This window comes from Anomaloglossus baeobatrachus, chromosome 1 (assembly GCF_048569485.1).
Source record: "Anomaloglossus baeobatrachus isolate aAnoBae1 chromosome 1, aAnoBae1.hap1, whole genome shotgun sequence".
NCBI classification, from domain to species: Eukaryota; Metazoa; Chordata; class Amphibia; order Anura; family Aromobatidae; genus Anomaloglossus; species Anomaloglossus baeobatrachus.
Window position 1 is genome coordinate 408,216,022 of NC_134353.1, and position 144,179 is coordinate 408,360,200.

Below are 144,179 nucleotides of genomic sequence, written 5' to 3' on the forward strand. Positions count from 1 at the left end.
AATCAAACTCTTTTCCGTAAGCTAATGAAGTATATTTTTTTTCCTTTCTGTAACTGAACCCTGGCAACCATTTTAAATAGATAAAATACATTTATTTTTTTACATTTTTGAAGTTATTTCTTTCATGCGCTTTTACGTTTTTGAAGAAAAATATATTAAAGAGTATATTTTTTAACATCAATCCAATGAAAACTCATAGGCAACACAGTCCATTGGACTAGGCAATTACATGCAGCAATACAAAGTCCATTGGCATTGCCTCAGAGTCAAACCTAAAACCTCTCATAGCCCAAGCAAAGAGCCTACCACTACACCAACATAGAGAAGTGGTAAACTGACTCTACATTAATTCACATAATCCTAGTGACTGCGCACACAATATGGCTAAACAAAAGCCAAAGCCAGGACCTGGCCTATCAATCCAATGGAAACTCATAGGCAACGCAGTCCATTGGACTAGACAATTACATGCAACCATACAAAATCCATGGGCCTTGCCACAGAGTCAAACCCACATCCTCTCACAGCCCAAGCAAACAGCCTACCACTACACCAGCACAGAGAAGTGGTAAACTGACTCTACATTAATTCACATAATCCTAGTGACTGCGCACACAATATGGCTAAACAAAAGCCAAAGCCAGGACCTGGCCAATCAATCCAATAGATTTTCATAGGCAACATAGTCCATTGGACTAGGCAATTACATGCAGCCTTACAAAGTCCATAGGCCTTGCCTCAGATTCGAACCTACAACCTCTAGGAACCCAAACAAAGAGCCTACCACTACACCGACAAAGAGAAGTGGGAAAGTGACTCTACATTAATTCATATATTCCTAGTGACTGCGCACACAACATGGCCAAACAAAAGACTGGCTCTGGCCTATCAATCCAATGGAAACTCCTAGGCAACACAGTCCATTTGACAGCCATACAAAGTCCTGGGGCCTTGCCTCAGAGTCAAACCCAGAAACTCTCCCAGCCAAAGCAAAGAGCCTACCACTACACCAACACAAAGAAGTGGAAGACTGATTCTACATTAATTCACATAATCCTAATGACTGCGCACACAATGTGGCCAAACAAAAGCAAAACACAGTACCTGGCCTACCAATCCAATGGGCACTCATAGGCAACACAGTCCATTGTACTAGGCAATTACATGCAGCCTTACAAAGTCAATGGGCCTTGCCTCAGAGTTGAACCCACAACCTCACATTGCCCAAGCAAAGAGCCTACCACTACACCAACACACAGAATAAGGAAACTGACTCTACATTAATTAACATAATCCTAGTGACTGCGCGCACAACATGGCCAAAAAAAAGCAAAAGACAGTACCTGGCCTAACAATCCAAAGGAAACTCATAAGTAACACAGTCCATTAGACTAGGCAATTACATGCAGCCATAAAAAGCCCATGGGCCTAGCCTCAGAGTCGAAGCCACAACCTCTTGCAGAACAAGCAAAGAGCCTACCACTACACCAACACAAAGAAGTAGGAAGCTGAGTCTACATTAATTCACATAATCCTAGTGACTGCGCACACAACATGGCCAAACAAAAGCAAAAGACTGGCCCTGGCCTATCAATCCAATGGAAACTCATAAGCAACACAGTCCATCGGACTAGGAAATTACATCAGCCATACAAAGTCCATGGGATTTGCCTCAAAGTTGAACCCACAAGCTCTCGCAGCCCAAGCAAAGAGCCTACCACTACACCAACACAGAGAAGTGGGAAACTGATTCTACATTAATTCACATAATCCTAGTGACTGCGCACACAACATGGCCAAACAAAAGCAAAAGACAATACCTGGCCTATCAATCAAATGGAAACTCATAGGCAACAAAGTCCATAGGACTAGGCAATTACATGTAGCCATACAAAGTCCATGGGCCTTGCTTCAGAGTCAAACCCACAACCTCTCGTCGCCCAAGCAAAGAGCCTACCACTACACCAACACCGAGAGGTGGGAAACTGATTCTACATTAATTCACATAATCCTAGTGACTGCGCACACAACATGGCCAAACAAAAATATAAGACTGGCCCTGGCCTATCAATCCAATGGAAACTCAAAGGCAACACCGTCCATTGGACAGCCATACAAAGTCCTTGGGCCTTGCCTCTGAGTCAAACCCAAAACCTCTCGCAGCCCAAGCAAAGAGCCTACCACTACACTAAGACAGAGAAGTTGGAAACTAATTGTACATTAATTTACATAATCCTAGTGACTGCGCACACATCATGGCCAAACAAAAGCAAAAGACAGTACCTGGCCAATCAATCCAATGGAAACTCATAGGCAACACAGTACTTTGGACTAGGCAATTACATGCAGCCATACAAAGTCCATGGGCCTTGCATCAGAGTCAAACCCACAATATCTCGTTGCCCAAGCAAAGTGCCTACCACTACACCAACACAGAGAAGTGGGAAACTGACTCTACATTAATTCACATAATCCTAGTGACTGCGCACACAACATGGCCAAACAAAAGCAAAAGACAGTACCTGGCCTATTAATCCAATGGAAACTCATAGGCAACACAATCCATTGGACTAGGAAATTACATGCAACCATACAAAGTCCATGGGCCTTGTCTCAGAGTCGCACGCACAACCTCTCGCAGAACAATCAAAGATCCTACCACTACACCAACACAGAGAAGTGGGAAATGGACTATACAATAATTCACTTCATCCTAGTGACTGCGCACACAACATGGCCAAACAAAAGCAAAACACAGTACCTGGCCTATCAATCCAATGAAAGCTCATAGCTAACCCAGTCCATTGGACTAGGCAATTACATGCAGCCGTACAAAGTCCATGGGCCTTGCTTCAGAAATGAACCCACAACCTCTCGTAGCCCAAGCAAAGAGCCTACCACTACACCGACAAAGAGAAGTGGGAAAGTGACTCTACATTAATTCATATATTCCTAGTGACTGCGCACACAACATGGCCAAACAAAAGACTGGCTCTGGCCTATCAATCCAATGGAAACTCCTAGGCAACACAGTCCATTGGACAGCCATACAAAGTCCTGGGGCCTTGCCTCAGAGTCAAACCCAGAAACTCTCCCAGCTAAAGCAAAGAGCCTACCACTACACCAACACAAAGAAGTGGATGACTGGTTCTACATTAATTCACATAATCCTAATGACTGCGCACACAATGTGGCCAAACAAAAGCAAAACACAGTACCTGGCCTACCAATCCAATGGGCACTCATAGGTAACACAGTCCATTGGACTAGGCAATTACATGCAGCCATTCAAAGTCCATAGGCCTTGCCTCAGAGTCTAACCCATAACCTCTCGTAGCCTAAGCAAAGAGCCTTCCACTACACCAACACAGAGAAGTGGGAAGCTGGCTCTACATTAATTCACATAATCCTAGTGACTGCGCACACAACATGGCCAAACAAAAGCAAAAGACAGTACCTGGCCTATCAATCCAATGGAAACTAATAGGCAACACAGTCCAGTGGACTAGGCATTTAGATGCTTCCATACAAAGTCCATGGGCCTTGCCTCAGAGTCGAACCCACAACCTCTCACAGCCCAAGCAAAGAGCCTACCACTGCACCAACACAGAGAATTAGGAAACTGATTCTAGATTAATTCACATAATCCTAGTGACTGCGCACACAACATTGCCAAACAAAAGCAAAAGGATGAACCTGGTCTATCAATCCAATGGAAACTCTTAAGCAACACAGTCTATTGGACAAAGCAATTACATGCAGCCATACAAAGTCCATGGGCCTTGCCTCAAAGTCGAACTCATAACTTCTCGTAGCTCAAGGAAAGTGTCTACAACTACACCAACACAGAGAAGTGGGTAACTGACTCTACATTAATTCACATAATCCTAGTGACTGCGCACACAACATGGCCAAACAAAAGCAAAAGACAGTACCTGGCCTATCAATCAAATGAAAACTCATAGGCAACACAGTCCAGTGGACTAGGCAATTACATGCATCCATACAAAGTCCATGGGCCTTCCCACAGAGACGAACCCACAACCTCTCGCAGCCCAAGCAAATAGACTACCACTACACCAACACAGAGAATTAGGAAACTGATTCTACATTAATTCACATAATTCTAGTGACTGCGCACACAACATGGCCAAACAAAAGCAAAAGAGAGTACCTGGCCTAACAATCCAATGGAAACTCATAGGCAACACAGTACATGGGACTAGGCAATTACATGCATCCATACAAAGTCCATGTTCCTTGCCTCAGAGTTGAGCTGACAACCTCTCGCAGCCCAAGCAAAGAGCCTACCACTATACCAACACAGAGAAGTAGGAAAATGATTCTACATTAATTCACATAATCCTAGTGACTGCGCACACAAAAGCATAAGACAGTACCTGGCCTATCAATCCAATGGAAACTCATAGGCAACACAATCAATTGGACAGCCATACAATGTCCTTGGGCCTCGCCTCAGAATCAAACCCACAACCTCTCGTAGCCCAAGCAAAGAGCCTACAACTACACCAACACAGAGAAGTGGGAAACTAACTCTACATTAATTCACATAATCCTAGTGACTGCGCACACAACATGGCCAAACAAAAGCAAAAGACAGTACCTGGGCTATCAGTCCAATGGAAACTCATAGGCAACACAGACCATTGGACTAGACAATTACATGCAGCAATACAAAGTCCATGAGTCTTGCCTCAGATTCGAACCCACAACCTCACGTTGCCCAAGCAAAGAGCCTACCACTACACCAACACAGAGAAGAAGGAAACTGACTCTACATTAATTAACATAATCCTAGTGACTGCGCGCACAACATGGCCAAACAAAAGCAAAAGACAGTACCTGGCCTAACAATCCAAAGGAAACTCATAAGTAACACAGTCCATTAGACTAGGCAATTACATCAGCCATACAAAGTCCATGGGATTTGCCTCAAAGTTGAACCCACAAGCTCTCGCAGCCCAAGCAAAGAGCCTACCACTACACCAACACAGAAAAGTGGGAAAATGATTCTACATTAATTCACATAATCCTAGTGACTGCGCACACAACATGGCCAAACAAAAGCAAAAGACAATACCTGGCCTATCAATCAAATCGAAACTCATAGGCAACAAAGTCCATAGGACTAGGCAATTACATGTAGCCATACAAAGTCCATGGGCCTTGCCTCAGAGTCAAACCCACAACCTCTCGTCGCCCAAGCAAAGAGCCTACCACTACACCAACACCGAGAGGTGGGGAACTGATTCTACATTAATTCACATAATCCTAGTGACTGCGCACACAACATGGCCAAACAAAAGCCTAAGACTGGCCCTGGCCTATCAATCCAATGGAAACTCATAGGCAACACAGTCCATTGGACAGCCATACAAAGTCCTTGGGCCTTGCCTCTAAATCAAACCCAAAACCTCTCGCAGCCCAAGCAAAGAGCCTACCACTACACTAAGACAGAGAAGTTGGAAACTAATTGTACATTAATTCACATAATCCTAGTGACTGCGCACACATCATGGCCAAACAAAAGCAAAAGACAGTACCTGGCCAATCAATCCAATGGAAACTCATAGGCAACACAGTACTTTGGACTAGGCAATTACATGCAGCCATACAAAGTCCATGGGCCTTGCATCAGAGTCAAACCCACAATATCTCGTTGCTCAAGCAAAGTGCCTACCACTACACCAACACAGAGAAGTGGGAAACTGACTCTACATTAATTCACATAATCCTAGTGACTGCGCACACAACATGGCCAAACAAAAGCAAAAGACAGTACCTGGCCTATTAATCCAATGGAAACTCATAGGCAACACAATCCATTGGACTAGGAAATTACATGCAACCATACAAAGTCCATAGGCCTTGTCTCAGAGTCGCACCCACAACCTCTCGCAGGTCAATCAAAGAGCCTACCACTACACCAACACAGAGAAGTGGGAAATGGGAAATGGACTATACAATAATTCACTTCATCCTAGTGCCTGCGCACACAACATGGCCAAACAAAAGCAAAACACAGTACCTGGCCTATCAATCCAATGAAAACTCATAGCTAACCCAGTCCATTGGACTAGGCAATTACATGCAGCCGTACAAAGTCCATGGGCCTTGCTTCAGAATTGAACCCACAACCTCTCGTAGCCGAAGCAAAGAGCCTACCACTAGACCAACAAAGAGATGTAGGAAACTGCCACTACATTAATTCACATAATCCTAGTGACTGCGCACACAACATGGCCAAACAAAAGCAAAAGACAGTACCTGGCCTATCAATCCAATGGAAACTCATAGGCAACAGAGTCCATTGGACTATGCAACTACATGCAGCCAAACAAAGTTCATGGTCCTTGCCTCAGAGACAACCCCACAACCTCTCGAAGCCCAAGTAAAGAGCCTACCACAACACCAACACAGAGAAGTGGGAAACAGACTCTACATTAATTCACATATTCCTAGTGACTGCGCACACAACATGGCCAAAGAAAAGCAGAATACAGTACCTGTCCTATCAATCCAATGGAAACTCATAGGCAACACAGTCCATTGGACTAGGCAATTACATGCAGCCATACAAAGTCCATGGGCCTTGCCTCAAAGTCGAACCCACAACGTCTCGTAGGCCAAGCAAAAAGCCTACCAATACACCAACACAGAGAAGTGGGAAACAGTTAATGTAGAATCAGTTTCCCACTTCTCTGAGTTGGTGTGGTGGTAGGCTCTTTGATTGGGCTACGAGAAGTTGTGGGTTCAACTCTGAGGCAAGGCTCATGGACTTTGTATGGCTGCATGTAATTGCCTAGCCCAATAGACTGTGTTGTCTATGAGTTTTCATTGGACTGATAGGCCAGGTACTGTCTTTTGCTTTTGTTTGGCCATGTTGTGTGCGCAGTCACTAGGATTATGTGAATTATTTTAGTATCTGTTTCCCACTTCTCTGTGTTGGTGTAGTGGTAGGCTCTTTGCGCGGGCTACGAGAGGTTGTGGGTTCGACTCTGAGGCAAGGCCAATCGACTTAGTATGGCTGCATGTAATTGCCTAGTCCAATGGACTGTGTTGCCGATGAGTTTCCATAGGATTGATGGGCCAGGTACTTTTTTTTGCTTTTGTTTGGCCATGTTGTCTGCGCAGTCACTAGGATTATGTGAATTAATATAAAATCAGTTTCCCACTTCTCTGTGTTGGTGTAGTGGTAGGCTCTTTGCTTGAGCTGCGAGAGGTTGTGGGTTCGACTCTGAGGCAAGGCCCATGGACTTAGTATGGCTGCATGTAATTGTCTAGTCAAATGGACTGTGTTTCCTATGAGTTTCCATTGGATTGATAGGCCAGGTACTGTCTTTTGCTTTTGTTTGGCCATGTTGTGTGCGCAGTCACTAGGATTATGTGAATTATTGTAGAGTCAGGTTCCAACTTCTCTGTGTTGGTGTAGTGGAAGGCTCTTTGCTTGGGCTACGAAATGTTGTGGGTTTGACTCTGAGGCAAGGCCCATGGATTTTGTATGGCTGTATTTAATTGCCTAGTTCAATGGACTGTGTTGCCCATGAGTTTCCATTGGATTGACAAGCCAGGTACTGTCTTTTGCTTTTGTTTGGCCATGTTGTGTGCGCAGTCACTAGGATTATGTGAATTAATGTAAAATCAAATTCTCACTTCTCTGTGTTGGTGTAGTGGTAGGCGCTTTGCTGGACTGTGAGAGATTGTGGGTTTGACTCTGATCCAAGCCCCAATGGACTTTGTATGGCTGCATGTAATTGAATAGTCCAATGGACTGTGTTGCCTATGAGTTTCCATTGGATTCATAGGCCAGGGACTGTCTTTTGCTTTTGTTTGGCCATGTTGTGTGCGGCGTCACTAGTAGAGTTGAGAGCAATTCGAGGTTCTCCAGTTCGCGGCTCAAGTGTTTTTGGGGGCTGTTCTAGATCGAACTAGAACTCGAGCTTTTTGCTAAAGCTCGATAGTTCTAGATACGTTCGAGAACGATTCTAGCAGCAAAAAGACCAGCTAATTACTAGCTGGCTTTCTGCTGTAATAGTGTAAGTCACTCTGTGACTCACACTATTATGAAATTTCAGTGTATAGTGTGCGGGAACAGCGCATTCAGATCACTGCTGTATGTATAATGGCGATCGCCATTTTTTTTTTTCCTTGTCTTCCTTCCCTAAGCGCGCGCGTGTAGTGGGGCGGGCCAGTATGTCAGCATATCCCAGACACACACACAGCTAAGTGGACTTTTAGCCAGAGAAGCAACGGCATATTTGATAGGATGTCCATGTCACATGTCCCTGCATTATAAAAACGGACATTTACCTCCAGCACGCCATTATCTGCCTCCTGCGTCCTTGGTGTCAGACACCGCTGGCGCAGCTCCTATCTCCGATACTGCTGTGTACGCTCTATACACAGCGCTGTACAGAATAGGGATAGCAATTTCTATCAGTCCTTTTAAGGGCTAATACCGGCAGGGTTAGAGCCATAGGTGACAGGTCCGTGAAAACAGAGTTTAACAGCTACACAAGATGACAGAGTCTGTGTAGCTAAGGTCAGGGATTTCCTCGCTGCATTTCCCTATTAGGAGGGATAGAAAGGCAGGCTTCCTTTCCTCTACCCAGACCCACAACCCTGCCACTGTACCCTCCTGCCCTTTGCACACTCCAACTCATTGTGACTAAGCCATTATAATAGCAAACACTGAGTGAACTTAGTGACATCCTAAACGTGGCTGTTGGACTTCTGTATTGTCCCACTAGTGCAATGATATTTGCAGCACGTCTGCCTGCATTGCACACTCAAACTCATTGTTACTAAGCCATTATACTAGCAAACACTGAGTGAACTTAGTGGCATCCTAAAAGTGGCTGTTGGACTTCTGCATTATCCCACTAGTGCAAAGAAATTTGCAGCACATCTACCTGCATTTCACACTCAAACTTATTGTTACTTAGCCATTATACTAGCAAACACTGAGTGAACTTAGTGGCATCCTAAAAGTGGCTGTTGGACTTCTGTATTATCCCACTAATGCAAAGATATTTGCAGCACGTCTGCCTGCATTGCACACTCAAACTCATTGTTACTAAGCCATTATACTACCAAACACTGAGTGAACTTAGTGGCATCCTAAAACTGGCTGTTGGACTTCTGTATTATCCCACTAATGCAAAGATATTTGCAGCACGTCTGCCTGCATTGCACACTCAAACTCATTATAACTAAGCCATTATACTAGCAAACACTGAGTGAACTTAGTGGCATCCTAAAAGTGGCTGTTGGACTTCTGTATTATCCCACTAATGCAAAGATATTTGCAGCACGTCTGCCTGCATTGCACACTCAAACTCATTGTTACTAAGCCATTATACTACCAAACACTAAGTGAACTTAGTGGCATCCTAAAAGTGGCTGTTGGACTTCTGTATTGTCCCACTAGTGCAAAGATATTTGCAGCACATCTGCCTGCATTGCACACTCAAACTCATTGTTACTAAGCCATTATACTAGCAAACACTGAGTGAACTTAGTGGCATCCTAAACGTGGCTGTTGGACTTCTGTATTGTCCCACTAGTTCAATGATATTTGCAGCAATTCTACCTGCATTGCACACTCAAACTCATTGCTACTAAGCCATTATACTAGCAAACACTGAGTGAACTTAGTGGCATCCTAAAAGTGGCTGTTGGACTTTTTATTATCCCACTAGTGCAAAGATATTTGCAGCACGTCTAACTGCATTGCACACTCAAACTAATTGTTACTTAGCCATTATACTAGCAAACACTGAGTGAACTTAGTGGCATCCTAAAAGTGGCTGTTGGACTTCTGTATTATCCCACTAATGCAAAGATATTTGCAGCACGTCTGCCTGCATTGCACACTCAAACTCATTGTTACTAAGCCATTATACTAGCAAACACTGAGTGAACTTAGTGGCATCCTAAAAGTGGCTGTTGGACTTCTGTATTATCCCACTAATGCAAAGATATTTGCAGCACGTCTGCCTGCATTGCACACTCAAACTCATTGTTACTAAGCCATTATACTATCAAACACTGAGTGAACTTAGTGGCATCCTAAACGTGGCTATTGGACTTCTGTATTGTCCCACTAGTGCAAAGATATTTGCAGCACGTCTGCCTGCATTGCACACTCAAACTCATTGTTACTAAGCCATTATACTATCAAACACTGAGTGAACTTAGTGGCATCCTAAACGTGGCTATTGGACTTCTGTATTGTCCCACTAGTGCAAAGATATTTGCAGCACATCTACCTGCATTGCACACTCAAACTCATTGTTACTAAGCCATTATACTAGCAAACACTGAGTGAACTTAGTGGCATCCTAAAAGTGGCTGTTGGACTTCCATTAGTGTCCCACTGGTGCCAAGCTATTTCTAGCACCTGTGCAGGACACCCTCCTCCTCTGTTTTTAATAAGCTATAATGATAGCCAAAAATGCTGCCACACAGTCGATTGAACTAACCAATTACATGCAGCCATACAAAGTCGAAGCACCTTGCCTCAGAGTCAAGCCCAGACCCTCTCACAACCCCAGTAAAGAGCCTACCACTACACCAACACAAAGAAGTGGGAAACTTATTCTACATTAATTCACTTAATCCTAGTGACTGCGCACACAACATTGCCAAACAAAAGCAAAAGACAGTACCTGGCCTATCAATCCAATGGAAATTCATAGGCAACACAGTCCACTGGACTACACAATTACTTGCAGCCATACAAAGTCCATGGGCCTTGCCTCAGAGTCAAACCCACAAACTCTCACAGCCCAAGCGAAGAGCCTACCACTACACCAACACAGAGAAGAAGGAAACTGCCTCTACATTAATTCACATAATCCTAGTGACTGCGCACACAACATGGCTAAACAAAAGCAAAAGACAGTACCTAGCCTATCAATCCCATAAAAACTCATTAGCAACACAGTCCTTTGGACTAGGCAATTACATGCAGCCATACAAAGTCCATGGGCCTTGCCTCAGAGTCGAACCCACAACCTCTCGAAGAACAAGCACAATGCCTACCACTACACCAACACAGAGAATTGGGAACTTGATTCTACAATAATTTACATAATCCTAGTGACTGCGCACACAACAAGGCCAAACAAAAGCAAAAGACTGTACCTGGCCTATCAATCCAATGCAAAATCATAGGCAACACAGTCCATTGGACTAAGCAATTACATGCAGCCATACAAAGTCCATGGGCCTTGCCTCAGAGTCAAACCCATAACTTCTCTCAGACCAAGCAAAGAGCCTACCACTGCACCAACACAGAGAAGTGGGGAACTGATTCTACAATAATTCACATATACTTAGTGACTGCGCACACAACATGGCCAAACTAAACCAAAAGACAGTACAGGGCCTTTCAATCCAATGGAAACTCATAGGCAACACAGTCAATTGGACTAGGCAATTACATGCAGCCATACAAAATCCATGGGCCTTGCCTCAGAGTCGAACCCACAACCTCTCGCAGCCCAAGCAAAGAACCTACCACTACACCAACACATAAAAGTGGGAAGCTGACTCTACATTAATTCACATAATCCTAGTTAATGCGCACACAACATGGCCAAACAGAAGGAGAAGACAGTAACTGGCCTATCAATCCAATGGAAACTCATAGGCAACACAGTCCATTGGACTAGGCAATTACATGCAGCCATACAAAGTCCATGGGCCTTGCCTCAGAGTAAAACCCACAGCCTCGCGCAGCCCAAGCAAAGAGCCTACCACTACACCAACACAGAGAAGTGGGAAACTAATTCTACATTAATTCCCATAATCCTAGTGACTGCACATACAACATGGCCAAACAAATGCAAAAGACAGTACCTGGCCTTTCAATCCAATGGAAACTTTTGTTCTGTATTGATGGAAGATTTTTATCATTAAATAAAGAAATTGATTTTAAGTTGATTCTTTCCTGGAGTTGCTGGAATATTCTCTTTTTTCTCCACGTGTTCTCCACCCAGGTCAGGGTGTTTCCGTGCATTGGAGGAAAGATCTGAAGTGAAGAGGGGTGAGCTGAATTTCTCAATTTTTTGGCATTGCTATTGACTCTCTTCATGCTCCCCCTTCAACTTCTCTTCTAACTGTATGGTTTATTAAAACTGTTTGTTTTTTACTCCATATGGATCTACCTCTGCACAGGAGAACTAAATTTAAGGGCGCAAACATCGGAAACACCAGGTATCCGGACCGCAGGAAGCGGAGATACTAACCTGTCCAGTCTGGAACCTTTCAGCTCAGATTCTTTCACAGCATCACTTATCAGTTTTATCCAAAGGACTCAGTTTTTGTCCCACAAATAAATTTAACCTTTTTAACACGTTGCTGGATATAAATAAATTGGCCAGAAATTTAACCTTGAAGTGCCATTTCAGTAACAGTGAAGATTCACAGGATAATTTCAGTCCTTCCTCAGATCTTGACATGCTTGATTCCAATGTGATTCCTAATTTCTGTGAGTTGAAAAATCTTTCTGATTTACGGCAACTAGAATCGGAATCGAGAAGCTATGAATTTCTCCCTAACAAGCTCATGACTACCAATTCTCTGTTTTATCCTATTCAGTCCAGGCCATCTGTATTGGATATTTTTCAGGAACATATTGAGGAGGATTTGGTTGCCTTAGATAGAATCACGAGTATTAAAAACAACAATCTCAACCCCCAAGAAGCTTTGGCTTTGCAAGATTTACAGTCCAATACTGGTTTGATCATCATGGAAGCCGATAAGGAGGGTGGGGGGGTTGTTGTTTTAGATTCACCTTTGTATTTCAAAATGAACCATGCCATTTTATCTGACGATAACACCTATTTACATCTACAGGGGGATCCAACCAATTTCTATAAAACAAAAATTGATAAAATGCTTCAGGCAGGTTTTGAGGGGGGCATTTTTTCACAAAAAATGTATGACTATCTCAAGGTGGACCATCCCATTATTCCTGTGTATCATGCCCTCCCCAAACTACATAAAGGCATCTTTCTACCCCCCTTTAGGCCCATCATATCCAGCATTGGTTCCATTGGTGAAAAACTTGGTGCTTGGTTAGACTATTTTTTACAGCCTTTGGTTAGGGATTTACCAGGTTTCCTGAGGGATGCCAAATCTCTTATTAACAATCTGAATTCCATACCCTGGCATAGTAACTACATGTGGTTGACCTGTGACATCGTCAGCCTTTATCCCTCCATTCCGCATCATGTAGCCACTGATTACTTGCAATTATTTCTTAGGAAACACAGTTCATATCCCATTCACATACAAAATTTCATTATCACTGCAATTAATTTTTTGTTAACCCACAATTATTTTTCTTTTGATGAAGAATTTTTTCTACAGAAATGCGGCGTTAGCATGGGAGGGAAATTTTCCCCCTCCCTTGCTAACATCGTTGTTGCTATTTTTGAGGAATTTTACATTTTTAATGATGATAATAATTTTTCAGACCACATCATTTTTTACACACGTTATATCGACGATTTATTGATCATATGGAAGGGGGATGTTGCTACAGCACATTCCTTCATTCATCATCTTAATCAAAATTCTTTCAATCTCAAATTTACTTTTCAGACACATTCCACTAGCATTAATTATTTGGATATTACCCTGATCGGTAATGGCAGTACGGTGGAGATTCTTCCCTATCACAAGGAGACGGACTCCAACTCTATTTTACTGGCTAGTTCGTGTCATTCTCCGCACATCATTAAAAATATTCCGCTTGGTGAGTTAATCAGACTGAAACGCAATTGCTCCCGTCCTGATCTCCTACAAGCGGAATCTGATACTGTTCTGGCAAAGCTTAAACACAGGAGCTATCCGAAATGGTGCCTGGACCAGGCACAAACTATAGTCAACAAAATTGATAGATCTGATCTCTTTAAGGATAACAACAAAAATAAAAATAAGGACAAATTTAATAATAAGGTGACGTTCACAACGAATTTTTCTCCACAATTTAATGACATAGTAAAAATAGTACAAAAACATTTGCCCATTTTACAAAGTGATGATTTACTGAGTCGTATTTTCACTAAGAACAAAATTAATTTTGTGGCTAAAAGAGCTCCCAATCTCGCTAATATTTTATCCCCCAGCTTGGTCGTCAGCAAAAAAGACAATGCCATCTCCAAAAATTGGTTGTCTTGTACGGATTTTTTTGGTTGCGGGCACAACTTCTGCATCTCATGTAAACATGTAAAAAAATGTAAATCATTCACGTCTACCTATACGGGTCTCCCTTATAATATCAATAGTTTCATAAACTGTAATACCCCCAATGTGGTATATTTAATAGAATGTACTTCTTGCCTATCACTAGACCAACACACAGAAGTGGGAAACTGATTCTACATTAATTTACATAATCCTAGTGACTGCGCACAGAACATGGCCAAACAAAATCAAAAGACTATCTCTTGCCTATCAATCCAATGGAAACTCATAGGCAACACAGGTCATGGGACTAATCAATTACATGCAGCTATGCAAAGTCCAAGTGCCTTGCCTCAGAGTCAAACCCACAGCCTCTTTCAGCCAAAGCAATGAGCCTACCACTACACCAACACAGAGAAATTGGAGAGTAATTCTACATTAATTCACATAATCCTAGTGACTGCGCACACAACATGGCCAAAAAAAAAGCAAAAGACAGTACCTGGCCTATCAATCCAATGGAAACTCATAGGCAACACAGGTCATTGGACTAATCAATTACATGCAGCCATACAAAGTCCAAGTGCCTTGCCTCAGAGATGAACCCACAACTTCTCACAGCCCAAGCAAAGAGCCTACCACTACACCAACACAGAGAAGAGGGAAACTGACTCTACATTAATTCACATAATCCTAGTGACTGCGCACACAACATGGCCAAAAAAAAGCAAAAGTTAGTACCTGGCCTATCAATCCAATGGAAACTTATAGGCAACAGAGTCCATTGGGCTAGGCAAATACATACAGCCATACAAAATCCATGGGCCTTGCCTCAGAGTCAAACCCACAACCTCTCATAGCCCAAGCAAAGAGCCTACCACTACACAAACACAGATAAGTAGGAAACTGACTGTACATTAATTCACATAATCCTAGTGACTGCACACACAATATGGCCAAACAAAAGCATAAGACAGTACTTGGCCTATCAATCCAATTAAAACTCATAGGCAACAAAGTCCATTGGACTAAGCAATTACATGCAGCCATACAAGGTCCTTGGGCCTTGCCTCAGAGTCAAACATACATCATCTTGTAGACCAAGCAAAGAGCCTACCACTACACCAACAAAGAAAAGTGGGAAACTGATTCAATGGACTAATCAATTACATGCAGCCATACAAAGTCCACGGGCACTGCTTCAGAGTCAAACCCACAACCTCTCGCAGCCCAAGCAAAGAACCTACCACTACACTAACAAAGAGAAGTGGGAAACTGACTCTACATTAATTCACATAATCCTAGTGACTGCGCACACAACATGCCCAAACAAAAGCAAAAAACAGTAACTGGCCTATCAATCCAATGAAAACTCATAGATAGCACAGTCCATTGGACTAAGCAATTACATGCAGCCATACAAAGTCCATGGGCCTTGCCTCAGAGTCAAACCCACAACCTCTCGTAGCCCAAGCAAAGAGCCTACCACTACACCAACACAGAGAAGTTGGAAATTGACTCTACATTAATTCACATAATCCTACTGACTGCGCACACAACATGGCCAAACAAAAGCAAAAGTCAGTACCTGGCCTATCAATCCAATGGAAACTCATAGGTAACACAGTCCATTGGACTAGGCAATTACATGCAGCCATACAAAGTCCATGGGCATTGCCTTTAGAGTAAAACGCTCAACCTTTCGCAGCCCAAGCAAAGCGCCTACCACTACACCAACACAGAGAAGTGGGAAACTGACTCTACATTAATTCACATAATCCTAGTGACTGCGCACACAACATGCCCAAACAAAAGCAAAAAACAGTACCTGGCCTATCAATCCAATGAAAACTCATAGATTGCACAGTCCATTGGACTAAGCAATTACACGCAGCCATACAAAGTCCATGGGCCTTGCCTCAGAGTCGAACCCACAACCTCTTGTAGCCCAAGCAAAGAGCCTACGACTACACCAACACAGAGAAGTTGGAAATTGACTCTACATTAATTCACATAATCCTAGTGACTGCGCACACAACAAGGCCAAACAAAAGCAAAAGACAGTATCTGGCCTATCAATCCAATGGAAATTCATTGGCAACATAGTCCATTGAACTAGGCAATTACATGCAGCTACAGAAAGTCCATGGGCCTTGCCTCAGAGTAAAACACACAACCTCTCGCAGTCCAAGCAAAGAGCCTACCACTACACCAACATAGAGAAGTGGAAAATTGACTTTACATTAATTCACCTAATCCTAGTGACTGCGCACACAATATGGCCAAACAAAAGCAAAAGACAGTACCTGGCCTATCAGTCCAATGGAAACTCATAAGCAACACAGTCCATTGGACTAGGCAATTACATACAGCCATAAAAAGGCCATGGGCCTTGCCTCAAAGTCGATATCAAAATCTCTCAGAGCCCAAGCAAAGAGCCTACCACTACACCAACACAGAGAAGTGGGAAACTGACTCTACATTAATTCACATAATCCTAGTGACTGCGCACACAACATGGCCAAACAAAAGCAAATCACGGTACCTGGCCTATCAATCCAATGGAAACTCATAAGCAACACAGCCCCGTGGCCTAGGCAATTACATACAGCCATACAAAGTCCATGGGCCTTGCCTCAGAGTCGAACCCACAATCTCTCGCAGCCCAAACAAAGAGGCTACCACTACACCAACACAGAGAAGAGGGAAACTGACTCTACATCAATTCACATAATCCTAGTGACTGCGCACACAACATGGCCAAACAAAAGCAAAAGACGGTACCTTGCCTATCAATCCAATGGAAACTCATAGGCAACACAGTCCATTGAACTAGGCAATTACATGCAGCCGTACAAAGTCCATAGGCATTGCTTCAGAGTCAAACTCACAACCTCTCGCAGCCCAAGCAAAGAACCTTCCACTACACCAACACAGAGAAGTGGGAAACTAACTCTACTTTAATTCACATAATCCTAGTGACTGCGCACACAACATGGCCAAACAAAAGCAAAAGATGGTACCTGGCCTATCAATCCAATGGAAACTCATAGATAACACAGTCCATTGGACTAAGCAATTACATGCAGCCATACAAAGTCCATGGGCATTGCCTTTAGAGTAAAACTCTCAACCTCTCGCAGCCCAAGCAAAGAGCCTACCACTACAACAACACAAAGAAGTGGGAAACTGATTCTTCTTTAATTCACATAATCCTAGTGACTGCGCACACAACAAGGCCAAACAAAAGCAAAAGACAGTATCTGGCCTATCAATCCAATGGAAATTCATTGGCAACATAGGCCATTGAACTAGGCAATTACATGCAGCTACACAAAGTCCATGGACCTTGCCTCAGAGACGGACTCTCAACCTACCGTAACCCAAGCAAAGAGCCTACCACTACATCAACACAGAGAAGTGGGGAAATGACTCTACAATAATTCACATAATCCTAGTGACTGCACACACAACATGGCCAAACAAAAGCAAAAGGCACTACCTGTCTTATCAAGCCAATGGAAACTCATAGGCAACACAGTCTATTGGACTAAGCAATTTCATGGAACCATACAAAGTCCATGGGCCTTGCCTCAGAGTAAAACCCACAACCTCTCGCAGCCCAAGCAAAGAGCCTACCACTACACCAACATAGAGAAGTGGAATATTGATTCTACATTAATTCACCTAATCCTAGTGACTGCGCACACAATATGGCCAAACAAAAGCAAAAGACAGTACCTGGCCTATCAGTCCAATGGAAACTCATAAGCAACACAGTCCATTGGACTAGGCAATTACATACAGCCATACAAAGTCCATGGGCCTTGCCTCAGAGTCAAACCAACAACCTCTTGCAGCCTAAGCAAAGAGCCGACCACTACACCAACACAGATGAGTGAGAAACTGACTCTACATTAATTCACATAATCCTAGTGACTGCGCACACAACATGGCCAAACAAAAGCAAAAGACAGTACCTGGCCTATCAATTCAATAGAACCTCATAGGCAACACAGTCCATTGGACTAGGTAATTACATGCAGCCATACAAAGTCCATGGGCTTTGCCTCAGAGTCAAACCCACAACCTCTCACAGCCCAAGCAAAGAGCCTACCACTACACCAACACAGATAAGTGAGAAACTGACTCTCCATTAATTCACATAATCCTAGTGACTAGAGAGGAGCGAACCGGTCCCAGTTCGGCTTGAGTTCGGTTCGCCGAACGGAGGTCTCTTTCGAGTTCGGTTCGACGAACCGAACTCGAACCGCAAAGGAAACAATGGCAGGCAATCACAAACACAGAAAAACACCTAGAAAACACCCTCAAAGGTGTCCAAAAGGTGACAAACAACTCACAACACAACACAAACACATGGGAAAGTGACAAGGACATATACTCATGCGAAAACAAAAGAGCTGGACAAGGAAAAAGAGGAGGACACACAGATATATGAGTATATGCAAGGAAACATCGATGCATTACTGTGCAACTTGAGCCCTGCTCATTTTAGGCTTCCAATCTGGATAAATTGCCTGAGCTTGCCACATATGCCTTGGGGATCTTGTCGTGTCCTGCAGCCAGCGTTCTCTCGGAACCTGTCTTCAGTGCTGCTGGGGGTCTGCTGGCAGATAAGCACACGTGTCTGTCCACTGACAATGTGGACATGGCTCTCAGAGGACTTTTCTTCCCTTGGGTCAGCCAGGGGAGGCGAAATGCAAGCGTATTTTTGAGAGTGCTTCATGCAAAGCATCTTTTTCTTTTTCAAAAGGGGGGTCAACTGATGCCAGTCAAGTGGGGTGTGTGTGGCCCAATTAGTGGCAACGAGGGACACTGTGGTTGGAGTCCCCTCGCTGTGTTTCTAAAAGAACCAAGATGAACAAGTCATGGCTCTCAGAGGACTTTTCTTCCCCTGGGTCATCCAGGGGAGGCGAAAGGCACGCGTATTTTTGAGAGTGCTTCATGCAAAGCATCTTTTTCTTTTTCAAAAGGGGGATCAACTGATGCCAGTCAAGTGGGGTGTGTGTGGCCCAATTAGTGGCAACGAGGGACACTGTGGTTGGAGTCCCCTCGCTGTGTTTTACATGATTTTCAAAGGGCATGACATGCCTAAGAGGTTGAGTTTCATCATCTGCAACTTGTTGGCAACAGAAAGGCTGCCTTTACACTAGAGTTGAGCGCGGTTCGTGGTTCGTGGTTCTCCAGTTCGCGGCTCGAGTGATTTTGGGGCATGTTCTAGATCGAACTAGAACTCGAGCTTTTTGCAAAAGCTCGATAGTTCTAGAAACGTTCGAGAACGGTTCTAGCAGCCAAAAAACAGCTAAATCCTAGCTTGGTTTCTGCTGTAATAGTGTAAGTCACTCTGTGAATCAAACTATTATCACATTTCAGTGTATAGTGTGCGTGAACAGCGCCTTCAGATCACTGCTGTTTCTATAATGGCGATCGCCATTTTTTTTTTTTTTTTTCTTGTCTTCCTTCCCTAAGCGCGCGCGTCTTGTGGGGCGGGCCAGCATGTCAGCCAATCACAGACACACACACACCTAAGTGGACTTTGAGCCAGAGAAGCAACGGCATGTGTGATAGGATCTGCATGTCACATGTCCCTGCATTATAAAACCGGACATTTTCTTCACGAACGCCATTATCTGCCTTCTGTGTCTTTGGTGTCAGACATCAGTGTCGCAGCTCCGTCCTCCTGAGTCCTATAGCCGATACAGCTGTATGCGCTGCATACACAGCGTTAGACAGCTTAGGGAGAGCACATTCTAGCAGTCCTTTTAAGGGCTCAAAGCGGCAGGGTCAGAGAGCCATAAGTGACAGGTCCTGCAAACAGCAACAGCGTCTGTGTAGCCCAGGTCAGGGATTTCCTCCCTGCATTTCACCATTAGGAGGGAATAGAAAGGCAGGCTTCCATTCCTCTACCCAGAGCACCACAATCCTGCCACTGTACCCTCTTGTCCTCTGCACACTCCAACTCATTCTAAGTAAGCCATTATACTAGCAAACACTCAGTGTACCTAGTGGAGTCCTAAACGTGGCTATTGGACTTTGCTATAGTCCCACTAGTGCAAAGACATTAGCAGAGCACATCTGCCTGCATTGCACACTCCAAGTTTTTTAAACTAAGCAATTTTACTAGCAAACACTCAGTGTACCTAGTGGCATCCTATACGTGGCTATTGGACTTTGCTATAGTCCCACTAGTGCAAAGACATTTGCAGAGCACGTCTGCCTGCATTGCACACTACAACGTTTTTAAACTAAGCAATTTTACTAGCAAACACTCAGTGTACCTAGTGGCATCCTATACGTGGCTATTGGACTTTGCTATAGTCCCACTAGTGCAAAGACATTTGCAGAGCACGTCTGCCTGCATTGCACACTACAACTTTTTTAAACTAAGCAATTTTACTAGCAAACACTCAGTGTACCTAGTGGCATCCTATACGTGGCTATTGGACTTTGCTATAGTCCCACTAGTGCCAAGACATTTGCAGAGCGCATCTGCCTGCGTTGCACACTCCAACTAATTATAACGAAGCCATTATACTAGCAAACACTCAGTGTACCTAGTGGCATCCTATACGTGGCTATTGGACTTTGCTATAGTCCCACTAGTGCAAAGACATTAGCAGAGCACATCTGCCTGCATTGCACACTCCAAGTTTTTTAAACTAAGCAATTTTACTAGCAAACACTCAGTGTACCTAGTGGCATCCTATACGTGGCTATTGGACTTTGCTATAGTCCCACTAGTGCAAAGACATTTGCAGAGCACGTCTGCCTGCATTGCACACTACAACTTTTTTAAACTAATCAATTTTACTAGCAAACACTCAGTGTACCTAGTGGCATCCTAAACGTGGCTATTGGACTTTGCTATAGTCCCACTAGTGCAAAGACATTAGCAGAGCACATCTGCCTGCATTGCACACTCCAAGTTTTTTAAACTAAGCAATTTTACTAGCAAACACTCAGTGTACCTAGTGGCATCCTATACGTGGCTATTGGACTTTGCTATAGTCCCACTAGTGCAAAGACATTTGCAGAGCACGTCTGCCTGCATTGCACACTACAACTTTTTTAAACTAAGCAATTTTACTAGCAAACACTCAGTGTACCTAGTGGCATCCTATACGTGGCTATTGGACTTTGCTATAGTCCCACTAGTGCAAAGACATTTGCAGAGCACGTCTGCCTGCATTGCACACTACAACTTTTTTAAACTAAGCAATTTTACTAGCAAACACTCAGTGTACCTAGTGGCATCCTATACGTGGCTATTGGACTTTGCTATAGTCCCACTAGTGCCAAGACATTTGCAGAGCGCATCTGCCTGCGTTGCACACTCCAACTAATTATAACGAAGCCATTATACTAGCAAACACTCAGTGTACCTAGTGGCATCCTATACGTGGCTATTGGACTTTTGTCAATTCACAGTATTGGAACGTTATTTGCATGACATCTGCCTGCATTGCACACTCTAACTTTTTTAAACTCAGCCATTATACTAGCAAACACTCACTGTACCTAGTTGTATCCTAAACGTGGCTATTGTACTTTTGTCAATTCACAGTATTGGAACGTTATTTGCAGGACATCTGCCTGCATTGCACACTCAAACTTTTTTAAACTCAGCCATTATACTAGCAAACACTCACTGTACCTAGTTGTATCCTAAACGTGGCTATTGTACTTTTGTCAATTCACAGTATTGGAACGTTATTTGCAGGACATCTGCCTGCCTTGCACACTCAAACTTTTTTAAACTCAGCCATTATACTAGCAAACACTCACTGTACCTAGTTGTATCCTAAACGTGGCTATTGTACTTTTGTCAATTCACAGTATTGGAACGTTATTTGCAGGACATCTGCCTGCATTGCACACTCAAACTTTTTTAAACTCAGCCATTATACTAGCAAACACTCACTGTACCTAGTTGTATCCTAAACGTGGCTATTGTACTTTTGTCAATTCACAGTATTGGAACGTTATTTGCAGGACATCTGCCTGCCTTGCACACTCAAACTTTTTTAAACTCAGCCATTATACTAGCAAACACTCACTGTACCTAGTTGTATCCTAAACGTGGCTATTGTACTTTTGTCAATTCACAGTATTGGAACGTTATTTGCAGGACATCTGCCTGCCTTGCACACTCAAACTTTTTTAAACTCAGCCATTATACTAGCAAACACTCACTGTACCTAGTTGTATCCTAAACGTGGCTATTGTACTTTTGTCAATTCACAGTATTGGAACGTTATTTGCAGGACGTCTGCCTGCATTGCACACTCAAACTTTTTTAAACTCAGCCATTATACTAGCAAACACTCACTGTACCTAGTTGTATCCTAAACGTGGCTATTGTACTTTTGTCAATTCACAGTATTGGAACGTTATTTGCAGCACGTCTGCCTGCATTGCACACTCAAACTTTTTTAAACTCAGCCATTATACTAGCAAACACTCACTTTACCTAGTTGTATCCTAAACGTGGCTATTGTACTTTTGTCAATTCACAGTATTGGAACGTTATTTGCAGGACATCTGCCTGCCTTGCACACTCAAACTTTTTTAAACTCAGCCATTATACTAGCAAACACTAACTGTACCTAGTTGTATCCTAAACGTGGCTATTGTACTTTTGTCAATTCACAGTATTGGAACGTTATTTGCAGCACGTCTGCCTGCATTGCACACTCAAACTTTTTTAAACTCAGCCATTATACTAGCAAACACTCACTGTACCTAGTTGTATCCTAAACGTGGCTATTGTACTTTTGTCAATTCACAGTATTGGAACGTTATTTGCAGGACATCTGCCTGCCTTGCACACTCAAACTTTTTTAAACTCAGCCATTATACTAGCAAACACTCACTGTACCTAGTTGTATCCTAAACGTGGCTATTGTACTTTTGTCAATTCACAGTATTGGAACGTTATTTGCAGGACGTCTGCCTGCATTGCACACTCAAACTTTTTTAAACTCAGCCATTATACTAGCAAACACTCACTGTACCTAGTTGTATCCTAAACGTGGCTATTGTACTTTTGTCAATTCACAGTATTGGAACGTTATTTGCAGGACATCTGCCTGCATTGCACACTCAAACTTTTTTAAACTCAGCCATTATACTAGCAAACACTCACTGTACCTAGTTGTATCCTAAACGTGGCTATTGTACTTTTGTCAATTCACAGTATTGGAACGTTATTTGCAGGACATCTGCCTGCCTTGCACACTCAAACTTTTTTAAACTCAGCCATTATACTAGCAAACACTCACTGTACCTAGTTGTATCCTAAACGTGGCTATTGTACTTTTGTCAATTCACAGTATTGGAACGTTATTTGCAGGACATCTGCCTGCCTTGCACACTCAAACTTTTTTAAACTCAGCCATTATACTAGCAAACACTCACTGTACCTAGTTGTATCCTAAACGTGGCTATTGTACTTTTGTCAATTCACAGTATTGGAACGTTATTTGCAGGACGTCTGCCTGCATTGCACACTCAAACTTTTTTAAACTCAGCCATTATACTAGCAAACACACAGTGTACCTAGTTGTATCCTAAACGTGGCTATTGTACTTTTGTCAATTCACAGTATTGGAACGTTATTTGCAGCACGTCTGCCTGCATTGCACACTCAAACTTTTTTAAACTCAGCCATTATACTAGCAAACACTCACTGTACCTAGTTGTATCCTAAACGTGGCTATTGTACTTTTGTCAATTCACAGTATTGGAACGTTATTTGCAGCACGTCTGCCTGCATTGCACACTCAAACTTTTTTAAACTCAGCTATTATACTAGCAAACACTCACTGTACCTAGTTGTATCCTAAACGTGGCTATTGTACTTTTGTCAATTCACAGTATTGGAACGTTATTTGCAGGACGTCTGCCTGCATTGCACACTCAAACTTTTTTAAACTCAGCCATTATACTAGCAAACACTCACTGTACCTAGTTGTATCCTAAACGTGGCTATTGTACTTTTGTCAATTCACAGTATTGGAACGTTATTTGCAGGACATCTGCCTGCATTGCACACTCAAACTTTTTTAAACTCAGCCATTATACTAGCAAACACTCACTGTACCTAGTTGTATCCTAAACGTGGCTATTGTACTTTTGTCAATTCACAGTATTGGAACGTTATTTGCAGCACGTCTGCCTGCATTGCACACTCAAACTTTTTTAAACTCAGCCATTATACTAGCAAACACTCACTGTACCTAGTTGTATCCTAAACGTGGCTATTGTACTTTTGTCAATTCACAGTATTGGAACGTTATTTGCAGCACGTCTGCCTGCATTGCACACTCAAACTTTTTTAAACTCAGCCATTATACTAGCAAACACTCACTGTACCTAGTTGTATCGTAAACGTGGCTATTGTACTTTTGTCAATTCACAGTATTGGAACGTTATTTGCAGGACATCTGCCTGCCTTGCACACTCAAACTTTTTTAAACTCAGCCATTATACTAGCAAACACTCACTGTACCTAGTTGTATCCTAAACGTGGCTATTGTACTTTTGTCAATTCACAGTATTGGAACGTTATTTGCAGGACGTCTGCCTGCATTGCACACTCAAACTTTTTTAAACTCAGCCATTATACTAGCAAACACTCACTGTACCTAGTTGTATCCTAAACGTGGCTATTGTACTTTTTTCAATTCACAGTATTGGAACGTTATTTGCAGCACGTCTGCCTGCATTGCACACTCAAACTTTTTTAAACTCAGCCATTATACTAGCAAACACTCACTGTACCTAGTTGTATCCTAAACGTGGCTATTGTACTTTTGTCAATTCACAGTATTGGAACGTTATTTGCAGGACATCTGCCTGCCTTGCACACTCAAACTTTTTTAAACTCAGCCATTATACTAGCAAACACTCACTGTACCTAGTTGTATCCTAAACGTGGCTATTGTACTTTTGTCAATTCACAGTATTGGAACGTTATTTGCAGGACATCTGCCTGCATTGCACACTCAAACTTTTTTAAACTCAGCCATTATACTAGCAAACACTCACTGTACCTAGTTGTATCCTAAACGTGGCTATTGTACTTTTGTCAATTCACACTACTGCAAATCTATGTGCAGCACCTCTGCATGACAACCTCGTGCTCTGTTTTTAATAAGCTATAATGATAGCACAAAATACTGCCATTTTGTGGCATCATAGAACTGGCTGTTGTATTCCATTAGTGCCCCACTGGTGACAAGCTATTTCTAGCACCTCTACATCACACCCTCATGCACATTTTGCTACGCTAATGTTATAGCAAACTCATGGAATTCATTGCTGCATTTCATAATTCGGAGGGATAGAAAGTCAGGCTTCCTTTAGCTTTTCCTTCTGTTCATAGACAGCATCTCCAAGACAAATTTCCCCTCCACGTCTAAGTGTGGAGAGGCAGCTAGTGCGCATGCGTGTGCCGATGTACCCCAGCTGCAGCATAATTACAGTGTTTCGCCTAGTGAGTATGCTCAGCCTGACTGTGCCATTCCTGACGCTAAGTTTTCATTTCGGGATACAGCGCATGCTCCCACACTAAGTGTGAAAAGCCTCTTTGCACAGGTGCTTGCATTCCGTGCCGGGTATAAGTCCTGTTTTGGGCATAGACACCATGCTAAAGCTGATAGTCTTTTTTCAGAGACTGTATTTCATGCTACTGAGCATGCTCAGGCACTTCCTGCATCAGAGACTAGGTCCGGTAATGAACTCTTTGGCCCTGGCCCTGATGTGGGGGTCCCATATAGACCACAGGGCATCAGGTGTCCTCCCAAATAGCTTGCAGAGGCCCACACCTATGACTTGTCACCGCATTATTGATGCTCAGACGATGACTGGTGAGGTGTTTGGGTCATGGCAGCCATGAGGTCATCATTGAAGTTGCGTTTCCAAATAGGACGCTAGTTATGCCACTCATGACGTGTCACTCTACTTTTGTCTCCAGGAGGTGCATTGTGGTTCACCCTGGTTTGGGGCGGACCCAGGTTATAAAAGGGGCTGGAGCCAACAAGGAGGTGCGCAGTCTTCTATTATGCTCCGAAAGAGCACACCTCCATGTGTTGAACCCATTGCGGCTTTAGGCCAGAGGTAGGCAGGGATCGGGTGGTGGATGCAGGCCACCACCACAGTTGGTAACGCAGAACGGTTAAGACCAGCTCCTGTCCTAACAGTCCTGCTTGTGCAGCCCAGTGGCATTAACAGGCCTGCTGCTGCTGATGCGCCTGCTGTCCACAGGTGTGGCCCCTACGCACACGGTCAGCGTACTCAATGGCCCCTGTGTTGTTAACAGGGAGTTCCTGGGCTGGGTGGGCATGTGGACCCTGTGACGCTAACAGGGCTCACAGTCTCCAGATCCGAATGGCGTCTAACTCGGTTCAGGCTACTATTAGTTTCATAGCCACACAGCTCTGTATCCTCCACCAAACCTTCAAGTTGCCAACCTCTCCTCTTCCAACTGGGAGCACGGTGGACACTGACTGCTGATGGGGATATATACCTTTCTCTTTCTTTTCTTATTAATTTTCGTTATATAGCGGTCACAGATTATATACCACTTTATCCAAATTTGCCAGTCCCACTGTAACAGATGTTGTTTCTTCAGCAAATGTTACAGTTGCTTAACCACCAAATCCACGGACCAAAACTTTTTTCCCCTTTCCAACACACCTGTTCCCCTTTCCAACAGCATCTGTCCTTTTTCAACTCATTTTGGGATATGACCAAAAGTGCAACTGTGCAGGGACACCGTACTCAACGCCATCTCAGCACAGCAGCCATCCCTCGGTCCCTCCGATGTGGACAAGTAAAAGACCATTTCCTCCTATCCATGACAAAGCGTTGAGATTCACTCTGTGCAGCACTGGTGTTTAGTGGACAAGTAGATCTAAGATTGCGTACCACATTCTGCAGATACTCCTGTATACGTGCGTCTATTTCTATGGCAGGAATTAGTTCGCCAAATTTTGTCTTGTACCGGGGATCTAACAGTGTGGCAACCCAGTATTCAGGATTAGTTCAAATTCATACAATCCGAGGGTCATGTAGGTAGTGCAGCAAGAAGGCGCTCATGTGTCTTGTGCATCCAGGAGGACCAAGTCCTTGGTGTGTTGGTGGCAGAGAGGTGAGAATCGTGCATCCTTCCTCTGCCCTCTCCCCCCAACCTCGCACAACCGAAATGTGAGCAAGCTCTCACTCATCTGCTGAGTCTTCCATGCCCATCGCCAGTTCGTCCTCCATTTCTTCATGGGCTCCTGCACTTTCATCAACACTTTTTGCTGATACTATGCGCCCTTGTTAATCCCTCTCCCTCACCATGACTGCCGCATAGGTGCCGCTGACCATCTGGACCTCGTAGATCTTGTTATCCCTTCCGCATATGACTCCTCCTGTACTTCCTCCCCTTCCTCTTGTCCCAACACCTGACTCCGAATAATAATTACAGTGTGCTCCATCATGTAGATGACCAGAATTGTCACGCTGAGAATGACATTGCCAGTGCTAAACATCTTCGTCGACATTTCAAAACTGTGTAGCAGGGTGCATAGGTCCTTGATCTGACACCACTCCAGCAGCGTGATCTGCACCACCTCTGGATCAAGTTATCCCAGGCTATATGTCTTACCGTATTTCAGCAGGGCTCTGCGGTGCTGCCACACACGCTGCAACATGTGCAGATTCCAATTCCTGCGTGTCGAAACATCGCATTTACGGCGTTTAACTGCCAGACCCTAAGACTTCCGGAGTGATGAAAGTTGTTGAGCTGCTGTGTGCGCACGATGGAAGTGAGCACATAGCGAGCGTGCCCACTGCACAAGGCCATGTAGGCCGTGATGGTGTTTTAAAAATTGCTGGCGAATTCGGTTCAACACGTGAGCCCTAAAAGGCACGTGTGTCACATTGCCCTGAGGATGGCCCGCAGCCAGGTTTGCATCATTGCCGCACACGGCTGTTAAGTCACCAACGGAGTCCGCTCCGTCAATTTGTACTCCGGTCGCCAGGTGACAACGTGTTCCTTTCATGAATAGTGCTGATGATGGGAGAGTAGTCGATGCCAGCGGCGCAGGTGGACGCAGGTTATGCTCACCCACTGGGCTGCATTACCTTGACAGATGCAGAATCTCTGGCTGAATGTAGCTGGTGGGTATCTCACAGATGAAATACCATCATTCAGCTACAACCAATGGGAAGACACCACACCCTTTTTTATGCCCATCCTGTCTGCAGACCACTGCCAGACATAGCTATGAACCTCTGGTTAATTTTACCCCCAGTTCAGTTTTATGATTTTGTGTGCTTGTTACCTGACTACTTTTCCTGCTTGCTGTTTATGTACCTTGTTGGCCGATACGCATTTCACCTCTGCTTGTTTTCTGATTCTTTCCTGGCCGTCCCATTCTGTTCCTGTTCCTCAATTAATGTTTTGACCCTGCCTGACTACTATTCTCTGTAATAGCGGTGTGACTCACATTTCCCATACATTTCAAAGTAAAACTTTGACCGCCTGATGGCATTGAGCTCTGCTGCCAGCATAGTAAGGAGGTGTGTGGTAGTCCTTGTGCGCAGTTGCAAGGAAGGGTGGCCTGACCACACAGGGTTTGCGCCAAGGTAGAGGACCCACACGAGGTTGAAGAGGCAGAAGCAGTGTATTAACTTCTACATACAGAACAAGGATTGAAACAACTCGTGGGGACGGCAAGACTTGTACAGCAGACCCTTCTCCATCTCTCACCATAGTTTGCCAGTGCCCAGTCAGTGACATGTAATGACCCTGTCTATGCTTACTGGTCCAAGTATCTGTGTTGAAATGCACCCTGTCGCACACAGATTTTCTCAAGGAAGTGGTGATGTTGTGTGCGACATGCTGGTGTAGCGCGGGCATGCTTTTCTTGGAGAAGCAGTGGTGATTGGGCATCTGGTACTGGGGCACAGCAACAGACATAAGGTCTGTAAAATCCTGTGTGTCCACTACGCGTAAAGGCAGCATTTCGGTAGCCAACAGCTTACAGAGGGATAGAGTCAACCACTTAGCTTTGTCATGGGTCGCAGTAAGTGGCCTTTTATTTGACCACATCTGAGGGACAGAGATCTGGCTGCTGTCTGTAGACGGTGTTGAGTAGGGTGTCCCTGGAAAAATGCAGGTTTGTGAGAAAAGTGCAGGCGGAGACATGATGTTGCCTTCATCTTGCCTTCAGATCTGTTCATCTTGTATCATTTTTAAAAAACACAGCAAGCAAGGGTTACTCCAAGCGGAGTCTACCTTTTTTCCCCAAATTGGGCACACAGACACCCCATCAGTGGCAGGACTTGTGCCCTAGTTGCAAACAGGATGTTTTGATTTGCATCAAGCACATTCCAAATCCACAAGCATTTACTCTCCCCAGGATGACACAGGGGTAGTAAATTCCTTCTGGATCCATGACTTGTTCATTTTGATGAACGTCAGTCTGTCCACATTGTCACTGGACAGACGCGTGCGCTTATCTGTCAGCACACACCCAGCAGCACTGAAGACACGTTCAGAGACAACGCTGGCAGCTGGACACGACAAAATCTTCAAGGCGTAACTGGAGAGCTCTTGACATTTTTCTAGATTTGAAGCACAAAAGGAGCAAGGCTCCATTTGCAAAGTCATTGCATCGATGTTCATTTGGAGATACTCCTGTATCATCCTCTCCATCCGTTGACTATGTGACACACTTGATGTCTCTGGTGGCCTTGCAAAGGAGGGTCTAAAAAAATTATGAAAAGATTCCATAAAATTGCTGTTACCAGCACCAGATACGGTCCTACTGGTACGGGTAGACTGTTGAAGATGACGAGGCCGTCCCATGTTTGTCAAGTTACAACTGGGAGAATCACTCCCTTCACCTGCACGGTTGTTTGGTGGAAAAGCCGAGCTAAGATCGAGTAACAGCTTCTGCTGATACTCCTGCATACGTGCGTCCCTTTCTATGGGTGGAATTATGTCACAAAATTTGGACTTGTCCCGGGGATCTAATAGTGTGGCAAGCCAGTAGTCATCATCACTTCTAATTTTGACAATACAAGGGTCATGTTGGAGGTAGTGCAACAAGAAGGCACTCATGTGTCTTGCGCAGCCATGCGGACCAAGTCCACGCTGTGTTTGTGGCATAGAGGTGCTAACCGTTCTTTCTTCCTCTGTCATCTCCCCCCAACCTCTTTCAACTTAAATTTGACCAAGGTCCCCCTCATCAGCTGAGTCTTCCATGTCCATGGACAGTTCGTCCTCCATATCTTCATGTCCTCCTGCACCTTCCTCAACATCTCGCCTGCTACCATGCGCCCTTGTTGATCCCTGTCCCCCATGGTCCCATGCCTGCCGCGTTGGTGATGATGAACGTCTGGACCTTGGTGATGTTGTTGTGTCTTGCGCATATGAATCCTCCTGTAGTTCCTCCCCTTCCTGTTGTCCCACCCCCTGACTCCGAATAGTGTTTAGCGTGTGCTCCAGCATGTAAATGACTGTAATTGTCATGCTGATAATGGCATTGTCAGCGCTAAACATATTCGTCGCCATGTCGAAACTGTGCAGAAGGGTGCATAGGTCCGTGATCTGAGATCACTCCATCAGGGTGATCTGCCCCACCTCTGCATCTCGTTGGCCCAGGCTATACGTCATGACGTATTGCACCAGGGCTCTGCGGTGCTGCCACAGTCGCTGTAACATGTGGAGAGTTGAATTCCAGCGTGTCGCCACATCGCATTTCAGGCGATGAACCGGCAGGCCGAAAGACTTCTGGAGCGATGCAAGTCGCTCAGCTGCGGCGCTTGAACGGCGGAAGTGAGCACTGCAGACAGTTTCTGTGCCCTGGTCAGAAGGCCATCTAGGCCGGGATAGTGTGTTAAAAATTGCTGGACAACAAGGTTCAACACGAGAGCCATACAAGGCACGTGTGTCACCTTGCCCAGGCGAAGGGCCGCACCCAGGTTTGCAGCATTGTCGCACACGGCCTTACCAGGCTGCAGGTTGAGTGGAGACAACCATTTATTAAACTCGGACCGCAGAGCTGACCACAACTCCTCAGCTGTGTGACTCTTATTCCCAAGACATGTCAAGCTAAAGACCGCCTGATGCCGTTGCGCTCTGCTGCCAGCATAGTAATGAGGGGTGCGTGATTCCTTCTGCGCAGTGAGAACGCTGGTGGCCTGACCAGGCAGGCTTGGGGCGGAGGTGGAGGACCCAGATGAGGTGGAGGATGCAGAAGCAGTGGCGGAACTTGGACAGACAGAGGATTGACACACAAGTCGTGGGGACGGCAAGACTTGTGCAGCAGACCCTTCACCATCTATCACCATAGTTACCCAGTGCCCAGTCAGCGACATGTAACGTCCCTGTCCATGCTTACTGGTCCAAGTATCGGTGCTGAAATTCACCCGTTCACACACAGAGTTTCTCAAGGAAGCGGTGATATTGTGTGCGACATGCTGGTGTAGCGCGGGCACACCTTTCTTAGAGAAGTAGTGGCGACTAGGCATCTGGTACTGGGGCACAGCGACAGATATAAGGTCTCTAAAATCCTGTGTGTCCACTAGGCGGAAAGGCAGCATTTCTGTAGCCAACAGCTTACAGAGGGATAGAGTCAACCTCTTCGCTTTGTCATGGGTCGAAGGAAGTGGCCTTTTATTTGACCACATCTGAGGGACAGAGATCTGGCTGCTGTGTGTAGACGGTGTTGAGTAGGGTGTCCCTGGAAAAATGCAGCTTTGGGAGGAAAGTGCAGGCGGAGACATGATGTTGCCTTCATCCAAAGTTGGTGCTATCGATGTCTGAGAGAGCTGTACACACTCACTTGTTTCCCCTTCCAAACCAACTGACGACCTACCAAGCAAACTGCCTGTTGCGGTTACAGTGGTGGAAGTTGTGGGTGGAAAAACAGGTGTGACAGCTGTCCCCACAGTCCTAGAAGATGACGAGCGCGCGGATGCCCTGGAAGGGGCAGGCGGTGGATGGTTGGCTCCACTAGGCCGCATTGCAGCACGGTGAGCTTCCCACCAGGCCATATGATATTTATTCATGTGACGATTCATGGAAGAAGTTGTCAAACTGCTGAGGTTTTGACCTCTACTAAGATAACCATGGCAAATGTTACAGATCACATAATTTGGCCGATCTTTTTTTATGTCAAAAAAGGACCAGGCTAGGCAAGGCTTAGAGGCCATGCGACCTGTTGATCCACCCCGAATAATGCTCAGAGGCAGAGTGGTGGCTGAGGATGCAGTTGTAGACGTGCTACCAGTGCTCCGACTGTGTCCAGGAAGGCGCCAGGTTACTTCGACGTCGGTTGCATCCTCCTCCACCGCCTCTATTGACCTCCTCGAGTGTCTGACTGTGGGTTGACAGTAGGTGGGATCTAGAACTTCATCATCAATTGTTGTGTTTGCACTCCCCTCCCCCTCAGACCGAGTTTCTTCTTGCCCTGACCGAATATTTAAGTTGTCATCCCAATCGGGTATCTGCGTCTCATCTTCATCAGTATGTTCCTCATTGCCTATAACCACAGTTGTTGGAAAGGCAGCATTTTGGTAGCCAACAGTTTGCATTTTATGAAAGTCAACCTCCAAGCCATGTCATGCCCTTCTAAAAGCATGTATAACACAGCGAGGGGACTCCAACCACAGTCTCCCTCGTTGCCACTCACTGGGCCACACACACCCCACTTGACTGGCATCGGTTGAGCCCCCTTTTGAAAAAGAAAAAGATGCTTTGCATGAAGCACTCTCAAAAATACGCGTGCCTTTCCCGTCCCCTGGCTGACCCCGGGGAAGAAAAGTCCTCTGAGAGCCATGACTTGTTCATCTTGGTTCTTTTAGAAACACAGCGAGGGGACTCCAACCACAGTCTCCCTCGTTGCCACTCACTGGGCCACACACACCCCACTTGACTGGCATCGGTTGAGCCCCCTTTTGAAAAAGAAAAAGATGCTTTGCATGAAGCACTCTCAAAAATACGCGTGCCTTTCCCGTCCCCTGGCTGACCCCGGGGAAGAAAAGTCCTCTGAGAGCCATGACTTGTTCATCTTGGTTCTTTTAGAAACACAGCGAGGGGACTCCAACCACAGTCTCCCTCGTTGCCACTCACTGGGCCACACACACCCCACTTGACTGGCATCGGTTGAGCCCCCTTTTGAAAAAGAAAAAGATGCTTTGCATGAAGCACTCTCAAAAATACGCGTGCCTTTCCCGTCCCCTGGCTGACCCCGGGGAAGAAAAGTCCTCTGAGAGCCATGACTTGTTCATCTTGGTTCTTTTAGAAACACAGCGAGGGGACTCCAACCACAGTCTCCCTCGTTGCCACTCACTGGGCCACACACACCCCACTTGACTGGCATCGGTTGAGCCCCCTTTTGAAAAAGAAAAAGATGCTTTGCATGAAGCACTCTCAAAAATACGCGTGCCTTTCCCGTCCCCTGGCTGACCCCGGGGAAGAAAAGTCCTCTGAGAGCCATGACTTGTTCATCTTGGTTCTTTTAGAAACACAGCGAGGGGACTCCAACCACAGTCTCCCTCGTTGCCACTCACTGGGCCACACACACCCCACTTGACTGGCATCGGTTGAGCCCCCTTTTGAAAAAGAAAAAGATGCTTTGCATGAATCACTCTCAAAAATACGCGTGCCTTTCCCGTCCCCTGGCTGACCCCGGGGAAGAAAAGTCCTCTGAGAGCCATGACTTGTTCATCTTGGTTCTTTTAGAAACACAGCGAGGGGACTCCAACCACAGTCTCCCTCGTTGCCACTCACTGGGCCACACACACCCCACTTGACTGGCATCGGTTGAGCCCCCTTTTGAAAAAGAAAAAGATGCTTTGCATGAAGCACTCTCAAAAATACGCGTGCCTTTCCTGTCCCCTGGCTGACCCCGGGGAAGAAAAGTCCTCTGAGAGCCATGACTTGTTCATCTTGGTTCTTTTAGAAACACAGCGAGGGGACTCCAACCACAGTCTCCCTCGTTGCCACTCACTGGGCCACACACACCCCACTTGACTGGCATCGGTTGAGCCCCCTTTTGAAAAAGAAAAAGATGCTTTGCATGAAGCACTCTCAAAAATACGCGTGCCTTTCCCGTCCCCTGGCTGACCCCGGGGAAGAAAAGTCCTCTGAGAGCCATGACTTGTTCATCTTGGTTCTTTTAGAAACACAGCGAGGGGACTCCAACCACAGTCTCCCTCGTTGCCACTCACTGGGCCACACACACCCCACTTGACTGGCATCGGTTGAGCCCCCTTTTGAAAAAGAAAAAGATGCTTTGCATGAAGCACTCTCAAAAATACGCGTGCCTTTCCCGTCCCCTGGCTGACCCCGGGGAAGAAAAGTCCTCTGAGAGCCATGACTTGTTCATCTTGGTTCTTTTAGAAACACAGCGAGGGGACTCCAACCACAGTCTCCCTCGTTGCCACTCACTGGGCCACACACACCCCACTTGACTGGCATCGGTTGAGCCCCCTTTTGAAAAAGAAAAAGATGCTTTGCATGAAGCACTCTCAAAAATACGCGTGCCTTTCCCGTCCCCTGGCTGACCCCGGGGAAGAAAAGTCCTCTGAGAGCCATGACTTGTTCATCTTGGTTCTTTTAGAAACACAGCGAGGGGACTCCAACCACAGTCTCCCTCGTTGCCACTCACTGGGCCACACACACCCCACTTGACTGGCATCGGTTGAGCCCCCTTTTGAAAAAGAAAAAGATGCTTTGCATGAAGCACTCTCAAAAATACGCGTGCCTTTCCCGTCCCCTGGCTGACCCCGGGGAAGAAAAGTCCTCTGAGAGCCATGACTTGTTCATCTTGGTTCTTTTAGAAACACAGCGAGGGGACTCCAACCACAGTCTCCCTCGTTGCCACTCACTGGGCCACACACACCCCACTTGACTGGCATCGGTTGAGCCCCCTTTTGAAAAAGAAAAAGATGCTTTGCATGAAGCACTCTCAAAAATACGCGTGCCTTTCCCGTCCCCTGGCTGACCCCGGGGAAGAAAAGTCCTCTGAGAGCCATGACTTGTTCATCTTGGTTCTTTTAGAAACACAGCGAGGGGACTCCAACCACAGTCTCCCTCGTTGCCACTCACTGGGCCACACACACCCCACTTGACTGGCATCGGTTGAGCCCCCTTTTGAAAAAGAAAAAGATGCTTTGAATGAAGCACTCTCAAAAATACGCGTGCCTTTCCCGTCCCCTGGCTGACCCCGGGGAAGAAAAGTCCTCTGAGAGCCATGACTTGTTCATCTTGGTTCTTTTAGAAACACAGCGAGGGGACTCCAACCACAGTCTCCCTCGTTGCCACTCACTGGGCCACACACACCCCACTTGACTGGCATCGGTTGAGCCCCCTTTTGAAAAAGAAAAAGATGCTTTGCATGAAGCACTCTCAAAAATACGCGTGCCTTTCCCGTCCCCTGGCTGACCCCGGGGAAGAAAAGTCCTCTGAGAGCCATGACTTGTTCATCTTGGTTCTTTTAGAAACACAGCGAGGGGACTCCAACCACAGTCTCCCTCGTTGCCACTCACTGGGCCACACACACCCCACTTGACTGGCATCGGTTGAGCCCCCTTTTGAAAAAGAAAAAGATGCTTTGCATGAAGCACTCTCAAAAATACGCGTGCCTTTCCCGTCCCCTGGCTGACCCCGGGGAAGAAAAGTCCTCTGAGAGCCATGACTTGTTCATCTTGGTTCTTTTAGAAACACAGCGAGGGGACTCCAACCACAGTCTCCCTCGTTGCCACTCACTGGGCCACACACACCCCACTTGACTGGCATCGGTTGAGCCCCCTTTTGAAAAAGAAAAAGATGCTTTGCATGAAGCACTCTCAAAAATACGCGTGCCTTTCCCGTCCCCTGGCTGACCCCGGGGAAGAAAAGTCCTCTGAGAGCCATGACTTGTTCATCTTGGTTCTTTTAGAAACACAGCGAGGGGACTCCAACCACAGTCTCCCTCGTTGCCACTCACTGGGCCACACACACCCCACTTGACTGGCATCGGTTGAGCCCCCTTTTGAAAAAGAAAAAGATGCTTTGCATGAAGCACTCTCAAAAATACGCGTGCCTTTCCCGTCCCCTGGCTGACCCCGGGGAAGAAAAGTCCTCTGAGAGCCATGACTTGTTCATCTTGGTTCTTTTAGAAACACAGCGAGGGGACTCCAACCACAGTCTCCCTCGTTGCCACTCACTGGGCCACACACACCCCACTTGACTGGCATCGGTTGAGCCCCCTTTTGAAAAAGAAAAAGATGCTTTGCATGAAGCACTCTCAAAAATACGCGTGCCTTTCCCGTCCCCTGGCTGACCCCGGGGAAGAAAAGTCCTCTGAGAGCCATGACTTGTTCATCTTGGTTCTTTTAGAAACACAGCGAGGGGACTCCAACCACAGTCTCCCTCGTTGCCACTCACTGGGCCACACACACCCCACTTGACTGGCATCGGTTGAGCCCCCTTTTGAAAAAGAAAAAGATGCTTTGCATGAAGCACTCTCAAAAATACGCGTGCCTTTCCCGTCCCCTGGCTGACCCCGGGGAAGAAAAGTCCTCTGAGAGCCATGACTTGTTCATCTTGGTTCTTTTAGAAACACAGCGAGGGGACTCCAACCACAGTCTCCCTCGTTGCCACTCACTGGGCCACACACACCCCACTTGACTGGCATCGGTTGAGCCCCCTTTTGAAAAAGAAAAAGATGCTTTGCATGAAGCACTCTCAAAAATACGCGTGCCTTTCCCGTCCCCTGGCTGACCCCGGGGAAGAAAAGTCCTCTGAGAGCCATGACTTGTTCATCTTGGTTCTTTTAGAAACACAGCGAGGGGACTCCAACCACAGTCTCCCTCGTTTGCCACTCACTGGGCCACACACACCCCACTTGACTGGCATCGGTTGAGCCCCCTTTTGAAAAAGAAAAAGATGCTTTGCATGAAGCACTCTCAAAAATACGCGTGCCTTTCCCGTCCCCTGGCTGACCCCGGGGAAGAAAAGTCCTCTGAGAGCCATGACTTGTTCATCTTGGATCTTTTAGAAACACAGCGAGGGGACTCCAACCACAGTCTCCCTCGTTGCCACTCACTGGGCCACACACACCCCACTTGACTGGCATCGGTTGAGCCCCCTTTTGAAAAAGAAAAAGATGCTTTGCATGAAGCACTCTCAAAAATACGCGTGCCTTTCCCGTCCCCTGGCTGACCCCGGGGAAGAAAAGTCCTCTGAGAGCCATGACTTGTTCATCTTGGTTCTTTTAGAAACACAGCGAGGGGACTCCAACCACAGTCTCCCTCGTTGCCACTCACTGGGCCACACACACCCCACTTGACTGGCATCGGTTGAGCCCCCTTTTGAAAAAGAAAAAGATGCTTTGCATGAAGCACTCTCAAAAATACGCGTGCCTTTCCCGTCCCCTGGCTGACCCCGGGGAAGAAAAGTCCTCTGAGAGCCATGTCCACATTGGAAATGGTCTTTTACTTGTCCACATCTGAGGGACCGAGGGCTTGCTGCTGTGCTGAGATGGCATTGAGTACGGTGTCCCTGCAGAGTTGCACTTTTGGTCATATACCAAATGAGTTGAAAAAGGACAGATGCTGGTGGAAAGGGGAAAAAAGTTTTTGTCCGTGGGTTTGGTGGTTAAGCAAAAGTAACATTTGATGAAGAAACACCATCTGTTACGGTGGGACTGGCAGATTTGGATAAGGTGGTATATACTATGTTACCGCTATATAACGAAAATTAATAAGAAAAGAAAGAGAAAGGTATATATCCCCATCAGCAGTCAATGTCCACCGTGCTCCCAGATGGAAAAGGAGAGGTTGGCAACTGGAATGTTAGGTGGAGGATACAGATCTGTGTGGCTATGAAACTAATAGTTGCCTGAACCGAGTTAGACGCCACTCGGATCTGGAGACTGGGAGCCCTGTTAGTGTCACAGGGTCCACACGCCCACCCAGCCCAGGAACTCCCTGTTAACATCACAGGGGCCATTCAGTACGCTGACCGTGTGCATTGGGGCCACACCTGTGGACAGCAGGCGCATCAGCAGCAGCAGGCCTGTTAATGCCACTGGGCTGCACAAGCAGGACTTGTAGTACAGGAACTGGTTTTAACCGTTCTGCATTACCAACTGTGGTGGCGGCCTGCATCGACGCTCTATCCCTGCCTATCTCTGGCCTAAAGCCGCAATGTGTTCAACACATGGAGGTGTGCTCTTTCGGAGCATAATAGAAGACTGCGCTCCTCCTTGTTGGCTCAAGCCCGTTTTATAACCTGGGTCCGCCCCAAACCAGGGTGGACCACAATGCACCTCCTGGAGACAAAAGCAGAGTGACACGTCATGAGTGGCATAACTAGCGTCCTATTTGGAACCGCAACTTCAATAATGACCTGATGGCTGCCACGACACAAACACCTCACCAGTCATCGTCTGACCATCAATAATGAGGTGACAAGTCATAGGGGCGGGCCTCTGCAAGCCATTTGGGAGTGGTCTGGCCACATCGTCAGGACACCTGATGCCCTGTAGTCTATATGGGCCCCCCACATCAGGGGCAGAGCCAAAGAGTTCATTACCGGACCTAGTCTCTGATGCAGTAAGTGCCTGTGCATGCTCAGTAGCATAAAATACAGTCTCTGAAAAAAGACTATTAGCTTTAGCATGGTGTCTAGGCACAAAACACGACTTAGACCCGGCACGGAATGCAAGTACCCGTGCAAAGAGGCTTTTCGCACTAAGTGTGGGAGCATGCGCTGTATCCCGAAATGAAGACTTAGCCTCAGGAATGGCACAGTCAGGCTGAGCATACTCACTAGGCGAAACACTGTAGTTAGGCTGCGGCTGGGGTAAATCGGCACACGCATGCGCACTAGCTGCCTCTCCACATTTAGACGTGAAAGAGAAATTGCTCTTCGGGTGTGGACTTGGAGATGCTGTCTATGAACAGAAGGAAAAGCTAAAGGAAGCCTCACTTTCTATCCGTCCGAATGATCAAATTCAGCAAGGAATTCCCTGAGTTTGCTATAAAATTAGCATAGCAAAATGTGCATGAGGGTGTCATGCAGAGGTGCTGCATATAGATTTGCACCAGTGGGACAATAATGAAATACAACAGCCAGTTCTAGTATGTCACTAAATGGCAGCATTTTTGGCTATCATTATAGCTTATTAAAAACAGAGCAGGAGGGTGTCCTGCACAGGTGCTAGAAATAGCTTGGCACCAGTGGGACAATAATGAAATACAACAGCCAGTTCTAGTATGCCACTAAATGGCAGCATTTTTGGCTATCATGATAGCTTATTAAAAACAGAGCAGGAGGGTGTCCTGCACAGGTGCTAGAAATAGCTTGGCACCAGTGGGACACTAATGGAAGTCCAACAGCCACGTTTAGGATGCCACTAAGTTCACTCAGTGTTTGCTAGTATAATGGCTTAGTAACAATGAGTTTGAGTGTGCAATGCAGGCAGACGTGCTGCAAATATCTTTGCACTAGTGGGACAATACAGAAGTCCTACAGCCACTTTTAGGATGCCACTAAGTTCACTCAGTGTTTGCTAGTATAATGGCTTAGTAACAATGAGTTTGAGTGTGCAATGCAAGCAGACGTGCTGCAAATATCTTTGCACTAGTGGGATAATACAGAAGTCCAACAGCCACTTTTAGGATGCCACTAAGTTCACTCAGTGTTTGCTAGTATAATGGCTTAGTAACAATGAGTTTGAGTGTGCAATGCAGGTAGACGTGCTGCAAATATCTTTGCACTAGTGGGACAATACAGAAGTCCAACAGCCACGTTTAGGATGCCACTAAGTTCACTCAGTGTTTGCTAGTATAATGGCTTAGTAACAATGAGCTTGAGTGTGCAAAGTGCAGGAGGGTACAGTGGCAGGGTTGTGGGTCTGGGTAGAGGAAAGGAAGCCTGCCTTTCTATCCCTCCTAATGGGGAAATGCAGCAAGGAAATCCCTGACCTTAGCTACACAGACGCTGTCATCTTGTGTAGCTGTTAAACTCTGTTTTCACGGACCTGTCTCCTATGGCTCTGACCCTGCCGGTATTAGCCCTTAAAAGGACTGATAGAAAGTACTATCCCTATTCTGTACAGCGCTGTGTATAGAGCGTACACAGCAGTATCGGAGATAGGAGCTGTGCCAGCGGTGCCTGACACCAAGGACGCAGAAGGCAGATAATGGCGTGCTGGAGGAAAATGTCCGTTTTTATAATGCAGGGACATGTGACATGGACATCCTATCACACATGCCGTTGCTTCTCTAGCTAAAAGTCCACTTAGCTGTGTGTGTGTCTGGGATTGGCTGACATGCTGGCCCGCCCCACTACAGGCGCGCGCTTAGGGAAGAAAGACAAGGGAAAAAAAAAAATTATACATACAGCAGTGATCTGAATGCGCTGTTCCCGCACACTATACACTGAAATTTCATAATAGTTTCTTGTAGAATCCGTTTTCCACTTCTCTGTGTTGGTGTAGTGGAAGGCTCTTTGCTTGGGCTGTGAGAGTTTGTGGGTTATGCTCTGAAGCAAGGCCCATGGACTTTGTATGGTTGCATGTAATTGCTTAGTCCAATGGACTGTGTTGCCTATGAGATTCCAATGGATTTATAGGCCAGGTACTGTATTTCCTTTTGTTTGGCCATGTTGTGTGCGCAGTCACTAGAATTATGTGAATTAATGTAGAGTCAGTTTCCCACTTCTCTGTGTTGGTGTAGTGGTAGGCTCTTTGCTTGGGTTACGAAAGGTTGAGGGTTTGATTACTGAGACAAGGCCCATGGACTTTGTATGGCTGCATGTAATTGCCTAGTCCAATGGACTGTGTTGCCTATGAGTTTCCATTAGATTGATAGGCCAGGGACTGCCTTTTGCTTTTGCTTGGCCATGCTGTATGCGCAGTCACTAGGATTATGTGAATTATTGTAGTATCATTTTGCCATTTCTCTGTGTTGGTGAAGTGCTGGGCTCTTTTCTTGGGCTGTGAGAGTTTGTGGGTTTGACTCTGAGGCAAGGCCCATGGACTTTGTATGGATTCATGTAATTGCCTCGTCCAATGGACTGTGTTGCCTATGAGTTTCCATTGGATTTATAGGTCAGGAACTGTCTTTAGCTTTTGTTTGGCCATGTTGTGTGCGCAGTCACTAGGATTATGTGAATTAATGTAGACTTAGCTTCCCACTTCTCTAAGTTGGTGTAGTGGTAGGCTCTTTGCTTGTTCTGCAAGAGGTTGTGGGTTAGGTTCTCAAGCAAGGCCCATGGACTTTGTATGGCTGCATGTAATTGCCTTGTCTAATGGACTGTATTACCTATTAGTTTCCATTGGATTGATAGGCCAGGTACTGTCTTTTGCTTTTGTTTGGCCATGTTGTGTACGCAGTCACCAGGATTATGTGACTTAATGTAGAACCAGCTTCCCACTTCTCTGTGTTGGTGAAGTGGTAGGCGCTTGGTTTGGCCTGCTAGAGGGTGTGGGTTTGACTCTGAGGCTAAGGCACATGGACTTTGTATGGCTGCATGTAATTGCTTAATCCAATGGACTGTGTTGCCTATGAGTTTCCATTTGATTGATAGGCCAGGTACTGTCTTTTGCTTTGTGTGGCCATGTTGTGTGTGCAGTCAGTAGGATTATGTGATTTATTGTAGAATCAGTTTCCCACTTCTCTGTGTTGGTGTATTGGAAGGGTCTTTGCTTGGGCTGCGAGAGGTTGTTGGTTCGACTCCGAGGCAAGGCCCATGGACTTTCTATGGCTGCATGTAATTTCCTTGTCCTATGGACAGTGTTACCTATGTGTTTCCATTTGATTGATAGGCCAGGTACTGTCTTATGCTTTTGTTTATCCATGTTGTGTGCGCAGTCACTAGGATTATGTGAATTAATGTAGAGTCAGTTTCTCACTTCTCTGTGTTGGTGTAGTGGTGGGCTCTTTGCTTGTGTTACAAGAGGTTGTCGGTTCAACTCTGAGGCAAGGCCCATGGAATTTGTATGGCTGCATGTAATTGCCTAGTTCAATGGACTGTGTTACCTTTGAGTTTCCTTTGGATTGATAGGCCAGGTACTGTCTTTTGCTTTTGTTTGGCCATTTTGTGTGCGCGGTCACTAGGATTATGTGAATTAATGTAGAGGCAGCTTTCTCCTTCTCTGTGTTGGTGTAGTGATAGGCTCTTTACTTTAGCTGCGAGAGGTTGTGGGTTTGACTCTGAGGCAAGGCCCATGGAATTTGTATGGTTGCATGTAATTGCTTAGTCCAATGGACTGTGTTACCTTTGAGTTTCCATTGGATTGATAGGCCAGATACTGTCTTTTGCATTGGTTTGGAAATGTTGAGTGCGCAGTCACTAGGATTATGTGAATTAATGTAGAATCAGACTCCCACTTCTTTGTGTTGGTGTAGTGGTAGGCTCTTTGCTTGGGCTGCGAAAGGTTGTGAGTTTTACTCTGAGGCAAGGCCCATGGACTTTGGCTGCTTGTAATTGTCTAGTTCTATGGACTGTGTTGCCTATGAGTTTCCGTTGGATTGATAGGCCTGGTACTGTCTTTTGCTTTTGTTTGGCCATGTTGTGTGCGCAGTCACTAGGATTATGTGAGTTAATGTAGAATCAATTCCCCACTTCTCTGTGTTGGTGTAGTGGTAGGCTCTTTGCTTGGGCTACGAGAGGTTTTAGGTTTGACTCTGAGGCAAGGCCCATGGACTTTGTATGGCTCCGTGTAATTGCCTAGTCCAATGGACTGTGTTGCCTATGCGTTTTCATTGGATTGATAAACCAGGTACTGTCTTTTGCTTTTGATTGGCCATGTTGTGTGCGCAGTCACTAGGATTATGTGAGTTAATGTAGAATCAGATCCCCACTTCTCTGTGTTGGTGTAGTGATAGGCTCTTTTTTTGGGGTACGAGAGGTTGTGGGTTTGACTCTGAGGCAAGGCCCATGGACTTTGCATGGCAGCATGTAATTGTCTAGTCCAATACACTGTGTTGCTTATGAGTTTCATTTGGATTGATAGGCCAGGTACTGTCTTTTGCTTTTGTTTGGCCATGTTGTGTGCGCAGTCACCAGGATTATGTGAATTAATGTAGAATCAATTTCCCACTTCTCTGTGTTGGTGTAGTGGTAGGCTCTTTGCTTGCGCTACGAGAGGATGTGGGTTTGATTTTGAGGCAAGGCCTATGGACTTTGTATGGCTGCATGTAATTGCCTAGTCCAATTGACTGTGTTACCTATGAGTTTCCATTGGATTGATAGGCCAGGTACTGTCTTTTGCTTTTGTTTGGCCATGTTGTGTGCGCAGTCACTAGGATTATGTGATTTAATGTAGAATTGGTTTCCCACTTCTGTGTTGGTGTAGTTGTGGGCTCTTTGCTTGGCTGCGAAAGGTTATGGGTTTGACTCTGAGGCAAGGCCATGGACTTTGTATGGTTGCATGTAATTACCTAGTCCAGATTGAAGCCATAGATATCCTGATCCTCTAGTCAGCTCCTAAGAGCTTAGACTGGATCCATCAGCATCCATCAACAACCTTCATCAATCTGGTGGCTTAAAGAAGTCCTCTCTTATAGCCACAGCCTTCCCTCTGGGCACACTGCGTCCTCATTAATTGGTTGGATGAGATTACCTCTCCCATCGGATGAATCTCAAGCTGCATGGACAATGTTCATCCACATGATGTCTACAGAAATACTGAGGGTAAACATGTAGTCTGGAATGCACATACTGGATAATGGCTACTAAGGTAATCACATTAGCAATACACAACTACAATACAATGATTACTGGAAGAGTCTGGAGAAACAATACGTCTGGCTTTCAGTGGCCAACACAATTACATGTGTCAACAAGAGTCTTGTAAAAACAATGAGGGACTTATACCCTGTCTATAAACAATCTATCATCCTGTCTGGCTGAATTTTAAGAAACTTTAACCCATGAGAGTCCATGTCATCACATTCCTCCCCCTTCTTAATATTAGCCAGACATGATAGGCTTCCGATCATCCTTCTCCTCTTGACGGCATTGTCCTTTTTAATGGTGAGGTCAGCAACAGAGGCTCGCATCTATACACCTCCCCCTGTTTACCTCCCCCAAGTTGAGCAGCCATATTGTGGACACGCTCTAAGGTGGGGTCGAAGAATTGGGCTTGCATATATTTCTTACTATCAATCTTCCCCCAGTCAATAGCTACATCTTGGTTAGGCTTACTCACGGTTCTTGGCTCAGAAGTGGATGCTGGAGACTGGGAATGTGAATTATCCTTGGAAAAGATGTTAGAAAGATCCACATCAGGGTCCTGCTTGGCTTGGAAGTGGGTGATGGCTGCTTCAAACTGACTGGATAGTCCTTCTCCTAGGTCATTCTCCAAAATGACTGGTGTGAGCAGGTAATCCCCAAGCCCCACTTTCACTTCCCTCTGAGTGGTATGCAAAACAACAGGCTTGGTGGGGCCATCTATGAACCCCACTTCAACTTCCTCCTGGCTAGTCCTCGAAACAACAGGTGTGGGGAGGCTGTACATAAACTCCATATGGACCTCTTCCTGGTCAGACCCCAAAGTAACTGGTGTGGGGACGGTGTCCATAAGCTCCACATCAGCCTTGCTCTGGTCAGTCTCCACAAGGACAGGTATAGGGAGACTGTTCACAAGTCCCCCATCGATCGCTTCCTGGTTAGTTCCCAAAATACCAGGGGTGGGGAGGCTGTTCATAAGCTCCACATCAGCCTTGCTCTGGTCAGGCTCCACAATGACAGGTATAGGGAGACTGTTCACAAGTCCCACATCGATCGCTTCCTGATTAGTTCCCAAAATACCAGGTGTGGATCCCTGGTCGGTCCTTAGGTCCAACTGCACACATGCCAGAGGGACATCTGAGCGCTGGCCCTCAGCCAGGGAGATGGATAATTGGGAATCTGGTAAAGGGTCTTCTGGGGAAACAATCAAGGAACAACGTTTGGAACTCCACTCTATGTCTGAACTGGGTGCAAAAACCGCAAAAAAACATCACTATATGGAGATAAGGTATGCACACCAGTGACTATGCAAGGGGAATACATGTAATAGCAGAAACTGCTGTGTGAATACTGAAATGAAAAATTCAATAGCTATATGTAAGGATGAAATGGGAAAAATGGAACCTGCATTACTGCCTTGAATATATGAATAAAGAGAAATTTAGCAACTGAATTGATCAATGCAATAGAGCCCCAACACTACGCCAAAGTATTTCTCTATGTTGGGGTCCCTAGCTATTCCCCTTCCATAGTCACTGGTGTGCATACCTTATCTCCATATTCTGGGGAAACAATAACTGGGCTTACCAGGGTAATGGAGGAACCAGTGTCTCGTAGTCCCTGGCTCTTGACCAGCTGAGCTGGCAGATGGGCTCCAAGCATGCGGCCTCGGTTTTGGAGACAATCTTTATCTATATGTCCATGGCGCCCACATGTATACCAGCGCCATAGATTGGGAAAGTCACCAGCCCTGTTTTAGTCTTTTGTTTTGGTGCAGCTTCTGCTGGGTAGCGGGACCATCCTTCTCGAGCGGCTGGTGCTAGCAGTACGGCAGCTGGAATCCCATAAACATATTCCAGAACCCAAGCCGTCTATTCTCTTGAGGATCTGGGCCCCAATGCATCCAACAACGCTGTGGCTTGGGCCATTTTGGATAAAGTTGATTCCCGATTGTCACTGGATTCATTATGTGGCACATAATTTAAATCCTCTGGGTCAATATCGGCGGGATCCTCATCGTCCTCTGCATCATTCTGGGCATCCCAACGGACTAATTTCTGGATCAAGTCCGACCGAGTCTCAGTGTTCCAGTAGATAATCTTTCGCCTCTGGCACAGATCCTGTAGCATCCATTTACTGCTGCGGTCGTAACTTCTCTCTGGTCCTTGTCCCATGGCTGAGCTGGTGGGGTTGGACATGGCAGCGTCTGAAACCTGAATGCCTCCCTTATGGCCCGATAGGTATGCTTATGCACCTCCCTGTTTGTTGAGCCCTGGACAGTGTCCACGAACACCAGTCCGCTGCAGCTCCCCTGGGTAAACCAGGCTGAGTAGTATCCCACTGCTGCCACCAATTGTGAAGACACGGGGCTCAGTGGGTGCTCTTGTCCACTGAACCAGCCACCTTTAGAAAGACAGCGTGGCTCAGGGCTCATCCCAACTGAACGCACGCCTCCTTACCCGTGGGCGGAACACTACTCAGACAACACAGGGTGAGGGAACCACAATAATTAGACTTTATTGGATTCCCAAACAATTAACGGCACATAACACATAACCAGCAAAACACAAATGTAACAGGCAACAGAGTCTCACCCTTCCGCTGGCTCACCAGTGATTAGAATGTCCTTGCCTCAGAGCTTCCAGGGCCGCTTACTCCAATCCAGCAGCACCCCGCTTTTGGCAGGCACCCACCGAGATTTAATAATGCCAGATTTAGGAAGCTGTGTGAGGTCTGCAAAGTCTGTAGCAGGTGACAGAACTGTCCCAACCTGAGTGTCCTCCTTAGGTATTCCTAGTATGATGATACAATCCTGACAGCCGGAGTCGAAATCCCTAGGCTGTGGATATGGTCTCCAACCGGAACCGGAGTCCCTAGATTGAAGCCATAGATATCCTGATCTTCTAGTCAGCTCCTAAGAGCTTAGACTGGATCCATCAGCATCCAGCAACAACCTTCATCAATCTGGTGGCTTAAAGAAGTCCTCTCTTATAGCCACAGCCCTCCCTCTGGGCACACTGCGTCCTCATCGATTGGTTGGACAAGATCGCCTCTCCCATCGGATGAATCTCAAGCTGCATGGACAATGTTCATCCACATAATGTCTACAGAAATACTGAGGGTATACATGTAGTCTGGAATGCACATACTAGATAATGGCTACCAAGGTAATCACATTAGCAATACACAACTACAATACAATGATTCCTGGAAGAGTCTGGAGAAACAATACGTCTGGCTTTCAGTGGCCAACACAATTACATGAGTCAACAAGAGTCTTGTAAAAACAATGAGGGACTTATCCCCCGTCTATAAACAATCTATCATCCTGTCTGGCTGAATTTTAGGAAACTTTAACCCATGAAAGTCCATGTCGTCACAGTAGGCTCTTTGCTTGGGCTGCGAGAGGTTGTGGGTTCGACTCTGAGGCAAGGCCCATGGACTTTGTATGGTTGCATGTAATTGCCTCGTCCAATGGTTTGTGTTGCCTATGAGTTTCCATTGGACTGATAAGCCAGGTACTGTCTTTTGCTTTTGTTTGGCCATGTTGTGTGCGCAGTCACTAGGATTATGTGAATTAATGTAAAATCATTTTCCCACTTCTCTGTGTTCGTGTAGTGGTAGTGTGGCGCCCCAGGACCTGGTCGCCACAACAGCATTGCCCTCCCAAAGGGTTAATGCTGAGCCTGGAGGTAATTGGGAGATCTATTGGCCAGTAAGTTAACACCCAACACAGTTCTCCCTCCGGCCAGCAGAGGGAGCTCTGAACCTGGAACTTCAGGGAGCATTCCTTAAGTCTGGCTGAAGGGAGGAAGTAGTAGTTAGTCTGGACACAGGAGTGAAAGAGAGCAGACGCAGAGTAGTGCTGCCTTGTGAAACTGGGGCCTAGAGCTGGGATAGCTTGGCCCAGTGAAGCAAGGGGAGCAGAGAGGCACAGCAGAGACTCGGACATCGGAGTCTGTAGTTGCCAGGGCATAAAATCCATCCCTGGTAGCTGAATCCGGAGGGCAGGAGAGCTGCAAGCCCCCTGGCCCAGAAGCAATCTGAAGGTACAGCTGCATCCCAAGGGCCTGGTGTGGACTCCAGCAGAGAAGCACCAGAGAGGGCCTGCGCAGTCTACCCCACAGAAAAAGGGACGAACCACCAGTCCCAGCAGCAGGAGGGCAATTGCTAACCCAAAGTGCAGTGTCCTAAAACAGCAAAGAAAGATTAAGGAGTAGGCCTCATACTCAACTGGCCAAAGATCACCCCAGGCACTTCCAGGCCGGCCGGACCATCTTTACCATCTGTGACGGTCTCCCTGGACTAAACTTCTGCCGAGTAAAAGAGGAGAAGGTAAAGAGACTACTGTTTGTGCCTGTTTCTTTCATTGCTTGTCGGCCCTGCACCGTGCTAGTCACACAACACCATAGACTTCCACAAGCACCAACTGTGTCCCGGGGCACCGCTCCACCTGTGGGGAGCAGTACCACCATTGCTGCCACTTCATCACCCCGGAGGCCTTACACGGCAGCGGCGGCTTAATAGCCGCATACCACAGGTGGCGTCACGAACACAAACTTAAAGTCATCAGCCACATATTATACTGACACCCACCAGGGCCACGGAGCCGGGCCCAGCCACCACTGACTACCACCGGACTAGTCCGGCCCGGCACCGGGTGTCCCATAGCCCTGGGGTGGGCGAGTCAACTTTGGCGTCACGAACAGGATTTCGTGCCCGGTCCCACCGGGTACTGTGCGCCTGCAGGAATTGTGCTTAAAAGACTGTATACTGGTTGTAAATTGCCGCCGCCATTAGCCGCGCCGAGCGCAGGAAGAAGGGGGGCGTGCCTGACAAAGAGCGCGAAGGGAGCGCGCCATCAGAGCAGAGCGCTGTTAACCCCGCGCGACCCAGAAGAAAATTTGAAAAGTGAACGGAGCCTGGTAAGGTTCACTAAGGGGGAGGAAGATGTCCGACTCAGAGGGAGAGCAGGTGGCTGCCATCGCCCAAGGCGCCGCAGCACCGGCCGAAGCAGTCCCAGTCGCCGTCGCCCCAGCAACTCCCTTAGCACCTGGAGAACAAGTCCTCAAGAAGAAGCGGAGGACGCATAAATTGGATGATCAGTGGGAAAACGAGCCCTACACCATTATCCCCTCCAACTTTGACAATAGTAAGGTATGCCTCATAAGCAAGGATGAAGGCAAGACCTATCAAGCAATTTCTCGAGACCGCCTGAAAGCGTGCCCTGAACGGTGCAGAATCCAAAGAGAAATGGAAGAAGAACAAGGAAGTCCCCAAAGTCAAGAGAAAGAAGGGGAGATGATTCAAACCATCCTTGGAAAATTCCCCAAAACTTGGACCCGAATAAACAATGCCATAGTGGTACCAGTTTTGACGTTTCCGCAGTTGGTCGAGCCAGAAACAGAAAAGGTTCCGGATCCACCTAAAGAACTGTCCGCTCCAACACGAGATGACACGCCAGCAGTGGAACAGGAGGATCAACCCCCTGTCAGTGGTGAACCTGTCATACCCTTGGCGACTCTTAGACCACATAGGCAACCATCACGCTTACCTATCGGGGTTAGGCCCACCTGTAGTGCTGAGGTAGAAGACGCACCACGTAGTCAGGGGCAAACACCAGAGCTACGCAGGTCCCAACGCAGCACTCGGGGACAACCCCCTCCAAGGTATAGAGAGTCAACTGTATAAGGGAAAAAGAAGGAGTATTTATTAGAATGTACATAGTTATGCAAAATGTCTGTAAGGTTGTGTACAAAATGTTTTTCTTTTTCTTTGATTGCGAAAATGGACAATTGGGCCACTGGACTATGGGTGGCCAACACCTAAATTGTTCATAGTTAGCACCAGTGTGCTCAACACCCCTTAAGAAAAACCCGTCCGGCGTGCATAGAGTGGGGTCATCAATGCTCTGACGCACGCCCAGAGCCTACGTTGGGGGTTTGATCGCGGCGGGTCCCCCATGGAGCAGTGTAATGGACACCCGGCAGGGAGCCACACTGGACTCTTATAGTAATGTTTAAGTTTGTAACGTTAAAGTATTTGCGCCTCCCATAATGGGATGAAATGTTCTAACATGTCATGTTTGTTTCTACAGTCCGGGAGTACTGAATTTAACTAAGGGGGAGTGTGGCGCCCCAGGACCTGGTCGCCACAACAGCATTGCCCTCCCAAAGGGTTAATGCTGAGCCTGGAGGTAATTGGGAGATCTATTGGCCAGTAAGTTAACCCCCCACACAGTTCTCCCTCCGGCCAGCAGAGGGAGCTCTGAACCTGGAACTTCAGGGAGCATTCCTTAAGTCTGGCTGAAGGGAGGAAGTAGTAGTTAGTCTGGACACAGGAGTGAAAGAGAGCAGACGCAGAGTAGTGCTGCCTTGTGAAACTGGGGCCTAGAGCTGGGATAGCTTGGCCCAGTGAAGCAAGGGGAGCAGAGAGGCACAGCAGAGACTCGGACATCGGAGTCTGTAGTTGCCAGGGCATAAAATCCATCCCTGGTAGCTGAATCCGGAGGGCAGGAGAGCTGCAAGCCCCCTGGCCCAGAAGCAATCTGAAGGTACAGCTGCATCCCAAGGGCCTGGTGTGGACTCCAGCAGAGAAGCACCAGAGAGGGCCTGCGCAGTCTACCCCACAGAAAAAGGGACGAACCACCAGTCCCAGCAGCAGGAGGGCAATTGCTAACCCAAAGTGCAGTGTCCTAAAACAGCAAAGAAAGATTAAGGAGTAGGCCTCATACTCAACTGGCCAAAGATCACCCCAGGCACTTCCAGGCCGGCCGGACCATCTTTACCATCTGTGACGGTCTCCCTGGACTAAACTTCTGCCGAGTAAAAGAGGAGAAGGTAAAGAGACTACTGTTTGTGCCTGTTTCTTTCATTGCTTGTCGGCCCTGCACCGTGCTAGTCACACAACACCATAGACTTCCACAAGCACCAACTGTGTCCCGGGGCACCGCTCCACCTGTGGGGAGCAGTACCACCATTGCTGCCACTTCATCACCCCGGAGGCCTTACACGGCAGCGGCGGCTTAATAGCCGCATACCACAGGTGGCGTCACGAACACAAACTTAAAGTCATCAGCCACATATTATACTGACACCCACCAGGGCCACGGAGCCGGGCCCAGCCACCACTGACTACCACCGGACTAGTCCGGCCCGGCACCGTGTGTCCCATAGCCCTGGGGTGGGCGAGTCAGTAGTCTCTTTGATTTGGCTACAAGAGGTTGTGGGTTTGACTCTGAGGCAAGACCCATGGACTTTGTATGGCTGCATGTAATTACCTAGTCCAATGGTCTGTGTTGCCTATGAGTTTCCATTGGACTGATAGGCCAGGTACTGTCTTTTGCATATGTTTGTCCATGTTGTGTGCGCAGTCGGTAGGATTATGTGAATTAATGTAGAATGAGTCTCACATTTCTCTGTGTTGGTGTAGTAGTAGGCTCTTTGCTTGGGCTGCGAGAGGTTGTGAAATCGACGCTGAGGCAAGGCCCATGGACCTTGTATGGCTGCATGTAATTGCCTAGTTCAAAGGACTATGTGGAATATGAGTTTCCATTGGATTGATAGGCCAGGTACTGTCATTTGCTTTGGTTTGGCCATGTTGTGTGCGCAGTCACTAGGATTATGTGAATTAATGTAGAGTCAGTACATCACTTTTCTGTGTTGGTGTAGTGGTAGGCTCTTTGCTTAGGCTATGAGAGGTTGTGCGTTCGACTCTGCGGCAAGCCCCGTGGACTTCGTATAGCTGCATGTAATTGCCTAGTCCAATGGACTGTGTTACCTATGTGTTTCGAGTGGATTGATAGGCCAGGTACTGTCTTTTGCTTTTGTTTGGCCAAGTTGTGTGCGCAGTCACTAGGATTATGTGAAACAGTGTAGAGCCTTCTCTGTGTTGGTGTGTTGGTGTGTTGGTGTGCTCTATTCTTGGGTTGGGAGAGGTTGTGGGTTTGACTCTGATACAAGGCCTATGGACTTTGTATGGCTGCAAGTAATTTCTTTGTCTAATGGACTGTGTTGCCTACGAGTTTCCATTGGATTGATAGGCCAGGTACTGTCATTTGCTTTGGTTTGGCCATGTTGTGTGCGCAGTCACTAGGATTATGTGAATTAATGTAGAGTCAGTTTTCCACTTCTCTGTGTTGGTGTAGTGATAGGCTCTTTGCTTGGGCTGCGAGAGTTTGTGGGTTTGACTCTGAGGCAACTCCCATGGACGTTGCATGGCTGCATGTAATTGCATAGTCCAATGGACTGTGTTGCCTATGAGTTTCCATTGGATTGATAGGCCAGGAACTGTCTTTTGCTTTTGTTTGGCCATGTTGTGAACGCAGTCTCTAGGATTATGTGAATTAATGTAGAGTCACTTTCTCACTACTCTGTTTTGGAGTAGTGGTAGGCTCTTTGCTTGGGCTGCGAGAGGTTGTGGGTTTGACTCTGAGACAAGCCTCTTGGACTTTCTATGGCTTCATGTAATTGCCAAGTCCAATGGACTGTGTTACCTATGAGTTTCCATTGGATTGATAGGCCAGGTACATGCTTTTGTTTGGCCATGTTGTGTGCGCAATCACTAGGATTATGTGAATTAATGTAAAGTCAGTTTCCCACTTCTCTATTTTGGTGTAGTGGTAGGCTCTTTGCTTGGGCTACGAGAGGTTGTGGGTTCGACTCTGAGGCAAGGCCCATGGACTTTGTATGGCTGCATGTAATTGCCTAGTCAAATGGACTGTGTTGCCTATGAGTTTCCAATGGATTGATAGGCCAGGCACTGTCTTTTGCTTTTGTTTGACCATGTTCTGTGCGCAGTCACTAGGATTATGAGAATTAATGTAGAATCAGCTTCCCACTTCTCTGTGTTGGTGTAGTGGTAGGCTCTTTGCTTAGGCTGCGAGAGGTTGTGGGTTTGACTCTGAGGCAAGGCCCTTGGACTTTGTATGGCTGCATGTAATTGCCTTGTCCAATGGACTGTGTTGGATATGAGTTTTTATTTGATTGATAGGCCAGGTACTGTCTTTTGCTTTTGTTTGACCATGTTGTGTGCGCAGTCACTAGGATTATGAGAATTAATGTAGAATCAGCTTCCCACTTCTCTGTGTTGGTGTAGTGGTAGGCTCTTTGCTTAGGCTGCGAGAGGTTGTGGGTTTGACTCTGAGGCAAGGCCCTTGGACTTTGTATGGCTGCATGTAATTGCCTTGTCCAATGGACTGTGTGGCCTAAGAGTTTTCATTGGATTGATAGGCCAGGTACTGTCTTTTGCTTTTGTTTGGCCATGTTGTGTGCGCAGTCACTAGGATTATGTGAATTAATGTAGAATCAGTTTGCCACTTCTCTGTGTTGGTGTAGTGGTAGGCTCTTTGCTTGGGCTACAAGCGGTTGTGGGTTCGACTCTGAGGCAAAGCCAATGGACATTGTTTGGCTGCATTTAATTGCCCAGTCCAATGGACTGTGTTGCCTAAGAGCTTCCAATGGATTGATAGGCCACGTGCTGTCTTTTGCTTTTGTTTGGCCATGTTGTGTGCGCAGTCACTAGGATAATGTGAATTAATGTAGAAACAGTTTCCCACTTTGTGTTGGTGTAGTGGTAGGCTCTTTTTTTGTGCTTCCAGAGGTTGTGGGTTTGACTCTGAGGCAAGGCCCATGCACTTTGTATGGCTGCATGTAATTGCCTAGTCCAATGGACTATGTTGCCTATGATTTTCCATTGGATTGATAGGCCAGGTACTCTCTTTTGCTTTTGTTTGGCCATGTTGTGTGCGCAGTCACTAGGATTATGTGAATTAATGTAAAATTAGTTTCCCACTTCTTTGTGTTGGTGTAGTGGTAGGCTCTTTTCTTGGGCTGCGATAGGTTGTGGGTTTGACTCTGAGGCGAGGCCAATGGACTTTGTATGGTTGCATGTAATTAAATAGTCCAAAGGACAGTGTTGCCTATGAGTTTCCATTGGATTGGAAGGCCAGGTACTGTCTTTTGTTTTTGTTTGGCCATGTTGTGTGCGTAGTCACTAGGATTATGTGAATTAATGAAGAGTTTGTTTCCCACTTCTCTGTGTTGGAGTAGTGGTAGGCTCTTTGCTTGGCTGCGATAGGTTGTGGGTTTGATTCTGAGGCAAGGCCCATGGACTTTGAATGGCTGCATGTAATTGCCTAGTCCAATGGACTGTGTTTCCTATGATTTTCCATTGGATTGATAGGCCAGGTACTCTCTTTTGCTTTTGTTTGGCCATGTTGTGTGCGCAGTCACTAGGATTATGTGAATTAATGTAGAATCAGTTTCCCACTTCTTTGTGTTGGTGTAGTGGTAGGCTCTTTTCTTGGGCTGCGATAGGTTGTGGGTTTGACTCTGAGGCGAGGCCAATGGACTTTGTATGGTTGCATGTAATTAAATAGTCCAAAGGACAGTGTTGCCTATGAGTTTCCATTGGATTGGAAGGCCAGGTACTGTCTTTTGCTTTTGTTTGGCCATGTTGTGTGCGTAGTCACTAGGATTATGTGAATTAATGTAGAGTTTGTTTCCCACTTCTCTGTGTTGGTGTAGTGGTAGGCGCTTTGCTTGGGCTACGAGATGTTGTGGCTTTGACTCTGAGACAAGGCCCATGGATTTTGTATGGCTGCATGTAATTGCCTAGTCCAATGGACTTTGTTGCCAATGAGTTTCCATTGGATTGACAGGCTAGGTACTGTCTTTTGCTTTTGTTTGGCCATGTTGTGTGCGTAGTCACTAGAAGAGTTGAGAGCGGTTCGCGGTTCGAGGCTCTCTAGTTCGCGGTTCGAGTGATTTTGGGGGCTGTTATAGATCGAACTAAACCTCGAGCTTTTTGCTAAAGCTCGATAGTTCTACATACGTTCGAGAATGGTTCTAGCAGCAAAAAGACCAGCTAATTACTAGCTGGCTTTCTGCTGTACTAGTGTAAGTCACTCTGTGACTCACACTATTATGAAATTTCAGTGTATAGTGTGCGGGAACAGCGCATTCAGATCACTGCTGTATGTATAATGGCGATCGCCATTTTTTTTTTTTTCCTTGTCTTCCTTCCCTAAGCGCGCGCGTGTAGTGGGGCGGGCCAGCATGTCAGCCAATCCCAGACTCACATAGAGCTAAGTGGAATTTTAGCCAGAGAAGCAACGGCATGTGTGATAGGATGTCCATGTCACATGTCTCTGCATTATAAAAACGGACATTTTCCTCCAGCACGCCATTATCTGCCTTCTGCGTCCTTGGTGTCAGACACCGCTGGCGCAGCTCCTATCCCTGATACTGCTGTGTACGCTCTATACACAGAGCTGTACAGAATAGGGATAGCACTTTCTATCAGTCCTTTTAAGGGCTAATACCGGCAGGGTCAGAGCCATAGGTGACAGGTCCGTGAAAACAGAGTTTAACAGCTACACAAGATGACAGCGTCTGTGTAGCTAAGGTCAGGGATTTCCTCGCTGCATTTCCCCATTAGGAGGGATAGAAAGGCAGGCTTCCTTTCCTCTACCCAGACCCACAACCCTGCCACTGTACCCTCCTGCCCTTTGCACAGTCAAGCTCATTGTTACTAAGCCATTATACTAGCAAACACTGAGTGAACTTAGTGGCATCCTAAACGTGGCTGTTAGACTTCTGTATTGTCCCACTAGTGCAAAGATATTTGCAGCACGTCTGCCTGCATTGCACACTCAAACTCATTGTTACTAAGCCATTATACTAGCAAACACTGAGTGAACTTAGGGGCATCCTAAACGTGGCTGTTGGACTTCTGTATTGTCCCACTAGTGCAAAGATATTTGCAGCACGTCTGCCTGCATTGCACACTCAAACTCATTGTTACTAAGCCATTATACTAGCAAACACTGAGTGAACTAAGTGGCATCCTAAAAGTGGCTGTTGGGCTTCTGTATTGTCCCACTAATGCAAAGATATTTGCAGCACGTCTGCCTGCATTGCACACTCAAACTCATTGTTACTAATCCATTATACTAGCAAACACTGAGTGAACTTAGTGGCAACCTAAAAGTGGCTGTTGGACTTCTGTATTGTCCCACTAGTGCAAAGATATTTGCAGCACGTCTGCCTGCATTGCACACTCAAACTCATTGTTACTAAGCCATTATACTAGCAAACACTGAGTGAACTTAGTGGCATCCTAAACGTGGCTGTTGGACTTCTGTATTGTCCCACTAGTGCAAAGATATTTGCAGCACATCTACCTGCATTGCACACTCAAACTCATTGTTACTAAGCCATTATACTAGCAAAAACTGAGTGAACTTAGTGGCATCCTAAAAGTGGCTGTTGGACTTCCATTAGTGTCCCACTGGTGCCAAGCTATTTCTAGCACCTGTGCAGGACACCCTCCTGCTCTGTTTTTAATAAGCTATAATGATAGCCAAAAATGCTGCCATTTAGTGGCATACTAGAACTGGCTGTTGTATTTCATTATTGTCCCACTGGTGCCAAGCTATTTCTAGCACCTCTGCAGGACACCCTCCTGCTCTGTTTTTAATAAGCTATAATGATAGCAAAAAATGCTGTCATTTAGTGGCATACAAGAACTGGCTGTTGGACTTCCATTAGTGCAATTTCTCCTCCACGTCTAACTGTGGAGAGGCAGCTAGTGCGCATGCGTGTGCCGATTTACCCCAGCCGCAGCCTAACTACAGTGTTTCGCCTAGTGAGTATGCTCAGCCTGACTGTGCCATTCCTGAGGCTAAGTCTTCATTTCGGGATACAGCGCATGCTCCCACACTTAGTGTGAAAAGCCTCTTTGCACGGGTACTTGCATTCCGTGCCGGGTCTAAGTCCTGTTTTGTGCCTAGACACCATGCTAAAGCCGATAGTCTTTTTTCAGAGACTGTATTTCATGCTACTGAGCATGCTCAGGCACTTACTGCATCAGAGACTAGGTCCGGTAATGAACTCTTTGGCCCTGCCCCTGATGTGGGGGGCCCATATAGACTACAGGGCATCAGGTGTCCTGACGATGTGGCCAGGCCACTCCCAAATGGCTTGCAGAGGCCCGCCCCTATGACTTGTCACCTCATTATTGATGGTCAGACGATGACTGGTGAGGTGTTTGTGTCGTGGCAGCCATCAGGTCATTATTGAAGTTGCGGTTCCAAATAGGACGCTAGTTATGCCACTCATGACGTGTCACTCTGCTTTTGTCTCCAGGAGGTGCATTGTGGTCCACCCTGGTTTGGGGCGGACCCAGGTTATAAAACGGGCTTGAGCCAACAAGGAGGTGCGCAGTCTTCTATTATGCTCCGAAAGAGCACACCTCCATGTGTTGAACCCATTGCGGCTTTAGGCCAGAGGTAGGCAGGGATAGGGCGTCGATGCAGGCCGCCACCACAGTTGGTAACGCAGAACGGTTAAAACCAGCTCCTGTACTACAAGTCCTGCTTGTGCAGCCCAGTGGCATTAACAGGCCTGCTGCTGCTGATGCGCCTGCTGTCCACAGGTGTGGCCCCAATGCACATGGTCAGCGTACTGAATGGCCCCTGTGATGTTAACAGGGAGTTCCTGGGCTGAGTGGGCGTGTGGACCCTGTGACGCTAACAGGGCTCCCAGTCTCCAGATCCGAGTGGCGTCTAACTCGGTTCATGCAACTATTAGTTTCATAGCCACACAGATCTGTATCCTCCACCTAACCTTCCAGTTGCCAACCTCTCCTTTTCCATCTGGGAGCACGGTAGACATTGACTGCTGATGGGGATATATACCTTTCTCTTTCTTTTCTTATTAATTTTCGTTATATAGCGGTAATATAGTATATACCACCTTATCCAAATCTGCCAGTCCCACCGTAACAGATGGAGTTTCTTCATCAAATGTTACTTTTGCTTAACCACCAAACCCACGGACAAAAACTTTTTTCCCCTTTCCAACACAACTGTTTCCCTTTCCACCAGCATCTGTCCTTTTTCAACTCATTTGGTATATGACCAAAAGTGCAACTCTGCAGGGACACCGTACTCAATGCCATCTCAGCACAGCAGCCAGCCCTCGGTCCCTCAGATGTGGACAAGTAAAAGACCATTTCCTCCTATCCATGACAAAGCATTGAGAGTCACTCTGTGCAGCACTGGTGTTTACTGGAAAAGCAGATCTAAGAATCCGTACCACCTTCTGCAGATACATGCTGTATACGTGCATCCCTTTCTATGGCAGGAATTATTTTGCCAAATTTTGTCTTGTACCAGGGATCTAACAGTGTGGCAACCCAGTAGTTAGCATTACTTCGAATTCGTACAATCCGAGGGTCATGTTGTAGGTAGTGCAGCAAGAAGGCGCTCAGGTGTCTTGTGCATCCAGGAGGACCAAGTCCTTGGTGTGTTGGTGGCAGAGAGGTGAGAATCGTGCCTCTTTCCTCTGCCCTCTCCCCCAAACCTCGCACAACCGAAATGTGAGCAAGCTCTCACTCATCTGCTGAGTCTTCCATGCCCATCACCAGTTCGTCCTCCATTTCTTCATGGGCTCCTGCACCTTCCTCAACAATTTTTGCTGATACTATGCGCCCTTGTTAATCCCTCTCCTCCACCGTCCCTTGACTTCCGCCTAGGTGCCGCTCACCATCTGGACTTTGTAGATCTTATTATCCCTTCTGCATATGACTCCTCCTGTACTTCATCCCCTTCCTCTTGGACCAACACCTGACTCCGAATAATGCTTACAGTGTGCTCCATCTTGTAGATGACCAGAATTGTCACACTGAGAATGGCATCGCCAGTGCTAAACATCTTCGTCGACATTTGTAAACTGTGTAGAAGGGTGCATAGGTCCTTGATCTGACACCACTGCAGCAGAGTGATCTGCACCACCTCTGGATCAAGTTAGCCCAGGGTATACGTCATACCGTATTTCAGCAGGGCTCTGCGGTGCTGCCACAGACGCTGCAGCACGTGCAGATTCCAATTCCTGCGTGTCGGAACATCGCATTTCTGGCGTTTAACCGCCAGACCCTAAGACTTCAGGAGCGATGAAAGTTGTTAAGCTGCTGGGTGCGAAGGATGAAAGTGAGCACATAGCAGCGTGCCCGCTGCACAAGGCCATGTAGGCCGGGATGGTATTTTAAAAATTGCTGGAGAATAAGATTCAACACGTGAGCCATACAAGGCACGTGTGTCACATTGCCCTGACGAAGGGCCGCAGACAGGTTTGCATCATTGCCGCACACGGCTGTTAAGTCACCAACGTAGTCCACTCAATCAATTTGTACTCCGGTCGCCAGGTGACAACGTGTTCCTTTTGTGCATAGTGCTGATGATGGGAAAGGAGTCGATGCCAGCGGCGCAGGTGGACGCAGGTTATGGTCACCCACTGGGTTGCGTTACCTTGACAGATACAGAACCACAGGCTGAATGTAGGTGGTGGGTATCTCACAGATGAAGTACCATCATTCAGCTACAACCAATGGGAAGACACCACACCCTTTTTTAGGCCCCTCCTGTCTGCAGATCACTGCCAGACAAAGCTATGAACCTCTTGTTACTGTTACCCCCAGTTCAGTTTTATGATTTTGTGTTCTTGTTACCTGACTACTTTTCCTGCTTGCTGTTTATGTACCTCTTTGGCCGATCCGCATTTCACCTCTGCTTGTTTTCTGATTAAGTCCTGGCCATCCCATTCTGTTCCTCTTCCTCAATTAATGTTTTTGACCCTGTATGACTACTATTCTCTTGAACTGCAGCCTTCTTCAGGTATTGATCAACTTGGGCCCTGTGTAATTCCAAATCACTGTATAGGGGTTAAAGGGTTTCAGGGTTCTGGGTGTCCAGCTTGGTGAGTGGCTTGCCTCTAGCCTATCCTTTACAGCCCATCTGAGTGTGTGGATCCAGGCAGGCGTTACACCGTGCCCTCTGCAGAAGGCCATGTAGGCCGGGATAGTGTTTTAAAAATTGCTGGACAACCAGGTTCAACACGTGAGCCATACAAGGCACGTGTGTCACATTGCCCTGAAGAAGGGTCGCAGACTGGTTTGCATCATTGTCGCACCCGACCTTCCCTGGCTGCTGGTTGAGTGGAGACAACCATTGATGAAACTCGGTCTCACTCTCCAGAGCTTACCGTCCACAACTCCTCAGCGGTGTGACTCACATTTCCCAGACATTTCTAAGTAAACAGTCGACCGCATCATGCTGTTGAGCTGTGCTGCCAGCATAGTAAGGAGGTGTATGGGCTTCCTTGGGCGCAGTTACAAGGAAGGGTGGCCTGACCACACAGGGTTTGGGCCGAGGTGGAGGACTCACATGAGGTTGAGGAGGCAGAAGCAGTGGAGGAGCTTGTACATACAGAGAAAGGATTGACACACAAGTCGTGGGGACGGCAAGACTTGTAGAGCAAACCCTTCTCCATCTCTCACCATAGTTACCCAGTGCCCAGTCAGCAACATGTAACTCCCCTGTCCATGCTTACTGGTCCAAGTATCTGTGGTGAAATGCACCCTGTCACACACAGAGTTTCTCAAGGAATCGGTGAGGTTGTGTGCGACCTGCTGTGGTACCGAGGGCACGCCTTTCTTGGAGAAGGAGTGACGACTGGCCATCGGCTCTTGGGGCACTGCAATGGGCATAAGGTCTCGAAAATCCTCGGTCTCAAAAGGGTGTAAAGGCAGCCTTTCTGTTGCCAACAAGTTGCAGATGATGAAACTCAACCTCTTAGGCATGTCATGCCCTTTGAAAATCATGTAAAACACAGCGAGGGGACTCCAACAACAGTCTCCCTCGTTGCCACTAATTGGGCCACACACACCCCACTTGACTGGCATCAGTTGATCCCCCTTTTGAAAAAGAAAAAGATGCTTTGCATGAAGCACTCTCAAAAATACGCGTGCCTTTCGCCTCCCCTGGATGACCCAGGGGAAGAAAAGTCCTCTGAGAGCCATGACTTGTTCATCTTGGTTCATTTAGAAACACAGCGAGGGGACTCCAACCACAGTCTCCCTCGTTGCCACTAATTGGGCCACACACACCCCACTTGACTGGCATCAGTTGACCCCCCTTTTGAAAAAGAAAAAGATGCTTTGCATGAAGCACTCTAAAAAATAGGCGTGCCTTTCGCCTCCCCTGGCTGACCCAGGGAAAGAAAAGTCCTCTGAGAGCCTTGTCCACATTGTTAGTGGACAGACACGTGTGCTTATCTGCCAGCAGACCTCCAGCAGCACTGAAGACAGGTTCCGAGAGAACGCTGGCTGCAGGACACGACAAGATCCCCAAGGCGTACGTGGCAAGCTCAGGCAATTTATCCAGATTGGAAGCCTAAAATAAGCAGGGCTCAAGTTGCACAGTAATGGCATCGATGTTTCCTTGCATATACTCATATATCTGTGTGTCTTCCTCTTTTTCCTTGTCCAGCTCTTTTGTTTTCGCATGAGTATATGTCCTTGTCACTTTCCCATGTGTTTGTGTTGTGTTGTGAGTTGTTTGTCACCTTTTGGACACCTTTGAGGGTGTTTTCTAGGTGTTTTTCTGTGTTTGTGATTGCCTGATATTGTTTCCTATGCGGTTCGAGTTCGGTTCGTCGAACGTTCGATGAACCGAACTCGAACGAGACCTCCGTTCGGCGAACCGAACTCGAGCCGAACCGGGACCTGTTCGCTCATCTCTAATCACTAGGATTATGTGAATTAATGTAAAGCCAGTTTCTCACTCATTTGAGTTGGTGTAGTGGTAGGCTCTTTGCTTGGGCTGCGAGTGGTTGTGAGTTTGACTCTGAAGCAAAGCCCATGGACTTTTTATGGCTGCATGTAATTGCCTAGTCCAATGGACTGCGTTGCCTATGAGGTTCCATTGGATTGATAGGCTAGGTACTGTCTTTTGCTTTTGTTTGGCCATGTTGTGTGCGCAGTCACTAGGATTATGTGAATTAATGTAGAGTCGGTTTCCCACTTCTCTCTGTTGGTGTAGTGTTAGGCTCTTTGCTTGGGCTGCGAGAGGATGTTGGTTTGACTCTGAGGCAAGGCCCTTGGACTTTAATGGTGTAGTGGTAGGCTCTTTGCTCGGGTTGCAAAAAGATTGTGGGTTTGACTTTGAGGGAAGACCCATGGACTTTGTATGGCTGCATGTAATTGCCTAGCCAAATGGACTGTGTTGCCTATGAGTTTCCATTGGATTGATAGGCCAGGTACTGTCTTTTGCTTTTGTGGTTCCCTGGACAAGCCAGGGGCCACAGGTAGCAACACCACCACACCCCACACTCCCTGTAGGCACATCAAGGTCAGACACAAAAATCCTTGTTGTCTTTCCCAGGGGCTGATGTCCACACCAGGGGGTGGAGCCAGGCGGTTGGTCTCCACCCAGCGAGGAGTTCACAGTCCTGGAGGAGGGAAAAGGAGCAGTTAGAGTTTGGAGGAGGAAGTGAGAATAGTGGAACAGTAAGGGAGAGTCTAGTTTTGGAGGTGAAAGTGTGAGGAGCAAAGTAGTAGTGGAGCAACTGACTGACAGAGTCTGGGTGTGTGGCCCGGACAAAACAGCAAGGTTGGCAGACGGTGGTGACCGTCTGCAGGAGTGGCCGATTGGAGTCTACCGTAAGGACCGTGGACGGGCGGTGGCCCGGCGGTACCGGATCGGTATACAAAGAGAAGCCAGCACCAGTGGCAGGGGCTTTTCGGACCCCGGCAAGGCTAGGAGTCACCGTGAAGTTGCCAAATCCGTTAGTGAAGGGGACCTCCTGGTTTTCCAAACAGTCAAGTCCCGACAGAAGGCAACCGTCCAATCGTGCAGGGGAGACACCGCCACCGCCAAGGGCAACCGTCTCCTGCGGGCAAAAGGGGCTCCTCCGGCCCATATCCAAGTCGGGGAGCGGGTTACTGGTTGGAACCCATCGCTACCAACACTGAACTTAGGTGCAGGGAGAGACAGTCATCACTAACCTGCAGGGAGGAACAACCGCAGCCGTCCGGGGGACCCGTCCATCCAGCCGAGTGTTTTACCAAGAACTGTGTCCTGATTACTGGCTGAGTGAGTACCCCCGTGCCGTGCGGCACAGCGCTGCCCCTGCGACCCTGCACCTCACCAGGCCCCGCAACCCGCCTGTCATGCATCCCTACCTACCCCATCACCGGGCCCCGGGACAACAAACCCCCCTACCCACGGAGGGTAGAACTACCAACAAAGCTGCTCCCTGTCACCGCTCCCGGGATCCCCGTCTAGAGCAGCGGTGGTGTCACCAATATCACCACAACCGTGGGTGGCGTCACGGACAATATACAAATCCCCACAATCAAACCCCCTTTTCACTCACGGGCGAGGAGCGCCGCTCGAGTCCCCGTGATCCGGCCCACCGCTCGAGCCACCACCGAGCAGCAGCAGCCGCAGCAGCAGCGGCCGGACCTGAGCAGTGAGAGAGCGCAGCGTCACCTCCTCCGCCAGCGACAACTTGGCGTCACGAACAGGATCTTACCGCTCTGCCGTCTGGTAGAAGTGCACCTTGTAACCGCCGGAGGTGTCCGGCTGAAAATTTCGAGAAGCCGCCATCTTGGGCGCGAAGAATTCCCGCTCGAGCATCTCCTCGAGTAGTGGAGGCGCGAAGGACAAAACCCCGCCCCTATAGAGGAGGAGCCGGAAAGAGGCTAAGGGGGACGGAAACAAGATGTCTGCGCCCGACGGAGCCGATGGAGGAGCGGCGGACGCAGCCGTGGAAGCACCCGCAGCTGGGAATAGGCCTGCCCAGGTCCCGGCCGCATTGGCAGGGGGCACCGCAGCCCCAGCTCTCGCTCAGGTGATGCCGTTCTCTTTGCCCTGTGTGCCCGGAGCTGTCTGGCTACCGCAGTACGATGGGAAACCTGATGCTCTGCAGGTTTTCCGGAAAAAGCTTAGCCCGCTACTGGAACTGTACCCCCTGACTGATAAGCAAGGTGCAGCGCTAGTGCTGGGGCAGCTAACCGGCGCGGCTGAGCAAGAGGCGGAGACCTGGGCTGAAGGGGACCGGTCCTCTGTGGCCACCATCTTTGAAAAGCTGCAGACTGCCTTTGAGACCCGTACCGAGGCCGAGTTGCGGATGCAGTTCTATCAATGCCGACAGCGGCCCGCAGATAGCATTCGGGACTATGCCCTGCGCCTGCAAACCGCACTCCGCACACTGAAGCGGGTGGACACCATCAACAGTGTGGACAGTAACAAGATGTTAAGTGAGCAGTTTGTGCAGGGGATGAGATCCTCAGAGGACCGCAAACAGCTCCGGCTGTGGGCTCTAGAACACCCTGACGCGGACTTTGCCGTTTTAAAGGAACGGGCCATCAAGGCTCTACAACCTCCTGCATTAGAAGCTCCTGAACCAGCCCCGTGGCCAGTTGAGACTGCTCCCGTCGTGGTGGCCCCTACCCCACCAGCACCTCCAGTGCCTACAGCCCCGAGCGGGGCGATGGAGGAACTCGCTGCTCGAGTTCGCCGCATGGATGGGGACCTTGCTAAGATTCTCGCCGCACTCCAGCCTCCAACCAGATCCCAGGCACCGGTGAAGATGCAACTCGCCGACAGCCCGGAGGACGTCCCCTGGATGCAGCGGAGAAGGGCCACTGACTCCCGGAATGGGCCCCCAATCTGCTACAGGTGCAGCAAACCCGGCCACTACTACCGACGGTGTCCGTTAAACGAGCAACCCCTGGAGCCACGGGCCAATCCTCAGGAGTAGAACCCCATGGCCCCCCAGACTGGCGGGACCAGTACATCGGGGCCCGGCCCATAATCCCCGTGGCTGTGGACGGCATACCGGTGATGGCTCTCCTGGACACTGGATCACAAGTAACCACCATACCATACACACTGTATCAACGGTATTGGGGAAAAGACGAGCTGGCTCCCCCAGATGCCAGCATAACACTGATTGCCACTAATGGATTCCCATTGACCCAAGTGGGATACAAACAAGTAGCCATGACCGTGGGACGAGCTGAACTGCAACACCAGGGTATGATTGTGATAATGAATGAACCCAGTGATCATAACCCGAAGATAGTGCTAGGGACCAATGTGATGGAGCACTGTATGAGTGATGTGCTGACCCTATTGCAGCAGCTGGCCGCCACGGTGGCGGGGAGCCGACAGAGAGCTGTGCAGCGTGAGATCCGAGCCTTGATGTACCGCCAACATGTGAACTCGACAGGAGGAGGGATTGGTGGGGTGAGAGTGATGGATGTTGCCCCTTTGATTGTGCCTCCCAGGAGCGAGATGATGATTTGGTGTAGGGCAGCAGTAGGGCCCCAGGGGCGTGACTACCCTGCCATGATAGAGCCCATGCCCTCTGAACACTGGCCCACAGTAATGGCCGCCCGAGGGGTGGTGGATGTAAGGAAGGGGAGAGTGCCTGTGAGAGTGCTGAACTGTGGAGAGGAAGAAGTCAGGCTTCCCCGGTACGCTACACTTGCTAAGTTGCTCACTCTGGATTCCCACACCATCCATGAGGCAGCTCCCCCAATCTCACCGCCTGCTGCCAGCACTCCCCCGCCCCAAGGGGAGTTAGATGAGTGGCACCGACAGCTACACGTAGGCACTGACGATACACCTACACACCACAAAGAAGGGGTATACCGGGTGGTCCAGGAGTATGAGCAGGTTTTTAGCAAACATCCCCTAGACTTTGGGTAGATTAAAGGGGTTCAGCACCATATCCCCACCGGTGAGCATCCCCCTATTAAGGAAAGGTACAGGCCTATTACCCCTGCACACTACCAATGTGCCAAGGACATGTTGAGGAACATGAAGGAGGCAGGGGTTATCAGGGACAGTTGTAGTCCCTGGGCCGCCCCATTGGTGCTGGTTAAGAAGAAGGACGGCACCATGCGGATGTGTGTAGATTACCGGAAGATCAATCAGATAACGCATAAAGATGCTTACCCTCTGCCCCGTATTGAGGAGTCCTTGTCCGCGCTGAGAACCACAAACTACTTCTCTACTCTTGACCTCACCAGCGGGTATTGGCAAGTGGCCGTGGCGCCCGAAGACCGAGAGAAAACTGCCTTTACCACCCCTATGGGGCTCTGTGAATTCAACAGTATGCCATTTGGGCTGTGCAACGCCCCTGGTACCTTCCAGCGGCTGATGGAGTGCTGTTTGGGGCACCTGAATTTTGAGACCGTCCTGTTGTACCTGGATGATGTGATTGTGTATTCACAGACATATGAAGCCCACCTGGAGCACCTAGCTGAGGTGTTCGCGTCCCTTGCTAAGTACGGGATGAAGTTGAAGCCCTCCAAGTGTCATCTGCTGAAACCCAGAGTGCAGTACCTTGGGCATGTGGTGGGAACAGAAGGTGTCGCCCCCGACCCCGAAAAGATCACTGCCATCCAGGACTGGCCGAGGCCAACCACGGTGAGGGAAGTAAGGCAGTTTCTGGGCCTGGTAGGGTTCTACCGTCGCTTCATCAAGGGGTACACGAAGATGGCTGCCCCCATGCAAGACCTCCTCGTGGGACAAACCAAAGGTGGTAGACCCCTCGGAGTCCCGCTGGTGTGGGAAGAGCGGCATGAAGGATCCTTCCACCAGCTGAAAGCGGCCTTGACTGGAGAGGAGATCCTAGCGTACCTGGACTACAGCCACCCATTCATCCTCTACACCGATGCCAGCAATGTGGGCTTGGGGGCAGTCCTATCTCAGGTCCAAGACGGGAAGGAAAAAGTGATTGCTTATGCTAGCCGAAAACTCCGACCGACTGAAAGGAACCCTGAGAACTACAGCTCTTTCAAGCTGGAGCTCCTGGCGCTGGTGTGGGCTATCACCGAGCGGTTCCGCCATTACCTGGCGGCAGCAAAATTCACTGCTTTCACACACAACAATCCGCTGACCCACCTGGACACAGCCAAGCTGGGCGTGTTGGAACAGCGGTGGGTGGCCAGGCTAGCCAACTATGATTTCACCATAAAATACAGGGCCGGCCGTGCCAACGTTAATGCTGATGCACTCTCTCGGATGCCCCACCTGTCGGAAGAGGGGTGCGAGGATGACGACCTCGAGGAGATAGAGTTGCTTGCATTTCACCAGCCGCCAACTGAAAAGGTGCATGTCTACCAACAACGGGTGGACCTGGACCCACTGCCCAGTCAGGAGTGGCAGGAAGCTCAGGACCAGGCGCCCGCTGTCCACCTAGTCAAGACCCTGGTGGAGCAAGGCGCTACTGGGATAGACCCTGCCGCCCCGGCTGAAGCCCAACGCCTGTGGCGAGAATGGACCCGGCTGTACCTACACCAGGGAAAGTTGTACCGTGAGCTGATCAACCCAAAGACTCATGAGAAAATCCGCCAGTTGGTGATTCCCCAAGCTAATGTTCCCACCGTCCTACAGGCATACCATGATGGTGCTGGACACTTCGGATGGAAGAAACTGGAGATGCTGTTGAGAGAGCGGTTCTATTGGAGTGGAATGCGGGAATCTGTGGAGGCCTGGTGCCGAGAGTGCGGTCCTTGCACACTGAGAAAGAAGGATGAGGCCAGCCAGAAGGCTCCCCTACACCCGATCGTTACACATCAACCGCTGGAGCTGGTCGCCCTGGACCATGTAAAGCTCACCCCCAGCCGAAGTGGGTACACCTACGCTCTGACCATGGTAGACCACTATTCCAGATTCATGGTGGTTGTCCCAGTCAAAGACCTAACTGGCCGTACCGCCGCTAGGGCGTTCCAAGCTTATTTCTGTCGACCACATGGATACCCTGAGAAGGTGCTTACTGACCAAGGCCCGGCCTTTGAGGCGGAGGTGTTCCATGTGTTTTGTCAGTTGTACGGCTGCAAGAAGATCCGGACCACATCTTACCATGCTCAAACCAACGGCATGTGTGAGAAGATGAACCACCTGGTCCTGGGCCTCCTTAAAACGTTGCCGCTAGAAGAGCGGAACCTGTGGCCGGAGAAGCTACCTGACTTGGTCGATATGTACAACAATATCCCTTCCAGCTCAACGAAATGCACCACAGCCTACCTGATGAGGGCTCGCCCCGGCCAGCTACCGGTGGATCTGGATATAGGATTGGAGGCCCCAGAAGCACTCCCTTCGACAGCAGACTGGGAAACTCGGCGGAGGGCGCAATACTGACAGATTCAGGAATATGTTGAGAAGAACTTGAGTCGAAGTCGGGAACAACAGGAGCAGCGCTTCAACCAGAAGGCATCTGCTGGCCCTTTCCAGCCTGGAGATATAGTGCTGAAGCGGAAGAGGAGAACCCACAAGCTGGATGATCAATGGGAACAAAACCCATATGTCATACAGCCCACAGGGTGGGAAGATGGGAAGACCTACCAGATCAGTCGTGACCAAGGGAGCACTTTGGCCACGGTTTCCCGGGACTATCTAAAGAGGTGCCCACCAGCATTGAGGTCAGCGGCTGAAGTACCAAGTCCTACCCCGGCGGAGAAGGCAAAAGATGTCATCCACACCGCAACAGGTGACTTCCCAGCGAACTGGCCTATGCAAAACGGCGCGGTGATTCTTCCAGTGATACTGTTCCCACAACTCGTGGAGGAGGAAGTGATGGAAGTGGTCAACCGTGAGCCAGTGCCAGTGCCCAGGGATGAACCTGTGCCCAGCTCCCCTATGCCTTCGCCTACCCCACACGATAGCAGGGGGGAGGAACTGAGTGTTCCCTCTCCCCCGCTGCCTGTCACCACTGACACCGGACCCCGGAGGTCCACCCGTCCCAACCTAGGTAGACCCACACTTAGGTACAGGGAAACCACTATCTAGGGGGGGGGGGAAACCTTGTGTGTGTTAAAAGTTTGCAAGTTTTGAAATGATGAAAATGAGTAATTGATGAGACAGTAACCTGATTGTCTGCTACTGTGATTTGAACCGGTCGTTGCCGGCACCGTTGTCCCCGTGGGGACCGTCTACAGTTGCACAAGGAACTCCTTATGGACAAGCCCGTGAACTTGCAGGGCAACCACAAACTAGTGGCTTGTAAATAAAAATGTTGTTTTTCAGCTTCAACCGTTACCACCTCTGGAGAGGCAGATTGGAGGAAGGGCCCGCAGTGGAGCAGGCTGGGGCCCAGCCACCACCGGAACCGGTGGCGATCCTCTGGAGGGGAAGGACAGATCCCGCTCGGGTGACTTGTGCTGGACTGGGGGTCAAGGGGTGCTGCCTGTTTTCTTAGGGGCAGCATCAGGGCCAGGTTGCTTGGGTGGGAGAGAGCGGAAGCCGTAACGTTTAAGTAAAAGTGCCTCCCGTTGTGGGATGATGTTAATATACCTGTATTATGTCCTTATCTTTTTGCAGTTCAAAAGAAAAATAAAACCGGTGATGGACGGGCAGCCCGAGGACGGTCTGCATTTTGCTAAGGGGGAATATGGTGCCCTGGACAAGCCAGGGGCCACAGGTAACAACACCACCACACCCCACACTCCCTGTAGGCACATCAAGGTCAGACACAAAAATCCTTGTTGCCTTCCCCAGGGGCTGATGTCCACACCAGGGGGTGGAGCCAGGCGGTTGGTCTCCACCCACCGAGGAGTTCACAGTCCTGGAGGAGGGAAAAGCAGCAGTTAGAGTTTGGAGGAGGAAGTGAGAGGAGTGGAACAGTAAGGGAGAGTCTAGTTTTGGAGGTGAAAGTGTGAGGAGCAAAGTAGTAGTGGAGCAACTGACTTACAGAGTCCGGGTGTGGCCCGGACAGAACAGCAAGGTTGGCAGACGGTGGTGACCGTCTGCAGGAGTGGCCGATTGGAGTCTACCATAAGGAGACCGTGGACGAGCGGTGGCCCGGCGGTGCCGGACCGGTATACAAAGAGAAGCCAGCACCAGTGGCAGGGGCTTTTCGGACCCCGGCAAGGCTAGGAGTCGCCGTGAAGTTGCCAAATCCGTTAGTGAAGGGGACCTCCTGGGTTTCCAAACAGTCAAGTCCCGACAGAAGGCAACCGTCCAACCGTGCAGGGGGGACACCGCCACCGCCAAGGGCAACTGTCTCCCAGGGCCAGCGCCTGCAGGCAAAAGGGGCTCCTCCGGCCCATATCCAAGTCGGGGAGCGGGTTACCGGTGGGAACCCATCGCGACCAACACTGAACTTAGGTGCAGGGAGAAACAGTCATTACGAACCTGCAGGGAGGAACAACTGCAGCCGTCCGGGGGACCCGTCCATCCAGCCGAGTGTTTTACCAAGAACTGTGTCCTGATTACTGGCTGAGTGAGTACCATCGTGCCGTGCGGCACAGCGCTGCCCCTGTGACCCTGCACCTCACCAGGCCCCGCAACCCGCCTGTCATCCATCCCTACCTACCCCATCACCGGGCCCCGGGACTACCAACCCCCCCTACCCATGGAGGGGAGAACTACAAACTACAAAGCTGCTCCCTGTCACCGCTCCCGGGATCCCAGTCTAGAGCAGCGGTGGTGTCACCAATATCCCCACAACCGTGGGTGGCGTCACGGACAATATACAAATCCCCACAATCAAACCCCCTTTTCACTCACGGGCGAGGAGCGCCGCTCGAGTCCCCAGGATCCGGCCCACCGCTCGAGCCACCACCAAGCAGCAGCAGCCGCAGTGGCCGGACGCGAGCAGTGGGAGAGCGCAGTGTCAGTTTCCCTTGGATTGATAGGCCAGGTACAGCCATACAAAGTCCATTGGCCTTGCCTCAGAATCGAACCCACAACCTCTCGTAGCCCAAGAAAAGAGCCTACTACTACACCAACAAAGAGAAGTGGGCAACTGAGTCTACATTAATTCACATAATTCTAGTGACTGTGCACACAACATGGCCAAACAAAAGCAAAAGAGAGTACCTGGCCTATGAATCCAATGGAAACTCATATGTAACACAGTCCATTGGACTAAGCAATTACATGCAGCCTTAGAACGTCCATGGGCCTTGCCTCAGAGTCGAACCCACAACCACTCGCAGCCCAAGCAAAGAGCCTACCACTACACCAACACAAAGAAGTTGGTAGCTGAGTCAACATTATTTCACAAAATTCTAGTGACTGCGCACGCAACATTGCCAAACTAAAGCAAAAGACAGTACCTGGCCTATCAATCCAATGGAAACTCATAGGCAACACAGTCCATTGGACTAGGCAATTACATGCAGCCATACAAAGTCCATGGGCCTTGGCTCAGAGTCAAAGCCACAATCTCTCGTAGCGAAAGTAAAGAGCCTATCACTACACCAACACAGAGAACTGGGAAACTAATTCTACAATAATTCACATCATCCTAGTGACTGCGCACACAACATGGCCAAACAAATGCAAAAGACAGTTCCTGGCTTATCAATCCAATGAAAACTCATTGGCAACACTGTCCATTGGCCTAGGCAATTACATACAGCCATACGTAGTCCATGGGCCTTGCCTCAGAGTCGAACCCACAACTTCCCACAGCCCAAGCAAAGAGCCTACTACTACACCAACACAGAAAAGTCGAATGCTGATTTTGCATTAATTCACATAATCCTAGTGACTGCGCACACAACATGGCCAAACAAAAGCACAGGACAGTACCTGGCCTATCAATCCAATGGAAACTCATAGGCAACACAGTCCATTGGACTAGGCAATTACATACAGCCATACAAAGTCCATGGGCCTTGCCTCAAAGACAAACCCACAACCTCTCGCAGCCTAAGCAAAGAGCCTACCACTACACCAACACAAAGAAGTGGGAAACAGATACTACTGTAATTCACATAATCCTAGTGACTGCACACACAACATGGTCAAACACAGTACCTGGGCTATCAATCCGATGGAAACTCATAAGCAACACCGTCCATTGGACTAGTCAATTACATGCAGCTATACAAAGTCCATGGGTCTTGCCTCTGAGTCAAACCCACAACCTCGCGCAGCCTAAGCAAAGAGCCTACCACTACACCAACACAGAGAAGTGGGAAACTGATTCTACATTAATTCACATAATCCTAGTGACTGCGCACACAGCATGGCCAAACAAAAGCAAAAGACTGAACTGGCCTATGAATCCAATGGAAACTCATAGGCAACACAGTCCATTGGACAAAGCAATTACATACAGCCATACAAAGTCCATGGGCCTTGCCTCAGAGCCGAACTCACAAGCTTTCGTAGCCCAAGCAAAGAGCCTACCACTACACCGACACAGAGAAGTGGGAAACTGACTCAGGTAACACAGTCCATTGGACAAGGAAATTAAATGCAGGCATACAAAGTCCATGGGCCTTGCCACAGAGTCAAACCCACAACCTCTCGCAGCCCAAGCAAAGAGCCTACCACTACACCAACACAGAGAAGTGGGAAGCTGGTTCTACATTAATTCACATAATCCTAGTGACTGCGCACACAACATGGCCAAACAAAAGCAAAAGACAATACCTAGCCTATCAATCCAATAAAAACTCAAAAGCAACACAGTTCATTGGACTAGGCAATTATATGCAGCTATACAAAGTCCATGGGCCTTGCCTCAGAGTCAAACCCACACCCTCTCGCAGCCCAAGTAAAGAGCCTACCACTATACCAACACAGAGATGTAGGAAACTGACTCTACATTAATTCACATGATACTACTGACTGCGCACACAACATGGCCAAACAAAAGCAAAGGACAGTACCTGGCCTATCAATCCAATGGAAACTCATGAGTAACAGAGTCCATTGGACTAGGCAATTATATGCAGCTATACAAAGTCCATGGGCCTTGCCTCAGAGTCAAACCCAAAACCTCTCGTAGCCCAAGCAAAGAGCCTACCACTACACCAACAAAGAGTAGAGGGAAACAGACTCTACAATAATTTCCATAATCCTAGTGACTACGCACACAACATGGCCAAACAAAAGCAAAAGACAGTACCTGGCCTTTCAATCCAATGGAAACTCATAGGCAACCCAGTCTATTGGACAAGACAATCATATGCAGCCATACAAATTTGAACCCACAACCTCTCGCAGTCCAAGCAAAGAGGCTACCACTACACCAACACAGAGAAGTGGGAAACTGCCTCTACATTAATTCACATAATCCTAGTGACTGCGCACACAACATGGCCAAACAAAAGCAAAAGACAGTACTTGGCCTATCAATCCAATGGAAACACATAGGTAACACAGTCCATTAGACCAGGTAATTACATGCAGCCATGCAAAGTCCATGGGCCTTGCCTCAGAGTCAAACCCACAACCTCTCGTAGCCCAAGCAAAGAGCCTACCACTATACCAACACAGAGATGTAGGAACCTGACTCTACATTAATTCACATAATCTTAGTGACTGCGCACACATCATGGCCAAACACAGTACCTGGCCTATCAATCCAATGGAAACTCATAGGTAACACAGTCCATTGGACTAAGCAGTTACATACAGCCATACAAAGTCCATGGGCCTTGCTTCAGAATCGAACCCACAACCTCTTGTCGCCCAAGCAAAGAGCCTACCACTGCACCAACACAGAGAAGTGGGAAATTGACTCTACATTAATTCACATAACCCTAGTTACTGCGCACAAAACATGGCCAAACAAAAGCAAAAGACTGTACCTGGCCTATCAATCCAATGGAAACTCATAGGCAACACAGTCCATTGGACTAAGCAATTAAATGCAGCCATACAACTTCCATAGGACTTGCCTGAGAGTCAAACCCACAACCTCTCTCAGCCCAAGCAAAAAGCCTACCACTGCACCAACACAGAGAAGTGGGAAACTGTTTCTACATTAATTCACATAATCCTAGTTACTGCGCACACAACATGGCCAAACAAAAGCAAAAGACAGTACCTGGCCTATCAATCCAATGGAAACTCATAGTTAACACAGTCCATTGGACTAGGCAGTTACATGCAGCCATACAAAGTCCATGGGCCTTGCCTCAGAGTCAAACCCACAACCTCTCGCAGCCCAAGCAAAGAGCCTACCACTACACCAACACAGAGAATTGGGAAACTGATTCTACAATAATTCACATAATCCTAGTGACTGCGCACACAACATGGCCAAACAAAAGCAAGTACCTGGCCTATCAATCCAATGGAAACTCATAGGCAACACAGTCCATTGGACTATGCAATTATATGCAGCCATACAAAGTCCATGGGCCTTGCCTCAGAGTCAAACCCACAACCTTTCGCAGCCCAATTAAAGAGCCTACCACTACACAAACACAGAGAAGTAGTAAACTGACTCTACAACAATTAACATAATCCTAGTGACTGCGCACACAACATGGCCAAACAAAAGCAAAAGACTGTATCTGGCCTATCATTCCAATGGAAACTCATAGGCAACACAGTCCATTGGACTAAGCAATTACATGCAACCATACAAAGTCCATGGGCCTTGCCTCAGAGTTGAACCCACAACCTCTCGTCAACCAAGCATAGAGCCTACCACTGCACCAACACAGAGAAGCAGGATACTGACTCTACATTAATTCACATAATCCTAGTGACTGTGCACACAACATGGCCAAACAAAAGCAAAAGGCTGTTCCTGGCTTATCAATCCAATGGAAACTCATAGGCAACACAGTCCATTGGACTACACAATTACATGCAGCCATGCAAAGTCCATGGGCCTTGCCTCAGAGTCAAACCCACGCCCTCTCGCAGCCCAAGCAAAGAGCCTACCACTATACCAACACAGAGATGTAGGAAACTGACTCTACATTAATTCACATAATCCTAGTGACTGCGCACACAACATGGCCAAACAAAAGTAAAGGACAGTACCTGGTCTATCAATCCAATGGAAACTCATGAGTAACACAGTCCATTGGACTAGGCAATTACATGCAGCTATACAAAATCCATGGGCCTTGCCTCAGAGTCAAACCCAAAACCTCTCGTAGCCCAAGCAAAGAGCCTACCACTACACCAGCAAAGAGTAGAGGGAAACAGACTCTACAATAATTTCCATAATCCTAGTGACTGCGCACACAACATGGCCAAAAAAAAACAAAAGACAGTGCCTGGCCTATCAATCCAATGGAAACTCTTAACAACACAGTCCATTGGACTAGGCAATTACATGCAACCATGCAAAGTCCATGTGCCTTGCCTCAGAGTCAAACCCAAAACCTCTCATAGCCCAAGCAAAGAGCCTACCACTACACCAACTCAGAGAAGTGGGAAACTGACTCTACTTTAATTCACATAATTTCAGAAAAAGAGCCCTTTATTGAATGATTCTAGGCATACCCTATGAAAAATTAAGCTGGTACAACGTAATGATTATTATTATTGTTATTATTATTGCCTGTGTAAACTGCATAGGTGAATACCAGTGCAACTTTAATATAAACCCTTGCATGTCAGTCACTTCTGAACATCTGACAGCCTAAACTAAGTGTGGTCCAACTAATCTCAATACTCAAGGGAGAGAGGACTGTCCCCTGCATAATTCCAGACATCGTTCAAGAAAAATAAAGCTGGCACAAAAAAGTTATTGAGACTAAAACATTGCGGGATTGCTGACAGTGGTAATGGATAGTAAAGCTCTCTAGACATCATAGAGATATAATAGATTAGGCAAACTAGTTATACACCAAGTTTAAAAACTATAATTAATCCCTTAAGTGACCTACTATATAATATTAATATTCCTGAAACAAAATGTCTCAAAAAGATAACAGAAAAGGAAAAGAGGAAAATACTTCGACTACATCAACAAACACCATAGAGGCACCAACTAACACAACAAATATTTCACCTGGGAATCCAAGCTCTGGAGCAATTCCCAAAATAATTAAAGACAAACGCCAACAAGGGAAGAAAAGAGGCTCAAGACAAAAAAAAAAGGATGCGTCAAAAAACAGAGATGCTGACTGGGATGCTTGGGCCATGGATTCAGATTCAGATTCTGGAAATGATCTTTCTTCTTCACTCAACAGTCCAGATAAACAAAGAGCACGCTTGGATGTTGAAAATAACCCACCTGATACCTCACCGATGGACTTAGGAGCTGTAAAAGAAAATGTTATTTTATAACAAGATATACTCTCACTCCAAAAATTCATTTCGGACTCACTTTCTAATTTCAGAATGTCAATTCAGTCAGACTTAGATCAACGGTTCAACGAAATGAGATCAACTTTCAATTCTATGTCCACAAGAATTAAAAACACAGAAACTGAAGTCGATTCATTGAAAAAAGATACCAAAGTGGTCGCTATAGAGCAATTGAAAATTAAAGAAGAAATCAGAATTTTTAAAATAAAACTAACTGACCAAGAAGACAGGAATCGCAGGAATAATTTTAAGGTTAGAGGCATTCCTGAAAATGTCAAAAATAACGAACTTTTGCAATATATCCAGAAACTACTGAAAACAACCTTGCCTAACATGTCAGAATTGGATTTGACTGTAGATAGGGTTCATAGGCTACCTAGACCAAAATTTCTATCACAAGACACTCCGAGGGATACCATTCTAAGGATACATTTCTATAAAACGAAAGAAAAACTATTTGAATACCTAAGACTTCACAAGAGTCTTCCTTCACCCTACAAGAATTTAAAGATTTTTTCGGATTTATCTAAAGAAACCATTCTACAGAGGAAAAGTCTCAATAGTATCACTCAACTACTTAGACAGAACAACATATCATATACATGGAGATTTCCTACAAAGATCCTAATCCTTCATCAAGGAAAGAGTTTGTCTATCATCTCTGCGAAAGAAGGCGAGAAGATGCTGAAGGATCTTGGACTCGTTACAACTTGATTTATTATTTCTTCTCTAGGATCATCAATTTAGTTGGACAATATTTATGGTCCACCACCTGGATTTGAAGAACACTTCATTATCACTGGATTTGGATATCCACTCATAAAAGAGGTTGGAGTAAGACATTGGTTGTTGAACTTTACTCCCATCAGGAGTGATTCTTGAAATGGGTTTCATTTCATTTCCATATCAAGATCCTCCAGGAAGACTTTGGGACTTATGTTATACAGTTAAGTTTTTCTTGTTTGTATTACTTGTGTTTAACCTTTTTCTTTCCATACAGGAACCTAATAATAGTCAAGTTATATGGTTATACGAATCTAATCTTTGGTTAACCCACACAACATTCGGAACAACCACCTTTTTCAATACTATTGCTAATGACACTTAATCTCTTGACATATAATGTCAGGGGACTAAACAGTCCAAGGAAGAGATTTGCGGTATGGAAATTCCTGAATGAATCAAAGGCGGATGTTGTAGGTCTCCAAGAGACAAAATTTAAAAAGTCCAAACCGCCTTCATTCAACCATAGACGTTTTCCCCACAAATATACTTCCTCAAATGAAAAAAAAAAGGCTGGAGTGGCTATTCTAATTAGAGATTCTGTAACCTTTGAACTTATTACTAAGGTATCTGATAATGCAGGTAGGTATTGCATAATAGTGTGCAAAATCAACAACACAATATATACATTTGTTACTGTATACGCACCAAATAGAGGCCAGATACACTTCCTTAATAAGTTGATGACTATTGTCAGAGAAGTTCAGAAGGGGGATTTGATTCTTTTTGGTGATTTTAATATGGTACCAAATGGCATGCTAGATTCAACATCTAAAACAAGATATCTGTCAGAGTTCCGGGATTTCCAGTTCTCTTTTGAAAGAGCTTGCCCTTTGTTAACATGGAGTTTGCTGTTCTGTTGCCCTACTTCCTGTCCATCTGTTTAAAAGGCCGCCCCTAAGCTTAGTCCAGTGCCTGAGTATACTGCTTGCTGTGTACTCCTGCTTTGCTGCTCTTGGTTCCTGATTGACATTTGGATCCTCCTGAAAAACAACCGACACCGACTCTGGACTTCACCTGGTCGCATCAAGCTGTGCCCGGACTCCGTCTGCCGTCTTTGTTCAGCACTTCTGCCCGGTTCCTTTCGGTTCGTAACCACTCTGGACTCTCATCTTGTACGGACATTTTTGGACTATACCTATTGCCCTTTGTGTCCCGGCTGCTGCGCATTTAGGCCTTCTGGGGTGATTGCCAGACAGTCCCTGTATAGGGGTTCGCTCTTGGTGGTCTCCCTGGGGGAGTCCGGTGCGTGGCCCCGGGAATTCCCCTTCGCTCCGATCCTGGAAGGTATTTCCTGTGTTTTATGTTCTACTGTGTTTTGTTCCGTTTATGTACATCTTGTTGGTTACATATTATAAACATCTTTGCACCAAGAACTCGTCTCTGGTTGTCATTGCCCTAACGCAATCGAAATCCTCAGTACATACAATAGTATTACATATACTCAGGCCATAAAAGGATTTCGCTGGGGCAATGACTGAGACACGAGTAGATCAGCTTTTTTCCATGATTAACTCCTTGCAGCAGGAGATGGAGGCGGTGCAAACTAAGCTTAGAGATGTGGAGGTACAGCTGGGCCATGATCACCAGGTACTGGGTCCGGCTATTCAGGATTTGCAAACCAGAGTGGAGGCTCAGGAAGCCGGCCCCCCTACGTCCGTATCAGCTGCCGGTATGCCTAGGTTACCCCCATTTCGTTTCAGTGGTGATCGTAGTCAGTTTCGTGGATTTGTTAACCAGTGTATACTGTTTTTTGATGTACATGCTGATTATTACCGTTCTGACCGGTCAAAAGTGTTATGTATAATCATGTTGTTAACCTCCCGAGCACTGGCTTGGGCTAATCCTATGATAGAGAATCGTGATATCCGTTTAAATCACCTGGATGACTTTCTAACAGCAATGGCGCAAATGTTTGATGATCCGAATCGCCGTGCTACCGCTGAATCGGCTCTCCTTTCCTTACGTCAGGGAAAGCGGTCTGTCGTTGAATACGCCACTGAGTTCAAGAGGTTAGTGGTAGACACCGACTGGGGAAACAATGCGTTATTGTCAGCTTTCAGAAAAGGTTTGTCCGGTACCATCAAGGACGAGTTAGCTCGTTCCGAATCTCCAGGGGATTTTGAACTGTTTCTCCAACACTGTCTGCGTATCGATACCCGCTTGACGGAACGTAGACAGGAAAAATGGGCAGCTGTAAACCGGGTAACCAACTTTGCGTTTCCTTCCAGAGAACCCGCTCTCAGGACGCCACGGGAGGCCGAGGATGTTCCTATGCAAGTGGACTCTCTACAAAAGCGAGAGACCAACGAACGTCGTGAACACCGGCTCCGTGAGCGTTTGTGTTTCTATTGCGGTCAATCGGACCATTTCCTGATTGACTGCCCAAAACGTCCAAATCGCCCAAATAAGGTATTGGCAGCCATGGCAGAGTGTGACAACACGGACGCAGAGTCCGATATCTCTGAGGCAAGTGGACACCTGGATGCGGTATTTCCCTTGACTGTAATGTCAACTTCACCTAAGGACTCAGAAGGGAAATACACCCATTGCTCGCTTCCCATTCAGATACGGTGGGAGGGACAGTTAATTCCTACATCTGCTATGATAGACTCTGGGGCAGGGGGAAATTTCATGGACTCTTCTTTTGCCAGGAAACACGGTATCCAGACTCAACAAAGATCCTCACCGGTTACCATGGAGACGGTAGACGGATCTCCATTAGTTTCTGGACCAGTTGATCGGGAAACAGTACCCCTAGAATGTGTGATGAAGCCAGGTCAGCAGGAGACCCTTGTTTTCATGTTAATTTCTTCTCCCCATTTTCCGATAATTTTAGGAATTCCGTGGCTGCGGTCTACAAATCCAGTCATCGATTGGGAGACTAAAGAAATATCCTTCCCACCGCAGAGTGGTCCGACCATTAGTCCAACTGTACCGGTTCCAGTAACACCGAATGCGGAGGGCACTGTAAAGGTACCTGTTCTACCCCCGGTTTATCATGACTTCGCTGATATATGCGACAAAAGAAAAGCAGATCGGCTTCCCCCGCATAGACCGTATGATTGTCCCATAGACTTACTCCCAGGGGCAGAGATCCCGTTTGGTCATGTCTACCCGTTGGCGGCACCTGAGTTAGAAGCACTAAAGGATTACATCGATGAAAGTCTAGCCAAGGGATTTATTCGCCCTTCTACCTCACCAGCAGGGGCACCCATCTTTTTTGTGAAAAAGAAAGAGGGGACTCTGAGACCTTGTATCGACTACCGGGAACTAAATAAGATAACCATCCGGAACCGGTATCCGTTACCGTTGATTCCTGAGCTATTGGAGAGAGTCCAACAGGCAAAGATATTCACTAAATTGGATCTCCGTGGGGCATATAATCTACTCCGCATACATCCCGGAGACGAGTGGAAGACAGCGTTCAGATGTCGGTATGGACATTATGAGTATCTAGTGATGCCTTTTGGACTTTGTAACGCTCCTGCGGCTTTCCAACACCTAGTCAACGATATTTTTAGGGATATAATGGACCAATTCATGGTGATTTACCTGGATGATATCTTGATCTTTTCTGATTCCCTACAGGAACACCAGGAGCACGTCAAGACAGTACTTACCCGACTGAGGGATAACCACCTGTATATTAAACTGGAGAAGTGCGAATTCCATTGCTCAAAAATACAATTTTTAGGATATGTCATCTCTCCTCAGGGACTGAACATGGAGTCTGGCAAGATACAAGCAATTCTAGACTGGCCGGAACCGGGAAACATCAAGGAGGTACAACGCTTTGTCGGTTTTGCCAACTTTTACAGACGCTTTATCCGTAACTTTTCAGAGATCGTCCGTCCTATTACTCTGTTAACCAAGAAAGGACAGAAGTTTGTGTGGTCCGCCCAGGCCCAGGAAGCTTTCAATCGTCTCAAGGTTTGTTTTACCTCAGCACCAATACTGATACACCCGAATCCCGCACTCCCCTTTATTGTGGAAGTCGACGCTTCCGATTATGCATTAGGGGCTATCCTTTCCCAAAGAACTGGGGACAAGAGTCTCTTGCATCCGTGTGCTTTCTTTTCTCGCCGGTTGTCTCCTGCAGAAAGGAACTATGACATTGCGGACAAGGAATTGTTGGCGATTATTGCAGCTTTTAAGGAATGGAGACACCACTTACAGGGAGCAGCGCAGCAAGTGATAGTTCTCAAAGACCATCGTAACCTGGAATTCCTTAAATCTGCCAGGTGCCTGTCTCCACGGCAAGCCCGTTGGAGCTTGTTCCTTAACCAGTTCAATTTTATCGTTACATACCGTCCAGGTTCACGTAATGGGAAAGCCGATGCCTTGTCCCGAATCCACGCCATGGACTCCGTGCCCGGAACCCCGTCTCAGACCGTGTTATCAGATGCCAATTTCGTTGGAGTAATCCAGGACCAGGACTTGTGGAAGGACATCAAGCTGGTCTATGATGGTGACGTATTTCTTGCTGCCCCCCCGAATGATGTGACTCTTGTCCTTCGGAATGGTGTGTGGTTGAGAGAGAGACGTATTTATGTCCCGGAGGCTGTAAGACTTCGAGTTCTCAAATTGGTCCATGACTCCGTGTTGGCAGGTCATAGGGGGGTACAGAAGACGCAGGAATTTCTGAGTCGTTTTTTCTGGTGGCCAACCTGTTTAAAGGATGTGAAAGACTATGTCCACTCATGTGTGGCTTGTGCCCGGTGCAAGGTCCCTCGTGTGGCTCCTACGGGACTCCTTCAACCGTTACCCGTTCCATCTCGCCCTTGGGGATCCATCTCAATGGATTTTATTGTGGAGTTGCCAGTCTCAGGCGGTAACAATACCATTTTAGTGGTGGTGGATCGGTTGACCAAAGCTGCTCACTTTATTCCATGTACCGGTCTTCCCTCAGCCGCAGAGACAGTGGATTTGGTTATCCAGAATGTATTTCGACTGCATGGGGTACCAGATGAGATCATCTCTGACCGGGGCGTGCAGTTCACGTCTAAATTCTGGAAGGGGTTTTGTTCGGCACTCCGTATTGATGTCTGTTTGTCTTCTGCATACCATCCTCAGACAAATGGGCAAACCGAACGGACTAATCAAACCCTGGAACAGTACCTACGTTGTTATGTCAGCCATCTGCAGGATGATTGGTTGAAGCTGCTTCCTTTGGCGGAGTTCTCGTATAACAACACTCAGAGCAGCTCCACTAAGGTAACGCCCTTTTTCGCTAACTTGGGTTACCATCCGAATTTTTTGCCTAGGTCACCGGTGGCGGTTTCGGTGCCAGCGGTGGAGGACAGAGTGACGGAGCTACGACAGAATCTGGAGGTTTTAAGGGACTCTTTGGCTTCGGCTCAGGAACGTTACAAGAAGTCGGCAGACACTCACCGGAAACAGGCACCCATGTATAAGGTAGGGGACTCGGTGTGGTTATCCACCAAAAATCTGAAATTGGGTGTTTGTTCGCAGAAGCTGGGGCAGAAATTCATCGGTCCGTTTAGGATCACCGGGATCGTGAGCCCTGTTGCCTGTCGGCTGAGGTTGCCGCACCATTTGAAGGTACACCCGGTCTTTCATGTTTCTCTACTCAAACCTGTCTCCCCTAATACGTTTCATGGTCGTATCGTGCCTCCTCCTCCGCCTGTGATGGTTGACGGCCAGGAGCAGTTCGTGGTTGAGGACATTATTGACTCCCGGCTCCATCGACATCAGCTTCAGTATCTGGTACGTTGGCAGGGGTACTCCCCCGAGGACGATTCCTCGGAACCCGTGGGTAACATTCGTGCGCCCCGGAAGGTTGCTCAGTTTCATCGGCGGTACCCGGACAAGCCAGGCCCTGATCCGTCCTGAGGCCGTTTCTGGGGGGGAGAGTACTGTCAGAGTTCCGGTATTTCCAGTTCTCTTTTGAAAGAGCTTGCCCTTTGTTAACATGGAGTTTGCTGTTCTGTTGCCCTACTTCCTGTCCATCTGTTTAAAAGGCCGCCCCTAAGCTTAGTCCAGTGCCTGAGTATACTGCTTGCTGTGTACTCCTGCTTTGCTGCTCTTGGTTCCTGATTGACATTTGGATCCTCCTGAAAAACAACCGACACCGACTCTGGACTTCACCTGGTCGCATCAAGCTGTGCCCGGACTCCGTCTGCCGTCTTTGTTCAGCACTTCTGCCCGGTTCCTTTCGGTTCGTAACCACTCTGGACTCTCATCTCGTACGGACATTTTTGGACTATACCTATTGCCCTTTGGGTCCCGGCTGCTGCGCATTTAGGCCTTCTGGGGTGATTGCCAGACAGTCCCTGTATAGGGGTTCGCTCTTGGTGGTCTCCCTGGGGGAGTCCGGTGCGTGGCCCTGGGAATTCCCCTTCGCTCCGATCCTGGAAGGTATTTCCTGTGTTTTATGTTCTACTGTGTTTTGTTCCGTTTATGTACATCTTGTTGGTTACATATTATAAACATCTTTGCACCAAGAACTCGTCTCTGGTTGTCATTGCCCTAACGCAATCGAAATCCTCAGTACATACAATAGTATTACAATATCTTTTACCTACATTAGATAATTGGCTTGAAGACGAAGAATTGTTTGATATGTTCAGGTGCTTAAATACGAGTTCAAGAGAGTATACGTATTATTCTGACTCCCATAAGACTTTTTCAAGAATAGACTTGGTTCTAACTACATTATTTACAATAAATAAATTTAAATCTGTAAGCATAGGTCAAAGAACCTGGTCGGACCATTCCCCTGTAAATTTTCAGATAGGTTCTGGAAAATTAGATAATAGTGATAGAATATGGAGGTGCAATTCGTATTTGCTTAGAAACCCAAAACATACTGCAGTAATTGAAGAAGCCCTTAAAAATTATTTCAAGGAAAATGACACAAACGACATCTTAATTAGCTCTCTTTGGAACGCACATAAAGCGGTCATAAGAGGGATAATGATACAAATTAACAGTAAAGATAAAAAGCAAAAATTGAAGAAATTCAAAGAAATTTCAGACAAAATTAGGGAAGCTGAACACATACAAATAATAAACCCATCAGATGCAAATCACTCCCACATTCTGAATCTGAGAATAGAACTAAATTCTTTACTAACCCAAGAGTACAACAAAGTGACGTTAATAAACAAAACAAATTTTGACCATTCTAATAATAGACCCACAAAATTAATGATGAAAAGAATTAGGCAACAAAGAGTTAAAAGTAGAATAACAGCAATTAAAAATAAAGACAGTATCCTTTGTAAACATCCTAAAGATATTGCAAATTCCTTCGCCAGATACTACCACGATTTATATAACTTGAAAGATAACGATAACCTAATACAACCCACTGAAAAATCAATAAAGGATTTTCTAGATAAAATTGACCTTCCCAAAATTTCAAATAATGATTTAAAATCTTTAAATAAGCTATATACAAAAGAAGAAGTTTTATTAGTCATCAAACAGCTTAAATTAGAGAAATCACCAGGTCTCGACGGGCTAAATAATGAATATTATAAAACATTTGGAGATATATTATCCCCATATCTGACCAGATTAATTAACTACTTATTTACAGAAGGACATATCCCAAAAGAGATGCTTACAGCTAATATTACTATTATCCCAAAAAATAAAGGTGATCCTCTAGACATGTCAAATTATAGGCCGATATCCTTGATTGACACAGATATGAAGTTAATCTCTAAGCTTATAGCAAACCGGCTTCAGAAAATTCTCCCTAATTTGATCCACTTGGATCAGGTGGGGTTTATTAAAGACAGGCAGTCATCTGATGCGACGCGTAAAATTTTGAACCTTGTGGATCTGGTTGAGAAAAATCAGGAGCCTTCTCTGCTCCTTTCATTGGATGCAGAGAAGGCTTTCAATAGGATCCATTGGGGTTACATGATAGCAACCTTGAAAAAATTTGGATTTAATGGTCAGATATTAAAATTAATATTAGAAATTTATTCCCAACCCACTGCAAAAATCTACGTCAATAACTTCCTCTCTAGTAATTTTTCTATAAGAAATAGAACCAGACAGGGCTGCCCACTCTCTTCTTTATTATTTGCCTTAATGATGGAACCCCTAGCTGAAAAAATTAGAGTAAGAGAAAATATAAAAGGTATTTTCACAAATCACAAACAGTATAAAATCACACTATATGCTGACGATGTAATTCTTAGTATAACCGACCCACTAGAGTCACTTAGAAATACAATTAATCTTCTAGATGATTTCTCAGCCTTATCATATTATAAAATCAATTATTCTAGGTCCCAAATTTTGGGTTATAACATAGACCCTGATTTAAAAGATTGTATTCAGAAGGAATTTGCCTTCAAGTGGGAAACTGAAAAATTGAAATATTTAGGGATATACATTACAAACCCAACCAAAAAAATTGTATCTATGAACATTACCCCATTATTAAACAACATCCAAAATGAATTGAAAAATTTAAAGATGACTGAAGTTTCATGGATGGGAAAGGTCATATCATATAAATCTATTTTGCCGAAAATTCTATACCTATTCCGATGTTTAACAACAACAATTCCTAAGCACTGGATCCAGAAACTACAATCTCAGTTATCACTATTCATCTGGCAAAATAAGAAACCTTGAATTTCCCAAAACATTTTATGTAAACATAAGAGGAATGGAGGCCTAGGTTTACCGAACATTTACGCTTATTATTTAACTAGTCTCATTAAACAGACCCAAAATAGTCTAATTACCGAATTTAAAAATAGTTGGGTACATATAGAAAAACATTATAATCGAAACATTCCCAAATCAGATATCATTTTGGCCCAACTTTTAAACACACAAATAACATTAACTAAATTTCAAACAAGTAAAGCAGAACTATGGGCATGGAAATCCCTATTAAAAACATTGATGAAAGATAATGTACCTTTTGAGGATATTAAATGTTGCCCAATTGAAACAATACAAATTCTGACTCCCAAAATGAACATAATAAAATGGAAACAATACAACAAACAATTTTCTCGACCTAATAGAAAATAACAAAATCTTGCCCTTCAAAAGCATACAAAGTAAATTTAACATCCCAAATAAAGAGAAAAAAAATTGGTACTGTATAGAAAATTTTCTTACAAACAAAAAACCTAGATTTCAGCTTCCTAAACCCCTAATAAAGTTATTGAATAATCCATTAAAAAAAAATTATTTGGAAAACCAGTAATATATATTCCTTACTAAATAAAGATTATGAATTTGAGAAAAAGCTAAACCTAAATAATTGGGAGAAAGATTTGCACAAGGAATTCCCTATAAGTACATGGAAACAAGCTCTGGAAACAACTTATGCAACTACAACCTGTGCTTCTCTTCAGGAGACATATTATAAAGTGTATTCCAGATGGTACTATACCCCTCTAAAGTTGTGCAAGTTTTCTGCTGAAAACTCACCACTATGTTGGAGAGGTTGTGGGAAAAATGGATCCTTTATCCACATTTTCTGGGGATGTCCTTTACTTAAACCCTTATGGAAGAAAGTCAGAGACCTCTTAAAGCAATTGACTACAAAAGATATAAATCTTATTCCAGAATTGGTTATTCTTTCCATAGGGTTAGAAAAATATGAGAAAAAGTATAGAAACATTGTCTGTCACATTTTCTTAGTTATTAAGAATTAATTAGCAGCCAACTGGAGAGAAGAAAGAATCCCATCTATTTCAGAAGTTACGGACAGGGTTTCAGCTCATAAATTATATGAGTATAATATTGCGTTAAAAGAAAAAAACTATCAAAGATATAAAATAAGATGGTCTCTTTGGTCCCAGAAATACATGCCAAACCTTGTTTTGAATTAGTTCCTTGACATTATCTAAATAATATAAATGCAATATGTTATTTCCGAATGTGTCTATATACTGTGCTAAATGAATATGAGTTTATAATCTTGCTTGACTTTGAAACTTAACGAATTACCTCAACGTCTTACTCCTTCCCTTTCTCCTCCCCCTTTATATTCCCTAACTCCTTCCATTCCCACTTCCCCTCCAATACCCCTTCCCATCCACTTTTAGCCTACCCTTTACTTCCCTTCCTCTTCCCCTTCTTTGTTATTTCAACAATATTTTTAAGAATGCATTTTAAATACTTCAATTACCCCCTCCCCTGTTATTGTAAACCCCTTAAAATTTAATAAAGCATACAAAAAAGTGGGAAGCTGAGTCTACATTAATTCACATAATCCTAGTGACTGCGCACACAAAATGGCCAAACACAGTACCTGGCCTATCAATCCAATGGAAACTCATAGGTAACACAGTCCATTGGACTAGGCAATTACATGCAGCCATACAAAGTCCGAGGGCCATGCCTCAGAGTCAAACCCACATCCTCTCGTAGCTCAAGCAAAGAGCCTACCACTACACCAACACAGAGAAGCAGGATTACTGACTCTACATTAATTCACATAATCCTAGTGACTGCGCACACAACATGGCCAAACAAAAGGAAAAGACAGTACCTGGCCTATCAATCCAATGGAAACGCATAGGTAACACAGTCCATTGGACTAGGCAATTACATGCAGCCATACAAAGTCCATGGGCCTTGCCTCAGAGTCTATCCCACTACCTCTCGCAGTCCAAGCAAAGAGCCAACCACTACACAAACACAGAGAAGTGGGAAACTGGCTCTAGATTAATTCACATAATCCTAGTGACTGCGCACACAACATGGCCAAACAAAAGACAGTACCTGGCCTACCAATTCAATGGAAACTCATAAGTAACACAGTCCATTGGACTAGGAAATTACATGCAGGCATACAAAGTCCATGGGCCTTGCCTCAGAGTCGAACCCACAAACTCTCAAAGCCCAAGCAAAGAGCCTACCACTACACCTACTCAGAGAAGTGGGAAACTGACTCTACATTAATTCACATAACTCCAGTGACTACGCACACAACATGGACAAACAAAAGCAAAGGACAGTATCTGGCCTATCAATCCAATGGAAACTCATAGGTAACACAGTCCATTAGACTAAGCAATTACATGCAGCCATACAAAGTCCATGGGCCTTGCCTCAAAGTCGAACCCACAACCTCATGCAGAACAAGCAAAGAGCCTACCACTACACCAACACAAAGAAGTAGGAAGCTGCTTCTACATTAATTCACATAATCCTAGTGACTGCGCACACAACATGGCCAAACAAAAGACAGTTCCTGGCCTATCAATCCAATGGAAACTCATAGGTAACACAGTCCATTGGACTAGGCAATTACCTGCAGCCATACAAAGTCCATTGGCTTTGCCTCAGAGTCGAACCCACAACCTCTCGCAGCGCAAGCAAAGAGTCTACCTCTACACCAACACAGAGAAGTGGGAAGCTGATTCTTCAATAATTCACATAATCCTAGTGACTGCGCACACAACATGGCCAAACAAAAGCAAAAGACTGTACCTGGCCAATCAATCCAATATAACTCCTGGGCAACACAGTCCATTGGACTACGCAATTACATGCAGCCATACAAAGTCCATAGGCCTTGCCTCAGAATCAAACCCACAACCTCTCGCAGCCCAAGCAAAGAGCCTACCACCACAGCAACACAGAGAAGTAGGAATTTGCCTCTACATTAATTCACATAATCCTAGTGACTGCTCACACAACATGGCCAAACAAAAGCAAAAGACTGTACCTGGCACATCAATCCAATGAAAACTCATAGGCAACACAGTCCATTGGACTAAGCAATTTCATGCAGCCATGCAAAGTCCATGGACCTTGCTTTAGAGTCAAACCCACAAACTCTCGCAGCCTAAGAAAAGAGCCTACCACTACACCAACACAAAGAAGTGGGAAGCTGAGTCTACATTAATTCACATAATCCTAATGACTGCGCACACAACATGGCCAAACAAAAGCAAAAGACAGTACCTATCCTATCAATCCAATGGAAACTCATAAGCAACACAGTCCATTGGACCAGTCAATTACATGCAGCCATACAAAGTCCATGAAAATTTGCCTCAGAGTCAAATCCACAATCTCTCATAACCCAAGCAAAGAGCCTACCACCACACCAACGTAGGAATTAGCCTCTACATTAATTCACATAATCCTAGTGACTGCGCACACAACATGGCCAAACAAAAGCAAAAGGCAGTACCTGGCCTAACAATCCAATGGAAACTCATAGGCAACACAGTCCATTGGACTACGCAATTATATGCATCCATACAAAGTCCATGGACCTTGCCTCAGAGTCAAACCCACAACCTCCCGCAGAACAAGCAAAGAGAATTCCACTACACCAACACAGAGAAGTGGGAAATTGATTCTACATTAATTCACATAATCCTAGTGAGTGCGCACACAACATGGTAAACAAAAGCAAAGGATAAAACCTGACCTATCAATCCAATGGAAACTCATAGGCAACACAGTCCATTAGACTAGGCAATTACATGCAGCTATAGAAAGCCCATGGGCCTTGCCTCAGAGTCAAACCCACAACCTTTTGCAGAACAAGCAAAGAGCCTACCACAACACCAACACAGAGAAGTGGGAAACTAATTCTACATTAATTCACATAATCCTAGTGAGTGCGCACATAACATGGTAAACAAAAGCAAAGGATAATACCTGACCTATCAATCCAATGAAAACTCATATGCAACACAGTCTATTGGACTAAGCAATTACATGCAGCCATACAAAGTCCATGGACCTTGCCTCAGAGTCAAACCCACAACCTCTCGCAGAACAAGCAAAGAGCCTACCAATACACCAACACAAAGAAGTGAGAAGCTGAGTCTACATTAATTCACATAATCCTAGTGACTGCGCACACAACATGGCCAAACAAAAGGAAAAGACTGTACCTGGCCTATCAATCCAATATAATTCATAGGCAACACAGTCCATTGGACTAGACAATTACATACAGCCATACAAAGTCTATGTACCTTGTCTCAGAGTCGAACCCGCAACCTCTCGTAACCCAAGCAAGAAGCCTACCACTACACCAACACAGAGAAGTGAGAAACTGAGACTACAATAATTCACCTAATCCTAGAGACTGCGCACACAACATGGCCAAACAAAAGCAAAAGACAGTACCTGGCCTATCAATCCAATGGAAACTCATAGGCAACACAGTCCATTGGACTAGATAATTACATGCAGTCATACAAAGTCCATAGACCTTGCCTCAGAGTCAAACCCACAACCTCTCGCATCGCTAGCAATGAGTCTACCAGTACACCAACACAGAGAAGTGGGAAACTATCTCTACATTTATTAACATAATCCTAGAGACTGCGCACACAACATGGCCAAACAAAAGCAAAAGACAGTACCTTGCTTATCAATCCAATGGAAACTCATCGGCAGCACAGTCCATCGGACTAGGCAATTACATGCAGCCATACAAAGTCCATGGGCCTTGGGCCTGATTCTACTATAATTCACATAATCCTAGTGACTGCGCGCACAACATGGCCAAACAAAAGCAAAAGACAGTACCTGGCCTATTAATCCAATGGAAACTCATTGGCAACACAGTCCATTGGACTACACAATTACATACAGCCATACAAAGTCCATAGATCTTGCCTCAGAGTCAAACCCACAACCTTTCGTAGCGCAAGCAAAGCGTCTACCTCTACACCAACACAGAGAAGTGGGAAACTAATTCTTCAATAATTCACATAATCCTAGTGACTGCGCACACAACATGGCCAAACACTGTACCTGGCCTATCAATCCAATAAAAGTCATAGGCAACACAGTCCATTGGACTACACAATTACATGCAGCCATACATAGTCCATGGACCTTGCCTCAGAGTCAAACCCACAATCTCTCGCAGCGCAAGCAAAGAGTCTACCACTACACCAACACAGAGAGAGAGGGGAGCCAGCACGATCTGAAATTGGCATGCATCATATAAAAAGTGAAAATTCACACATTTATTCCAACTGTACTACAATAAAAAAAATGAGATTTTTAGCAAATAATTGATCAATTTTTTGAGCCACCCCTGCCAACGTCACGGCAAATCTCAATAGGGGGGTCCTACTCTACATTCTGTATTTCATGTGCCATGCGGCCTCCTAGATAAAGTTAAAAGCAGAACCATAATAGAGCACACATACCTGTAACCTGTATATAACCGCTTCTATGTTGCAAAAAAGGCACTTGTGGATAGAGACCAGCCCAGGTCCCAGCATGTGGAGCAAGCTCTGCACCATACTAGCACTACACCAACACAGAGAAGTGGGAAACCGATACTACAATAATTCACATAATCCTAGTGACTGTGCACACAACATGGCCAAACAAAAGCAAAAGGCAGTATCTGGCCTATCAATCCAATGGAAACTCATAGGCAACTAGACTAGGCAATTACATGCAGCCATACAAAGTCCATGGGCCTTGCCTCAGAGTCGAACCCACAACCTCTCGTAGCCCAAGCAAAGAACCTACCACTACACCAACACAGAGAAGTGGGAAAGTGCTTCTACAATAATTCACATATTTCTAGTGACTACGCACACAACATGGCCAAACAAAAGCAAAAGACTATACCTTGCCTATCAATCCAATATAACTCATAGGCAACACAGTCCAATTGACTAGGCAATTACATGCACCCATACAAAGTCCATGGGCCTTGCCTCAGAGTCAAACCCACAACCTCTCGCAGCGCAAGCAAAGAGATTATCACTACACCAACACAGAGAAGGGGGAAACAGACTCTACATTAATTCACATAATCCTAGTGACTGCGCACACAACAGGGCCAAACAAAAGTAAAAGACAGTTCATAGCCTATCAATCCAATGGAAACTCATGTCACAAAGTCCATTGGACTAGGCAATTTTATGCAGCCATACAAAGTCCATGGGACTAGTCTCAAAATCAAACCCACAACCTCTCGCAGCCCAAGCAAAAAGCCTACCACCACACCAACACAGAGAAGTAGGAAACTGACTCTACATTAATTCACATAATCCTAATGACTGCTCACACACGTTGGGACGTCGGTCCCCACGTGTACTTCAGGATTCCTTGACGGTCTGCTTGACTAGGTAAGCCATCACACCCCGCTGGTCGGGAGACTTGATGTCGACTGTTTGGGCACCACTGTAGTTGCACTAGGTTATCGCCAGCTGGATAGTGGACTAATGTTCACTGTGTCAGCTTTTCCTGCATGGACCTGAGGTTACTATTAGTAATATACTTTCATGTCTGTTAACAACAGGTCCTATGCAAGTGCACTAAGTCATTGTTTAGCCCATTAGTGGACCCTTGGTTATTGTGTCTGCCTTCCCTATATGTGTGTGAGGTCACCTTAGTATTTTATCTATGACAGCAGGTCCTTTATAATATGTGACATCTTTCCTGAGTCACGTGGGGTTTCTTCCCCTCCTTTCCTTCACTCACTCATTCCGGTTTTCTTGAAATTTGGTATTTATGTATACCCTGTAATACCCTATGCATTATAATTAATAAAATGTTTTATACATTTGCAACATGGTGCCAGCTGGGTATTTTCATATATTGGTGAATGTAAAGACTCGTCTGTTCTTGAATGCATCACACAACATGGCCAAACAAAAGCAAAAGACAGTACCTGGCCTATCAAACCAATAGAAACTCATATGCAACACAGTCCATTTGACTAGCCAATTACATGCAGCCATACAAAGTCCATGGGCCTTGCCTCAGAAGTGAACCCACAACCTCTCGCAGCCCGAGCAAACAGCCTACCACTACAACAACACAGAAAAGTGAAAAACTGATTCTACAATAATTCACATAATTCTAGTGACTGCGCACACAACATGGCCAAACAAAAGCAAAAGACAGTACCTTGCCTATCAATCCAATGCAAACTCATAAGCAACACAGTGCATTGGACTAGGCAATTACACGCAGCCATACAAAGTCCATAGGCCTTGTCTCAGAGTCAAAACCACAACCTCTCGTAGCCCAAATAAGAAGCCTACCACTACACCAACACAGAAAAGTGGAAAACTAATTCTACTATAATTCACATAATCCTAGTGACTGCACGCACAACATGGCCAAACAAAAGCAAAAGACAGTACCTGGCCTATTAATTTAATGGAAACTCATAGGCAATACAGTCCATTGGACTACACAATTACATGCAGCCATACAAAGTCCATAGATCTTGCCTCAGAGTCAAACCCACAACCTCTAGCAGCGCAAGCAAAGAATCTCCCTGTACACCAACACAGAGAAGTGGGAAACTGATTCTTTAATAATTCACATAATCCTAGTGACCGCGCACAACATGGCCAAGCAAAAGGAAAAGACTGTACCTGGCCTATCAATCCAATATAACTCATAGTCAACACAGTCCATTGGACTAGACCATTACATGCAGCCATACATAGTCCATGGACCTTGCCTCAGAGTCAAACCCACAACCTCTCGCAGCGCAAGCAAAGAGTCTACCACTACACCAACACAGAGAAGTGGGAAAGGGCATCTACAATAATTCACATATTTCTAGTGACTGCGCACACAACATGGCCAAACAAAAGCAAAAGACAGCTCATGGCCTATCAATCCAATGGAAACTCATAGGCAACTAGACTAGGCGATTACATGCAGCCATACAAAGTCCATGGGCCTTGCCACAGAATCAAACCCACAACCTCTTATAGCCCAAGCAAAGAGCCTGCCACTACACAAACACAGAGAAGTGGGAAACAGATCGTAAATTAAGGCTTTGCCTCAGAGATGAACCCAATACCTCTCGCAGCGCAGACAAACAGCCTACCACTACAACAACACAGAAAAGTTAACAACTGATTCTACAATAATTCTCATAATCCTAGTGACTGCGCGCACAATATGGCCAAACAAAAGCAAAAGACAGTACCTTGCCTATCAAACCAATAGAAACTCATATGCAACACAATCCATTGGACTAAGCAATTACATGCAGCCATACAAAGTCCATAGGCCTTGCCTCAGAGTCAATCCCACAACCTCTCTCATCCCAAGCAAAGAGCCTACCACTACACCAACACAGTGAAGTAGGAAACTGATTCTACATTAAATCACATAATCCTAGTGACTGCGCACACAACATGGCCAAACAAAAGCAAAAGAGTGTACCTGGCCTATCAATCCAATATAACTCATAGGGAACACAGTCCATTGGACTAGACAATTACATGCAGCCATACATAGTCCATGGACCTTGCCTCAGTGTCAAACCCACAACCTCTCGCAACGCAATCAAAGAGTCTACCTCTACACCAACACAGAGAAGTGGGAAACTGATTCTTCAATAATTCACATAATCCTAGTGACTGCGCACGCAACATGGCCAAACAAAAGCAAGAGACAGTATATGGCCTATCAATCCAATGGAAACTCATAGGCAACTAGACTAGGCAATTACATGCAGCCATACAAAGTCCATGGGCCTTGCCTCAGAGTCGAACCCACAACCTCTCGTAGCCCAAGCAAAGAGCCTACCACTACACCAACACAGAGAAGTGGGAAAGAGCTTCTACAATAATTCACATATTTCTAGTGACTGCGCACACAACATGGCCAAACAAAAGCAAAAGACTGTACCTTGCCTATCAATCCAATATAACTCATAGGCAACACAATTCATTTGACTAGGCAATTACATGCAGCCATACAAAGTCCATGGGCCTTGCCTCAGAGTCAAACCCACAACCTCTCGCAGCGCTAACAAAGAGCCTACCACTACACCAACACAGAGAAGTGGAAACCTGTCTCTACATTAATTCACATAATCCTAGTGACTGCGCACACAACATTGCCAAACAAAAGCAAAAGACAGTACCTGGCCTATCAATCCAATGGAAACTTAAAGGTAACACAGTCCATTGGACTAGGCAATTACATGCATCCATACAATGTCTATGGGCCTTGCCTCAGAATCGAACCCACAACCTTCCGCAGCTCGAGAAAAGAGGCTACCACTACACCAACACAGAGAAGTGGGAAACTGACTCTACATTAATTCACATAATCCTAGTGACTGCGCACACAACAGGGCCAAACAAAAGCAAAAGACAGTTCTTGGCCTATCAATCCAATGGAAACTCATATGTCACAAAGTCCATTGGACTAGGCAATTTCATGCAGCCGTACAAAGTCCATGGGACTTGCTTCAGTGATGAACCAACAATCTCGCGCAGCCCAGGCAAACAGCCTACCACTACAACAACACAGAAAAGTGAAAAACTAATTCTACAATAATTCACATAATCCTAGTGACTGCGCGCACAACATGGCTAATCAAAAGCAAAAGACAGTACCTGGCATATTAATCCAATGTAAACTCATAGGCAACATAGACCATTAGACTAAGCAATTACATGCAGCCATACAAAGTCCATGGACCTTGTCCTTAGAGTCAAACCCACAACCTATTGTAGTCCAAGCAAAGAGCCTACCACTACACCAACACAGAGAAATGGGAAACTACCTCTACAATGATTCACATAATCCTAATGTCTGCGCACACAACATGGAAAAACAAAAGCAAAAGACAGTACCTTGCCTATCAATCTAATGGAATTGCATAGGTAGCACAGTCCATTGGACAAGGTAATTACATGCAGCCATACAAAATCCATGGCCCTTGCCTCAGAGTTGAACCCACAACCTCTTGCAGCCCAAGCATAGAGCCTACCACCACACCAACACAGAGAAGTGTGAAACTGACTCTACATTAATTCACATAATCCTAGTGACTGCGCACACAACATGGCCAAACAAAAGCAAAAGACAGTACCTGGCCTATCAATCCAATGGAAACTCATAGGCAATACAGTCCATTGGACTAAGCAATTACATGCAGCCATAAAAGGTTCATGGGCCTTGCCTCAGAGTTGAACCCACAACCTCTTGTAGGCCATGCAAGGAGCCTAACTCTACACCAACACAGAGAAGTGGGAAATTGATCCTACATTAACTCACATAATCTTAGTGACTGCGCACACAACGTGGCCAAACAAAAGCAGAAGACGATTCCTGGCCTATCAATCCAATGGAAACTCATAGGGAACACAGTCCATTGGACTAGGCAATTACATGCAGACATACAAAGTCCATGGGCCTTTCCACAGAGTCAAACCCACAACCTCTCGCAGCCCAAGCAAAGAGCCTACCACTACACCAGAAGAGCTGCAAGAGTTTAGGGTTCAACTCTGAGGCAAGGCCCATGGACTTTGTATGGCTGCATGTAATTGCCTAGTCTAATGGACTGTGTTACCTATGCATTTCCATTGGATTGATAGGTCAGGTACAGTCTTTTGCTTTTGTTTGGCCATGTTGTGTGCGCAGTCACTAGGATTATGTGAATAAATGTAGAGACAGTTTCCCACTTCTCTGTGTTGGTGTAGTGGTAGGCTCTTTGCTTGGGCTGCGAGAGGTTGTGGGTTTGACTCTGAGGCAAGGCCCATGGACTTTGTATGACTGCATGTAATTGCCTAGTCCAATGGACTGTGTTGCCTATGAGTTTCCATTGGATTGATAGGCCAGGTACAGTCTTTTGCTTTTGTTAGGCCATGTTGAGTGCACAGTCACTAGGATTATGTGAATTAATGTAGAGTCAGTTTCCCATTTCTCTGTGTTGTTGTAATGGTAGGCTCTTTTCTTGGGTACGAAAGGTTGTGGCTTTGACTCTGAGGCAAGGCCCATGGACATTGTATGGCTGCATGTAATTGCCTAGTCCAATGGACTGTGTTGCCTATGTGTTTCCATTGGATTGGTAGGCCAGGTACTCTCTTTTGCTTTTGTTTGGCCATGTTGTGTGCGCAGTCACTAGGATTATGTGAATTAATGTAGAATATGTTTCCTACTTCTCTGTGTTGGTGTAGTGGTAGGCTTTTTGCTTGGGCTGCGAGAGGTTGTGGGTTCGACTTTGAGGGAAAGCCCATGGAATTTGTATGGCTTCATGTAATTGCTTAGTCCACTGGACTGTGTTACTTATGAGTTTCCATTGGATTGATAGGCCAGGTACCTTCTTTTGCTTTTGTTTGGCCATGTTGTGTGCGCAGTGACTAGGATTATGTGAATTAATGTAGAATCAGTTTCCCACTTCTCTGTGTTGGTGTAGTGGTAGGCTCTTAGCTTGGTTTACGAGAGGTTGGGGGTTTGACTCTGAGGCAAGGCCCATGGACTTTGTATAGCAGCATCTAATTGTCTAGTCCAATGAACTGTGTTGCCTGTGAGTTTCCTTTGGATTGATAGGCCAGGTACTGTCTTTTGCTTTTGTTTGGTTATCTTGTGTGAGCAGTCACTAGGATTATGTGAATTAATGTAGAAGTATTTTCCCACTTCTCTGTGTTGGTGTAGTGGTAGGCTCTTTGCTTGGGGTGCGAGAGGTTGTGGGTTTGACTCTGAGGCAAGGCCCATGGACTTTGCATGGCTGCATGTAATTGCTTAGTCCAAAGGACTGTGTTGCCTATGAGTTTCCATTGGATTGATAGGCCAGGTACTGTCTTTTGCTTTTGTTTGGCCATCTTGTGTGCGCAGTCACTAGGATTATGTGAATTAATGTAGAGGCAATATCTTACTTCTCTGTGTTGGTGTAGTGGTAGGGTCTTTGGTTGGGCTGCAAGAGGTTGTGGGTTTGACTCTGAAGCAAGGCCCATGGACATTGTATGGCTGCATGTAATTGCCTAGTCCAATGAACTGTGTTTCCATTGGATTGATAGCCCAGGTACTATCTTTTGCTTTTGTTTGGCCATGTTGTGTGCGTAGTCACCAGGATTATGTGAATTAATGTAGAATCAGCTTCCCACTTCTCTTTGTTGTTGTGGTGGTAGGCTCTTTGCTTGCGCTGCGAGAGGTTGTGGGTATGACTCTGAGGCAAGACCCATGGACTATGTATGGCTACATATAATTGCCTAGTCCAATGAACTGTTTTGCCTATGAGTTTCCATTGGATTGATAGGCCATTTACTGTCTTTTGCTTTTGTTTGGACATGTTGTGTGCGCAGTCACTAGGATAATGTGAAATAATGAAGAGTCACTTTCCCACTTCTCTGTGTTGGTGTAGTGGTAGGCTCTTTGCTTGTTCTGCGAGAGGTTGTGGGTTCGACTCTGAGGCAAGGCATATGGGCTTTGTATGGCTGCATGTAATTGCTTAGTCCAATGGACTGTGTTGCGTTTGAGTTTGTATTGGATTAATAGGCCAGGTACTGTCTTTTGCTTTTGTTTGGCCATGTTGTGTGCGCAGTCACTAGGATTATGTGAATTAATGTAGACTCAGTTTCCCACTTCTCTGTTTTGGTGTTTTGGTAGGCTCTTTGCTTGGGCTGCGAGAGGTTGTGGGTTTGATTCTGAGGCAAGGCCCATGGACATTGTAAGGCTGCATGTAATGGCCTAGTCCAAAGTACTGTGTTGCCTATGAGTTTCCATTGGATTGATAGGCCAGGTACCTTCTTTTGCTTTTGTTTGGCCATGTTGTGTGCGCAGTCACTAGGATTATGTGAATTAATGGAGACTCAGCTACCCACTTCTCTGTGTTGGTGTAGTGGTAGGCTCTTTGCCTCGGATGCGAGAGGTTGTGGGTTTGACACTGAGGCAAGGCCCATGGACTTTGTATGGCTGCATGTAATTGGCTAGTCAAATGGACTGTGTTGCATATGAGTTTCTATTGGTTTGATAGGCCAGGTACTGTCTTTTGCTTTTGTTTGGCCATGTTGTGTGAGCAGTCATTAGGATTATGTGAATTAATGTAGAGTCAGTTTCCTACTTCTCTGTGTTGGTGTGGTGGTAGGCTTTTCGCTTGGGCTGCGAGAGGTTGTGGGTTTGATTTTGAGACTAGTCCCATGGACTTTGTATGGCTGCATAAAATTGCCTAGTCCAATGGACTTTGTGACATGAGTTTCCATTGGATTGATAGGCTATGAACTGTCTTTTACTTTTGTTTGGCCCTGTTGTGTGCGCAGTCACTAGGATTATGTGAATTAATGTAGAGTCAGTTTCCCACTTCTTTGTGTTGGTGTAGTGGTAGGCTCTTTGCTTGTTCTGCAAGAGGTTGAGGGTTCGACTCTGAGGCAAGGCCCATGGACTTTGTATGGCTACATGGAATTGCCTAGTCTAATGGACTGTGTTATCTATGTGTTTCCATTGGATTGATAGGCCAGGTACTGTCTTTTGCTTTTGTTTGGCCATGTTGTGTGCGCAGTCACTAGGATTATGTGATTTAATGTAGAGTCAGTTTCCTTCTTCTCTGTGTTGGTGTAGTGGTAGGTTTTTGCTTGGGTTGCGAGAGGATGTGGGTTTGACTCTGAGGCAAGTCCCATGGACTTTGTATGGCTGCATTTAATTTCCTTGTGCAATGGACTGTGTTGCCTACGAGTTTCCATTGGATTGATAGACCAAGTAATATCTTTTGCTTTTGTTTGGCCATGTTGTGTGCGCAGTCACTAGGATTATGTGAATTAATGTGGAGCCTGTTATCCACTTCTCTGTGTTGGTGTAGTGGTAGGCTCTTTGCTTGGGCTACGAGCGGTTGTGGGTTTTACTCTGAGGCAAGGCCCATGGACTTTGTATGGTTGCATGTAATTGCATAGTCCAATGGACTGTGTTACCTATGAGTTTCAATTGGATTGATAGGCCAGGTACCGTCTTTTGCTTTTGTTTGGCCATGTTGTGTGCGCAGTCACTAGGATTATGTGAATTAATGTAGAATCAGTTTCTTACTTCTCTGTGTTATTGTAGTGGTAGGCTCTTTGCTTGAGCTGCAAGAGGTTGTGGGTTCTACTCAGAGGCAAGTCCTATGGACTTTGTATGGCTGCGTGTAATTGCCTAGTCCAATGGACTGTGTTAACTATGTGTTTTCATTGGATTGGTAGGCCAGGTACTGTCTTTTGCTTTTATTTGGCCAAGTTGTGTGCGCAGTAAACCAGGATTATGTGAAATAATGTAGTGTCAGTTTTCCACTTCTCTGTGTTGGTATGGTAATAGGCTCTTTACTTGGGCTGCGAGAGGTTTTGGGTTCGACTCTGAGGCAAGGCCTATGGACTTTGTATGGCTGCATTTAATTTCCTTGTCCAATGGACTGTGTTGTCTACGAGTTTCTATTGGATTGATAGGCCAGGAACTACCTTTTGCTTTTGTTTGGCCATGTTGTGTGCGCAGTCACTAGGATTATGTGAATTAATGGAGAGTCAGTTTGCCACTTTTCTGTGATGGTGTGGTAATAGGCTCTTTGCTTGGGCTGCAGAAGGTTGTGGGTTTGACTCTGAGGCAAGGCTGATGGACTTTGTATGGCTGCATTAATTTCCTTGTCTAATGGACTGTGTTGCCTACGAGTTTCCATTGAATTAATAGGCCAGGTGCTGTCTTTTGCTTTTGTTTGGCCAAGTAGTGTGCGCAGTCACCAGGATTATGTGAAATAATGTAGAGTCAATTTCTCACTACTCTGTGTTGGTGTAGTGGTAGGCTCTTTGCTTGGGCTGGAAGAGGTTGTGGTTTCGATTCTGAGACAAGGCCCATGGGCTTTGTATGGCTGCATGTTATTGCCTAGTCCAATGGACTGTGTTGCCTATGAGTTTCCATTGGATTTATAGGCCAGGTACTGTCTTTTGCTTTTGTTTGGCCATGTTGTGTGCGCAGTCACTAGGATTATGTGAATTAATGTAGGGTTTGTTCCCACTTCTCTATGTTGGTGTAGGGGTAGGCTCTTTGCTTGGGCTTCGAGCAGTTGGGGGTTTTACTCTGAGGCAAGGCCCATGGACTTTGTATGGCTGCATGTAATTGCCTAGTCCAATGGACTGTGTTTGATAGGCCAGGTACTGTTTTTTGCTTTTTTTTGGCCATGTTGTGTGCGCAGTCACTAGGATTATGTGAATTAATGTAAACTCGGTTTCCCCCTTCTCTGTGTTGGTGTAGTGGTAGGCTCTTTGCTTGGGCTACGAGCAGTTGTGGGTTTTACTCTGAGGCAAGGCCCATGGACTTTGTATGGTTGCATGTAATTGCATAGTCCAATGGACCGTGTTACCTATGAGTTTTCATTGGATTGATAGGCCAGGTACTGTCTTTTGCTTTTGTTTGGCCATGTTGTGTGCGCAGTCTTTAGGATTATGTGAATTAATGTAGAGTCAGTTTCCTACTTCTCTGTGTTATTGTAGTGGTAGGCTCTTTGTTTGGGCTGCGAGAGATTGTGGGTTTGACTCTGAGGCAAAGCACATGGACTTTGTATGGCAGCATTTAATTTCCTAGTCCAATGGACTTTGTTGCCTACAAGTTTCCATTGGATTAATAGGCCAAGTACTGCCTTTTGCTTTTGTTTGGCCATGTTGTGTGCGCAGTCACTAGGATTATGTGAATTAATGTAGAGTCAGTTTCCCAATTCTCTTTGTTGGTGTAGTGGTAGGCTCTTTGCTTGGGCTGCGCGAGGTTGTGGGTTTGACTCTGAGACAATGCCCATCGACTTTGTATGGCTGCATGTAACTGCCTAGTCCAATGGACTGTGTTGCCTATGAGTTTGCATTGAAATGATAGGCCAGGTACTGTCATTTGCTTTTGTTTGTCCAAGTTGTCTGCGCAGTCACCAGGATAATGTGAAATAATTTAGAGTCAGTTTCCCACTTCTCTGTGTTGGAATGGTAATAGGTTCTTTGCTTGGGCTGTGAGAGTTTGTGGGTTTGACTCTGAGGCAGGGCCCGTGGACTTTGTATGGCTGCATTTAATTTCCTTGTCGAATGGACTGGGTTGCTTACGAGTTTCCTTTGGAATAATAGGCCAGGTACTGTATTTTGCTTTTGTTTGGCCATGTTGTGTGCGCATTCACTAGGATTATGTGAATTAATGTAAAACAGTTTCTCACTTCTCTGTGTTGGTGTAGTGGTAGGCTCTTTGCTTGGGCTAGGAGCGCTTGTGAGTTCGACTCTGAGGCAAGGCCCATGGACTTTGTATGGCTGCATGTAATTGCTTAGTCCAATGGACTGTGTTGCCTATGAGTTTCCGTTAAATTGATAGGCCAGGTTCAGTCTTTTGCTTTTGTTTGGCCATGTTGTGTGCGCAGTCACTAGGATTATGTGAATTATTGTAGAATCAGCTTCCCACTTCTCTGTGTTGGTGCAGTGGTAGGCTCTTTTCTTGGGCTACGAGATAGGCCAGGTACTGTATTTGCTTTTATTTAGCCATGTTATGTGCGCAGTCACTAGGATTATGTGAATTATTGTAGAGTCAGCTTCCCACTTCTCTGTGTTGGTGCAGTGGTAGGCTCTTTGCTTGGGCTTCAAGAGTTTGTGGGTTCGTCTCTGAGGCAAGGCCCATGGACTTTGTATGGCTGCATGTAATTGACTAGTCCAATGGCTGGTTTACCTATGCGTTTACATTGGAATGATAGACAAGGTACTGTCTTTTGCTTTTGTTTGGCCAAGTTGTGTGTGCAGTCACCAAGATTATGTGAATTTTAATGTAGAGTTAGTTTCCCACTTCTCTGTGTTGGTGTATTGGTAGGCTCTTTGCTTGGGCTACGAAAGGTTGTGGGTTCGACTCTGAGGCAAGGCCCATGGACTTTGTATGGCTGCATGTACTTGCCTAGTCCAATGGACTATGTTTGATAGGCCAGGTACTGTCTTTTGCTTTTTTTTGGCCATGTTGTGTGCGCAGTCACTAGGATTATGTGAATTAATGTAAACTCAGTTTCCCCCTTCTCTGTGTTGGTGTAGTGGTAGGCTCTTTGCTTGGGCTACGAGAGGTTGTGGGTTCGATTCAGAGGCAAGGCCCATGGGCTTTGTGTGGCTGCATTTAATTTCCTTGTCCAATAGACTGTGTTGCCTATGCGTTTTCATTGGATAGAAAGACCAGGTTCAGTCTTTTGCTTTTGTTTGGCCATGTTGTGTGCGCAGTCACTAGGATTATGTGAATTATTGTAGAATCAGTGTCGCACTTCTTTGTGTTGGTGTAGCTGTAGGCTCTTTGCTTGAGCTGCGAGAGTTTATGGGTTTGACTCTGAGGCAAGGCACATGGACTTTGTATGGATGCATGTAATTGCCTAGTCCAATGGAATGTGTTGCTTATGAGTTTTCATTGGATTGATAGGCCAGGTACTGTCTTTTGCTTTTGTTTGGCCATGTTGTGTGCGCAGTCACTAGGATTATGTGAATTATTGTAGAATCAGCTTTCCACTTCTTTGTGTTGGTGTAGTGGTAGGCTCTTTGCTTGTTCTGTGAGAGGTTGTGGATTCGACTCTGAGGCAAGGCCCATGGACTTTGAATGGCTGCATGTAATTGCCTAGTCCAATGGACCGTGTTTTCTACGAGTTTCCATTGGATTGATAGGCCAGGTACTGTCATTTGCTTTTGTTTAGCCTTTTTGTGTGCGCAGTCAACAGTATTATGTGAATTAATGTAGAGGCGGTTTACTAATTCTCTGTGTTGGTGTAGTGGTAGGCTCTTTGATTGGGCTGCGAGAGTTTGTGGGTTCGACTCTGAGGCAAGGCCCATGGACTTTGTATGGCTGCATGTAATTGTCTAGTCCAATGGTCTGTGTTCCCTATGAGTTTTCATTATATTGATAGGCCAGGTACTGTCGTGAGCTTTTGTTTGGCCATGTTTTGTGCGCAGTCACCAGGATTATGTGAATTAATGTAGAATTAGGTTCATACTTGTCTGTGTTGGTGCAGTGGTAGGCTCTTTGCTTGTTCTGCGAGAGATTGTGAGTTCGACTTTTAGGCAAGGCCCATGGACTTTGCATGGCTGCATGTAATTGCTAAGTCCAAAGGACTGTGTTGCTTTTGAGTTTCCATTGGATTGATAGGCCAGGTACTGTCTTTTGGTATTGTTTGGCCATGTTGTGTGCGCAGTCACTAGGATTATGTGAATTAATGTAACATTAGTCTCCCTCTTCTCTGTGTTGGTGTAGTGGTAGGCACTTTGCTTGGGCTGAGAAAGGTTGTGGGTTTGATTCTGAGGCAAGGCCCATGGACTTTGTATGGCTGCATGTAATTGCCTAGTTCAATGGACTGTGTTGTTTATGAGTTACTATTGGATTGATGGATGTTGTGTGCGCAGTCACTAGGATTATGTGAATTAATGTAGAATCAGTTGCCCACTTCTCTGTGTTGGTGTAGTGGTAGGCTCTTTGCTTGGGCTGCGAGAGGTTGTGGGATTGATTCTGAGGCAAGGCCCAGTGACTTTGTAAGGCTGCATGTAATTGCTTAGTCCAATGGACTTTGTTGCCTATGAGTTTCCATTTGATTGATAGGCCAAGTACAGTCTTTTGCTTTTGTTTGGCCATGTTGTGTGCGCAGTCACTAGGATTACATGAATTATTGTAGAATCAGTTTCCCACTTATGAGTTTTGGTGTAGTGGTAGGCTCTTTGCTTGGGCTACGAAAGGTTGTGGGTTCGAATCTGAGGCAAGGCCCATGGACTTTGAATGGCTGCATGTGATTGCCGAGTCCAATGGACTGTGTTGCATGTGAGTTTCCATTGGTTAGATAGGCCAGGTACTGTCTTTTGCTTTTGTTTGGCCATGTGGTGTGCGCAGTCACTAGGATTATGTGAATTGATGTAGAGTAAGTTTCCCACTTCTCTGTGTTGGTGTAGTGGTAGGCTCTTTGCTTGGGCCACGAGAGGTTATGGGTTCGATTCTGAGGCAAGGCCATGGACTTTGTATGGCTGCATGTAATTGCCTAGCCCAATGGACAGTGATGCCTATGAGTTTACATTAGATTGATAGGCCAGATATTGTGTTTGGCCATGTTGTGTGCGCAGTCACTAGTATTATGTGAATTAATGTAGTGGCAGTCTACTACTTCTCTGTGTTGGTGTGGTGGTAGGCTCATTGCGTGGGCTGCGAGAGTTTGTGGGTTTGACTCTGAGGCAAGGCCCATGGACTTTAAATGGCTTCATGTAATTGCCTAGTCCAATGGACTGTGTTGCTTATGAGTTTTTATTTTATTGATAGGCTAGGTACTGTCTTTTGCTTTTGTTTGACCATGTTGTGTGCGCAGTCATTAGGATTATGTGAATTAATGTATATGCAGTTTCCTACTTCTCTGTGTTGGTGTAGTGGTAGGCTCTTTGCTTGGGCTGCTAGAGTTTTTGGGTTCGTCTCTGAGGCAAGGCCCATGGACTTTGCATGGCTGCATGTAATTGTCTAGTCCAATGGACTGTGTTCCCTATGAGTTTCCATTGGATTGATAGGCCAGGTACTGTCTTTAGCTTTTGTTTAGCCATGTTGTGTGCGCAGTCACTAGGAATATGTGAATTAATGTAGAATGAGTTTCCCACTTGTCTGTGTTGGTGTAGTGGTAGGCTCTTTGCTTGGCCTACGAGAGGTTGTGAGTTTGACGCTGAGGCAAGGCCCATGGACTTTGTCTGGCTGCATGCAATTGCTAAGTCCAATGGACTATGTTGCCTATGAGTTTCCATTGGATTGATAGGCCAGGTACTGTCTTTTGCTTTTGTGTGGCCATGTTGTGTGCGCAGTCACTAGGATTATGTGAATTAATGTAGAATCAGTTTCCTACTTCTCTGTGTTGGTGTAGTGGTAGGCTCTTTGCTTGGGCTGCGAGAGGTTGTGGGTTCGACTCTGAGGCAAGGCCTTTGGACTTTGTATGGATGCATGTAATTGCCTAGTCCAATGGACTGTGTTGCCTATGAGTTTCCATTGGATTGATAGGCCAGGTACTGTTTTTTGCTTTTGTTTGGCCATGTTGTGTGCGTTGTCACTAGGATTATGTGAATTAATGTAGAATCAGTTTCCCACTTCTTTGTGTTAGTGTAGTGGTAGGCTCTTTGCTTGGGCTACGAGAGGTTGTGGGTTCGACTCTGAGGCAAGGCCCATGGACTTTGTATAGCTGCATGTAATTGCCTAGTACAATGGATTGTGTTGCTTATGAGTTTCCATTGGTATGATAGGCCAGGTACTGTCTTTTGCTTTTGTTTGGACATGTTGTGTGCGCAGTCACTAGGATTATGTGAATTAATGAAGAGTCACTTTCCCACTTCTCTGTGTTGGTGTAGTGGTAGGCTCTTTGGTTGTTCTGCGAGAGATTGTGGGTTCGACTCTGAGGCAAGACACATGGGCTTTGTATGACTGCATGTAATTGCCTAGTCCAATGGACTGTGTTTCGTTTGAGTTTCTATTGGATTGATATGCCAGGTACTGTCTTTTGCTTTTGTTTGGCCATGTTGTGTGCGCAGTCACTAGGATTATGTGAATTAAGGTAGAGTAAGTTTCTCACTTCTCTGTGTTGGTGTAGTGGTAGGCTCATTGCTTCTTCTGCGAGAGGTTGTGGGTTCGATTCTTAGGCAAGGCCCAGGGACTTTGTATGGCTGCATTTAATTGCTTAGTCCAAAGGACTTTGTTGCCTATGAATTTCCATTTGATTGATAGGCCAAGTACAGTCTTTTGCTTTTGTTTGGCCATGTTGTGTGCGCAGTCACTAGGATTACGTGAATTATTGTAGAATCAGTTTCCCACTTTTGAGTTTTGGTGTAGTGGTAGGCTCTTTGCTTGGGCTACGAAAGGTTGTGGGTTCGACTCTGAGGCAAGGCCCATGGACTTTGAATGGCTGCATGTGATTGCCTAGTCCAATGGACTGTGTTGCATATGAGTTTCCATTGGATTGATAGGCCAGGTACTGTCTTTTGCTTTTGTTTGGCCATGTGGTGTGCGCAGTCACTAGGATTATGTGAATTAATGTAGAGTAAGTTTCCCACTTCTCTGTGTTGGTGTAGTGGTAGGCTCTTTGCTTGGGCCACGAGAGGTTATGGGTTTGATTCTGAGGCAAGGCCCATGGATTTTGTATGGCTGCATGTAATTGCCTTGCCAAATGGAATGTGATGCCTATAAGTTTCCATTGGATTGATAGGCCAGATACTGTGTTTGGCCATGTTGTGTGCGCAGTCACTAGGATTATGTGAATTAATGTAGTGGCAGTCTCCTACTTCTCTGTGTTGGTGTGGTGGTAGGCTCATTGCGTGGGCTGCGAGAGTTTGTGGGTTTGACTCTAAGGCAAGGCCCATGGACTTTGTATGGCTGCATGTAATTGCATAGTCCAATGGACTGTGTTGCCTATGAGTTTACATTGGATTGATAGGCCAGGTGCAGTCTTTTGCTTTTGTTTGGCCATGTTGTGTGCGCAGTCACTAGGATTATGTAAATTATTGTAGAATCAGTTTCCCACTTCTCTGTGTTGGTGTAGTTGTAGGCTCTTTGCTTGGGCTGCCAGAGTTTGTGGGTTTGACTCTGAGGCAAGGCCCATGGACTTTTAATGGCTTCATGTAATTGCATAGTCCAATGGACTGTGTTGCTTATGAGTTTTTATTTTATTGATAGGCTAGGTACTGTCTTTTGCTTTTGTTTGACCATGTTGTGTGCGCAGTCATTAGGATTATGTGAATTAATGTATATGCAGTTTCCTACTTCTCTGTGTTGGTGTAGTGGTAGGCTCTTTGCTTGGGCTACGAAAGGTTGTGGGTTCGACTCTGAGGCAAGGCCCATGGACTTTGTATAGCTGCATGTAATTGCCTAGTACAATGGATTGTGTTGCTTATGAGTTTCCATTGGTATGATAGGCCAGGTACTGTCTTTTGCTTTTTGTTTGGCCATGTTGTGTGCGCAGTCACTAGGATTATGTGAATTAATGAAGAGGCACTTTCCCACTTCTCTGTGTTGGTGTAGTGGTAGGCTCTTTGGTTGTTCTGCGAGAGGTTGTGGGTTCGACTCTGAGGCAAGACACATAGGCTTTGTATGGCTGCATGTAATTGCCTAGTCCAATGGACTGTGTTTCGTTTGAGTTTCTATTGGATTGATATGCCAGGTACTGTCTTTTGCTTTTGTTTGGCCATGTTGTGTGCGCAGTCACTAGGATTATGTGAATTAATGTAGGGTCAGTATTCCAATTCTCTGTGTTGGTGTAGTGGTAGGTGTGGAGACACGGGGCTCAGTGGGTGCTCTTGTCCACTGAACCAGCCACCTTTAGAAAGACAGCGTGGTTCAGGGCTCATCCCAACTGAATGCACGACCTCCTTAACCGTGGGCGGAACACTACTCAGACAACACAGGGTGAGGGAACCACAATAATTAGACTTTATTGGATTCCCAAACAATTAACGGCACATAACACATAACCAGCAAAAAACAAATGTACCAGGCAACAGAGTCTCACCCTTCCGCTGGCTCACCAGGGATTAGAATGTCCTTGCCTCAGAGCTTCCAGGGCCGCTTACTCCAATCCAGAAGCACCCTGCTTTTGGCAGGCACCCACCGAGAAAGGAATAATGCCAGATTTAGGAAGCTGTGTGAGGTCTGCAATGTCTGTAGCAGGTGACTGAACTGTCCCAACCTGAGTGTCCTCCTTAGGTAGTCCTGGTATGATGATACAATCCTGGCAGCCGGAGTCGAAATCCCTAGGCTGTGCATATGGTCTCCAACCGGAACCGGATTCCCTAGATTGAAGCCATAGATATCCTGATCTTCTAGTCAGCTGCTAAGAGCTTAGACTGGATCCATCAACATCCATCAACAACCTTCATCAATCTGGTGGCTTAAAGAAGTCCTCTCTTATAGCCACAGCCCTCCCTCTAGGCACATTGCGTCCTCATCGATTGGTTGGACAAGATCGCCTCTCCCATTGGATGAATCTCAAGCTGCATGGACAATGTTCATCCACATGATGTCTACAGAAATACTGAGGGTATACATGTAGTCTGCAATGCACATACTAGATAATGGCTACCAAGGTAATCACATTAGCAATACACAACTACAATACAATGATTACTGGAAGAGTCTGGAGAAACAATACGTCTGGCTTTGAGTGGCCAACATAATTACATGAGTCAACAAGAGTCTTGTAAAAACAATGAGGGACTTATCCCCCGTCTAAAAGCAATCTATCATCCTGTCTGGCAGAAATGTAAGAAACTTTAGCCCATGAAAGTCCATGTCGTCACAGTAGGCTCTTTGCTTGGGCTGCGAGAGGTTGTCGGTTTGACTCTGAGGCAAGGCCCATGGACTTTGTATGGCTGCATGTAATTGCTTAGCCCAATGGACTGTGTTGCCTAAGAGTTTCCATTGGATTGATAGACCAGGTACAGTCTTTTGCTTTTGTTTGGCCATGTTGTGTGCGCAGTCACTAGGATTATGTTAATTAATGTAGAGTCAGTTTCCCACTTCTCTGTGTTGGTGTAGTGGTAGGCTCTTTGCTTGGGCTATGAGAGATCGTGGAAACTCAGAGGCATCACAGTCCAGTGTACTACACAATTATATGCATCCATACAACTTCCATGGGCCTTGCCTCAGAGTCAAACCCACAACCTCTCGTAACCCAAGCAAAGAGTCTACCACTACACCAACACAGAGAAGTGGGAAACTGATTCTACATTAATTCAAATAATCCTAATGACTTCGCACACAACATGGCCAAACAAAAGCAAAACACAGTATCTAGCCTATCAATCCAATGAAAACGCATAGGCAACACAGTCCATTTGACTAGGCAATTACATGCAGCCATACAAAGTCCATGGGCCTTGCTTTAGAGTCGAACCCACAACCTCTAATAGTCAAGCAAAGAGCCTACCACTACACCAACACAGAGAAATGGGAAACTGACTCTACATTTATTCACATAATCCTAGTGAATGCGCACACAACATGGCCAAAAAAAAGCAAAAGACAGTACCTGGCCTATCAATCCAATGGAAACTCATAGGCAACACAGTCCATTGGACTAGGCAATTACAAGCAGCCATAGAAAGTCCATAGGCCTTGCCTCAGAGTCAAACCCACAACCTCTCCCAACCCAAGCAAAGAGCCAACCACTACACCAACACAGAGAAGTGGGAGACTGACATTACATTAATTCACATAATCCTGGTGACTGCGCACACAACATGGCCAAACAAAAGCAAAATACAATACCTGGTTTATCAATCCAATGAAAACTCATAGGCAACACAGTCCATTGGACTAGGCAATTACATGCAGCCATACTAAGTCCATGGGCCTTGCCTCAGAGTCGAACCCACAACATCTCGCTGTCAAAGCAAAGAGCCTAACACTACACCAACACAGAGAAGGGGAAAACTGACTCTACATTAATTCACATAATCCTACTGACTGCGCACACAACATGGCCAAATAAAAGCAAAAGACAGTACATGGCCTATCAATTCAATGGAAACTCATAGGCAAGAAAGTCCATTGGACTAAGCAAATACATGAAGCCATACAAAGTCCATGGGCCTTGCCTCAGAGTCGAACCCACAACCTCTCGTAGCTTAGCAAAGAGCCTACCTTTACACCAACACAGATAAGTGAGAAACCGACTCTACATTAATTCACACAATCCTAGTGACTGCGCACACAACATGGCCAAACAAAAGCAAGAGACAGTACCTGGACTTTCAATCCAATTGAAACTCATAGGCAACACAGTACATTGGACGAGGTAATTACATGCAACCATACAAAGTCCATGGGCCTTGCCTCAGAGTCAAACTTACAACCTCTCGTAGCCCAAGCAAAGAGCATTCCACTACACCAACACAGAGAAGTGGGTAACTGATTCTACAATAATTCACATAATCCTAGTGACTGCGCACACAACATAGCTAAACAAAAGCAAAAGACATTATCTGGCCTATTAATCCAATTGAAACTCATAGACAACACAGTCCATTGCAATAGACAATTACATGCAGCCATACAAAGTCCATAGGCCTTGCCTCAGACTCAAACCCACAACCTCTCCCAGCCCAAGCAAAGAGCATTCCACTACACCAACAAAGAGAAGTGGGAAACTGACTCTACATTAATTCACATTATCTTGGTGACTGCGCACACAACATGGCCAAACAAAAGCAAAAGACAGTACCTGGTTTATCAATCCAATGAAAACTCATAGGCAAAACAGTCCATTGGACAAGGCAATTACATGCAGCCATAAAAAGTCCATGGGCCTTACCTCAGCGCCGAACCCACAACCGCTCGTAGCCCAAGCTAAGAGCCTACCACTACACCAACACAGAGAAGTGGGACACTGATTCTACATTAATTCACATAATCCTAGTGACTGCGCACACAACATGGCCAAACAAAGCAAAAGACAATTCCTGGCCAATCAATCCAATTGAAACTCATAGGCATCACAGTCCATTGGACAAGTTAATTACGCACAGCCATACAAAGTCCATGGGCCTTGCCTCAGAGTTGAACCCACAACCTCTCGCAGCCCAAGCAAAGAGCCTACCACTACAACAACACAGAGAAGTGGAAAACTAACACTACATTAATTCACATAATCCAAGTGACTGCGCACATGACCCGCCCCAGGGCCGTGGGGTACTCGATTCCGGGTGTTGGTTAATGGGATTATGTCACGGGGGCCTGTGCCCGTTTTCGTGGCCCTGGTGGTCGCTGAAAGTCAATAAATAATAAAATAAAAAAAAAAATAAAAAAAAAATAATAAAGAAAAAAATAAATAAATAAATAAAAGTATTTCGTGACGCCACCTACGGTTCCAGTATGGTTACTGGGGCTGCAGGTCAGACTTCTGGGGTGATGGTTAGGCAGCCAGTTGTTTACGCTTTCCGTAGGTGAAGCGGGGTCCCCAGGGCAGTTTTAGTAGTACACAGATATGGTGGCCGTTTTTCCTCACAGCCTTTTCAACTGTCACTTTAGTGCAGCAGCCTATAGCTCCTCAGATGAAGAAATAAAGTGCCAATTCATTAACTCTGACCAGATTTTACTTGCAGGTGTTAAAAAGGGGTTCAGTTTCTGATGTTACAGTTTTTGGGTGATCTGGCAACAGTTCAGGATCTATGCACCAGGTTAGTTGTGAGGCCTCCCTGCTGCGCTGTGTCTCTCCTTCGTACTAGGCTGCCTGTAGCTATACCTTGTCCCTCTCTCACTGTCTTCACTTGTATGGCAGGCGGAGGGAGCTTCTCTAAGGGGCACTGCTGTACTCACTGCGGTACTCACTGCGGTCCCTAAACTCTGTGTAGCGGCTTTGCCTTCAGGTGCTGCTGCGGCCAGGAGATCTGCAGTCTCCCTGGCCCCCGGTCTCTATTGCTGGGCAGATTAGATCCCTCACAATCTCGGACGCCGGTGTCCGATAATCAGCGCTGTTCCTTGGGGATGAACCGGTCAGCCTCCACCTCCCAGGTCTCTCCTCTTTTGCCTCACTCTTGATCCCTCAGGCGGTCACACAGTTACTTGTGCGGGCTAAGCACTGCCCTCTCCATTTTGATGTCTTCCCTCACTCTCTGCTCGCACAGTCTCCTTTTTTCCAACTGTCAACTGTCTCTCTGACTCCGCCTCCAAACCTGGCTTTAAAGGGGACCTCACCTGAACTCGACTTGTAGAGCTCCCCCTCCAGGCTTGAAGTGGAAATGTTGTATGTGGGATTACCTAATGTGGAGATCCTTCCCTGCCCAGGTACAGGTATATTTGTGGCAACTGAACCCTGGGGTGCCACATTCCCCCTTAGTTAAATTCAGTACTCCTGGACTGGAAACACAAACTTATAAAACATTAGGAACAATAAAGAGTAGTACAAAGTCTTAAAAAATAAAAATTACAAAAAACAATAAAACAGAAAAATGCAGTCCTTCCGCTGCAAAATGTGAGTATGGTAAATATAAGAAAGTTTTTGACCACTACCAGTTCTGTGGGCTATTGGTCCATAAAAGTTCAAGAAGATGCAAAAGTTCATGCAAAAAGTCCTGCAGGCTCAACACGCTTGATGGTTACGGATTTACTTAGTTGCAATAAACAAATAAATAAAATATTTTTACATTTTACTAACTACTACACTTTCTATTTAATATTCTTCTATATAACAGGACTGGGGCTGACCAAAGTTGCTATGGCTAGACCTACGTAATGCCTGTGTCACAACTGGTCGGTGCAGTGTACTGGTACCTAGTGCTGGTGCTATGCGTGCACTATCTACTAGTCTGCATGAGGATCTATGCAATATTGGTATGCGTGAATGTTGTCTTAGTCTTACCATAGGACTGGCAGGATCCCCAATAGCAGGGTTCTCTGGTTCTACTGCGACAGGTAGTTCTTCTGAAACGTTGACCGGTTCCTCCAGTCTTTCTGGGACTTTTACTGGTTGAGCGCCAGTCAATAATGGTATAATTATGGCTCCATTGTACTGAGGCCAACTTTCAGGAAAATCACCAAGTACTGTTCTTATCATCTTCTCTTTCTTTTCCTCTTTAGGTTGAGGTATACAGGGGATTACTTCTTTTTGCTTCAACTGTTCAGGACATTTTTTAAGGTGGTCTCTAGAAACTGCCACTGACGTTTTTCCCTTATCCTTGCTGATTAAGCAGATTTTCTTGTCAAATTTAGAGGGCAATACTGTGTATGGTTCTGCTTCCCACTGGTCATCAAGCTTATGGGTCTTTCTTTTTCTTTTTAGAACCATCTCTCCAGGTATTAAAGGAGCAGCTGGTGCATTCTTGTTATAATCTTTCTCTTGCCTTTCTCTAATTTGGTCTAGGTTTCTTTCTACGCACTCCTGTACCTTTTTGTACTGCTCTTGGCGCTTAGTGTCCCAATCAGCTTCAGGTGAACTGGTTTCAGGAACAACAATTCCCATTTCTAAGTCAACTGGTAACTTCCCGGGTCTTGCTCTCATCAAGTATGCTGGCGTGCAATTGGTGGAACTCACAGGGATGTTGTTGTACATGTCCACTAAATCAGGCAACTTCTCTGACCACATGCTTCTTTCTTCCAAGGGCAAGGTTTTCAACAGGTCTATAACCACCTGGTTCATTTTCTCACACATGCAGTTTGTCTGTGGGTGATTTGGTGTGGTTCGGATTTTCTTACATCCATACAGGTTGCAAAACTCCTGGAACACTTCAGCTTTGAACGCAGAACCTTGATCCGTCAACACCTGTTCCGGGTAGCTATGTGGTCTGCAGAAGTAGGCTTGAAAGCTTCTCGCTGCGGTTCTTGCTGTCAAGTCCTTTACAGGTACTACCACCAGAAACCGGGAATAGTGGTCCACCATAGTGAGGGCATACGTATAACCGGATCTACTGGGTGTCAATTTCACATGGTCCAAGGCTACAAGTTCCAGCGGCTGCTTGGTGACAATTGGTTGTAGTGGAGCTCTTTGACTGTCACGATCCTTTCTTCTCAGGTTGCATGGGCCACAGTTTCGGCACCAGTTCTCAATGGTAGTTCTCATGCCAACCCAATAGAATCTGTTGCGTAACAGTACCTCAAGCTTCTTCCACCCGAAGTGTCCTGCTCCGTCATGGTACGCCTCCAGCACCATCTGAACATCTCTCTTCGGTACCACTATTTACCACACCCTCTCATAGGTTCTGGGGTTGATGTAATGTCTGCATAGCCTACCCCTGTAGATGAACAATCTGCTCTTTTCATTCCACAGGTGCTGCGCTTCCGGTGGGGCATCTGGTCTAAGACTTGAGTCTGGTTGGATTATTAGCTCTTTAACTAGGCGAACAGCCGGATCGCTGTCTTGCATTTCCTCCCACCCGTGGTAAGGTAACGGGTTCAGCGTGGCCTCTTGGCGTTTGCCTTTAACATCTTGGTTACACTGGGATGCACTGTTGCGGTGAAAAGCTGGCAGCTCTATCTCTTCTAGCTCATCCGAGTCTTCTCCTGCATCTGGTAAATGGGGCACTCTCGACAATGCATCAGCGTTGGCGTTTTTGCGGCCTGCCCGATATTTGATGGTGAAGTCATAGTTTGACAACCGGGCCATCCATCGCTGCTCTAGTGCACCTAGTTTTGCAAAGTCCAAGTGAGTAAGCGGGTTGTTATCCGTAAATATGGTAAACTTCGCAGATGCCAGGTAGTGCTTGAATCGTTCAGTGACGGCCCAGACTAAGGCCAGGAATTCCAGCTTGAACGAACTGTAGTTTTCTGGGTTTCTCTCAGTAGGACGGAGCTTCCTGCTTGCAAAGGCAATTACACGTTCTTTGCCATTCTGCACCTGCGACAGCACAGCTCCCAATCCCACATTACTGGCATCTGTGTACAGCACGAATGGCAGATTATAATCAGGGTAGGCCAGGATTTCCTCACCGGTCAGGGCCCACTTCATGTGCTTGAAGGAGTCTTCTTCTTTCTCACCCCATTCAAACGGAGGGCCGGAAGTCTTGCCCTTTTTGGTCTGGTTTACCAGGAGATCTTGCAAAGGCGCCGCTATTTTCGTGAAGTCCTTTATGAACCTCCTGTAGTATCCTACCAGCCCCAAGAACTGACGCACCTCTTTGAAGGTTGTTGGCTTTGGCCAGTCTCTGATAGCAGTGACCTTTTCAGGGTCTAGTGCCACACCATCCGCACTGACCACATGCCCAAGATACTGAACCTTCGGCTTCAGCAAATGGCATTTTGAAGGCTTTAGTTTCATACCAAACTTTGGCAATGCTTCAAACACCTCGGCCAGGTGCTCCAGATGTTCCTCATATGTCTTGGAATACACAATGACGTCATCAAGATATATCAGTACAGTCTCAAAGTTTCGGTGCCCCAGGCAACACTCCATCAGCCTTTGGAACGTGCCGGGTGCATTGCAGAGTCCAAGCGGCATGCTGTTGAACTCACACAGACCCATCGGCGTCGTGAATGCGGTCTTCTCTCGATCTTCTTCTGCCATGGAAACCTGCCAATACCCACTGGTAAGATCTAAGGTGGAAAAGAAATTAGCAGCTTTCAGTGCAGCAAGTGATTCCTCAATGCGGGGCAACGGGTAAGCATCCTTGTGTGTTATGCGGTTTATCTGCCTACAGTCAACGCACATCCTCATTGTGCCATCTTTCTTTCTTACCAGGACAAGTGGAGCTGACCAGGGGCTACAACTATCTCTAATAACCCCAGCTTCCTTCATTTCCCGTAACATATCTTTAGCACACTGATAGTGAGCTGGTGGTATAGGCCTGTATCTCTCTTTTATAGGTAGATGGTCTCCCGTGGGTATGCGATGGTGTACCCCTTTTATCCGCTTAAAGTCTAATGGATGCTTACTAAAGACCCATTCATATTCCTTCACCACCCGATAAACTGCGTGTTTTTGGTAAGAAGGGGTGGAATCAGTGCCGACATGCAGCTTCTGACACCAGTCCTCCAGCTGTCCCTTGGAGCTGTTGTCCTCCGCCTGGTCGGACGGGGTCAAGGGTTCCACTGCCTGAATTGAGTTGTTGTTGACAGTGAACAACTTGGCAACAGTATCATATACCTCTTCCTCTCCACAGTTTAAAACTCGTACAGGTACCCTCCCTTTGCGTACATCAACTATCCCCCTGGCTGTCAGGACTGTGGGCCTACTATCTGAGTACATGGGTTCTACCATTGCCTGGTAATCCCGCCCTCTGAGGCCTATAGCTGCCCGACACCAAATCATCACTTCACTTCTTGGGGGTAACACAATGGGGAATGGGTCGCTTACCCGTATACTGCCGATTTCTCCACCAGACAACTCTACCTGTTGTCTCTGCAGAAGGGCTTTGATTTCTTTCTGTAGGACCCTCTGCTGCCTGATGCTGGCAGTTTCTGCAACTTGCTGGAGCAAGAAGAGAACTTTTCCTAGACAATTTTCAACAACATTAGTACCTAATATCATTGTTGGATTTCTTTCACGACAATCAGTATCCACCACAATAAGTCCTTGGCCCTTTAGCTCCTCGCTCCCCACCTTTATCGTCACCTCCTTGTACCCTACTTGTGATACTGGCTGTCCATTAGCAGCATATATAGTAAGGTCTGGGTCTGGGCGAGTGAGTTCAGAATCGGCCCAAAATCTTTTGTTAAGGATATGCGGGATCGTCGTCACCTCACCTGTGAGCCAGTGTCCAAGAGAGCAAGTGTAGGAATGCCATCTAGCACGATAGATAGGAATGGTCGTACTCCCACATATCTATCGCGCCAGTTCGATGGGCCTGGTTGTTTTATTCCTGGTGGCCGGCCCGCTGCCCCAGGAGTCGCTGGTTTAAAGGACATGACCTGGCAAAGTGGCCCGCCTCGTTACAACGGCGGCAGATAGGTTGTCCTGACGAGTCGTAGCGGTCGTTGGGTCTTTCTCTGGGCGGTGGGTTCCTCCTTCCTCACATCCATGGGATTTCCTCAGGGCTGTCAGCCAACTGGATCCTCTCCGATGACTGTGGTTTCTGCTGGAGTTGCATGGCCTTTAGGAGCATGGCCACATCTTTTGTCAGCTGCTGTACCTGGGAACGCAAGTCATCAGAGGCACCAGGTATTACAGTCTGTCCATTGATTTCTGCTGGAGTTAAGGAAAGGGACGCCACCTCTGAGGGAGAGGTGATGGCTTGCCGCGGTTGAGGTGCGGGGTCTGTAGTCACAGGGACTCGCTGTGCTCTAATGGCCCGGTTTTTCAGAGTTACAAAGTTTATACTCGGATGCTCCATGACCCATAGGCGCAGCTGTGTTTGATGAATTGGTGAATGTAGCCCATCAAGAAACTGTTCAATTAACATTGTAACGCCTGGTCCCACCAGACCCCGGGGGGTGAGCTCTCCCTCACATCTGCCCAGTCCCAGCATGGCTCCCACGTGCACTCCTGCTCCCACTCCCAGGCAGCGAAGGCCTTCCTCTTACCGGTCCCATGGCTCTGCAGACACTGCTCCCACTCCCAGGCCTGCTGCAGTTTCCTCCTCACACAGTATTGCTGTAAGTGACTCTAGGCTGCGCGTGAGGCCACGCCCCCTTTCTTAAAGTGGCATGCCCCATTTTCTGGAAGTGACCTCAGAGGTCACCTGTTGCCTAATAGGTATTTAGGTTCACCTCCCCCGGCAGCAGGCGCCCGAGCAACGCCTCTATTAGTGCTTTGCCAGTGTCCAGATCCGTTTGTGCTATTATTGATATCTGTGCATTTGATACCTGGTTCTAATCCTGTGTCTCACCGTAGTGCCATCTATACCATTCCGGCTGGGGACGTCACCGCTTATATCTACCGTGGACGTCACCGTGCCATACCTGCCGTGGACACTATCTATACATACCCGCAGTGGGCATCACCGGCCATACCCGTAGTGGACGTCACCGCTCATACCGACAGTGGACGTCACCGTGCCCTACCTGCCGTGGACATTATCTGTACCGTACCTGCTGTGGATGTCACCTGCTGGGAACATCTCCGGTGCCGTTTCCGTGTTCTGCCGGCTGTGGACGTCACAACCTTGCTACACCTGGCCCCACAGAGACTCCTACTACCGGTTCCTGGCTGCCGTGCATTTAGGCCTTCTGGGGAGGCGCCGCACAGTCCCTGTATAGGGGTTCGCTGCTGGTCGCCTTCTCGGGGGAGTCCGGTGCACGGTCCAGTGGGTCCACCTCCGGACGCTCGTCGCTCCCTCGGTGAGCGTAACAGTTTGCTCGGGCCATGGACCCCGCCGGGATCAAGGTTAACCCGCTGATTGACCTGCAACAGGAGCTCTCCCACCAACGCGAGACCCAAGCAAGATTAGTAGCTTACATGAAGTCTGTGGAATCCCGTCTGGCATCCATGCAAACCTCCTGATCCTCCGACGGCTCCCAGTTAAGTGAACTACAGAAGGAACTGTCCCGCCAGCATGAGGCCCAGAGACGCATGGCCGAATATATGGCGTCCGTGGATTCCTGTCTATACGCCCTGCAGAATCCGGCCTCCTCAACAACCCCCGACTCTGCGGGATTATCGACATGCATGTCTCCTTCCCGCCTGGCCTCCCCACCCATGTATGGAGGGGATCCCCGTTTGTGTCGCGGTTTCTTAAACCAGTGCTCCCTGCACTTTGAGCTGTCACCACTGCAGCGAACGACTGATCGCTCGAAAATCGCATTTATCATGTCTCATCTGACTGGTCAGGCTCTGGCTTGGATGAATCCGCTCTGGGAGAGGAATGACCCGACCGTTCAAGTCCTGTCCGTCTTTCTGACCACCTTCCGTAAGGTGTTCGATGAGCCAGGCCGTCTCTCGTCTACTGCCTCTTCGCTCATGAGAATCCACCAGGGGAATCTCACCGTGGGACAGTATGCAATCGAATTCCGCACTCTGTCCTCCGAACTCAAGTGGAACAATGACGCCTTGGTAGCTGCCTTCTGGGAAGGGTTATCCGGTAAAATCAAGGATGAACTGGCCGGCTGGGATGTACCTACCACCCTGGAAGAGCTGATCTCTCTGGCTACCCGTATTGATCTCCGTTTCCAAGAGCATGCCAGAGAAGTCACCCGGGCAAAAAGAACCCCGCGCCTTGCACCCACCTTCCAAAGGCCGATGTCACCTCCCTCCACCCGGCCTACTGCTCCGCACGAGCCCATGGAGGTCGATCGCGTCAGTGAGTCCAGACTGCGACAGAGGAATCGGAGAATGGCAGGAGAGTGCTTCTACTGCGGAAGTGCCAAACATCTGATTCAGGACTGTCCAGTAAAGCCGGGAAACTACAGAGCCTAGGGTCCATTGGAGAGGCCACCCTAGGTCATGCCAAGTCCTCTCCTTTTCTCCATGTACCTGTATCCCTGTCCTGTGGTTCCATCCGGTTGTCAGAGCATGCGTTCCTGGATTCAGGCTCTGCCGGGAACTTTATCCAACAAGCCGTGGTGGACCTACACCAGATTCCCATCCGATGTCTTGCTACCCCCATTAGTCTTTCTTCCGTGGATTGAAAACTGCTATCCGAACCCATCCGGTACATCACAGAGAACTGTACTATGCAAGTGTGGTTGCTGCACTCTGAGACCATCGACTTCCACGTACTCCCTGGAATGACGCATGCCCTACTACTGGGAATACCCTGGCTTTGGTCGCACAAGCCAGTACTGGACTGGGATTCTGGAGACATCCTGCAATGGGGTGCGTCTTGCCACAGCAACTGCCTGAAGCCAGTGCATCCTCCGCACCGACCCGTTGAACCGGTCACCCTTCCCGGGTTACCCCCTGCCTATTGGGCCTATGCTGATGTCTTTGACAAGAAGGAGGCTGAGACGTTGCCGCCACACAGACCCTACGATTGTCCCATCGACCTGCTCCCCGGGACAACCCCTCCGCGTGGGCGCATCTACCCTCTGTCCCGAGAAGAGACCCAAGCCATGTCTGATTACATAAAGGAAAATCTAGCACGAGGCTTCATCCAAAAATCCTCCTCTCCTGCCGGAGTGGGTTTCTTCTTTGTGGGGAAAAAGGACGGGGGTCTACGGCCTTGCATTGACTACCGCGGATTGAATAAGATCACGATGAAGAACAGATACCCGCTACCCCTGATACCGGAACTGTTTGACCGCTTTCAAGGTGCCAAGATCTTCTCCAAATTAGATCTTCGGGGTGCGTACAATCTGGTCCGCATTCGGTCGGGAGACGAATGGAAGACTGTGTTCAAATCTCGGGATGGGCACTATGAATATCGAGTGATGCCCTTCGGGCTCAGTAACGCTCCAGCGGTCTTCCAGGAGTTTGTGAACGACGTCTTCCGTGACCTTCTATACACCTGTGTGGTTGTGTATTTAGACGACATCCTTATCTTCTCTCCGGACTTGCATACCCACCGAAGACATGTCCGTCTTGTCCTGCGGAGATTGAGAGAGAATCGCCTTTACGCCAAACTCGAGAAATGCTTGTTTGAGCAGACCTCGCTACCCTTCCTTGGCCACATAGTCTCTAATACTGGCCTGAAGATGGACCCCGATAAGGTATCAGCCGTACTGAATTGGTCCCGTCCAGAAGGGTTGAAGGCTATCCAGCGATTCCTGGGATTCGCCAACTATTACCGGCAATTCATTCCACACTTCTCGTCTCTGGTGCGTCCCATATCCTCTCTCACTCGCAAAGGAGAGAACCCTAAGAAATGGACCCTGGAGGCTGAAGAATCGTTCATGTCCCTTAAACGAGCCTTCGCTTCTGCTCCAGCCTTACGCAGACCCGACACTAACAAGCCGTTTATCCTTGAGGTAGATGCCTCCTCATCCGGAGCCGGTGCGGTTCTTACACAGAAAATGTCAGAGGGTAAGACAGTAACCTGTGGCTTCTTTTCTAAGGCTTTCTCCCCAGCAGAACGAAACTACTCAATCGGAGACCGTGAGTTGCTGGCAATCAAGCTGGCCCTGGAAGAGTGGCGATACCTGCTGGAAGGGTCATTACATCCAGTTACCATCTATACTGACCACAAGAATCTGGCATATCTCCAGACAGCATACAGGCTAAACCCCCGACAGGCCCGATGGTCATTCTTCGCCCGCTTTGATTTTGTTCTGCATTTCCGTCCAGCCGAGAAGAACCTGAAGGCCGATGCGCTGTCTCGATCATTCCTGTTAGAGGATCAGGAAGATGAACCTCGGCACATCATTAAACCTTCCAAGCTAATGGCAGCACCAGTTGACATGCACCACCTTCCTCCCGGTAAGACGTTTGTTGCTGAGGTTGATAGGGAACGTGTACTCCGGTGGGGACACTCTTCCCAAATAGCAGGTCATGTGGGTCAAAAGAAATCTCTGCAATTGATATCCCGATATTATTGGTGGCCAGGGCTACGTCAAGACGTCCAGGACTTTGTTTCATCCTGGTCCTCCTGTGCCCGGAATAAGGTCCCGAAGACTCTTCCGGCGGGCCCTTTGCTTCCTTTACCCTTTACCCGTACCATCCATGGCAATATATATATCGGCATGGATTTCATCACGGACCTGCCAAAATCGTCTGGCTGCACAGTCATCTGGGTGGTGGTGGACCGGTTCTCCAAGATGGCCCACTTCACACCACTCTCCGGGCTACCGTCCGCTCCGGTTCTTGCTGACTTATTCATTCAACATATCTTCCGGCTTCACGGCTTGCCTCTCCATATCGTGTCCGACAGAGGGGTCCAGTTCACCGCTCGGTTTTGGAGAGCAGTCTGCAAAATGATGGAGGTACAATTGGACTTTACTTCTGCCTACCACCCTCAATCCAATGGGCAAGTGGAGCGCATTAACAAAGTCTTGACTAATTATCTCCGCCACTTCGTGGACGAACACCATAGCAACTGGGTCAACCTGCTTCCACGGGCCGAGTTCTCCTACAACAATCATGACAGTGAGTCCTCTGCTAAATCCCCGTTCCAGGTGGTGTATGGACAGCGACTCAAAGTGCCGTGCCCTGTGACATGTTCTTCCGGCAACCCTGCAGCTGATGACCTTGTGAGGTCCTTCTCCGCCGTCTGGGCTGAGACCAAGTCGGCTCTGGAACATTCCTCTGTCCACATGAAGAAACACGCTGACAAGAAACGTCTGGATGTTCCTTTCTTTCAACCCGGAGATAAAGTCTGGCTCTCATCCAAGTATGTCCGCCTGAAGATGCCATCCTACAAGCTGGGTCCCCGCTTTATTGGTCCCTTTGAAGTGCTCCGACGGATCAATGAGGTGTCCTACAAGTTGAAGCTGCCGTCTACACTTCGCATCCCGAACTCCTTCCATGTGTCCCTCCTCAAGCCGGTGGTCCTGAGCCGTTTCCACAGTGATCCTGGTACTACGCCTCCTCCTGTTGGTGATGACGACGTCTATGAGGTAAAAGCCATCCTTGCGGCTAAGGAGGTCCGAGGTAGAACCTACTATCTGGTAGACTGGAAGGGGTTCGGTCCTGAGGAGCGGACGTGGGTACCTGCGGAGGACGTGGATGCTCCTCGCCTCCTCCGGAGCTTCCTGAGGAGGGGGGGTTTTCAGGGGGGGGTACTGTAGCGCCTGGTCCCACCAGACCCCGTGGGGGGCGCGCTCCCTCACATGTGCCCAGTCCCAGCATGGCTCCCACTAGCACTCCCAGTTATAGCCCCAGGCAGCGACGGCCTTCCTCTTACCGGTCCCATGGCTCTGCAGACGTTGCTCCTGCTCCCAGGCATGCTGCAGCCTCTTCCTGTCTCCCTTCCTTACACAGAGCTGCAGTAAGTGACTCTAGGCTGCGCACGAGGCCACGCCCCCTTTCTTAAAGCGGTATGCCCCGTTTTCTGGAAGTGACCTCAGAGGTCACCTGTTACCTAATGGGTATTTAGGTTCACCTCCCCCAGCATCAGGCGCCCGAGCAACACTTCCATTAGAGCCTTGCCAGTGTCCAGGCCCCTTGTGCTGTTATCTGTTTTCTGTGCTTTGATACCTGGTTCTAATCCCTTGTCTCACCGTAATGCCATCCGTACCATTCCGGCTGGGGATGTCACCGCTCACCGCTCATACCGACAGTGGACGTCACCGTGCCCTACCTGCCGTGGACATTATCCATGCCGTACCTGCAGCGGACGTCACCTGCTGTGAACATTTCCGGTGCAGTTTCCGTGTCCTGCCGGCTGTGGACGCCACAACCTTGCTACACCTGGCCCTACAGAGACTCCTACTACCGGTTTCTGGCTGCCGTGCATTTAGGCCTCCTGGGGAGGCGCCACACAGTCCCTGTATAGGGGTTCGCTGCTGGTCGCCTTCTCAGGGGAGTCCGGTGCACGGACCAGTGGGTCCACCTCTGGACGCTCGCCGCTCCTCGGTGAGCGTAACAGGCGTCACACTAGCGATCTCATTAGTGATGTGATACGCCAGATCACAGATGTGATCTGCCGAGATCGCATATAGGTCGGTTTTATAGCGCCAGTCACATGTGCGATCTTGGCAGATCGCATCTGCAATCTGGCGTGTCCCATCGCTAACGAGATCGCTAGCAATGTCGCAGCGTGTAAAAGTCTGTCCCTAGTCCATTGTTTCTGTAGTCTCTATCAAGCCTATTAGCTTGTACTGTCCTTATAAAAACAAACAAATTTAGATTCACTGTTCTTATCTGTCTCCTACATCAAGTTATAAATAAACTATATGTTATGCGTCCAAACTTCAAGATCTACACACAAAGGACAATAGGTCACTTCACCACACACGCTCATTATCTATTCATGCTGTCTATCTTAGCTCACGTAAATAAACATACTCTATTCAAACTAAATGTACAGAAAAACATGAAAAAAAAAAAAAGATAACTCCTACCAGTCTTTCCTAAAAACAAAAGACTTAACCCTCGCATCTACTTAACTTAGAGGAAACAAAGCGATTTACATTTCCCATACCTCCCAACCGTCCCGAATTCTGCGGGAATGCCACGATTTTAGAGGTGTGTCCCGCAGCTCCGCGGCTCACAGCTGATGTCCCGGCTCCTCCCCTCAGTGCAGTGAACAAATTAAATTATCATCGGCTCTGGATTTTCAGGGTGGCCGGGTTCGGGTCCCGTGGAACTGGGAGTTCATTGTTCCAAAGGCAGCAGCTCTACCACTGAGCTACTGCCCGTATTGGAAAACAATGGAAGATTTTGTTGTTTTGACCTTTTTACTGCAGGTGAGACACCAGAAGCAGATTATTCAGCTGCAAAGATGGATGGAGGGATGGATGAATGGAGGGATGAATGGAGGGATGAATGGATGATAGAGGGATGAATGGAGGGATAGAAGGAGGGATGGATGGATGATAGAGGGATAGAGGGAGGGATAGAGGGAGGGATGAATGGAGGGATAGAGGGATGAATGGAGGGATAGAGGGAGGGATGGATGGATGATAGAGGGAGGAATGGAGGGATGATTGGAGGGATAGAGGGAGGGATGAATGGAGGGATGAATGGAGGGATAGAGGGAGGGATAGAGGGAGGGATGGATGGATGATAGAGGGATGAATGGATGATAGTGGGATGGATAGATGATAGAGGGATGGATAGATGATAGAGGGATGGATGATAGAGGGATATATAGATACATGACAGATAATAGATAGATACATACATGATAGAATCATAGATAGATAGAATCATAGATAGATAGAATCATAGATAGATAGAGGGATAGATAGATAAATACTTTATCTCAATGTAGGTGAAGGAAAGAGTCAGATTCATTTGTTCCCATAAAACTACTATAAAGAAATGAGGAAAAAAAATACAAATACAATTTTTTATTTTTATCTTCACCACCTTGGATTCAAACCAGCAATGTTCAAAACTTGTGATCAGCAGCCTCCTAGCTTTCCTAGCTGCGCTAGCTGTTGAGCCACTAGGATTGATGATGTCAGAGGGAGGATTTTACATAAATGAACCTACAATGCAGCCTCTTACACAGCAGATTACACAGAACACAGCTCCATTGTACACAGCAGTGTCTCTATCTCCTGTATTCTAGAGGGAGAGGAAAAGAGGGTTTTTCTTTTCTTCTAATAAAATTACTAAAAATAATAAAAAAAAAATAGAATAATGTAATTTTATGACACTTTTTTATAACATAATAAACATCACAAATTAGCAAATAACATGGACATATTTGGTGTCCCTGTAATCGTAATGACCTGGAGATTTTATCACGTCTCATCCACTTTGTTTGGACAATTAGTCCATGTTCACATGTAGTGTAAATGCTGCATTTTTTTTCTGCTGTTTTTTTTGCACATTTATTCTGCTGTGTTTAATTGTCCAAGTAAAGTGGATGTGATTCCACGAGAAAACGCCACTAAATTCTGCAGTTTCGGCTTTTTTTTTCTCTGGAGGTTTCTATGTGGAGCTTAAAAAAATGCAGGAAAAAGCTTCTCTACAGTAAAAACACTTAAAAACACAGATTCACATCTGCACCAAAAACACATTAAATAATGGCGAAAAGGCAGAAAAAATGCAGCAAAAATGGAAAAAACAGAGAAGATAGTTATTGTGTAGTTTGGTGGAGACAGCGGCAGAAACAAAAAACACAGAATTTATGCAGCATGTGAACACGGATTTATAGGCACAAATAAGCAACATGTCATATAGTGACACATAGAAATATAAAAAAATTCTGACTGCTATGAATATGAATGAACAGTCTGGGACATCTGTTGAATGACCCTTACTGCCAAATGGGTGTGGCTAGGGGGTGTGGCTAGGAGCGTGGTCAAAATTTACCGCGGCGCGCTGAGCGTGCCGCATACTTTGTCCCGCTTTCCTTTCTTGAAAAGTTGGGAGGTATGCATTTCCCGTTCTGCCGCTCATCATTATCTCAGCAATCTGGGTTACTCCAGTAAAACTATAGAAAGACTGTAGCTTAAACCATAAGAGTACAAGCTCATACACTTCATAGGTCTGATAGAAAAAATACAGAAAACAAGCAACAGACTAAAGGCCACGTCTCACTAACCAACATCGCTAGCAACATCGCTGCTGAGGCACGACTTTTGTGAAGCACACATCGCTGTGTGTGACAGTGAGAGAGCAACAACTGAATGTGCAGTGAGCAGGGAGCCGGCTTCTGCGGACTCTGGTAACCAATGTAAACATCGGGTAACCAAGAAGCCTTTCCTTGGTTACCCGATATTTACCTTCGTTACCAGCGTCCGCCGCCCTCAGCTGTCAGTGTCGGCTCCTGCTCCCTGCACACATAGCTAGACTACACATTGGGTAATTAACCCGATGTGTAGTCTGGCTAGGAGTGCAGGGAGCCAGCGCTAAGCAGTGTGCGCTGGTAACCAAGGTAAATATCAGGTTGGTTACCCGATATTTACCTTAGTTACTAAGCGCAGCATTGCTTTCACGCGTAGCTGCTGGCTGCGGGCTGGTCACTGGTTGCTGGTGAGATCTGCCTGTTTGATAGATCACCAGCAACCCGTGTAGCGACGCTCCAGCGATCCCTGCCAGGTCAGGTTGCTGGTGGGATCGGTAGAGCGTTGCTTAGTGTGACGGTACCTTAAACCAGGATTCACATTTTATTACACCAACATAACAACTAAGATTACACTTTTCTAAACCTGTCTGATCCTTACAGATCTAACAATTATATCAGTTACCAAAAGAACAAAAGCCTACTAAACAATGATACTCAGCCATGTTAGTTACGTGTCATGTTGTTCCTTGTGAGACAAGAGAAGAAGGGAAAGAACAAAGAGCCCCTGACAGCATATAAGGACAGCTTAAATAGGGGCCTGTGACAAAGATTCATTTCCCAGGTCATTGGCTGTAAACTGTGATGTCACAGGGGCGTGAGTATTGCCAGGTGTTGAAGACTCCTCCCATCTACAAAAGGTAAAGAAGTCAAACCACATGGTCCTTTGTCCCAACCATCCAGATCTATATTATATCACAATTATTTCCCTGCTATAAGCACGCTGAGTGATATATGCTAATAGCTCAGTGTATATAGGCTACTGTGACGCCCTGACCTATCAGGTCGTCACAGGGTATTGTGCAATCTGCCCTTCTGTACAATATCCACCTCCTCCTTGGTTACGGGTCCCTGACCTTTGGTGTTGCCAAGAACAAGCTAATCAAAATCCTAGAAACACTCTGCACCACACCCACCAGACACACCAGTGGCAAACCTGAAGGGAATAGGGTTGGCCACTTGGGGGGTTGGTTAAGGGGAGGTCAGGAGTGTCAGGAGACAGTTGGTTGAGTGATGACTCTCAAGAGGAGAGGTCACAAGTTAGTTGAGTGGTGACTCTCGAGAGGAGAGGTCAGGAACTGGGTTCCTTGAGACTACTAGGTGGCAGACGTTGGTCTGGGCCTGGTAGGAGCTGGACCCCGGTCGCAGGGGATCGTGACAAGGGGCACGGACTGTCGAGGTGGACAGCTGGCGGCCTTGTGCCATCACCAGGCAGGGGCCAGGGCACAACGGGGTACGTAGACCCTTGGTCAGGGAGTAGCTTCAGGCGTCCTGACAATTTACCCGACGAGGACAGAGCCTTCAAGATCAGTTCTCCACCCACTCCAAAATCGGCGTGCTAGCACAACGAGGGGGATAGGAGTTTCCAACTAGATAGTCCAGAAAATCCCAAGCGTGAACCCTGAGAGCAAGCTCACCCAGTTAGCCACACTGGTGAGCGGGACCCGATTAGTTTCAGGCTAAAGGGACCAAACAGCAGACTAGGTGCCAAGGTAAAGATCACAGACTAACAAGCAACACCAACGGGCACGGGATCCAGACGTGCTCCCTCTAAGCGTCAGCGGTGTCAAGAACTTTGGTTTACCTCAGTTGTCGGTGTCAGCATTATTGGACTGAGTGAGTACATAAGTGACCCTTACCGTCCCAACGGCACCTCCCCGTCACTATCACCGAGTCCCGGGGCATCCCCCCCTACCCGTGGAGGGGTAAATAAAACATCTGGCTGCCCACACCATCGCCACCGGGTACTCCCAATTGCGGCGGTGGCACTCAATCTTACCATGCACCATGGGTGGCGTCACGAACTTTCCACACCATCCCCTGTAAAACTCTCCCTTTTATTCCGAGCGGCTGCACGACCCAGACCCTCAGGTCTGGAGACCCCTCGAGCCACCGCAGATCCGGATCCGAGCAGCCTGGCTGCTGACACGGGGGTGGCACACTACCATAGTGATTGGTGGTGTGAGTCCTGTTTACACAAATACGACAACCTCTGAGTATTGGAGAACACTAAGCTGGAAAAACAGCAAACCCCATATGAATTTAGTCGGAACCGGCCACCATGAAAATGCAATACTGAATCTTTTCTAACAAAACTGTAGATCAATCTACTCTGATCACTGTGCTTTGTATGTCTGCAGATTGGACTGAAATGAAAAGAAGACAGGTTCCCTTTAAATGCACATGGACTTCATACTTTTCCAGCTTGGTTCCTTTGAATGCTCAGAGGCTGTTATAGCGCTTTTCTTTCTGTGACCGTTTTCCTTTACTCTACTCTAGAAGTCGTACTATTATGACATGAAGCTAAATGGTCCAAGTGAGATCTGCAAAAGGCAGACTATTTTCATTGTATAATCCAATGTCCTGCAATAAAAATTCTTTTATGTGATACTTGTGACTTAGTTCTCAGATTTAACTTTTCCGGTGTTAAAGTTTTTTTGTGTTTTTAGCATGTGTTCATGCAGATTATATATTCACATCATCTATCAAATTGATGTCATTTGTGAAGCGCACTGCCATCTAGTGGATATCTGGTGGAATCATCTTTTGCCCTCTTTTCCCAGTGGACCATTTATACTGTTACAGTGACTGTGTATTTATATATGCATTTAATATTGTTGTTGTGTCACATACAACCATTCAGGTCTACTCTGAGCGACCTCTTTTAATTCTGTTTTACAATATTTTGAAATAAAAATGTTTTTTTATATGAAAGATTTTTTTTGTTTGGCTCTTAGGGTATGTGCGCACGTTGCATTCTGGCATGAAGAATAAAGCGCAGCGTATTGTCACTGCATGTGTGGTTCAAAACGCATCCAAAATGCTGTGTTTTGGATGCATTTTGAATGCATATTTGACAGTGCGCTCCCACTCGGCTCTGCTACATCCTCATAGAGCATAGATGGCTGCGAGACACAGCCGCGCGATCAGAATGAACTCGGATGAACTTCACCCGACGCCATTGTCATCGCGCAGCTGTCTGTGTGCCGCGGCCTGATTTGCGGTCACCGGTGAAGGACTCACCGGTGACCACAAATCCCCTGAGTGACTGAAGTAAACCACGCAATCAGCGGTGCCATCACTCAGGTTACCCATGGCCAGCTGGAGTCCTCCGCCTGATCACTGCAAATCACCTGTGTGTGGGCACCGTTGATCGTGGGGCTCACTTCAGTCACTTGGGTGACTTGCTGTCACAGATGGAGGACGTCAGCTATGGCCGCCCACGGGTCACCTGAAGGACTGAAGTAAGCCGCGCAATCAGTGGTGCCATCACTCAGGTTACCCACAGCCACAGCTCTAGTCCTCCACCTGAGAGCTGTGGCCGTGGGTAACCTGAGTGACGTAATCGATAACAGCGCGACCCACACTTCAGTTGCTCCGTGGAGCTCACAGAGAGTGGTCATGGTCTGTGGCCACTCGCTGTCAGCTTCCGATGTAGCAGAGCTGGATGCGTCGTGGGACCTCGTGTAGATTATGTCGGACCTGAAGAGGTGTTTTGGAATTTTAATAAAGAGGTGAAAGAGGGTGATTTTTTTTGTCTTTTATTCCAAATAAAGGATTCTTTGAGTGTATGTGTTTATTTTCTTTAACTTACAGATTAATCATGGGAAATGTCTCATAGACGCCTGCCATGATTAACCTAGGACTTAGTGGCACCTATGGGCTGCCATTAACACCTTATTACACTGATTGCCATCGCACCAGGGCTATTCGGGATGAGCTGGGTAGAGTCCCAGGACTGTTGCACCTAATGGATGCGGCAATTCCGAGCGGCTGCTGGCTGATATTTTTATTGAAAAAATAACTCGGGCGCACATAAAAGCTGGAAAAAGAACAAAAGAAAACTTGAAATTCAGTCTGCTTGTTTTTATTGGTGCAAAGGTCAAAGAAGGGTTCACAGTTCTAACGTTTTGGCCACAGTCTCGGGCCTTCGTCAGAGATAATCTATATATAATATAAAACATATAAAAGAAAAAATGTTTACAATCTGAGAGGGATACAATGTAATATCATAACATACAAAAATGTACAAAACCGTTACATATGAATCTGTCACGCTCCCCGGGTCCCCTGTGCTGCCCCCCGGCTCACCTGTCACGCTCCCCGGGTCCCCCGTCTCGCTTCCCGGTTCCTTGGTCCGGTCACCGCCGCTCCCCGCTCTCCAGCACCCCTTGCCAGCGCGTCCCCGGCGTCCTGGTCCCCGCGCCCGGCGTCCGTCGGCTTCACAGCCCCATCCTGGCCCTGCTGCTTCCTCCTCGCAGCTTCCTGCTCTGGCTTCTGGCACTCGGGCTGCGCGCATGCGCATTAGGGCGCGCGCGTGGTCATTGACCCTTTCTTAAAGGGCCAGCGTCCATTAACAGGAAATGATGCTAAACAGGTACAGGGTATAAAGGGGGTTTATGTCCAAGGGGGCGGGGCCTGATCTTCGTGTTTCTTAAGCTAGGAGTCAGGTCTCCTGGTGTATATGTGTATATACTCACCTATCTCTCTTGTAGAGCCGTGCCTGCCTCGCCATCCGGTCCAGACCGAATCCCGAACCCCGAACGCAGTCCATCTGCCATCCTGACAGTCCGTACCATCTCGGATCCCTGCGGTGACCTGTCATCTCGCTCCAAAGGTTCCGGACCCCGCCTGACATCATCTCGGCTTCCGAACCTGAGCTGCGTCACCCGGACTACCACCAGTGACTCTGTAGTCCCAGGGACTTCTCCGTTATACTCCTGTGCACGGACTGTTCTGCTGCCTATAGTGCTCCAGCTACCGGACCCCTTACCACCATCTAGGAGTTCGGCCCAGTGGATCCACCTCCTGGGTCTGCCCGTCCACCTGGCCCTTACAGAATCGGTACTAACAAGTTAGATATACTGATCAATAGATGAAAAAGAATCAAAAGAAATATTACGTTCTTTGTTAATGAATATGAAGATGTAGTATTAATAGAGGAGAAAAGAGCTCTCTATAAAATGAACTATATTCAATTCTTTAGAACCTACCTATATATGACCACTAATAGGGTAGATAAGTGTTCCCTTGTATACAGTCATATGAAAAAGTTTGGGCACCCCTATTAATGTTAACCTTTTTTCTTTATAACAATTATGGTTTTTGCAACAGCTATTTCAGTTTCATATATCTAATAACTGATGGACTGAGTAATATTTCTGGATTGAAATGAGGTTTTGTTTGTACTAACAGAAAATTTGCAATCCGCATTTAAACAAAATTAGACTGGTGCAAAAGTATGGGCACCTCAACATAAAAAAGTGACATTAATATTTTGTAGATCCTCCTTTTTTCAAAAATCACAGCCTCTAGTCACTTCCTGTAGCTTTTAATGAGTTCCTGGATCCTGGATGAAGGTATATTTGACCATTCCTGTTTACAAAACAATTCCAGTTCAGTTAAGTTTGATGGTCGCCGAGCATGGACAGCACGCTTCAAATCATCCCACAGATTTTCAATGATATTCAGGCCTGGGGACTGGGATGGCCATTCCAGATCATTGTAATTGTTCCTCTGCATGAATGCCTGAGTAGATTTGGAGCGGTGCTTTGGATCATTGTCTTGCTGAAATATCCATCCCCTGCGTAACTTCAACTTCGTCACTGATTCTTGCACATTATTGTCAAGAATCTGCTGATACTGAGTTGAATCCATGCGACCCTCAACTTTAACAAGATTCCCGGTGCCTGCATTGGCCACACAGCCCCAAAGCATGATGGAACCTCCGCCAAATGTTACTGTGGATAGCAAGTGCTTTTCTTGGAATGCCGTGTTTTTTTGCTTCCATACATAACGCCTTTTTGTAGGACCAAACAACTCAATCTTTGTTTCATCAGTCCACAGGACCTTCTTCCAAAATGTAGGAGGTGGTCTGTGGATTGTCCTTGACTGTTCTCACCATTCTTCTTCTCTGCCTTTCTGATATTTTTCTTGGCCTGCCACTTCTGGGTTTAACAAGAACTGTACCTGTGTTCTTCAATTTCCTTACTATGTTCCTCACAGTGGAAACTGACAGCTTAAATCTCTGAGACAACTTTTTGTATCCTTCCCCTGAACAACTATGTTGAATAATCTTTGTTTTCAGATCATTTGAGAGTTGTTTTGAGGAGCCCATGATGCCACTCTTCATAGGAGATTCAAATAGGAGAACAACTTGCAAGTGGCCACCTTAAATACCTTTTCTCATGATTGGATACACCTGCCTATGAAGTTCAAAGCTCAATGAGGTTACAAAACCAATTTAGTGCTTTAGTAAGTCAGTAAAAAGTAGTTAGGCGTGTTCAAATGAAGAAGTTGATAAGGGTGCTCATACTTTTGCACCGGTCAAATTTTGTTTAAATGCGGATTGCACATTTTCTGTTAGTACAATAAACCTCATTTCAATCCAGAAATATTACTGAGTCCATCAGTTATTAGATATATGAAACTGAAATAGCTGTTGCAAAAACCCAAATTGTTATAAAGAAAAAAGGTTAACATTAACCCCTTCACGACCTTTGACGGATCTAGCCGTCATGGTGCCCTGGTACTTAAAGACCCATGACGGATACATCCGTCATGGCGGAATCGCGGCACCAGAGCATCGGGCACCGCCATCGGTTTTAAAAAATTGTAGATTCAGGAAGGAGAGGACTTGTACCTGACCTCAGGAGGGGTGGTGTCTCCTTCCCGGACCTACGGAGGCTGTGATTGGCTGACGAACGCCGCTCAGCCAATCACAGCCAGTGTTATGTTTCAGCCATTGAAAATGGCTGAAGCATTGAAATCCAGCTATGTCAGTGCAGCTGCAGCACTGGCCATTGGCTGGAGCTCAGTGTGCTTTACTGCACCCGCCCCCAGCTCTGATTGGAGAGATCGGCCTTGTGACCCATCTCTCCAAGCAGTACCGTGCATCTGGGACCGGGTGAGCTCGCTGTAGGAGATCGCTCTCCTTAGCTTCTCCCTCCGTGGAATCTGAGGAGAGCGATCCCTGCGGGCGCCCATCTGTGAGTCACAGCCCCCGATCCACCGCTGCCCTGCTCCATGTGCTTCGCCCCTGCTCTCCCGCTGCGCCCCTGCATCTGACGCCGCTACTGTCCCCCTGCATGTGACGCCGCTACTTTCCGGCTGCGCCCCTGCATGTTACGCCGCTACTCAGCAGTAAGAAAGCAGTGGCGTCAGATGCATGGAGGCATCTGACGCCACTGCTCTCACGCTGCGCCCCCCCTGCATCTGACGCCACTGCTTTCTTTCCGCTGCCTGCTTGTATCTGCCGCTCCACTGCCCCTGCATCTGCCGCTCCACCGCCCCTGCATCTGCCGCTGCACTGTCCCCATCAGTCGCTCCACCGCCCCTGCATCTGCCGCTGCACTCCCCATTAGCCACTGCACTCTCCCCATCAGCCGCTCCACCGCCCCTGCATCTGCCGCTGCACTCTCCCCATCAGCCACTGCACTCTCCCCATCAGCCACTGCACTCTCCCCATCAGCCACTGCACCGCCCCTGCATCAGCCGCCGCACTCTCCCCATCAGCCGCCGCACTCTCCCCATCAGCCGCCGCACTCTCCCCATCAGCCGCGCCGCCGCACTCTCCCCATCAGCCGCTCCACTGCCCCTGCATCTGCCGCTGCACTCTCCCCATCAGCCACTGCACTCTCCCCATCAGCCACTCCACCGCCCCTGCATCTGCCAATGTACTCTCCCCATCAGCCACTGCACTCTCCCCATCATCCGCTCCACCGCCCCTGCATCAGCCGCTGCACTCTCCCCATCAGCCGCCGCACTCTCCCCATCTGCCGCTGCGCCCCTGCATCTGCCGCTTCGCCCCTGCATCTGCCACCTCACTCCCCCATCAGCCTCGTCGCCCCTGCATCTGCCACCTCACTCCCCCATCAGCCTCTGCCCCCTCCCTGATCTGCTGCCTGCTCTCTCCCATCCCCTTAATCCTCTGCCCCCTCTCCCCCCTCCCGGATCTGCTGCAATCCTGCTGCCTAGATCCATTCTGTAAGGTAGCTATCCCCAATCTCACCTCCCACTCCCATTCCACCCTTCCCCTCGCCCCCCCTTCCTCCGCCGCTCCTCCATCCGCCGCGCCCTCTCCCATCCTCCACCGCGCCCCCTCTCCCATCTTCCGCCGCCCCCTCTCCCATCCTCCGCCGCGCCCTCTCCCATCCTCCGCTGCTCCTGCATCCGTTGCGCCCTCTTCTATCCTCCATCCATCTTTTTTCCATCCCACCTAGTCCCCCCCCTTTTTGCAGCACATCCGTGCATTCATCCTAATTTTTTTTTATGTAAACTAAGAAAGAAATACAAATAAACTTAGTGTAGGGCCAGTAAAATTATACTGTAGTAATCGTCAACTACAGTATTTTTTACTGAATATTGTAAGGGTCAGCCCAGTGCCACACATGAGAGCGATGCACAAGCCTCACTCCGCATCATCCGGCACGGTCGCTCTCTTCCAGACAGGAGTGTGCGGCTGTGTCGGGTAATGCGATGCGAGATTTGTGCATTGTTCTCACGTGTGGCACTTGCTTTAGTGTCAGTTGCAGGCGCTCATTATATATATATATATATATATATTTTTTTTTTTTACTGACGTCTGTATTTTTTATTTTGCCAAACTAATATTTCTTGTATGGGGGGGGGTCTAGTTTCCAACATGGGGTCACATGTGGGGTAGCTCCACTGTTTGGGCACATCAGGGGGATCTCCAAACGCAACATGGTGCGGCTAACAATTCCAGCTAATTTTCCATTTAAAAAGTCAAATGACGCTCCTTCCCTCTGGAGCTCTGCCGTGCACCCAAACAGTGGTTTTCTGCCACATATGAGGTATCAGCGTACTCAGAACAAATTGACCAACAAATTTTGCGGTCCATTTTATCCTGATACCCCTGTAAAAATTAAAAAATTGAGCCTAAAATAACATTTTTGTGGAAAAAAAAAAGTACTTTTTTGTTTTTATGCCTCAATGTATGAAGCACGTGAGGGTTCAAAGTGCTCATTACCCATGTAGATTTATGCCATGGGGGTCTAGTTTCCAAAATGAGGTCACTTGTAGGGGAGCTCCATTGTTTAGGCACCTCAGCGGGTCTCCATATGCAACATGGCGTACGCTAATAATTCCAACCAATTTTGATGTGAAATGGCGCTCCTTCTCTTCTGAGCCCCGCCGTGTGCCCAGACAATTACTTTCCACCACATGTGAGGTATCGTCGTACTCAGGAGAAATTGCACAATACATTTTATGGTGCATTTTTTTCTGATACCCTTGTGGAAAAAAAAAGCTACCTTGTTGAAATAACAATTTCATGGTAAAAAAAAAATATATATATTTTCACGGCTGAACATTCTAAACTTTTGTGAAGCCTCCAGGGGTTCAAAGTGTTCAGTAAACATCTAGATAAATTCAATGAGGGGTCTAGTTTCCAAAATGGGGTCACTTGAGGGGGAGCTTTAATGTTTAGGCACCTCAGGGGGTCTCCAAACACAACATGGCATCCACTAACGATTCCAGACAATTTTGCGTTTGAAAAGTCAAATGTCGCTCCTTGCCTTCCGAGCCCTGCTGTGCGCCCAAACATTTGATTTCCACCACATATGAGGTATCTGTGTACTCAGGAGAAAATGCACAATACATTTTATGTTGCAATTTTTCCTGATACGCTTGTGGGAAAAAAAGCTACCTGGTTGAAGTAACAATTTTGTGGTAATTTTTTTTTTTTTTTATTTTCACGGCTCAAAGTTATTAACTTTTGTGAAGCCCCCAGAGGTTCAAAGTGCTCAATAAACATCTAGATAAATTCCATGAGGGGTCTAGTTTCCAAAATGGGGTCACTTGTGGGGGAGCTCCATTGTTTAGGCACCTCAGGGGGTCTCCAAACGCAACATCGCATCTGCTAATTATTCCAGACAATTTTGCTTTCAAAAATTCAAATTATGCTCCTTCTCTTCCGAGCCTTGCCGTGCGCCCACACAATTGATTTCCCCCACATATGAGATATCGGTGTACTCAGGAGAAATTGCACAATTTAATTTTATGGTGCATTTTTCCTGATACCCTTGTGAAAATGCTAAATTTTATGGCTAAAGTAACATTTTTGTGTAAAAAAGTAAAATTTTCATTTTTTTCCTTCCACATTGCTTGGTTGCTGTAAAGCTCCTAAAGGGTTAATAAACTTTTTGGATGTAGTTTTGAGCAGTGTGAGGGGTGCAGATTTTAGAATGGGGTCACTTTTGGGTATTTTCTGTCACCTAGGTCTCTCAAAGTCACTCCAAATGTGATGTGGTACCTAAAAAATTTTTTTTGTAAATTTTGTTGGAAAAATGAAAAATTGCTGATGAACTTTGAACCTCTCTAACTTCCTAACGGAAAAAAAAATTGTTTTGAAAATTGCGCTGGTGTAAAGTAGACAAGTGGGAAATGTTATATAGTAACTATTTTGTGTGACATATCTCACAGATTTATGGGCATAAAATTTCAAAAATTGCAAAATTTTCAAAATTTTCGCCAAATTTCCAAAATTTTCACAAATAAACGCAAAAAATATCGGCCTAAATTTACCATTGACATGAAGTACAATATGTCACGAAAAAACAATCTCAGAATTGCCAGGATCCGTTGAAGCGTTCCAGAGTTATAACCTGTCAAAGTGACACTGGTCAGAAATGTAAAAAATGGCCAGGTCTTTAAGGTGAAAACAGGCTGGGGGCTGAAGGGGTTAATAGGGGTGCACAAACTTTTTCATATGACATATTATTTATTATATATATATATATATATATATATATATATACATATATATATATATGCGCATCACAAATCAATAATAGAGGAAAGACAGGGCAAAAAATCCTAAGGTAATCCACAAACCTTATATGAAGATGATGAGCAAAAACCTGGCTTTAAGGTAATGTGCCTGTGAGAAAGAGCATATATAGATGAAATAAAAGGGGAAAATAAATGTGAGGAAAAAACGATAAGACAAACAAAGGAAAACCTAACTAGTCACTGCTAGGTAAATGAGACTCCGTAATTGTTCTTATGGAATGGATGTGGACATAGTCTCCACGTGAGGTCCAGTGGTGCACGCTGCGATGTGAGATCCGCCCTTTTAAACAATGTTAATCAGTCTGATCTATACCGGATATCCTGTCTGTGGAACGCTTGGCTGTACTGTGGATCGCACTTTCGCCCATGCGTGGAGAGGCCTGGTGGGCCGGTCGGTGCATGCGCAAGCGGCGGCCACATGCAGCCTGTGAGTATAACAAATCTAATTGGGAGAGGAAAACATGTGATATGGGGAGTGCCAGATATCAAGTCCGTGAGACGCAGGACCACGTCGTGAACTGCACACTCGCCCATGCGCTTGTTCAGGTGTCATTGGAGCAATGCACCCTGTCAGACACATATTTATTCCAGGAACGGGTGATGTTGTCTATGACATGCTGGTTTAGCGCAGGCACAGCTTTATTAGAGAAGTAATGAAGACTGGGCAACTGGTACTGGGGAATTGTAACCACCATCAGGTTTCAGTAACCGTTTGCATTCACCAGGCAGAAAGGTAGCATTTCTGTGGCCAACAGATTGGATATGGTGAAGTTCAAGCTCTTAACTTTGGAATCTGTAGGAGAAAATAATCTTTTACATGACCACAACTGTGGCACCAAGGGCTGGCTGCTGTATATAAGAGAGGGTGAAGTAAGGTGTACACGACAAACTGGTTGACTCTGGGGGAGGTGGCTTCAGAAAGCTGTGGCTTAAGGATTTTGCAGGGAAATAAATTATTAAATGAGGGTGACTTTTGTATACTCTATTTCTTTAATCATTTTCTTTTTTTTATGTGTTTCAGGTTTGCTTTTTGCGGGATATCATGGGACATTGCTAGGAATTATGGCAGACCTTTATAAAAAAAAAAAAAAAAAGCTGAGGGCTACAGTCGGGTATGGAAGGAGTTTGTTCTACAACCTCATTGTCATCTTTTCCATGGCCATATTCCTTGCCCTGAGAATCACCCTCCTCCTGTTCCTGCCCTGACAGCACATTGCAGGTATCTGAGTCTCATCATGATCACCTCCAACCCTGGGGCTTAACGTCTGTTTACAGGGGTGTGAATTCTGCTTGGATCCTACTTTGTCCAGCCCCGGATCCAACTGACAAAGATTTTGGCCATCGGTGTAGATGCTTTCCTTCTCTTGAGACTGTGAATCTTTGGAGCAGACCTCTGATGCCCATGGAATAGAATGTGTGAACAGCTCTACAGACTCGCCCATCTGTGGTCCCTACAGTCAGTTGGGCGTTTGGAGGGCTGTGACATGGGGATAAACCAGGGTAATTGAGGTGCAACCTCTGAGAACTGTACTGTGTGTGATGTTGAAGTGGAGGAAAAGGAGGAGAGGCCAATTTATGTGTGACGCCCTGGACTAGTCAGGTCATCCCAGGTAGTTCCATGAATACACTCATCCCCCCCAACATAACAAGGTGATAGCAGCCAAACTACAAAACCCTTGTCACCACCCTCCAAATTTGATGTTCACATCAGGGGGGCGGAGCCAGGCGGTGGGCTCCGCCCACCGAGGAGTTCACAGTCCTGGAGGCGGGAAAGACAGTAGATAAGTTTGAGTCAAGTTCAAGGGCAAACCTGTGCTCAGGCCTGCCAAAAGTGTACACCAGGTGTCTGGATTGGAGCCCAGTCACCTCTGGCAAGGAGGCAGACGGTGGTGGCCGCCTGCAGGAGCTGGGATTACAGCCGGTGGAACCGTAGGGACCGGGGACGGGCGGTGGCCCGCCCGTACCGAACCGGGGAACCGATTGGAAACTGGAGCACCAGGAGGGGTACTCAGACCCAGTACGAGGCCCAGAAACAACTAGGCTAAGTCAAATCAACTGATTGAGGACTGGACTTTAGGACCTTTCCCACACAAGCAAACAGTCCATTAATTGACTATTATGAAGTTCTGTCAAATAGTATATTTATCATACTGTGACCTGGTTTGACCTATTAGCGCTTTTGTAAGCGTGGGATCTCTGCTTATAATGCCGTTTTCTGTTTAAATATTCTATTCATTCTAGATTTATCTAGATATTTTTTATTTATGGACTTGTGCAGGCGCGGTGTGTATGTACACAAGCCTGGGTTAACCTTATTGGGTCATATGCCTTTGAGTACCTACTGCGCCTGCGTGGGCTCAGGATATTACGTTCTCCTAGTATTATCATGTGACCGCAACTTACGTGACGGGTTTTTGCACCAGCAGAGATCTCACGCATGTGTGATGGCTTTTACAACACTGTTTGTCCCTAATGTGTATCCGTCTCGCGCACGTGCACTGTTGGCGTTGGATCGCTTGTGCTGATTGAATGGCCCACAGCTGATTTGGTCTCTGCGGGCTATTTTAACCCCTCATGGACATGTAGCTCCATGACGCTCCTTAGGACGGTGGTAGCTGTTCATCACTACAGGATTCTTCTGTGCTGCTGCTGATCTGGTTAAAGAAATGAACCATGGATCTGCATGTCTAATCATCCTTCCTTTTGGCAAGTAGTATTTTGTTATCTCCTTCTGTCTATCTTTGATCCACATGCATTGGTGTGTTTTTCTATGAACTATATCTATGTTATTATGCTTCAATTCTGACAGATTACATTTACCTTCCATAGCCTCCTGATGAACCACAGATTTTTATGTGGGGAAACGCGTCGAGTTGGAGATTGAATCCAATTGATTTGATGGTCGGCAGTTCATCTTAATATTAATTTGGACCAGATATCATACACCTATTGACTTACTTGGACTCATCTGGATTACATGCCTACGTGATCTTTGTGATAATTGTTCTGTGGAAGAATACATACAGTCCTTAAGTTAAGTTAATTATATGGTGGTATCCTTGTTCCCTGTGTGAACTTATTTATTGTATCAAACTGTCTGGTATAACTATGTAAACCCTGTCCTTGATATTCAAGGCCAGAGGTGACCAAATAAATTGCCTATGGTCTATGTTATGTGACAAATTGATTTTCTGAATTTTCACTAAAAGGTGTGGCATTTATATCTATATTTGTATTTAATACATTTATGAAATTTGGGAATAATTTTTTGTTTATATAAATCCACCGCCAAGGCATAGAGACCCAAGGGCCCAGGTCTGCAGGAAAACAGGGCTCTCCTGACACATAACAAGCCAGGGAGCGTGTGGCGCCCCTGACCTGGTCAGGCACCACTGAGTACTGCACCCATGCTGGGGACAGTACAAACAGGTAATCCAGAAGGCTGACCGAGGTGTGACTACACAGGCGCATAGTGATCAGGTCTCACACATGTACCTTTGAGAGGACCCCTGGGGATCCCAGGAGGGGGCAAAGCCTTCACCTCCACTGGAATAGTGGAGGGGGTAAAGCCTCCATCTCCACTCAAGGGGTGTGGTGGAGAGCCTGGTTGCTAGGTGGCGTAGGCAAGAACAGGAGAGGAGGAGCAGTGAGCCGGTTCAGTGTGCAGTTCAGGGGGAGCAGACGTCAGGAGCAGACCCCTGGGGCTGTTGCAGTCTGTCAGCGTCCGCGCAGTGGCTACCGACGGGGGAGAACGGTCACCTAGTAGTGCTACCCGAAATCCATCTTCAGCTAAAGAGAGAGCAACGGAGTGGGAAGTAAGGAGACTGCTAGGGAGTTACCAGGCCCAAACGGGTAGTAGGTCCCAGTGCAGGGATAGATCCACCTTTCCTTGCCAAACCTGCTTGAGGGGGCACTTCACACCCCCAAGAACACACTACAGAGTCCGCAGCCACGTAGCCACAGTTAGGGCCCATAGTTCACAGGAGGCAAGCAGCCGGAGTGTCCTGGTCCAGGCTACAAGCAAACGGGCCAAACGAAGGGGAGAGAGGCATCAGCAACTTCCCTGGGTGACCCCCATAGGGACTAAAAGTCGGGGTTACCCCAAAACGCAAAGGGCTAAGGAAGGCGAGTCGGTAGTCACCCTCATCAGTCAGCCTGAAGGACACCTGGTTCCAGCCTGGTTCATCCCAGCTACGCCCGGGTTACTCACTCTGCCACCTTCTGTGAGTAAAACCCCTGAAAGACAATCTGCTTGTGTGGAGTTATTCTGCGCCTTGTGGTTCTACACACCTACACAGGGCCCTGGGGCTTGCCTCACTCTCAGGAGGCTACTACAACTGACTGCACCCACCATCAGCCCCAGGCACCCTTAATCTGCAGTGGCGGTCCCCACTGACCGCAACCCTGAGAGTGGCGTCACGACAAGAAGAAGATCTCCTACCTGTGACAGGATCCAGCTGCGTGGAGTCCCTGAAGGTAATGCACCGACACTGCACTTGTGGGGCTTCACAAGCGGACTACTGTTGCTTAGGCATAAGAGTCGTGATTCATTACACAAGAGAGGTGCAGGAGAAAGGAGGAAACCACCAACCTGTTAAGGGGAAACTGCAGCCGGCTGCAGGTACCGTTCACCATCTTGTTTGGTTTACCAGAGACTCCAGCGTATTTTCTCATGGTGAGTACAACAGTGCCTTCGGGCCGCACACCGCACCGCACCGACACCCCAGCACGCATCCATCATCTCGCCTCAGCACCTCCCTCGGGCCCCCGGGACCACCTTTCCCCTCCCCACGGAGGGGGGGTCAACACCAAGCTGCACAACACCGTCCCCGGGAGCCTAGTCAACGGCAGCGGTGGTGCCCATCCATTCACCACAACCCGTGGATGGCGTCACGAACTGAAATCCCCTACAAACCACCGCGGCTCCGGCAGTGGATCTCCCCGTCAGTTGGTTTGGAAGGGGAAACAAGTACGTGTGTACAGCTCTCTCAGACATCGATAGCACCAACGTTGGATGAAGGCAACATCATGTCTACGCCTTCACTTTCCTCACAAAGCTGCATATTTCCAGGGACACCCTACTCAACACCATCTACACACAGCATCCAGATCTCTGTCCCTCAGATGTGGACAAATAAAAGGCCATTTCCTGCGACCCATGACAAAGCTAAGAGGTTGACTTTATCCCTCTGTAAGCTCTTGGCTACCGAAATGCTGCCTTTCCGCCTGGTGGACACAGGATTTTAGAGACCTTATGTCTGTCGCTGTGCCCCAGTACCAGATGCCCAGTCGCCACTACTTCTCTAAGAAAGGTGTGCCCGCGCTACACCAGCATGTCGCACACAACATCACCGCTTCCTTGAGAAACTCTGTGTGTCAACGGGTGCATTTCACCACCGATACTTGGACCAGTAAGCATGGACAGGGACGTTACATGTTGCTGACTGGGCACTGGGTAACTATGGTGATAGCTGGTGAAGGGTCTGCTGCACAACTCTTGCCGTCCCCACGACTGGTGTGTCAATCCTCTGTCTGTCCAAGTTCCGCCACTGCTTCTGTCTCATCCTCCTCATCTGGGTCCTCCACCTCCGCCCCAAGCCTGCCTGGTCAGGCCACCAGCGTTCGCACTGCACAGAAGGAATCATGCACCCCTCATTACTATGCTGGCAGTAGAGCGCAACGGCATCAGACGGTCTTTAGCTTGACATGTCTTGGGAATAGGAGTCACACAGCTGAGGAGTTGTGGTCAGCTCTGCGGTCCGAGTTTAATAAATGGTTGTCTCCACTCATCCTGCAGCCTGGTAAGGCCGTGTATGACAATGCTGCAAACCTGGGTGCGGCCCTTCGCCTGGGCAAGGTGACACACGTGCCTTGTATGGCTCACGTGTTGAACCTTGTTGTCCAGCAATTTTTAACACACTATCCCGGCCTAGATGGCCTTCTGACCAGGGCACGAAAACTGTCTGCTCACTTCCGCCGTAGCTGAGCGACTTGCATCGCTCCAGAAGTCTTTCGGCCTGCCGGTTCATCGCCTGAAATGCGATGTGCCGACACGCTGGAATTCGACTCTCCACATGTTACAGCGCCTGTGGCAGCACCGTCAAGCCCTGGTGCAATACGTCATGACGTATAGCCTGGGCCAACGAGATGCAGAGGTGGGGCAGATCACCCTGATGGAGTGGTCTCAGATCAAGGACCTATGCACCCTTCTGCACAGTTTCGACATGGCGACGAATATGTTTAGCGCTGACAATGCCATTATCAGCATGACAATTCCAGTCATTTACATGCTGGAGCACACGCTAAACACTATTTGGAGTCAGGGGGTGAGACAACAGGAAGGGGAGGAACTACAGGAGGATTCATATGCGCAAGACACAACAACATCACCAAGGTCCAGATGTTCATCATCACCAACGCGGCAGGCATGGGACCATGGGGGACAGGGATCAACAAGGGCGCATGGTAGCAGGCGAAATGTTGAGGAAGGTGCAGGAGAACATGAAGAAATGGATGACGAACTGTCCATGGACATGGAAGGCTCAGCGGATGAGGGAGACCTTGGTCAAATTTCAGTTGAAAGAGGTTGGGGGGAGATGTCAGAGGAAGAAAGAAAGAATGGTTAGCACCTCTATGCCACAAACACAGCGTGGACTTGGTCCGCATGGCTGCACAAGACACATGAGCGCCTTCTTGCTGCACTACCTCCAACATTACCCTCGTATTTTCAAAATTAGAAGTGATGATGACTACTGGCTTGCCAAACTATTAGATCCCCGGTACAAGTCCAAATTTTGTGACATAATTCCAGCCATAGAAAGGGACGCACGTATGCAGGAGTATCAGCAGAAGCTATTACTCGATCTTAGCTCGGCTTTTCCACCAAACAACCGTGCAGGTGCAGGAAGTGAATCTCCCAGTTGTAACTTGACAAACATGGGACGGTCTCGTCATCTTCTACCGTCTACCCGTACCAGTAGCACCGTATCTGGTGCTGGTAACAGCAATTTTATGGAATCTTTTCATAATTTTTTTAGACCCTCCTTTGCAAGGCCACCAGAGACAACAAGTCTGACACATAGTCAACGGCTGGAGAGGATGATACAGGAGTATCTCCAAATGAACATTAATGCCATGACTTTGCAAATGGAGCCTTTGTCATTTTGGGCTTCAAATCTTGAAAAATGGCCAGAGCTCTCCAGTTACTCCTTGGAGATTTTGTTGTGTCCAGCTGCCAGCGTTGTCTCTGAACGTGTCTTCAGTGCTGCTGGGTGTGTGCTGACAGATAAGCGCATGCGTCTGTCCAGTGACAATGTGGACAGACTAACGTTCATCAAAATGAACAAGTCATGGATCCACAAGGAATTTACTACCCCTGTGTCATCCT